Consider the following 144,179-nt stretch of genomic DNA (forward strand, 5'->3'; position numbering starts at 1 on the left):
AGATTCGATATAAGTACCAAATGCTAATAGATTGTCATCAGGATATAACTGTAAACTGTAAAGGTGGATTAACAGTCTGTTTGGATTGGCTTATAAGTTGCTTATAAGCTGTTTTCAGCTTTTTTGAGTGTTTAAAGCCATTTTGTGCATAAAATAAGCCCCCCCAAAAATAATTGGCGCTTTTACTTTTATTTATCTAAAAAGCGGTATAAAAAAAACAAATTATAAGTCCAAAAAAAATAAGTTAGCCTACCCAACTTATTTTTTTTTTGCTTTATAAAAAAGCTTTCAAACATAAGTATAAGGCTTATTTTAAGCCCATGCAAACAGGCTCTAAATCGATGCAAACAAGAGAAGCCGCACTTTTAAGAAAACTGTTAGGAAAAACTATAATAATTGTTCCCCTTATTCTGATCGTTTCAAATTTAAATACGATATCGTAACAATGTTGTTATATTAAAAAGAATTTAGGTTATCGAGTGGCAAAAAGACATTACCAACTTGAGTTTTGTCCTTGACGATATGAAATTAACGTGTATTAATTAATTGTAATTAAATCATCATAATTTTTATAAAGCCACGTGTATTTATTGATCAGGTACATTGCTTCTAGATCAAAATCTTAATACTAGTTAGTTTAGAGCCGCAGTTTAGTATACAACTATACATTACACATACACAAAATAACTTTTTGAGTTTCAAATAAGATTCTCACGTTAATTTGTTGTGATTCTATCCTTTGCTTAATCACCTCTACTCTCTTTTCTTCACCTCCTATGTATACAACAAAGCACGTGATCCCTTTCTTAAAACTAGTGACCTAGTTTGTTACTCTTCTAACACCTTATATAGAATGAACAAGTTAAACAAAATAATCATCAGGAGGTTATTAGCATAACTATTAAGAGAACTAAAAGGATCGAAAATTTTACAAAAATCAAAGCAAATCGCCAGAAATGGTACGTACCTTGCCTTCTCTTCGTTCACATATCACTATACCCGTTCTGTTTTTTTTTTTGTTTTTTTTTATTGCAAAATAATACTACTAATATAGGGATGAAATTAATTATGTGAAGGGAAATCAAGTGAGTTATGATCAAGCTGATACAATATTGGTGGAGCCATGGGGAGGTGGTACTGGTGGATCACAATGGAATTACAAGTTTAAAAGTCCAATTAAAGAAATATTAATAGGGCATGGAGATATTATAGACTCCATCATGTTTAGAACTGTTAATGAACAAGGTACCATTGACTCACCAAGGTTTGGTGGCAGTGGAGGTCGAAAAGTCAAGGTACGTTGGTGGTCAACAACTCAACATATTATTAGAATTTCTAGCTTCGCTACTAATTTAACCGATATGTGATTTGCACAAATGATAGGTTATTATTGAAGCGGCTCCATTGGAATATTTGACAGGAATCAAGGGGACATTTGGAAATTATGGTGGCCATTTGGTTATAAGATCTCTAAATTTTATAACAAATGCAAAAAAATATGGACCATTTGGGACTGAGTCTGGTGGAAACCCATTCTCACTTGTGATGAAAGAAGGTGGAGCCATTGTTGGATTCCATGGTCGTGCTGGGGTGTACCTTGATGCTATTGGTGTTTATTTGCAGAAACTTACTCCTCCCACTTCACCAAATGAACCTGCAAAAAAGATTGAGCCAAATGAACCTGAAAAAAAGATTGAGCCAAATGAACCTATGGTTGAAATTGAAATCCATGACGTACGTACATATACTAACTTTTTTTCTCTTAATATGAATTGTCTAAATTTCACTTCTTAGTTTATTTTATCATTTTTTTCTTTAGCCAATTTCGGTGTTTATACTAAATCAATAGATACATTGGACATGTGTCTGTACGTCAACATCGGTTGATTTCATCGATGATCACTGAACTTAATTACTCTTTGTAACGCTAAAGTCACAAAACTATTAACGGTTGAGTCAGTAAACTAGCTATTTGTAACAATAAAGTCACAAGAATAATTTTGTGACAATAAAATTAGTTTAATGACTTTAATTACTGTTATAAAAGATATACTATGGTTTTGTGACTTTAGTGTTACGAAGAGTAAATTTAGCGATCATCAGTGAAATTAACCTGGTAGACTTAATTCTCTCACACTTAATATATATTTTCACGTTATTAAAATTGTTTAACCATGATAAATTAATATGATTTAGTATAAATACTTATTAAATACGAGCAGGTTTTTACATCTAGTGACATGTGTATTCACTATTTTGTGACAAAGAATAGGAACTTATTAAATTATAAAGTTCTAGTTTTTAACAATTTTATTTTTTTGTATGAAAATGTAATGAACATGTAATTTTAACATACCTTTTAACTTTACATATTACAAACAGAAAATGGAAGTGATGAAGACTATTGTGCCACGTAGTGCTGGACCTTGGGGTGGATATAGTGGAAAAGGCTGGGATGATGGAGTATTTTGTACTATCAAACAAGTGCAAGTGCATATGAATTTATATAGCTCAGCTATATCAGGAATTCAAATTGAGTATGAAAAGGAATTAGACAAAACATCATTTTGGTCACAACTTCATGGTGGTGTTGGAGCTGGGACTGACACAATTAGAAAGGTATGAATAATATTATCTACTTTTGGATCGTTCATACATCTATTGTTAGCAAATCGTCTCGTATTTGTTTTTCCTATTAACAGACGTCCAATAAATTTGGTGGATTCCACGTGTCCAAATTCTTCGAGAAAAAAGTCCAAATTTATCCTCCAACTTTTGACCAAGGTTTAGAATTAACATCCAGACTCGCAAAGTGTAGCTACGTTAATGGTCAAAGGCAGAAATGATTTTTTTTACTAAAAGTATAATGGAGAGCAAATTAAGTGATTCAATTTCGGATACAAGTGACTTTTGACCATCTTCTCTAATTTGAATGTAGAGTACTGGATATAAAAGTTTCATATATATAATCATATCTAATTAATTTGAAATTGAGATATAGTTGATTGATTTTTATTATTGTGAAGGGCTAAAGAAATTCGTTCATTAAACTTTTTGTCGGTTTCATACACTTGCAGATAATCATTGATGGTAAAAATGAGTTCTTGATTGGAATTGAAGGTTTTTATAGTCCAGTGAACGACAATGGGGGCCTAGATGCAATAAGACAAATTGCATTTTATACAAATAAGGGAAAATATGGACCTTATGGAGCTGAAATTGGAACTTATTTTAGCTCTTCAGCAGCTAGAGGAAAAATTACAGGATTTCATGGGAGAAGTGGTGTATATTTGAATGCTATTGGTGTGCACATGGAATATTTCTAATTTCTCGTCATGTTAGATTTTCAATTATGTGGAACATAAGAGCCATGATGAGAAATGGAGACTATATACTACACGATTCAAGTGTAGATGTTAACAATTGTAATATTTCTTGTTGTCAATAAAATGATACTACTAATTATTAGAGCAACTAGTTGTGGTTTCAAAATTCTTTGTGGCATCCACCTGATATTTTCCTCAAAAACTGATAATATACTTTTTGGTTCTCTTCGAAATTTCTGTAACTGATTTGTTCGTGAAAAATCTTTTTGATAATGAGCGGTAATATGAGTTGAACTCAGGACGTCTGCCAGCTCTAATATCATGTTGGAGTATCCGATCATTTCATCTAAAAGCTTATACTATTAAAGAAAACACATTATTATTTATTTAATATTTCCTCAACACGCAAAAACTTAAAAAAAAAATTTAAAGAGAAATTCATGTCCAAATGCAATTTCATCTTTCAAATATTCTTTCCAACATCAATTTTTTTTTTTTTTTTTTTTAAAAGTCCAATCAAATATTACCCACGCAGTAATTTGGAACATTACAGAGCAATACTACTTTCCAAAACAAAATAAGTTTACTACCAGTAACAGATAGCAGACATCGCGGATGTAGCTTAGATGGTAGAGCGTTCGCTTTGCATTTCCATCTTTTTCCCCTCGCCTTTTTAATGATTTTTCAACTCATTGCTGACTCTCGGTAGTGTAACACAGTATATTTCTACTTCCCCATTCTTCAATTTCTGCACAAACTAAAAACGAGATATGACGTTAAAAAAATATAGATAAAAAGTTAGTTATTCAAAATATGATTCCTAATTTAAATAGATAAAAAGTTAGTGTTCCAAAATGTCATTCTTTAACTTAACTTCACTGAGGAGTGAGGACTATATATGTGTTAAGTGAGATTTGATCCTTGTTCCTGTTAAATAACTAAGTACGTTAATCAAGTGCACTATTAAGCCTTTTTGTAGCATGAGTGTCATTAAGTAATATTGGATCAATTATAGAAAAATATGTACATATATCTAATTTTGCGGATTGACTACGAGTTCCCGTGCCACAAAATTTGCGCATAAATTCGCCCTTCGTTGTAGGTTGTAGCCACTCTCTTTTTCATATCAACGGCTATGCACACTACAAAAAAACCCTCAATTGCCAACGGATTTTACCAACAAACCAAATTCATTAGTATATCAGTAACAGATTACTAACAAATTGGTAGCTGATTTGTTATTTAGAATTTAGCAACAGATTCCGAATGGAATACCAACCAAAATTGTACTAACTAAATAATTTAGTTGGTAAATATGGCGGGAAAAAATGGCGCCTAATCTAGTAACTTCCTACCAACGAATTACCAACCGAAATATTACCAACAAACACCTTTTGTTGGAGATATTACCATCGGAGTATATATCGGTTGGTAAACATGGCAGGAAAAAGTGGAATATAGTTTATTAACATATTACCAATGAATTACTAACTAAATATTTACCAACTACGGGATTTCGTTGCTAATTTTACCAACTAATTAGATATGTGTTGGTAAATTACCAACTGATTGTTATTTGTAAGGAACTTACCAACGAACATTCAATCGGTTAGAAAGTTTTACCAACTGATCAATTTTGTGAGTCAGTAAATTACTAACAAACTAGAATTAGTTGGTAATAAACCAACCGATTATTAATCCATTGGTAAAATTTACCAATCGATCCATTTTTAGTTGGTAATATTACATACGGACACCGAATTGGTTAGTAATTGCTACTAACTAAGATCAAATCTGTTGGTAAATTACCAAGTGATACTGAAATAGTTGGAAAATTTAGCAACTAAATGATTATATTGGTTGGCAAATTACCAACTGGTGCTGAAACAATTGGCAAATTTAACGATGGATACTAAATCAATTGATATTTTTTGACGAATTAAGCATTTATTGGTAAATTTAATGATGGATTCTAAATCAATTGATATTTTTGGACTGATCTAGCATTTAGTAAATTCATCATTACTTATCTATCTATTATATTGTACAATATGTTCATGAATAATTGTACTAATTTCATAAGCTCTAACGGTTATCATGATTCTTTTTTGAATTCTTTGTGAAAAGAAAAAGATAATACCTATGGTAGAAAGACTAGTCATTTTTTTTTAATTTTCAATATGTTAATATAGACACTAATGCTATGTAAATATCTCAACTCGTTGTTCAAACAATTATTTAGTCTAGAGTTCCTAGAGCTCCTTGTTAGAAAATCCGTTATTTAAACTTCAAATAATTTGTTTCAACCATGCTAATAGTCCTACATTATTGGTTAATACAAAATGAAAATCGATTTACCAATGAGTCACTAAATGTTATGGATCTTACATATAATTTTGGAATTTATTAAGAAGTAATTCATGAGATCATGCACCTCACTTTCCTATTTACCATGGAAAGGGATACAACTGGTTGGTTCAACTTATTTTTGCAACAAAAAACTTGAATATACTTCTTTTAAGAAAAACCAAAACACCAAGTACTAACACTTAGATTCTTGCTAAAGTATTGATACTATACCCGAAATCCTGCAAATAGTCAATGGTCCAAATAAACGAAAGAATCGATTACGTTTTTCATATACATCCTCTTATAAATAGACTAAAAATCAAACCAAGTTCTTCTATTAGTACTTCATCCCTCTTTTTATTTATTCTTGTATTATTTATGAAATTGAGTGGAAAAATAAATAAAAGTTTTGAATTATGAACTAATGAATTAGCCCTTTTACTAGTTGTTGGATCATTAACACTCACTAACAAGAATTTTCGTTGGTCTATGAACGCGAATGATAAAAATCGAGCCAATATACTAATTCTTCATCCGCAAATAAGCCCTCCCTATAGGTTCTTTTCTCAAATAATAAATACTTGGAGGGGGAAATCTTGATAGGATTTGATAAAGCAAACAACAATAGAGAGAGAGAGGGGGGCAGAGAGAGAGAGAGAGAGAGAGAGAGAGAGAGAGAGAGAGAGAGAGAGAGAGAGAGAGAGAGAGAGAGAGAGTCACGCTCCAATCCCCCTGCTTCGGGACTTGTTGACGCATAGACTTGCTATAACTTGAAAGACGAGGCTTCAAAATTTGTATATTGATTTTGTTGCACCAAGTTACCTTGACCAATCAAGTTCCAAAGATAGTCCTTAATAATAGCTTCTAATGACAAATCAAGAGATTCTTTCACGTTCTTAGTTTTGTCTTCTTTTGTTGTTCTCTAATCAAATAAGAAAGTAACTTTACTTTTCATCTTCGATCTAAGGAACACCATCCTTGCACTAGCGAAAAGAATTCACCCCCGTTAACAATATAAATAATATCCCCAAACATATAGTTTGTGTATTTTTCATAAGTTAGGCGAATTGAAGTCGATCATCCTTTCTAAGTCAGGGCAATTGTAATTCCTTTTGATTGTTCTCTTGTAAGCTTCATTGTTCTCCGGTTCTCTGAACTTGGTATGCTTCAATTCTACCACATGTTGGAAGCAGTTTTATGTGTTTAAAATTGATGTGTTGTGCTTTTTTAATCCAATCGTAAAATCTTTGAACTTTGCGTGTCTGCAATAGAAAATCGACATCTCGTGTAGGAGTGTCCAAAACGCGAGTTGGAATTAAGTTTTGAAGTTGATATACACGTTTGGCCCGTCTCAATTTGGCGAAAGACCACTTGGAGCTTCACCCTGTAGTTTTGTGCAGCTTCAATGAGTTTTGTATATGAAATCTTACTCCCTATATCAAGAATCCTTCCCGTCATGTGGTAATCAAGAAGCCTTCCTCTCCAGTGGTGAGCTAGCCACATGTCTTCCTTACCTCCACATTCATGATCAAGCTTGGCTCCCGCATTCATGGTCAAATTTATCAACAAATTTAATCCATCAATTCAAGAACAAGCGATCAAGCCCTTGAGTAGATGATTGTGGGGAGAAGTGTGAAAAATTAAAGTTAATTTTTTGAAAGAATAAATATCATAGATATTTAGAAGAGTTTCTAGAAAGTTATAATGTAATATCTTTGATATATATTGTATTAGGAAATGTCTAGAAATTCTAGACACTTAGATATTTATAGTTGAGAATAGAATTATCTAGATCCTTTTGTATCTAGAATAATATCAAGATATTCTAGAGTAGTGGTAGGAGATAAAGATGACTAGATATTTCTAATGGATGTATCTGAAGTATTTCTAGAACTATCGCTACACAAGTATAAATAGGGGTGGCCTTAGTCATTTGTAACCAACCCCAATTGTAAGCTAATACTACCAATACAAGCCAATTCAAGTAAACTTTTCCTTTCCATAGTTTCCTCTTCTTTAGTTGAATCTTTTGACCTTAGTTAACGATTTTGGGCTAGCAGAAGGTTTCCCCGATTTACTTTTCTTCTGCTATATTTCTCTACATGGTATCAGAGCCATAGCCATATACGTTGGCTTCTGGATATATTTTCAAGATCGGGTTAGTGGTCGATTCAATTGTTTTTTTCTAAATGGATGTGTGTGGTCGTGTTAATGGAATGGGGATGGAATTATTGAACCAGTCCAACTACAAGGTATGGAAGACTTGTTTGGAGTCCTACCTTGTTGGTGAGGATTTGTGGGAAGTTGTCAATGGGAGTAACACAAATCCTCCTGCTGATGCACCGGAAAATAATGATGCACGTAAGAAGTGGAAGCAGATTAATGCCAAGGCGGAGTTCATCCTGAAGAGGTCCATCTCTCCCAGTTTATTCGATCATATTATAAGGTGTAAATCAGCTCACGAAATATGGAGGACCCTTGATCGTTTGTTCAACAAAAAGGATGAAGCTCGGCTACAGATTTTGGAGAACGAATTGGCCAACACCATTCAAGGTAATCTTTCTATTGCTGAGTACTTCTTGAAGATTAAAAACTTATGTTCTGAAATATCTCTATTAAATCCGGACGAGGCTACTTCTAAAGCACGAATGAGAAGAATTATCATTCGTGGTTTGAAGTCAGAATATATTCCTTTTGTTACATCAATTCAAGGATAGGCTCAACAACCATCCTTGGAGGAGTTTGAGAATTTGTTGTCATCACAGGAGCTACTAGCCAAACAGATGGTTGGTATGTCTAGAAGGGGCAGAAATGCCTTGTTGCTATGAAGGTACAAGAGGAATTTTAAAGAAATACAAAATCGAAGTTTCTCAAGAGAGATGATACATTCTCAATTCCATGAGGGGTCAAGCTCGCCAAGACAGAAGGAAGAGTATTCTAATAACGGTAAGAAGACTATTAAATGTTATCGATATGGTGAAGTAAGACACATAAAAAGATTTTGCCGAGCCAAGGAAAGCTACATGGCTCAAACTGAGAGAGCTCCTGAAGAAGAAGATTGGGGAAGGTGCTTTGTTGCTGAGACTCGAGTAGTAGATGCCTTGGCTTCTCTCAATTTCGAAAGAGGTGGATCGTGGATTCAGGATGTGGGCACCATCTCACTGAAGATGAATCTAAATTTTTCAACTTCCAAGAAAACAATGGTTGTGATGTCATTGTGACAACAGATAATATGGTCCATCACGTGGAGAAGGAAGACACTAGTGTCATCAACAAGAAGCAAGAAAATTCTGAAGATGTTCAGACTGGTAACGTGGTAGCTGCTACCGAGGAAATCAACGAAATTGTGATCCTGAAATTGATAATAAAAGTCTAGACGTGGAGGATGTTGAAGTAGATCCTGAGCATGAAGTTTCTGAAACTATATATGACAATGGTGACCATTCCGAAGAAAGCATTAAGGGAATTGTAGTGGAAGTTGAAGACTCTGGTCAATCATCTACCGTATCAAAGTCAATCACTAGCTCGATCAAATCCTTTGGAAGCGGATGGAGAAGCCGACGGTCAAATAAATGAAGAGGATGACTTTGAAGGCTCAATTTCATATGGAGATACAAGCGGTATGATTTTTGGAAGCTCGAAGGGCCAAACAATTTATTGAGGAGTTGAAAAGGGAATCTAGTGGTGGATCCTGTGTTGGTATTGAGGCTTCGAAGGAAATTCATGATCGGATAGTCACCGACTCAGGCGTTTCTCCAGATAACACAATTGTTAAGGAGCTAAGAGAAAGGGAGTCTCGGAAACTCAAGATAAAATTCGACGATGAAGATGATTCACGTGGTTCGCAAAGGCCAAAAAGAAATAGTGGCAACCGTACGCTTACGGAGATGAAATTTTATCAAGACGTATTCATGTTTCTTTGGAGGCCCAATTATCGGCCGGAAAACCATCATCATTTGAAGAGGAAGAAGTGTCGGAAAACATTGCGAGATCTTCACCAAGGCACGTCCAAAAGCTACGTCCGAGTTCTTCTCGCGACAAGTTGAGATAGCTTCCAAAAAATTACTTTATGGGGAGTGTGAAAAATTAAAGTTAATTTTTGAAAGAATAAATATCATAGATATTTAGAAGAGTTTCTAGAAAGTTATAATGTAATATCTTTGATATATATTGTATTAGGAAATGTCTAGAAATTCTAGACACTTAGATATTTATAGTTGAGAATAGAATTATCTAGATCCTTTTGTATCTAGAATAATATCAAGATATTCTAGAGTAGTGGTAGGAGATAAAGACGACTAGATTTTTCTAATGGATGTATCTGAAGTATTTCTAGAACTATCGCTACACAAGTATAAATAGGGGTGGCCTTAGTCATTTGTAACCAACCCCAATTGTAAGCTAATACTACCAATACAAGCCAATTCAAGTAAACTTTTCCTTTCCATAGCTTCCTCTTCTTTGGGTGAATCTTGACCTTAGTTAACGATCTTGGGCTAGCGAGTAGGTTTCCCAATTTACTTTTCTTCCTGCAATATTTCTCTACAAGAAGAATTAGAGGGCTACTTCTTTTGATTTAAGATAGTCTAAAAATTGTGATTTGCGTAAATTATTGAAATACGAATATTATTATTTTTCTTGTCTTTAATTTTTCAAATGCAAAATTTAGTGTTACACACATTAATTGAAATGGATGAAAGGAATTCATTGAAACAAATGTGTGTTCTGTCGACAAGTAAATTAAAATAGACCTATATAATGTGAAAAATAAAATATGTAGTGTAGCGTTTTTACATGATTAATTTTACATAATACTAAGTATTTTAATTAAGTGTTTGTCTTTGCATATTCAAACAACACCAAATGATTATAAATTCTAGTATTAATATTAATTTCATCGCATGTCCGAACTTAGAATTTTTTTTCGGACTTAATTTGTATTTTGCAGTTCAAGCAAATAATTTAGTGCAAGTAAAATTTTATTATTTTGTACAAATGATTAAGCGCAATTAAAATTTTATTATTTCATAAGAATTAATAAACAAGAATGCATGTATAAGTCGTGTGATTCGTTACTAGTAATATAACATAAGAATTTAAAAAATTGCAAAAATACTCCAAATAGAATACGGAAGAAGTCATTTAAATTGAAAAGTGTCCAAAGAAAAAAAGGAAAATATAAAATAAAGATGAAAAAGTTAAAACTATGCCGCCAAAACCCTCTACCTCAATTACATAGGCTCCGCGCCATTTTTCAGTTTCAACCCACGATCACAATTCACAATTCCAGTACTTTTATGTAAATCTCTTTCAATGTTTTCTCAATTGAAAGATAATCTCAAGCTACAGTCTCCCGCAATCCATCTGTCGCTCTTGGATTCTCAATCGCACAATCTTTGCGTCTAAGTGGTAAGTGTTCTTTATCAATCTTACATTTTCCTCGTTTGTTTGATTCGATCAATTCATTGTAGATCTGTTGATATGCTATATTTTTTTTGGCTAAAATATAGTATTTATATAGTTTGTTGGTTGATGGGTTATAGATTAAAGAAGATAGAATATAATGATACTTGTGTTTTCGAATCCCCTTGATAAAGGCTATTTCTCTAAGATAGTTGTGAAGTGGTTATGAAATTTACAGAAAGTACTTACTGTTTAAAAATTGTATGACTGTGCAAGTTGTTTCTGAACTTTCAGACACAATTGTGCTGTATCTGGTTCGTCAAAGTGGCATTATATTGAGCGACCAAAGGCGATTTAGAAAACGCCCCAGCTAGAATAATTTAGAGCCAAAGCTACAGCTAGAAATATCTTTCGCCAATTTGTCGGTGCATCTTAAATCAAGCAAACCTTATTTAGGAATTGATTAAGAAAACTAAATCGTGAACATATCCCAACATTTATTTAGGAGAGCCGGAAGCCTAACTCGGGAGATCGAGGCTTTTAAGGCGAAATGCGCATAATGTTCAAAATCGACTAAGTGAGAAATATGGCGAAGGGGTCGGCCCCTCACGACATACGAGGCGCTTACACTCACCGATTACATGCACAATACTTGGTAAATTCATTTTTTTTCGTCAAGTTATAATTTTTTCAAAGCTATTGCTTATGTACTAATTGTCACAGATGAGATTTTAATTTTAGGCTAAAGAACTAGGCGATCCTCAATGAGCTTTTGAAGAATACACATATCAATGCGAATGATGAGTTGTTTCAGGGAAGTCTAAGAGCATATATGTAAGTGACTACAAGCATGTTAATAGTATCTTCTTAGATTTGTGTTGAGGTTCGTGCTTAAATCATTCCTCATGTTTACTCCATTTATTAAGTACATAGTTATAATATTATTCAAGACAGAATTCATCCTCGTTGTTTGGAAAAGTGACCATGTTTGGTCCAGAACTAACTGGACATTAATCCAAATGGATTTTTGTTATTGCTTATAGTTCTCCAATAGTACTAGTTTACTTTGGACTATCAAAACATAGTTGTACGATGTATGTGGTCTTTTACGTCAGACGCAATAAGTACGATGAAAGCGTTAGATACATAACATTTGGGTAGAGGTATAAATTATCTACTAGTAGTTTTATGACATATAAGATCGACACTATAAATTTTGGTTACTGCTTTATTAGTTCTCCACCAGTACCACTAGTACGAGTACTTTTACTGGACTATTAAAATGCAGTCGTATGGTGTATGTAGTTTCCTAGCAAAACACAGCAATACGATTAGAAAAATTATTAACTAATTGACCGAAGTGAGATGCAAAAATAGCATAAAGACGTTCTTGTTAGACACATGACATTATGATAGAGATTTAATAATCTATTAGCACATACAACCTGACATGCTAGACTAACACTATAAATTAGTCTTAGATACTTATGTTATCATATTCTACGAAAGTAGACTTGCAATTCAATAGATCTCACTTTGTGTAAGATCTAGTTACTTTTTGGTTATGCTTGAGGCAAAAATAGTAATGCCTAATGTTGTAAATACAATACACCTTTATGTAAGATAAGCCGTGTTCTTAGATCTAAGAGAAGCCGACTTAAGAAAACGCATAATTCAAATACCTTTGTTGTGACAATTTATTTATTTTAATGGTACCTTTTTTCATAAATAGTTTGCCGGGGGGGAAGAATCTGTTGGCACTTTTTCCGAAAAATTAGCTAATTTTTCTTGAGTTAAATTTGTTCAAAGCAAAACTCAAGAGAATTATGATGTATATGCTCTTCTTAGACTGATGACAACAACGACTCAAGTAAGTATTACTTGTATTCATACACTTGGGTAATATTGAGTATGGGAATGATGTACCACTTAATCATTGGTTTGGGTACAAAATGTGATATCAAAAGATGACACCTTAAGGCTTTAAAGTTATTTATCACCATGGACTATTAGAGAGTAAAATGCTTGTAAAGTAGCTATTATATGGCTTCTCCGGCTCTTTGCTCCTTTTTATAATGGTTGCGTGTCCTAGATAGGAGTATGTTTTAACAAAAAAAAATTCTTGTTTAACTCCTATAACCACTTACATTTGGTTATATTGCTTTTGAAAAGAAATTTGAAATTTAAAGTCATCTCTGAGATTTCTTTGGTAGGAGATGCAAGCTTGCAATAGCATATCCTAAAGTTTAATCTATAGCCTCTGTTCAATCACTATTGGTGTGTACCGAAGGAATTTCCTTACTCGTTTTTTTACGTGACGTCGAATCACTTATACCGGACGTCATTTCAAATAGTATCATGTAGCTCTTATTTATAAGCATTTGTTGAAATTTTAATGAGAACTTGAAGGCCTATAGTTCGGTTATTTCTCCAACGGGGTTTGGCATAAATGGATATCGGGAACACACTATACATAGATGTTATTTACATATCTCATGGTTCACTCACATTTTGTTGAGTTTTGATATCACTAATCCTACATTCAACGAGTTAAGGAATATTGACCGAATTGGTTTTTATGATTGCTCATTTTGGAAAATCTTTCCACCTTCGGTGATTACTTATACTCTATATTTCACTACGAACATCCTTGTGGGGTCGTGTTGTCATTGTTTGATTACGGATGTATGGTTGTTTAAAAATTCAACATTATAACCCGGACCCATTAAATTTTAGTTATTGGTTAAATTTTCCGTTTTTGAAAGATTAAAGTAAATGAAATGTGAAAAAAATGATGAGCATTATATAGGATAGCGTTCCGACAACATGCAAATTCACGTTCCTCGGCACTTTGAGTAATTTTTGCCTTTTATTTAACTCCGATATGAGCAAACTCATGAACTCCCATGGTAGTGAAAGTGACTTCTTTATTTTATTTATGGACACACAAAACACTATATATCAGCCGTGTTGTCTCTCTAACTATTTCTTGATGATTTCTTAGCCCAATGTAGTGTTGAAGATCACGTACCGCATCTCGGCCTACGGATGAATTCATCGGGGGTGGGTGGAGTTAAAAAGGCATGCACTTATAACCTTGGTTCTCGGGCGGCTTTCTCGGGGAATTGTTCATGCATCATCCACAACTTCCGCTTCAACATCATGATTTTGATGCTCGGGTGAAGGCATGAGTTGTATATCGTTTACAAGAGATAGAGGAGGAGATGAAGCGAGGACATGAGAGAAGAGATAAGAGAAGAAATGAGACGAGAAATGCGTCGAAACAAGATACAAAATGCAGCAGCAAGTCGCGAGCGTGGCACAAGATTCTCTGAAGCCTCTCGTTCTCATTGATGGCCTACCTACATTGCCCACTTGTACACCGTCAGTTTAGACATGACATGCCATCAAATAATGATATGGATCATACTTAGATTTCTTTAACTCTTTATCTTAGACCGATTTTGCATTGTTTTATTGAAACTATGACTTATAAAAGAACAAATATTTTTGGATTTATTTTGGTGCTCTTTAGATTTTTTTTTAATGCTAGTATAAATTAATATAAATATTTAAAACGAAAATTTTACTATCGAATTATCATTCGATTAGTAAATTCTTGACAATTACTAACAAAAGTTTGTCTATTACTAGAATTACTAACCAATTACTAACATAATTTTAGAAAAATAAATAACCATACTTACTAACGAACTTAAAATTTGTTGGTAATTTACCAACATAACTTTTCCGTAACTAAAATTGCTAACTGATTACCGAGATCTTGAAAAATCTATTATCGGACTTGCCAACCAAGTTATTGTCCGTTAGTACGGTAGCGAATACCAACGACATTTCTTCTTCGTTACTATAGTTACCAACAGATTACCAATGAAATTGAATAACGAAGAACTAAATTTACTAACTCCTTTTCTATTCGTTAGTAAAGGTACTAACTGTATACCAACCAAAAATTGGTTAGTGAATTTACTAACGGAAATTTCAGGGCCAAGTTTCAAAAATTACCAACGGTTTGGGTGTTTACCAACTAATTTTTAGTTGGTAATTTTATAACGAATTAAAATTAGTAAGTAAAATTTACCATCGAGCCTTTAAACGGGATCAATATCGGTTGGTATTCGGTTGGTAACTCAATTTGCCAACTGATTTGATCAATTTACCAACGGATTTTTTTTGTTGGTAATTCGGGTTTCTTTTGTAGTGATGGGTTAAAGACAATATATCAAATAGCCAAGTTCAGGGGTAATTAAGACTACTGATAATTTAGGAATATAAATTATGCCTTTAAATTAGTAAAGATATAGTAGATAAGTTCAAATAATCCAAATCAATTAGCTTTAGTTATTACGCCATGCTCATTATTATCGTAATTACGTTAGGGGGCTTATTCTTTTGCCACATAATGGATGTCTATCACTTTTCCTGGTTAGCTAGAGCAACCAAACATAAAGTTAGGCCCGCGTAGAGTCCTCCCTAATGATTTTTTACTGTTTTGTTTCAAGTTTAGCACTATGTTTTGTAACTAATTGGTGACATTATTATAAATGTTTGTATGATTTTTTCAGTCCGTGGATATCAAACTGCGTTTGTGCATTTTGATTCTATAAGATTGCTATGATGATTATGTACAAATCTTCTAGGAAAACTAAAGCTAAAACTGCTTCTTCAAATTTGTAATTTACTGATGATTTGTATGATAGAACAAATATGAATTCTTGCGTATATCATTCATAGCCTTTGAGGAGAAACAAAAGTCATCCTCAGTTCCTCACGTCAACATTTTGGTGAGCATAGTCGGTCATGGTACTTATGTTGGTAGTAATTATCCCATAAAATAACATAATTGGATAACGTTTGGCGGTTGTTACGAAAGTTATGTGACTTTAGTATTTTCAAAAAGCAAATTTAGTGATCATCAGTGAAATTAACCTCATATATTTTTTTCACTTTTATATATATATATATATATATATTCTCACTTATTAAATTATTTAACCATGATAAATTACTAAAATTTGGTGTAAATATTCATCAATACGAGCAAGTTTTCACCGTAAGAGACACGTGGTGCATTCACTATTTTGTGACAAAGAATAGGAGCTTATTAAATTATGAACTTCTAGTTTTTAACAATTTTAATTTTTTGTATGAAAATTGTAATGAACATATAATTTTAACATATTTTTTAACTTTACGTATTGCAAACAGAAAATGGATGTAATTAAGACTATTATGCCACGTAATGCTGGACCTTGGGGTGGATATAGTGGAAAAGGTTGGGATGATGGAGTATTTTATAGTGGAGTATTCCATAGGAAAAATTATTTTGTGTAACTTCTTCTAAGAGGTAATTATTGATAATAACTATCTTTTGTAACAATTACATTTCATAGCTACATTTTCATTTCGTAGCTATATGATACATTAAGTTATCGTAGCTACGAATTGTAAATATGAAAAAGACGGATATGGATGACTAATTGCTCCTAAAAGGTAGTTATTTATATAAATTGCCCTATTTTATACTATTAAACAATTGCAAGTTCATGTGGATTTGAATATTTCAGCTATATCATGAATTCAAATGGAGTATGAAAAGAAATTAGACAGATGTTACTACTAATTGTTAGAGCAAAGGTAGTTGTGGTTTCGAATTTTGTGGCGTCCACCTGATATGTCCTTAATTTTTTAATTTTTTTTCCCCATGAATTGACAATATATTTTTTCGGTTCTGTTCGAAATTTTGAGACCGATTTGTGGATGAGGATCTATGGCCATAAATAATATTTTAATATGTGTAAATACTCAAGTAAATTAACATTGAAAAATTTGTTTGAAAGGTTTTTGAAGGGAAATAGTTAGCTTGCGTTCGACCGTAGATTTTGAATCCGATTTCGGAAATTTATCTTCAAATATTTGTTTGGCCATGAAAATTGAATAAATTTTAAAAATTTATCTTCAAATATTTCCAAGTTCCAAAAACTGGCTCAAACCCGTTTCCGGGAGAAATTTCACTTCCACTCACAAAATTTTAAATTTTTTCCAAGTAAAATGCATATCCAAACACAACTTTAAGTTCCAAAAATTACAACTTCAAAAACTCAAATTTTTAAGTTTCAAGTTTAAACTCATAGATTGAAGTGTGCGACAATTTCATCTAAAAGCTTAAGCATTTAGAGCAAGCAAAGTACACTATTATTTGTTTAATTATATCTTCAATACTCTCCTTACGTGCAGGTCTGATTGTTTTACATCAACCAATTATGTAAAAATTCTTTTTGATACGAGTGGTGATGAAATATGAACCCAAGACGTCTGTATGCTCTGACACTATGTTAACTATAAGAACGTCGCATCTAAAAATTTAAGTTATTACAGAACGCACTATTTTTTATTATTTAAGTATATTTTCATCACAGATAAACATAAAAAAAAAATGAAATTCATGTCAAGACACAATTTCAAGTTTCCAAATTCAATTTCTAATACTCTAATTTTTAAATTTCAATCAAATATTATCCAAACGGTAATGTTTGAATATTGTAGAGATATTCAATAGTAATACTTCGACTCAACCAAAAAACTGGGGGGTTGGGAAAAAAGTATCAACATTGGGGATGTAGCTCAAATGGTAGAGCGCTCGCTTTGCATGCGAGAGGCACGGGGTTCGATCCCCCGCATCTCCACTTTTTCCCTCACCTTTTTAATGATTTTTCAACTCATTGCTAACTCTCAGTAACGTTAACAATTTAATAAATAGAAAAACAGTTACATTTTTTTAATATATGTAAAAAAAAAAAATATATAAACAAATTCCTTTTCATGTGATGTAAATAACTGAAGCTGTTGAGTTCAAAGATGAATTAACATATTTCTACCGACTTTTAGTATAATTTCCAGGCTATGCTTTAATGTTTACCAATAATATGGCTTTACAGTTTCCATTTTCTCTTGTTTTTATCTAGATTAATTATTGACCTCTCTTGGTACTTGTTAGTATTAAATTAGTATGCCGTTTGACCTTTTATATATTCGAGGTATAATAACTTCGTCCATATACTCCTATGTGTTTATGTGTATGTAATACTATTAACTCTCTATATATAGTTGTCTTCTCCCAATCCCTTGTCATTCTCTATCACATTTAATTATTTCTATAGGATATATAAAGGCCAGAACTACGAAAACAACAGTTGACCACCAAATGGTATGAGTCTCTTTCTTTTAATTTTGAATAAGTTCCCATATAAGAAAGTATTTTGAGACTTAATTATATTGTATTTCACTATATATCTTTATTGATTTTTTGCTGTAAGAGAGCTATTAATTACTGGATATGATTTTGTGAAGGAATATCAAGGTGACTCAATATATGTGGAGCCATGGGGAGGCTCAGGTGGAATATGTGAATGGAGTTACAACCTAAAAGGTCCTATTAAAGAAATCATAATTGCTCATGGAGATGTTATTAACTCTATCATATTCAGAACAGTGGACACTGAACAAGGTACAACCATTGATTCACCACAATTTGGTGGGAATGGTGCGTCTCAAATTAAGGTATATATAGTCATCAACAAATTCTGGTAAACCTATAATTTTCTCACTAACACCTAGTAAAAGTGAAACCTCTTTATAACCGGCATAACTTGTTCTGATTTTTTTTTTTTTGCTATAGCGAAATGTTGTTATAAAAAACATATAATATAACATAACATGAAATTCGATTCCAATAAAAACTTGGTTGTTACGTTTTAGTAAATGCTGTTATATATAGAGGATGTTTGTTACAGAGAGATCTGACTGTAGATTGATTAATTGTTTTGTTTTTTGCTAGGTTATTATTGCGGGATCTCCTTCGGAATATTTGACGGGCATCAAGGGGACATTTGGAAATTATGGTGGCAAATTGGTTGTAAAATCTTTAAGTTTTATAACTAATTATGGATTGAATATTTATGGACCATTTGGGACTGAGTCGGGTGGTACCCCATTTTCACTTATGTTGAAAGAAGGTGGAGCTATTGTTGGATTTCATGGTCGTGCTGGCTCGAACCTTGATGCTATTGGTGTTTTTTTGCAGAAATGTGAAAAGTATGATGAAGCGTCAGTATTGTCACGTCGTCGTCGTGGTATTAGAGCAAGGATAGAGAAGGTATGAATGAACATACTCGCCTTTTGGTTCTTAGGGTTGAACTCGTTATGTTTTAGAAGTTATGAATTCAGAATTTATTATTTGCTTGTACTTTCTCCAATTGTTTTTCAATATATATCTACCAGACCACCACGTGTCAAAAAATTTGACTTCGATTGAACCAATTCAAATGATTCATATAACTAACCAAATTGATTTAGGATTTATATATATATATACATTCTTATATTAAGGGTGAAAGCTCTATGCTCACTTTGGTGTGTTCCTATTGCAGATAATTAACATTGATGGTGAAAAAGAAATTTTCGTTGCAATTGAAGGATATTATAGTCCGATGGGTTTCAATGGGATTATCTTCAAGATGGGAATAATGGGACAGTGAATATGAGAAACATTTCTAATTTCTAGTGAATTATTATCTTCAATTGTGTGGAAAAAAGAACTTTTGGTGTTTATGGTTGTAATGTTGGAGTTGGTTTATCTATTTTGCTTTTTATGCCTAATTGGTCCTACTCGTATAATTTGTCACGAGTAACTTTAATTTCAAACTAGTTAACAGGTTCGCGCGAACATGTCTTTATATGTTTATATGGCAAGTCATACAACAATAAACAACTATACGCAATGCAACTAGGTGAAAAAATATTTAAAAAATTTAAAATCAAATGTCTAAGCAAAAAAACTTAATATATATACAAAAAATAACTGTTGCCTCTCGATGAACAGTCATTTCAATTGAAAAGGCTCATTATATGATGATTTTAATTAGAAGTAACTGTTATTGGACTTTTTGTATTCTAGTTAAATATTGTTCACAAATAATATTCCATTAATTATTACAAGTAATGCTATTTATGGGTAAGGAAAAAAAAATGAGGGGTAAAATAAAAAGTTTAGGAAAAGAAATAGATATATTTGTTTTTTAAGAGTGGTGTTTATACCACCTTCTGCTCCATCGTTCTTCTTAACCATCTACTGAATTTTTTAATGATTGTTCTAATCACATCCTTATCCTATTTCATTAATGCATAACATCTTTTTAGTTTTTTTTTTAACATTGTCTTCTATCCCCATGTGTTATTCCTTTCTCCATTCATTTATTTTCACCACATATGCTTAACATATTATTTTTACACCTTTTTCTTCTACGAATAATTACCAAGGTAAACACTATTAAATGCACAACAAACATCGAAATCAGAAAGGTGAGAAATTGGAATTTAGACAAAAGAATCTATTTTGTAAATCTACAGTCATGAGTACAAAAGTTTTGAACTTTCTATATTCATTCATATGACTTTAGCATAAGCACCGACATGATTATTATTTGAATTTATGCACTTACTCTTACTCCCACATTGTGTGAAGCCATTCTTCAACAATTACCCATATTCTTGGCAGATAATTAGTACTTTCAACAAAAAAAAAAAAAAAAAAAACCTTAATGTAACAATAAAAAAGAACAGAGACAATATGCAAATATATATAAAATTTGTATAATTACTGGAAAAGAAAAGATGGTTTTTATACAATAAATCAAATAAAGGCATTAATATTAGGTCCTGCACTTAGTTTTAGGTCCTGCACTTAGTTTTAAACATTTGTTGTCCCATTAGATGATGCCATTTGATTTAATATAAATGATTTTTTATAAAACCAACATGATAATAAGCATAAATTTACTTGAAAAACAGGGAAAGAAATAAAGAGAAAAGAAAAATAAGAAAAAACTGCGTATTTATTAGCCTCAGACATCTCTTTGAGTGCATCTACGGGAACAAAAGCAAAGAAAATGAAAATTCAAAACATGACAACCAATAAGCACATTCAAAATAAATACAAAGCAAGTAAACACAAAGTGAAAGACTATTTCCACTAACAAAACCAAAAAAAGGGCAAAATAAAACCACGTTGATAGGGTTGGTGTAGAAGGTGATACTGAGACAATAAAATGATGCTGCTAAATGGACAAAAGTATTTATCGTAATCAACTAAGTTTGGTGTGAAACAAAAATATCCAAGTTCGATTTTCAATTGACATATATTGAAACAATATCTTCAGTTGAACAAAAAAAAGTAGTTGTACAAGAAAAGAGAAGAGAATAAAATTTTGTGGCGTTTCACTCCGATAGATTATCAACATCTAAATTGCACTTTATTCCTAAAAGGTGTGTTGCTGAATATACATATATATATAGCACTTGCAATATGCAAAATTTATGTAATGCATTAACACTGCTGCATAATGCATGAATAGGAATTAATTAATTGTCATCAAGGCCATGTTATAGTGCTCCAACGTAGGTTGTTTTAGGCTAAACGGTACATTGGACTTTATTGCAAAGTTTTATCATAAAGACAGCCTTGGTACTTACTGCTACGTGGTTGATTTTAATATTTATTTTATGAGGCTTTTATTAATTCATTTACTTAGTAGATTATGTACAAAATGAACCAAAAAATTCACAAAAAGAGAAAAAAGATAAATAAGAACGGTGGTCATAGAGAGGTGGGACATCACCTTGTATACCTAGTTTTATATTATATATAGATATAGATTCATCATTTTCCATCATGCTATAAACGTCCAAAAATTATTTTTATACCAAAATAGTACGGGATCAAGGAAAAGAAGGCCCTATTATGTACTATGTAGTACTGAATTCGAACGATTGTAAAGCATAAGTAAATTTGAATTTTCACTTTTGAGACATTTTCGTTGCTTCCCTGATCACTTGTTTAAACATGCTGTTTTAATTAAATTGTCGTAGCAATTGTGATACATGGATGTTTACTTAAGCCGCTGATAATTTGGTGGTTGTTGAAGTAAGGAGATTAATTATATACCAAAAAAATAAAAAAATAAAAATGTAAGGAGTTTAATTTGCTAGTGAGTTTTGATCTTCAAAGAGTTTTGTTCTCCTTAAATAAAAAAGGTAAACATAGCTGATCTCTTTTTCTACAATGAAAGTTGCTAATTTTATCGGATGTTTGGGAAGGAACAATTAACCGTCTTACCATAGACATTATTTCATTATTTCAACTTCAACTTTAAATGTTTATTCGATTGTTGGTTGGCTATACAAGAATGCTTGCAATGATCTGTTCAACAAAGTTTAGAGTTAGTAGCATCTTTGGAGTTTGGACCTTTAGTTACTTGTAAATTTTGATTTTAGTCTTTATGATATCTAACTAAGCACATAAATCTTTAATTAAAATATGCATTTTTAATCCCTTTGCTTGTGAATATTCATAAATTCACTGACTCAATCACTCATGTGTTATGTTAAATTTGAATTTTTATATCACATTTGACGGTAATTAATATGATTTTGTAAGTAGTAAATATAACATATTTTCTACATGAAGGAGCCGTAACAATACATTTTAATAATTTGAAGGTTAAATATACTAAGTTATATATCACAAAGACAAAAAAGACATTTAAGCAATAACATATGAATCAAAAGTGTTAATTATCCCTAAATAATTTGTTCATTTGATAAAAAAACGTTAGAAAAGACGAGGCATGAATATAGTCTCTTATAATTCTCGACCTTCACATCCTTAGTTTTTTCATTGACAAAACTAAAAATGAAATTTAAGGTAATAAATTGATAACAGAAATACACTTCGTTTTAAAGTTTGATTCCTAACTTCATCGAGGGCTATCTTTTGGTAAATGCGGGTCTCAATGAATAAAGTTAAAGATTCAAAATTTATTGTTTACATTTACTTTGAGTTTAATGATTTTTCATATATCTACGCACCATGTTGGTGACGATGGATTTAGTTGGACCCATCAAATTTATGGTCCATCCGTCTCCAACGCAATCTAAATAGTAATTAATATACAATCTGAATAATTAGTGAAGCCATGTACATTAACTTTAACATTTGTATCCTATCTCTCAAAGAAAAACATTGTAGTAACTTTTTTATCAATTTCAAATTCTGATATTCCTCCTCAATCTGATATTATGGTGGCGGTATAGACCAAAATTCTTTATGGCCTAATTCCGATCAATAATGAATACCGGGACTTTTCAATATTAGATTGATATGGTGTTAATTCTTTAATTATCAACTGAAGCGTTCAAAAAGGCTGAATTTATTCGTAGTATCAACTCTTCATCTCCCTGGCTCTACTATTTATGTAAACCTTTGGTTTTCTTCCAGGTTCATTCATGTGTGTGTGTTATATATATGTAAGTTTTTTTCACCCAATGCCTTGTCACTCTGTAACACACATTATATCTGGTGAAGAAAACAATACGTAACAGATAATTAATCAAATGGTACGTACCCTGACTTGTCTTTCTTTTTCACTGCAATCTATGTTGATTATAATAATTGTGTTTTACTATTCAAAATTAAGCAGCTTTGTTCTCTACTAAACTTTTGATAAAATATTTGCTCCCGCCGTTTGGGAAAGGTAGTGCTCCTTTTTGCCCTTTGACACGAAATAGAACTCGAACATGAGTAATTTTAAATCATAGTAAAATATTGAAGGCAAAATATGGACACGTGATGTCTAGAGGTAGAGCCAGTATTTAAATTTTATGAATTCAATCTTTAAGGTTTTTAGCATAAGACCCATTATGTTTTAAGATTATGGCTTCATTATGTTTTAAGATTAGTGGGTTTTTAAATATAAACTTTACTATAACATTCATGAACCGTACCATAACATTGGATCTGCCCCTAGTGAAGTCCCCTATTTCATGCTAGACTACCTTTTAACACAGACAAACACGATACGATCTGTTAACAGCTAAGTAGATAAAATTGAGCAATTTCTGATAAAATAATGACAAATTTTGATCTTTAAATTTTCCCTTTATTTTATGTAACAGCTAAGTTTGATAAGTACTATGTGATATGAAGGAATATCAAAGTCCAAGTTATGATCAAACAAAGTTCATGTTGGTTGAGGCATGGGGAGGCACAAGTGGATCAGAGTGGAATTACAAGCTGACAAATCCAGTTAAGGAGATACTCATAGCTCATGGTGGTGTTATAGATTCCATTATTTTCAGAACCCTTAGTCAACAAGGCACCATAGATTCACCAAAATTTGGTGGCAGAGGGGGAGATAAAAAACTTAAGGTATGTAAAAAAAGCTGTAATTATTTTCTCATAATCAGTTTCTCATAATCTTGTGCATTCTTCACAAGTAATTTTTGTTTCATGCATGTCACAGTAATATACAATTCTTTTAGCATAGTATTACTCCCTTTGTTCCGATTTATGTTGCATTGTCGGATTTTGAGAGTCAAATGATCTTTTTTTTTACAGCATTTTTTTCATGTGCCTTTTAATTATTTTGATTTGTTAATTATTATGACTTATAGGTTTTTTTACGTAGTTTTTAAATATATAAATTTTATTCAAAGAACTTGAAGATTCTATGTCCAAATACATGATCAAAATAAAAAAAATAAAATTGACTCTCGAAATTGGGCGCGACATAATTTGGGACAAAGGTAGTGGGAGTACGTAGTAAATTTGAACTTATTTTGACTAGTGTAGATGCTATTTGCTAATTAATCTAATATGCATTTGCCCAACTTTGTTTATGTTTTTCCTTTCTCTTACTAATATCTGAATAATGCGGAATGATTTAGAGTTAGATCATTCGTACAGCCAACATTAAATAGTTACGAATATTGAAGATTACGGCATAATATAGTAGCTTGATTTAGTATTACCTTGTTTTCTAGGTTACTATTGAGAACGCTCCCCATGAATATTTGACAGGCATCAAAGGCACATTGGGGTATTATGTTGGCCGTTTAGTTGTAAAATCTCTCTGTTTTACAACAAATTTGAAGAGTTACGCATCAGTTGGGACCGAGGCTGGTGGTTAACCGTTTTCACTCGTGTTGAAAGAAGGTGGGGCAATTGTGGGATTCCACGGGTGTTCTGGAGCCTACCTTGATGCCATTGGCGTTTATTTGCAACATGTTGCTCCACTCCCTCAAGACGAACAAATTAAACCATTAAAACAACCTAAAGCTGAAGTAATTAATGACGAATTCCCCAATGTACGTCGCCATTCCCTAGACATGTTACTGCACTCGCTCAAGTTGGAAAAATAGTTTAGTGACTTTATTATTACAGAGAATAAATTTCATTTGTGACGTTATAATTTTTCACGTCTTGTACTAACATCACATTTCGCACAGAAAATGGACGTGATGAAGTGTATTCAGCCACGAAGCCCCCGACCTTGGGGGGGATATAGTGGAAAAGGTTGGGATGATGGTGTATTTTGTACGATCAAGCAAGTGCACATTTATATGAACAAAATGATCTCAGCTATATCAGGAATTCAAATTGAATATGAAAAGAAAAACAAAACGTCAGTTTGGTCACAACTTCATGGTGATTTTGGTTTTGGAGATGGGAATGACAATGGTAGTAGAAAGGTACGACTTAATATTCTCTTTTTGTTTCTTCATATAAATTTTTCTTACAAAAAAAATTGTTTAATTAAAAATGTTTGAATTAGCTAGATTGTTTCTCTTTTTATTATGTTACAAAAAGATTTCTGATTGATTTTCATTGGCATGAGTTTTGGCCTTTGGGGTCCAATCTTTATATTATTCCCAATGAACCCATTGAATATTTTTTGAATTTGAAATCGATCGAGTTATAATTGATTGATTTTTGTTATTGTAAAGGATGCAAGAAATAATTTGTTCATTTTTTTATGGATTTGATATGCAGATAAATATTGATGGTGAAAATGAGTTCTTGATTGGAATTGAAGGATTTTTCAGTCCAGTGAACAATAATGGGGGCCTAAATGCAATACGACAGATTGCATTTTATACAAATAAAGAAAAATATGGACCTTATGGAACTGAAATTGGAACTTATTTTAGCTCTTCAACAGCTAGAGGAAAAATTATTGGTTTTCATGGGAGAAGTGGTGTTTTCTTGAATGCTATTGGTGTGCACATGGAGTATTTCTAGAAGTCTTGTGAAATAAAACTTAAGAATGTGGGCATGTTATAGGTGCTTACTTGTTGTTTTGGTTTTCAATTCAATGTAATTCACTTTCAAAAATCCTATGCTGTGTGTTTATGATAGTATTATTGGAATGATTACTTGATCTATCCTGAATGCTTTGTTATGTTTTACGATCTAATATATCGGAACATGCTATTTGTTATATGAAGACCTTTTTCTTTTGTCGTTTATGTATTTCGAATTAGGGTGTGTTTGGTATGGAGGAAAATATTTTACAATTTTTTTTTTATAAGTTCCTTGAAAATCAAGAAAAGTGATTTTCCTAGTGAAGTTAGAGAAAATGAGTTCAACAAGTGGCATTCCTAAGCTCATTATCTCCTACCCCCTCCCCCAACCCCCACCAGTCCCCATCTTCATTTTCCTAAGTTACATATACATGCTTTTGTAACAATATTATTTCTTGCTTACTTGAGCACAAAAAAAGAAGTAAGAAAAATCATTTATTTTTTTATAAAACAACTATTATGTTTCAATTTATTATGCATCCTCTAGGGTCAATATCTGTTACTACATTCAGTGTGTAAAACGGGGAGTCGAAGGTCGCAATTTCTTCTGGGCAACTTAGGAAATAATGCTCTATCATTATCCATCCTCGTAAATTATAACTTTGAATTGATTTCTTATAGAAGAAAAAATGGGTTGTTTGATTGTGATATTGGAACAAAGGGTTGCTTGAGGAAGACTTCTCTAGAACTTTCCTTCTTGGCAGAGGATGAATCTTTGGGCCAAAGTATGGAGGTGGCGCGAAAGATATAGATCGAGAACTGTATCTGCATTTGGCAAGTATATTTCATTAGATCTAACGTTGTTTTACATGATCTGGCCCCCGGCCTCCGGCCCCCGATCTAATGATAGCAATTTCTATTTTTAAAATATAAATATTGAACTAATCCTCTTATATTGTAATGACCATGGAAATTTGTAAAATCCAATAATAAAAGTTCATTCCTATATTAATGTTAAAATTTCAAGTGCATCATTCGCAATTTTTATTGGACATTATTTTAATTTTGTCTCTTTTTTTTTAAAATTTTCCTTAAAGAAAGAATAAAATACCTTATTCTAACTTTCAAAGAACCAAACACTTTCAATCATTTGAATATAAGGTACGTGAACAAGAATAACTAGTTACTAAGTGACATCTACAAATATATGACATACCTCAATCAATCATTTTTCAGAAGATGACAAAATTTGGTCTACAATTAATTAAAAAGAATGACAATATTTAACACAATGAATTATATGTTCTAACATAACTAAAAGGAAAACTAATAGTTACTAACAAAACTAACGAGGTAAACATGTATCAAACCGTATATACTTATTTAGATTATCAATTAAAAAAAATTGAGAAAGCAAAGACGGTAAAAGACCACAACAATGAGATATAAGCTATTCAAATTTTTATCACCAATTATGCGAAGCACTGTAATCATGGAGTTCCTGTACTTGAGGTTCAGAAAACGCAATTAGAAGCCTTTGAGGAAGTCTTCCACATATTTCCATACATAATTGGATTGGCCCATCAAAATATTTGCCGAAATATGTATTTCAAAATAGTGGAAATGCTATGGCGTGGCATCCTACAGATTTAAGAGTATACACAAGATCATATGTAAAAAGCTTGCTAGATTTCCTTGCTAAATTCTGCTGTTGATTTTGTTTAGCAAAAAAAAAAAAAAAAAAAAAAAAAAAAAAAAAGTATGCTATCACAATGCAATCATTTATCGTGGATGCATTGTTTAAAAAAGTTCACTGATGATAATAAAACATACCACAATTCTCCTAGCTTCTCATTAGCCTTTGTCAATACCTGCAACAATAGGAAAATATGAGTTTCTTCTAAATATGAGATATCAAGCTTATTTATAAAGAGGGAAAATACGAGAATGAAGCAAAGAACTAATCCTCCATTGTTACTGCATTCAAGATATACAATAATTAACTTCAAGTTTGTGAGGATGTTTCTGTTTCTTTCATCTAATAATTCATTATTATTTATTAACCAGCCGTTGTAACTCTTAATTGCCTTAACAAGTTTTTTATTAAAAGGTGTAATCTAAGTTTGGCTAATAAATTTCTTACAGATCTTAAAAGGTGCATACATATAATACCTTTATTTATAGTAATTAGAACTCTTACCCATAATCACGCAAGTTAAGGAGGTCATTAATGGAGTTAATTTTAGTATTACTTAGTTAATACTTAAATGTCCTAATTAATTAGGTGGTGAATCCCTTTAATTCATAAAATTCAGGAATTACCAACATGAATGTAGTAAATTTTCTTTCCAAGTTTTTTAGTTATTATTCCAATTTCAACTTTTCAACAAGTAAAATGTTGCCTATTGTTTTAGAACTTTGGATTAAATTACATAAATTTTCTTATATGTTTATATGGTTTTGATAATAAGAACCAATGTATTGCAATTAACACAAATGACTAACATCTTATTAAAGATTTATCTCTTATAAAAAATACTACATCTACAGACTATATACACGTGTTTTGTATAAAATTAAGCTCCCAAACACATTCACCGTCAGCTTAGCCTCACAACAATTTGGAAACAAAACAATTTCATATGTTTTGAGCTCTAAAGAATCTTCCTTGAAAAATTTACAACCAAAGAAGGCGGCCAGTGCTAGTAGAGGACATGATAACTCAGTTCATGTCCTTTACTGATAAGACCCTGATTTTCTTTGACAACATCGAGCCCGGTATTTTTTTTTATATTACGATGGTGAAAGATGGTCAAACTTGAATCCCTTTAATTCAGATGGAATCATGAATGTAAAAGTATTTTCTTTCGGAGTTGCATATACAATGCCACTGCTTTGTTTTGAAGAACATGGATGAACAATAAATTTTCAGCTAGAGGATTGGTCGAATTTAGGGTGGAGGTTCTGCGAATGTTTAGGTTAAGAATAGGATCCATATTTTGAAATAAGTTTGAAACATTTCCAAATCACTGGTCTACTTTTGATTTGGAAATGTTTCCTTCTATTATTTCTTATATCTTTAGTTTCATTTTTTCTTCAGAGTTATGTTCACGGAAAATGAACTCCAACGCTACATAACTAATGGCGATAATCTCACTCGGCTCCAGCAACTTAAGACATATAACAAGCACGTATACAACAACAATTCCATAACCTCACCAGAGACACCTTATGTCTTTTTAGTAGAATTCTCTTGTCATATGTCTTATATGTGTCAAGACATAGACAAACTAGATTAAGAAAAGCACTAATTGTCGTTGCTATAGAATTGGCCTTGATTATTGGGGTATCATGCGGGAATTGACACCGTAACTTAACCGCAAGTTCCACAGTTAAGTTAGATTGGTAGACATACTCAAAAAAAAAAAAAAGACTCGAGACTTTTTTCCCGTTTAATGAGAAAGATACCATCCCTAGAACCACGGTAATAAAAATTGTTGAACCCAAGGGAATTACCCAGAAAACAAGTTCATTGACACCTTCGGAGTTTAGGTAAGTCATTTTGGGTCAAATCCTGCAATAACCAACTCTACAGTAAAGCCAACCACAAAAATGAGTATAATAAGTCGAGACAAAAGCAATTGATGAGTTGGTGATAATGAAAAAGTCTTGCAACTAATGATATGAGCAACCAAACAAAGATGATAATAAGCTTGTGAAGGTAACCAACGCATACTTGAAACTTGGTTACCTTCACACGTAAACTACAGCAAAGAAGCAAAATCGAGCAAAATATAACGATTCCTAAGCTCATGAAGCATAAAATCCAATATTTTCGAAAAGAAATAAAAAAAAAAAAAAAAAAAAAAACTACATGCAAAGCAACACAAGAAACTACTAAGGCTTAATGTCCTTGTAGACACTCATAGCTCACCGAAAGCAACAATTAGAATGCACAAACAAGTTAAAGATAAGCTTAACTCTTATCTGCTTATTTTATTCCTACACATAAGGATTTATGTTCTAAGTACATAGCAAAATGGAAACTATGTGCACAAACTGGCCAAAGTATTCATTTTAGTGTCAAACATTATATTTAAGCTAATTAAGGGAAAGTAACTATTTCAAACGTGAATGCCAACAACTTATGAAACATCATCTATTTCTTTTAACATATTTACTTCAAGAAATAATCATGTAGAATATGAAGCAGTTGCATGCCAAATATTACTACTCTTAAAAATGATAGCAAGTTTTTGAAGTTTATTATCCTTTACAAATTTAAAGAAATAGTATAATATAACTTAAAAGATGCAGTATTAACTTAAAGATGCAAGTTTTAACTTAAAATACAATTTTTTTATATAGCCTAAAGCTACAATTTTTACAAGGCAAAACCATTGTCTTATCCTCCTCTTGCACCTAAGCATTGCATACAAAATGAATAGATAGAGCAATAGAAAAGATGAACATACATACGATAAATGAAGAATCTTTGAAAGGACAGGAAAATGTTTTGAGGAGCTAACCTTTCCTTCAAAATATTCAGTAGACCTTAGCTTGTGAATGGAGAGAGAACATCATTGTGGAGGGGGAGAAATTAAAATGACTATGTAGCAGCAAGAATAAAAAATAGTACAATGGGTACGTACTAGTAGTAGTGAGGTGGCAAAAATTGGTTAGAGACACAGTGTAAAATATTTCTTTACAGTGGTAGTGTATATTACTGTCACGCCCCGAACCATAGCCTGGGCGAAACACGGCACTCGGTGCCTTACTGCATGTGACCGAGCGAACCACATGGCTTGCTGACTTATCATGAGGCATACATGAGCGGAAATATAGCATGAACGTGATGAGCTTTTATAAAACATGAGATGTCATAATAATTTAATGAAATACTTGTTTAAATCACAAATGCGAAAATAACATGAGTTGAGCCAAAGATGGCTAAACACCTTGCATGTCTAACATAACTAAACTGACTAGTCTATGAAACCTCTAATCGTGAATCTTGACTGGAACACATACTTGCTGGGACAAGGCCCCCCGAACATACCTTTAGATGCAAAACTAATTAAAGAATGACAATGTCTAAACCCCGAATGAGATGGGCTCACCAATAAGCCGGTACGTACGAGATCCTAATGAGCGAGACGTCGTCCTCGTAAATCCGTACCGCATCGTGAAATGCGAGCCTCCGGCAATAAAGGGGACGTCGGCACATTGAATGTCTTGGTATGTAAAGCAACGAAAGAAATAACATGGGACATAAAATAACATGATAAGAATCAAACCGAAAATATGATCATGAATACGAGTACATATACATATATATCATGCGTAAAGTATCGTGAGTAGGGAGAGCGATAAATATAACCGATAACATGGTTTGGTACTTGCGTCCTACGACGAACACTCATACCTTGCCGTGGACACGAGGTTTAATAATATTATGAAAGGATCCGGTCATTATGCGAGAGATCGTCCGGGTATGGGTGGAGCGATCCTCATCCTACGCGGCTACGTGGTTTCGGAGTTATCTCGAAGCCTTCCTCGGTAATTAAAGCAAGCAACTCCCAAAACATGAACATGTAAAATAAGTGGCACCTTGCACGCCATGGTTTTCATGAATATAACACTTGTACATACGGATATCATGAATTATAGCTTGCTTGCATGAACTTGTAAAACATGTATAGTATTTTCTTGAAAATAGCATAATATATTATAAACTAGCATGCATGAACCCATGGAATGGGATATATGGGTTTTTCATAGATTACCGACTGATTTTTAATAGTCATAAAGAAATATTAAGAACTCAATGATGGAATTATAACAATTCATACATAATATAATCATGGACATGGACCTAGGGTTATCATGAGCATGGTATAGAAACCCTAGTTTTCGTAAAGAATCATAATTTATGGATTATGATGCGCGGGGAAGAACAATGATATTCCCACACGTAGATAGTAACTCTACATACCTTAGTCGCTCCAAAACTTGAATTAAAGACTTGAGCTTTGAAGAGGATTTCCAAAATCTTGAATTCTTGAACCTTGAGATGGGTTTTCTTGAAAACCCTAGTTTTAGGAAGAGAAAAGACATGTTTTAACCCCTGAACTTGGCACGAAAACTCACTTTAGCAACTAAACTTAACTTCTATTTATTTACCTCCCTTAACAACTTACGTTTCAATTGTTTTCCACCCCAAAAAAATAATACCACTCTCACAATGGAAGGTGTATTACACTCGCGCCACGTCACTGTCACGTCAATGCCACATCATTGCCACATCGTTGCCACATCATTGCCATGTCAAAATTACCAACACATCATTTTTTGTTTTTCTTTTATTATTTTTTTTCTTTCTCTTTCTTCTTCTTTCTCCTCATCCTCACCCAACTTTTATCAACCACCATGCCGCCGCCGCCTCTCCGCCGCCGACTTCGCCGCCACGCAAAAAATTGGACGAACTGCCCTTAAAAAAAAAAATCATCACCATCATCTTTAACCCACATCCACACCCACCACCACCATCATCTCCCCACCAAATTTCATCAAATTCCTTAAAAGAAAAAAATCACCACCACCATCTTTAACCCACATCCACAACCACCATTATTTCTAGCAAACCCATTTCTTCCACCACCATTATTAGTAAACCCATTTCTACCATAACTTTATTTTTGAAAGAAAATCAAAATACTCACATCCACAACCATCACCATTTCTAGCAAACCCATTTCTTCCACCACCATTATTAGCAAACCCATTTCTTCCGTAACTTTATTTTTGAAAGAAAATCAAAATCAAAATCAAAATCAAGAAACCAAAAATGGTGAAACATATTCTACTCACAAGCCTAAAAGATAACTAAAACATAATCGGAAGGAGAAGCACAACGAGATGGCGGCTAATATTCCTCTCTCTTGGAATTAGCTAATGATGTGCTTAATTCTAAAGTCAAAGCAGTTCATGAAATTTTTTATAATTTCCATTCAATGAATTATTATCTTTTATGTACTTCTAAGTAAGCTTGGAATAACAACTTCACTAAAGAAATTGCACGGATCGCCCTTCACTAAAGAAAAAAATTTCGTGGTGGTGGTGGTGGTGGTGGAGGGCGATGGCAGGAAGAGGACCCGGGGGGGGGGTTTAGAAAAGAGAAAAAGCACTGGGGGGCGTGGCGGGGGCGGGGCTGTGAGTGGGAAGAAAAGCAACACTGGGGGCGGTTGCAGTGGGGGAGGCGGGCGTGGAGTGGGAAGAAGATGTTGGGTGGAGTTGTGGAGTGGGAGGGGGATTGTGAAGAAGATGGTGATGATTTTTATTTTTATTTTATTTTTTAATTGTATAATGTTTATTTTATTTTTTAATTTATAATAATATATATATATATATGAGCGGGCTCACTTTTTTTGTTTCACTCTCTTAATTATTTTTTTTTAAATTTTTTTTTGCCACGTCAGCATTTGGGGTGGAAAACAATTGAAACGTAAGTTGTTAAAGGGGGTAAATAAATAGAAGTTAAGTTTAGTTGCTAAAGTGAGTTTTCGTGCCAAGTTCAGGGGTTAAAACATGTCTTTTCCCTTTTAGGAATGATGATTTCTTGTTTAGATTACAAGGATATGTATTAGAATTGACTTGGAATAATTAGAGTAGGCTTACCTTGGTGTTCTTGATGATGGAGAGGGTAGAGGTCGTTCTAGGGCTTGAAGAAATGAAAAATAATGATTTGAACTGATATGGACGAATATATAGTGTTCGGAAAATTGCGGTTTACATCCCGGCTAGAAGTTGCATCGTCGTATTTTGAAATACGGTCCGTATTCCGTATGGACCGTACCGTGCCTCTTCAAAAATGGCCATAACTCTTTGCACAGATGTCCGTTTGACCGCCATAATATACCGTTGGAAAGGTATTTCAAAGATCTACAACTTTCATTGAGGAAGTTTTCCCAAATTCCAAATATGTTTTGAAATACGGGCCGTATTTTGAAATACGATCCGTATTTAACAATGTTACATTCAAATGTCAAATTCCAGAATCTCAGAAATCCTTGGTACCAGTTTACGTTTTGAAATACGGGCTATATACTAAAATACTGTCCGTATTTAACAATGTAACATCCAAATGTCAAATTTCGAATACCCGAAATCCTTGGTACCGCTTACGACTTGATTTACGGCTCGTATACTGAAATATGATCACTGTTCATGCGCGTAAACCCCATCTTACAACTGAACAGGGAAATTCCAATTCTCACATCCTTTATCTGATTTTCTAAGTCTAGGATCATGGTCAAAGCTTAGGTTAAAGATACGAGGTGTTACAATTACTCAAAAATTTATTGCACAATCTAAATATTTTTTCACATTGTCACTGTATAATACTTAGATATTTTTTTAAACTGTGTCTTTCAATTAATTTTAATCTATTGTAACAGGTTCGTTATCATTTTTATCAGATAACCATTTATGTTTATTAAGAGATTTACTTATAATTACCTAATAAGGGGGTTGATTGTGTAAATATCTTCTTACATTGTGAGTGCGTAGTACTTGATAAGAATCAAGTTGGGATTCCAAGAACTTGGAAAAGAAAATTCAAGAAAACTAAAGAAAAGTCAAGAAACGTATGGAAGCTAAAAATAAATATAAAGAAACAAAGATAAATAGACACTAAAGATAGAATGAATTCAAGAACATGATTCTTGAATTCAAGAACGGATCAAGAAGTTCAACAAAGATTCAAGAACTTCAAGATAAGTCTATTCTTGAAATTGAATCCTAACAACAACTAGCCATTGAGGAACTAATCGCCTTTGGTAGAGAATTAGCCTAACAGATAGAATATGGATCGCCCCTTGTAGAGTAACAAGAACAACAACAAGTCGAAACTTATCACCTTGCTTGAATACCTAGAGGTAATCTAACATTTAGAAGGAATTAAGCTTACCCACCTTAAGTTGATTCTTGAAGGTTGAAGAATAAATCCAAGAGTAGCCAATGCAAAAGTTGAAGGAAAAAATCCTCTCAATATTATTGGTAAAAAGTCCTCTCAATATTATTGATAATAATCTGAATTCTCCCTAAATAACAAAGAAACCCCTTTATATAAATGAGGGCCACGAAATTAAGGCTAAAAAACCCTACTCAAACTTGGTTTCTAAGTAATAATCGTAATCCCAACAACCTTAGGAAAGGAAAAAAAGAAATCCTAACATTCGTAATCCCAACAACCTCAGAAAAGGAAAGTAAATATCCTAATTACCTAGGAAAGCATTAAATATAGTCCTAGCAAGTTAGGAAACAAAACAAAACCCAACTAGGAAAAGAATCTTGATAATCTTGAAAAGTTTGACTAGTCTTCTCTCAAAATTTGGGCGGCAAGCATCCTCTTTTGTCTATGATTCTTGGACCCTTCTTGATCTAGATTTGCACGAAATTACCTCTATTTAGAAGCTTTATTGGGCATCAATTAACTCCATTTAGAAGCCCATAGTTGTTGACGTTTGCGGCTTCTTGCTTTGACTTGAACTTAGGCCAATTTGGGCCTCTTTCCTTGGACTTATAAGTTAACCCTGATAAAGTGTAGCAGTGCCAGCTCACTGTGCCAACTAAGCATGCTGTTAATCAGTTATAACCGCCAATGTATTAGCTCTAATTACATGCCATTAGTGAGTAGATATTTTGAGAAAGTTTTCTCACTTTTATATATACACACTCATGTACAGAACTCACTTCTTGGATTAGTTTATTATACTACACAGTCCTATTTTGTCTTCCTCTCCAAACTATCAATCTTATTGCATGAGCCTCCATTGATGAAGATCATGGAGTTTAGGATGGTATCAGAGCTTCCGGTGTTAGTTTAACGATCCGCCATTGCTCTTCATCTGAAGCTTTGCTTCGATAGCTAAGTTTTCATTATTTCCTTTTTGTTCTCACTAGTTGTTGAGTTGATTCTGTGTAGCTGTTCATCTAGTTCATAGATTTATTGTTCTATTTCATTCGCGATTGTGTTGCGATTATGTTTACTTTGTAATCTCTGTCATTTCGTGCACAAATTGTGAGGGTTTTGAAATCTCTGTCATTTCGTGTCAATTTTGTGCACAAATTGTTAGGTTTTGACAATTATTGTGTCATTACAACTTAATCTACTGTGTAACAATGGCGGTTAATACTAGTGATGAGACAAATTCTGGAACTAGGCCACCTAATGCTGCTATCACTATTGATCAGCATCATCCTTTATTTCTTAGATTGTGTGACACACCTGGTAGTGCATTAATTTCTATCAAGTTGACTGGACCTGAAAACTATGCCTTGTGGAGTAGTTCTATGCACATTAGTCTATTAGGTAAAAGCAAGCTAGGCTTTGTTACTGGTAAATATCCAATAGAAAGTTTTGATTCTTCATTGCATGACTTATGGGAGAAATGCAATGCTATTGTACTGTCCTGGATCATGACCTCAGTGAGTACAGAGTTATTGAATAGACTTATGTGTTACACCTCGAAAATTTCCCGTTAACATTCAGTGAAAAACTAACAAAGGGCACGACGTATACGATGTTGTGATAAGTAAAAAATAGCATTTGATGGTCCTAATTGGGATTTCAAAGACATTCGAAATAAGAGAAGAAAGTTTGCCAAGAAAGGCAAGGTATACGTTATGTATCGGAAGAGATTTACGAGTGACAAGTTAATGACGGCTTAATGATGTTTTGGAGAAGAGTGATAATGTCCCTTAGATTGTTAATGAGGTGTTAAACAAGTGTTAAGAACGTTCCATAAGGATCGGAGATCAAACGAGTCGACGACAATGAATTTCGAAAAGTTGGGCAACATACGGTCAACATGCGTCGTATAAAACATACTGGCCGTATGTCTGGCCGTATGTTCTGCCCAGAATGAGGACCTTCACTGGACCAAACATATGGTCCAGACATACGGTCAGTATAAAAGATACGGACCGTATGTTGGTCCGTATGTCCGAGTCGGGTCAATTTCTTTAAGTTGATATAAGGACCCTCTCTCATTTAATTCATTTCATTTCTACTCTCCACACTTCAAGAATCCTCTAGAAGCCTCTCCACTCTTCATCCATAAGAACCCAAGAGAAATCTATGATCAACTTTATCAAACCAACAAAATTAAGTGTATGAAACCTATTGAAGTTATCCAAGCCAAGAAATCCAATGGAAGTGAACTAGGGTTTGGTGCAAGAAGAGTATTTCCACTCAAGGCTTATTCCTACACTATCTAAGGTAAGTTTTATGGTATTTTCATGTTGTTTAAGGTATTGAGAAGTTGAAACACTTGGATTGTAGAAGAATATAGAAAATGGGTCACAAAGATAGGAATAATGAGATTTGAGTAGTAGTTTGGAGTGAATCATGAATATTGATATGTTGTGATTGTAAGTATGTTATAAATGGCATTTAGAATATGGGATAAGCATTATATGTGAGAAAACGCGATAGTGAAATATGACCATGATTATGGAGGAATTGAAGTGAAATTGTGAAATGTGGATAATGTAGATGAATGATGATTGTTGCTTATAATATCGTGAATGTTGTTACGGATGTTTGCGAGTTGATATGGAATATGGGGAAAAGTTGTATAAACAAAGAAAATACTGCTCAATTTTCTCTAGCTTTAGTAAGCCCGTTCATATAATCGATTAGCTAATGTTAATGCGAATTCTCTTGAAGGTAGAACGTGGGCATTGAAGGAGAACGAAGCAAGCGATAGAATAGTTAAACGAAAAAGGTATGTGAGGCTAGTCCTTTCTTTCTAAGGCATGAATCTTATGGCATGATTTTCCCTCCTTCTCCATGAATTTCCTACATTCCGGAAAACTAAGAGTCTATGTTCATGAATAGCCATATGAGTTAAAGATAAGAAATATTATGAACATGATGACGATGAGTTTAAGTCCAAAGATTCTAGAGTTCACGATATGATGTTTCTACAAAGCCAATGATGTTGTTTATTGTATACACTCACCTTATATGTTAATTACGCAAGGTGAGCGCAAGTTAACATAAATGCTCCCGTAATGGAATCGGGGGTTTGCGACCTTATGTCACCCCGATAAAGTATAGTTTTCTTTGAGTTTCTATGCATGAATTATGATGAGTATATAATGATGATATTACACGCGCCTATATGGCCGAGCGTACACCGCTAAGGCGGGCGGCGTATACACCATATCTAGATAGGCATGGCGAGACACCACCAGTGGGCGGCATATGAGATGGTACCCCCGGATGCGGGAGGCACGGACGCGGGCTAATGATTATCACACCGTACCTATAAGGTCGGGCGGCTTATACATATACGCATAGATGATATGATGATGATTATGAAGTAAGCATGCATTATTTCTTTTATAATTGTGTGATACATGTTGTTCCTTATTGATGCTTCCTTATTTCATTGACGTATTATTATTGTTTATGCCTTGCATACTCAGTACAATATTCGTACTGACGTCCGTTTTCTTTGGACCGTGTTCATGCCCACGGTAGACGGAGGTGATCCGGACTCGTAGGAGTTGGGGGCCGACTTGAGAGCACTCTATTATTCGGTGCCATTGATTTATTCTTTTGTGTATATATATGTTTTGGGCATGACGGGATCTAACCCGTCCATATGTCTAATATAGTAGGGCTCGTAGATACGTATGTGTAGTGTATGGTCTCACGGTTTCTTCTCATGTATATATATATATATATATATATCATTTTGATAGCCGGAGGGCTTATGTATATAATGTAAATATGTTTCTTGTTGGAATGGTTCTTCTATGATTATAAGCATGAGACTAATGAATGACCCTTGAGAATGAGTAATAGAATGGCGGTGCTCGGTGGTTAGCCCGGCCATGGCCTCTAGTCGGGTCGTGACATTATGTATGCAACTAGTGCTCATAAGGTATGGACTAATCTACAAGAGAGGTTTGAAAAGGTAAATAGTGTTATTTCTTCACAAACATATAGCAACATTGACTCAAGGAGTATCTAGTGTTTCCAGTTATTTCTCAAAAATGAAGGAGCTGTAGGCTAAGTTTGATGCCTTAATGCCTTATCCAGATTGTGGATGTGTCGGTTCAAAGAAATATGTTGAACATTTTGAATATCAAAGACTTCTTCAATTCCTTATGGGATTAAATGAGTCTCACTCTCAATCCAGCAACCAAATCATGTTAATGGTTCCTACTCCATCTATTAACAAAGCTTATGCTATGATTATGTCTGAAAAGAGTAAAAGATCTATGGTATCATCTCACACGGCTGAAGGTGTTGAAGGGATAGCCTTGTTCAGTGGTAAAGGTAATGCTGGTCAGATAAACAATTCTACTGGTAATGGTAGAAGTAATGGTCCACCTGGTGGTAGAGGTCCTCTTGATCACTATCACTCAGACAACTTTGCAAACAGGCGAAGGAAGACTAATAATCTAGTGTGTGATTTCTGTTGTATTAGAAGTATACTGGGAATTCAGAACAGTATAGTGGTGGCTCAAGCTCAGGTCATGGGAAGCATAATGGTAATGGTGCAAGTTCATCTGCTAATTTTGCAGGAAATTCTTCAATACAGCATGGTGAGTCTTCTCACTCACAATCAGCTCAAGACTTGCTAGCAGGGGGATTATGTTACACCCGTATCTTAGAACTAAGGTTAGACTCATATCATTAGAGTTTTAGCGAAAAAATTGAAGGTTTGAACGTTTTGCGAAAATGGTTGATACGCCTACTTCGGGCAGTGATAACTCTTTGATTAGTTGGGAATTTAGGAAAGTACCCTCAATGAAAGTTGTAGTACGTAAAAATAGCTTCCTAATGATATAAGGACCAGGCCAATCAGAGATCGGGGCAAGGATATATGATTGTCGCAATATGGCCAATAGTAAGGCATTTAAAAGTCTATAGAATCGGCTAAGTTTTGATACGTCGGCCTTCCAGTCGAATTTCGTGAAAATCTGTTGAGAATTTGAGGAAACTTAAAACATAAAAGTTGTAGCCCTTTGAAATAGCTTTCCAACGGTATATTATGGGCCTTGAACAGAGCTATGTATAAGAAGTTATGCCTATTTTACCGAACACTATGCAGAACCGATACGTGTCGCGCGTGTGGGCGCGTGCGGGCGCGTGCAGGCACGTACGATGGCTCCGCATCGTGGGCCGATCGTACAATCTGAGTATTTACCTGCAGAATGTCGCGCGATGCCCGTGCATCGCCGACCCATCGCGCAAAAGGTCGGGTTTCGGGTCAAAATTCGGGATTTCGCGTTTTAAGTTATATTTAAGCTTGGGGTTTATTTCCCTAACACCTCATTCACGAAAAATCACCCTAAATCCATAGAGAACAAGTCCCAAACCTCAAGAACACCAAGGTAAGCCTACTCTAATTATTCCAAGTCAATTCTAATACATATCCTTATAATCTAAACAAGAAATCATCATTCCCAAAACTAGGGTTTTCAAGAAAACCATCTCAAGGTTCAAGAATTCAAGATTTTGGAAATCCTCTTTAAAGCTCAAGTCTTTAATTCGAGTTTTGGAGCGACTAAGGTATGTAGAGTTACTATCTACGTGTGGGAATATAATTGTTCTTCCCCACGCCTCCTAATCCATAAAGTATGAAACTTTACAAAACTAGGGTTTCTAGTCTATACTATGCTCATGATAACCCTAGGTCCATGTCTATGATTATATTATGTTTGAATTGTTATAATTCTATCATTGTGTTCTTGATACTCATTATGATTATTGAGAATCATGTCCATGAAAACCCATATCTTGTGTTCCATGGGTTCTTGCATGCATGTTTTTGAATAAAAATGCTTATTTCATGAATATCCTACATGTCTACAAGTTTTCATGCAATTGTATTTTATTACTATGTTCATACCATGACTCAAGATACATACATGCTAAATACAAGTTATTTTATGAAACCATGCCTACAAGTTATTTCATGAAACCATGTTTACAAGTTATTTCGTGAAATCATAATTTCAAGACAAGTACAAGTTAATTCACGAAAATCATGGGCTTCTTAGCCAACTATATTATATTCATGTTTTTGGGAGTTGCACGAATTACCGAGAAGGCTCGGATAGCTCCGAAACTACGTAGCCCGTAGGTGACAAGGATCGCTCGCCCGGATAGGACGATACCTTAATTTTACACCGAATGGATCCATCGTGCACGTCACCACCTTATATCTGGCAAGGTATGGGGGCTCTGCTGGTCCGGCGAGGTACCAGACTCCACGTACCCACGTGGTGATATTATATTGTCGGTTATGAAATGCTCTCCCTACCTACATTTTTACTCATGCTTTATATCATATATGTATTCATGTTTATGCTCATAACCAGGTTTCAGTTTCACGTTCAGTTCTTATCTTTGTTACTTTATGTCCCATGTTATTTCATTCGGTTGCTTTACATACCGAGTATATTGATATGCGACGTCCCCTTTTATTGTCCGGGGCCCGCATTTCACGATGCGAATGCATCGATATACGACACATTTTCTCGGTAGGACAACATTCGTATCGGCTTATTGGTGAGCCCCGTCTCATTCGGGGTTTAGTCACTTTGTTTTATGATTAGTTATGCATCTAAGGTATCTTTGGGGGCCTTGTCTCGGTAAGTATATTTTCCGGTCGACTCATGATAGAGGTTTCATAGACTAGACAAGTCAATTATGTTATGTCGGACATTCGAGTCGTATAGCCATTTTGGCTCATTCATGTTATTTCCGCACTTATGTTTAAACAAGTATTTTATTAAGTATTATGACTTACTACGTTTTATAAAAGGCTCATCATGCATTCACGTTATATTCACGTCGCTCATGTTATGCCTCGCGATGATTGACAGAGCCATGTGGTTCGCTCGGTCACATGCGATGGCACCGAGTGCCGTGTTTCGCCCAGGCCATGGTTCGGGGCGTGACAGATTACCTCAGTTTACCAAGGAGCAGTATAACAAGATCTTGCAGATGCTCAATTCTAATGCTGAGGAGGAACTCACTCAGCTATGGTTGCAGGTATGACTATTTCCAAAGATGCTACTAAGTGGATAGTTGATTCTAGTGCTTCCAACTATATGGTAAAAGCTCTGCATTTACTAGCTAAGATTAGAAAAGCTGATAAAACTGAAGTAAATCAAGTACATTTACCCACAGGTGACTTGGAAAGTATAGGTCATATTGATTCCTCATGTGTCTTTCAGATGGTCAAGAAATAACTAATGTTCTGCATATCCCAGAGTTCAAATACAACCTACTATCTGTGTCAAAATTGACCAAATAACTGAATTATGGAGTATTTTTCTTTCCTGATTTTTGTATCTTTCAGGACCTCTTCAGTGGGAAGGTGAAGGGGATTGGTAGAGCAAAATGTGGTTTATATGTGTTCTCTACTGCTGCTTACAAACAATCTTCATCATCTTCATCACTATCATCATCCATTGCTCAGTCCAAGTCCCCTACCTCTAAATTTAGTTCTTCTCAGCTTGTAAATACCATAAGTGATAGGAAAATAAATGCTAGTTTGTGGCAGAAAAGGCTAGGCCTTGTTCCCATTCAATCTATGAGGAAGGTGCAAGGTTTGGAGTCTGTTAGATGTAATTCTTCTGTTGATTGTAGTGTTTGTCCTCTAGCAAGGTAAACAAGGCTTCCTTTTCCACTTAGTAAGACTATGTCTGATTCATGTTTTCAATTGATCCATGCTGATGTCTGGGGGCCTTATAGAGTGCTCACATATAATGGAAAGAGGTACTTTCTTACTCTTGTTGATGACTTTTCAAGATATATTTGGGTGTATTTGTTGCCTTCTAAATCTGATGTAATTGCTGCTGTAAGAGTATTTCTTCTCATGATTCAAAATGTTCACAGTGCTTCTGTTAAATATCTTAGAACAGATAATGGCTATGAATTCTTTAATTCCTCTATGACAAAACTACTGCAATCTTTAGGCATATGTCATCAAAGCTCTTGTGTTTTCACTCCTCAGCAAAATGGAATTGCTGAGAGAAGACATAGACAAATCCTAGAAGTAGCTAGAGCTTTAAGATTTCAAGCTAGTATTCCTCTTAAGTTCTGGGGTAAAGTGTCAACATTGCAGTATATATCATTAATAGATTGCCATCTACTATTCTTCATGGTAAATCTCCCTTTCAAACCCTGTTTCATCAATGTCCTTCTCTAGCTCATATGAAAGTCTTTGTCTATCTTGGTTATGTAACTCAAGTTAAGAAAGGGGATAAGTTCTCTCCTAAAGCTACCCCTGCAGTATTTCTTGGCTATTCTCTCACGCAAAAGGGCTATCTTATGTTTGATCTTAGTACTAAAAGATTTAGAGTTAGTAGGGATGTCATTTTCAAAGAAGACATCATTCCCTTCAGGCATGAATCTGAATCTATCTCCTCTATCTTTCCTGTTATTAATATTCCAGTCACTTCCTCTGATATCATATCCTATCAAGTTTCTTCTTCCTCTCCTTATCTACCTTCTCAAACAATGCCTTCATCTTCACACGCAGTCTTAACTTCTTATAGTCTTATCCAAATTTCTACTTCTATTGATCCTGTAGATCATGATCCTAGTCTACACCCTTCCAGTATTCCTGCTTCCTTCATTACACATATGTCTCATTCCTCTCCATATTTCTCAGTTTCATCTAACCCTGTGCCTCCAAAAAGGCCTTCTAGATCAGTCAGACCACCTGTTTGGATGAATGATTATATTGTTCAAAAGAAAGGCAATGCCAACTATTGCTATCCTATGGATAAGGTGCTTGGCTATTCCTCTATTTCTTTTTCCTATGAAGCTTCTTTGTCTGTCTACTCAGCTATTGTTGAGCCTAAAACTTACCATGAGGATGCCAAAGATCCTAACTGGGTGGCAGCTATGAAAGCTGAGATTCAGGCTTTGCAAGATAACAATACATGGTTTATAGTTCCTTTGCCCCCCAATGAGCATCCCATTGGATGCAAATGGGTTTGGAGTGAAATATACTGCTTCTGGGGCTGTTGAAAGATACAAAGCCAGGTTGGTTGCCAAAGGCTTTAGTCAGATTGAAGCTTGGACTAAACAGAGAATTTTTCTCCTGTGGCCAAAATGGTAACTGTTAGATCAGTTGTTGCTATAGTTGCTGCTCATAATTGGTCTATTTTCCAGATGGATGTACATAATGCATTCCTTCAAGGTGATCTTTTTGAAGAGGTGTACATGGAGGTTCCTCAAGGGTTTGCTAGCCAGGGAGGGTCTCATAATGTCTGCAAACTGAACAAGTCTTTATATGGACTCAAGCAGGCACCTAGACAATGGAACAAAAAGCGTCATGATGCTTTCATTGATCTTGGTTTCTCTCAGAGTCATTTTCACTATTTCTTGTTCACTAAGAAGGTTCATGATGAGTTGGTAATTATACTGATATATATAGATGATCTACTAGTTACTGGAAGCAATCTTGATCTCATTTTATAGGCCAGAAATGACTTGAAACTGAAACCCAAGATGGAGGACTTAGGGGAGCTGAAGTTCTTTTTAGGCATCGAGTTTGCTAGATCAAGTAAAGGCATAGTGATGAGTCAAAGAAAGGATGCCCTTCAACTAATAGCTGAACTAGGTCTGAGTGGTTCAAAACCACTCAGTACTCCTTTGGAAACAAATCTGAAATTAACATCTATTGAATATGATGCCTATATTGCAAGTGTGGATCCTGATGCCCAAAAGATTGAAGATGCAGTGCTCTCTGAGCCTAGTGTATATCAAAGGATTGTGGGAAGGTTGATATACCTCACTATGACCAGAATAGATATTGCCTATGTTGTACAGGTGTTGAGTCAGTTCATGCACAATCCCAAGCAATCACACTTGGATGCTGCACTCAGAGTAGTAAGATATATAAAGAATGAGCCTGGCTTGGGACTTCTAATGCCTGCAGAAGGATCAAACAAACTTGTAGCATTCTGTGACTCAGAATGGGTAGATGTTTGCAAACTCGAAGATTTGTTACAAGTTATCTAGTTAAATATGGCAATGCTGTGGTGTCATGGAAATCTAAGAAGCAAGAAACAGTTGCAAGAAGCTCTGCAGAAGCAGAATTTAGAAGTATGGCTTCAGTAGTAGCTGAATTGACTTGGCTCACAGGTCTGTATAAGGGGCTTAGGGTAGAGATTGACATGCCTATACACTTGTATTGTGACAGTAGAGCAGCAATCCAAATTGCTGCTAATCCCATTTTCCCTGAAAGGACTAAGCACATTGACATTGATTGTCATTTTGTGAGAGAAAATATCATTCAAGGTATAGTCAAGACTTATCACATTTTAACTAAGGAGCAGGAAGCAGACTTGCTGACAAAGAGTCTTGGGAGACAACAACATGAATACTTAATCTCCAAGCTTAGGTTGAAGAACTTGTTTCAACCATCAGCTTGAGGGAGGGTGATGAAGTGTAGCTGTGCCAGCTCAGTGCCAGCTCACTGTGCCAACTAAGCATGATGTTAATCAGTTATAACCGCAAATGTATTAGTTCTAATTACATGCAATTAGTGAGTAGATATTTTTAGATAGCGTTTCCTCACTTGTATATAAACACACTCATGTACAGAACTCATTATTTGGATCAGTTCAATATACTACACAGTTCAATTTTGTCTTCCTCTCCAAGCTATCAATCTTATTGCATGAGCTTCCATTGATAAAGATCATGGAGTTTAGCAAACCTCCAATCTTTATCATTGTATACTTCAACTTGGGACATAACAATATAATTACAACACTTTGGATAATTTTTCTTTAGTTAGACTTGAGGCCCAACTAGCTTGTGCTGAAGCTCCTTTAAATGAGATCTTGAATGTGCATTCTATACCTTTCGGGAGCTTGGTCCTTTGCCTCTAATTGCCTTCCATGGATGCTATCGCATACTTAAAGATTTTCTTGTACTGTTCGTGGATTTAATTAATCTGTAATGGCATGTACTGACCCTATATTGTGAAAGTTTGAACTCCATGGATGTGTTCCTGTAGTTTGAGCTGATCATAAAGATTTGAACTCCATGAATCGTTTTTGGAGTCTGACACTCCAGCAAATTTTCGACTCCAACACATTAATGTGCTAGAGTTCCACTTGTCAGAGCTTCGAATCCAGCACCGCATGGTGGAGTTATTCCGTATCTTAATTAAGAATATTTTATCCAAATCTTATTTTATCATTAAAATGTAAATACTTTTCCATTACATTTGATATTGTGGCTAAACTTTGATTGCCAACTCAAAAAACTGACAGTCCCGCCTATTTTTTCCTAAGATTAATGCACGCTTGATTGATGATATTAAGCTCAACATGAACTACATGAAGATTTTTTCCGTTACGCAGTTAATCAACCACAATACTTACTAATTATGTAATAGTAATTTTTGTTATGCTATTAATAAAGAGTTATAGTACTACATTGTTTATGAGAAATATTTGTCTTTGCTATAAATCCAACAGTCCAAGCCAATCGAGTACTTTTGCTTGCTTTCTGGACCCCACATCATGATTTATGGTTTGAAACTATGAGATGAAATCATGATTTGAAATCATGTTTGGACATGCAATTTGAATTTCTTAAGTTGTATTATTTCTTATAGACATAAAAACCCATAAGTTGTGAATACTATCAAAATGTTCTCAATTCTTATACAATCTTACCAAATGAGCAAGTCATAGTTCATAACAAAATTAATACGCTAAGAAACCTTTTTAATAAATACAAAATCAATTGATCAAACTTTAGTTCAATAAAAGAAAATTTAACATGAATAGTAATGTAGCTACTTTTTAATATAATTCTCCCACATGGTAGACATAAATAAAGGTTGATGAATGGTTGGTGGGAGTAATTGTTAAAAATATCTACCGACTTATGGGGTCTTTTTTTTACAAAATATAAACTTATGGGTCAAATTTTATACTTAAAATTTTTAAAACCATGGTTTGAAACCCCAAATCATGCCTTTTTGGATGATTTGAAATTTCAAACCATGAATGAAATGCATGTCCAAATGCTGATATTTCATCTCATAATTTCAAATCGCATGTCCAGACGCCTATTAATAAGAACCACCAACCTTCAGCCTTTTTGATTGGTCGATTTAAAAATATGATCTCCCCACATTTCCTTTTTAATCATTCTAACTAGATTTATAATGTATTCAATTTTCATATGAGATTTTTTTTTTCTATTTTTTTAGTGGACAATTAACGATCCCAAAGTATCAATTAACTAATCAAACTGTGTAGAGATATATATTCAACGCATAGATATGTAAAAGAAAACTGAAAACATCATTCAAGAAACAGAGGAAAAGTAAATTGTCTTTTATGTACGTACAATACAAACACTTTTTCCTTTCCATTTCTTCCTTTTAATTTTCATCTTTAAATCAGGTTTATTTGATGTTTAATCTTTAATGTTCGATATACAATTCATACATTCTGAAGTGATTTTGGTTTCGAGAAAAGAAAAATTTTGAAGAGAAAAGGAAACGAGACAATAAAGGTCCACTTTTTTGGTGCTTCCCCCTACACGTATATTGAGGCGTGAGCGGGTGCTAGTTTCCTAAACAGGATTTTCTATGAGGTAGAGGCTGGAAAAAAATTACTAAATAAATAAAGCTTTTTGTTTATTCATTACATGTTGATTCTCGTTTTTAGTATTAAGAAATGTATGAAATGCATTGAATGTATGTATAAGGAATCTTCTATTTCTTCTGTATACTTCATTATTCTTTTGGGTGTACTAGTTTCTATACTTGGGTAAAATAATTATAAAAGTATAGGTCTGTTGGACTTGTTATTTCCTTCGACTAACCACTTTGCCTTTTTGAATAAAACAGACCATGATTTACCAATAAAACCTCAATTTCGTTCATTTGGCATTTATTATTTTCCCTCAGAGATGTAATTTATTTAAATCCATATTTGCAATAAGTTACCAGTGATATTGTTCTTTTTCTGTTGATCCATTGCAATGGAGTTATCTAAAGGGATTATTTTTCAAAAAAGTTAAAAATGATAAGACTGATAGTAAATGATCTAAAATGTCAAGCAAAAATCCTGGCCTTTAAATTTAAACACATGGTTTCTTATCTCATGCTGTATCAATTTTCTTCCGTACTGCAATACAAAAATAAAAGTTCATTTCGATTCATATAAACATGATTAAATTTCACGAAAATGTCCTATGAAATAGGACGTGACTTGTAATTGTATGTCTTAATTAGATAAAATCCAACGTTATTAATCCGTTATCCTCTGAGTTTTATGGGGATGTACAAAGTAACCATTTCTATGTATTATATCGTCATGTATAAGATCTCATGTGAAATAAGCTACAGAACTATATGGACATTTGTAATGTGCCCTATAGTACGAGATCTCATGTGAAATAAGCTATAGAACTATATGGACATTTGTAAATGTGTCATATATTACGCACTCTACGTTTTATGGTTCCATTTCATGGGACTCAACTAAAAAAGAGACCCTTGCACGCCCAAGGTAAAAGTCAGATTGATGTTATCATAATGTGCCATTCTTTAAGTATTATCAAAAAGTATATATAGTCAACTCACATTGATTATTCACAAAAACTTGTACTTTATATTTCATGTGTAATTATTTATTTAAAATTTTATTTTAATAATATATATTACAACAACATACTCAGTATGAGCTTAAATTTTTGTATCCCAAGGGAGATGGGAGTCAAACTCTTTACCTAAAGCATTTTGTTGACTAACTACTGCACGTGTAACTTTCCTATTGCCTAACTAAGTAAATGGAAATGTAATTAATTACATTTCCGTTATAATGAGCTGTACAAAGTGAATGGTTGGGTTCAAATCTCTCTATTAGTATCTCTGATTGTGTCACGTGTATGAGCTGGAGGGAGTATACCTTGCATTTGCTTTGTTTGCAAACGTAAATTTCATATTTTGAATGAGGAAAAGGCTAGCTTCATATGCTATTTCTTTCATCTTCTTTCTTCCATTGATGAAGCTAAGCCAAATTAGGATTAGAAACGTTATCAGCTTCAACATGTAATGACTTTAACCCATTCTATGTTAAGATAATTTTGGTACAAGGCAGCTTTGGGTTTTCATTCTCTCGTATAACTTTTTCTATTTTAAAAAAAAGATAATAGTTTATAAGTTATTTTCTCACTTGACTCATGAATTAGTTTTACACTTACACTTAGCCTAGTTAATTAACTTAAGTCCAGCCAATTAATCGTTTTAATACTAATCTTATAGGAGGCCTAGTACCTTCCTTTAGAATTGGTTGTGAAAGTGCAGGAGTGGGGTGTGGAGGGGGGAGTGAATTTCAAATTTTTGCTTAGCTAGTCGATTGTATTAAGTCATCAGTCGCCTCGTTAACAGTATAAGTGCAGAAACTAAAAATACCACATGATGTTTTATACTGGTTCGGATTCAATGTGAATCCTACTTCAGTTTCTTGGGTTGCAAGGGTGATCTCTGCAGCTCTTTTAAAAGTATGTTCGGTACAATGATTGTTTGAATGGAGCTCGTACGTCTCCACTCAAACACTCTTAATCTTTTAATACAATGCCTTACCACCTATACTATATCTCTCCTCTCTTTTTTGTTTACACTATATCACACTCAGTATTACAATGCTTATGAAAAGCAAAGCAAAGAGCTTTGAGAAGTTGAAGCGAAAGTATGTCTCTTCTTGTTGATTTGAGCATCCTTATATAACCTTGAAAAATCAGTGCTTAGGCTATTTTCCAGAGATGGCAACCCAAGAGTATTGATCCTTGGATATAGGAATTGATCCTTGGAGATAGGAATTGATTGATCTTATTTTCAAGAATAAAGATAGAGTTGTTGCGAATTGATTGTTTTCCTCGAAGAGATGTATTACAGCAATCAATACTTTGACTTGGAATCTTTATTTCCTTGTTGAAAACTCGACTTCAGTTTGCCTTGATTGCTTCCCTTGTAGAGATGTGTTGTATCAATTAGTATCTTGACTTGTAATCGTTATTTCCTTGTTTAATGCTTCCACGATCTTGACTTCCTTGATTTGAGGATGCTTGGTACTCAACTCCCTGAATAGATTTGCCCGTTGGTACGGGAAAGAATATTTTCTTTCCTTTCACTGGTTGATTCCCATGATCTCTTTTCTTTTGTTTATTACTTGATCCCTATCTTTGAATAGGGTTTACTTTGGAGCCCTTCGTATTTGTCCAATTACTTCTTTCGTCCTTCTTTTATTTATGTACCTGCAAAATATATAAGTCATCATTAAAGTATGTACGAACAGGTTGAACATTTATCTAGAATCTAATTGGCTTAATAAACTTTAAAATAGAGTTTAACGTTAATTAATTTATGTGTCCTAATTCACCTCTAAATAATTAGGTGGCGATGCTCTAACTTTATTTAAACCTTGGAATTACCTAAATTTTCTAATCCATTTTAACTAGTTTTAAATAGGGTATAACGGTTCTTAAAATTGAAAGATCTACATTGGATTTTATTCGAATCACCTCATCAGTCGTTTTGAGGAGTTTGGTTTCAAACTATTGGAGGAGTACGTCATGCTAATGTTCATTGAATGATCTACATCTCAAGATCAGACGTCGATGGACACATTAAAATATTCATGTGGTAAGAAGATGAAAGCTTCTTCACATTAGACATAGGGGTGGAATCCCCGATCTCTGGGTTGCAGATGTTTAAGGAGATAAAATATTTGGTAGTGATTGATAACTGTTGTGTTAATGATGGTTAGTGAAATTGATTGGCAAATAATGACTAGTGCCTTGTGGTAATTGTTGGTTTGTGGTCATAGCGGTCGAGACATGGTGGATGTTGATAGTTAAGAATGGTAGACAGTGCTAGCGGTGATAGTTGATAATGGTGGACAATGACTTACGTGGCAACTATTAATTGTGAAAGTGGATAGATTGTCATCTTATAGAAATTATAAAATGAATAACATTTGAAGATAAGTTAAGACATGATTATAAATTTTAATCAATCAAATATACTCGAACCCATTCAATGATGGTAAAATTGAAGAAAAAAAAAACACTAAAAAATTAAAATTGGACAGACTAATAAATACAAACGTTCTATAAATAAGTGAGATTATGAATTATTATGATTCATCAGACCTCCATATAAGTGGGAGTAGATGAGGCCCACCCACTCAGCACATAGCACCGTAATGATTACAAATTGCCCATGATTTATTTAATTACGTATTTTCCAATCTTCTAGTAAAAGGGTCAAATATTCTCCTCGTTATTACAGTGATGGCGGTAAAACAAATGTACTAAATCCGTGAGAATGATCATAGCAGCGTAATGATGGTGGAGGGAAAATAAATTTTAGTTGGGAAGAACAAATAGATGGGAGTAGTAAAATGAATTAGGGGCACGTGACATCCACCTCATCAAATGTCATTTGATATTCACTTTGGGCAAACTTAACGGGGATAAATATATTTGAACGAATAGTATAACAGTAGAGGTATATTTAGACCCGAAATATAACGAAGGTGCATTGAGCCCTTTTCGAGTGGTACAGGGGTATATTTGGCCCTTTTCGGAACTTATAATGATCAAAAGGACAAACTGAATGATTACCGTTGCGTTTCAACCACCATGAGTATCTCCCTTATCCCTTCCTCCACCATCACCACCACAGTCCCTCCGCCGCCGTTGTTACGGCCGCCGCTGGTGGAAACGAAGTTATTCAGTCGTAGAAACGGTGTCGTTTGGCTTTCACTCATAATTGCTGCTCCTCTCACTTTCCCTAACTCCGCTCTCTCCTTCGGCATATGTACTACTTAATTGTCTCGAGTTTCTTCTTCATTTCTTCAACTACAATTAATTTAGAGATGATAGACAAAATTATACCTGTATCACTTTTTCGTGAGTTTCCTGCCTGAATTATCAGGTAGGATCCTACCTGAACTATCACGGACGTCAAAAACACACCTCAGAAAAGTAAATAACTAATAGTTGAGGTGTGTTTTGACGAATAGTTGGTGATAGTTTCCGTAAAAAACTCAAGCACCTGATAGTTAAAGCGATACAAGTGTGTTTTAGACCATTAACTCACTAATTTATGTGTAAAAAAATGAATTAAGCCTAATTGGTAACTGAATTGTTTGGTTTCTCAGCAGGACCAAAAGAATGGCTAAGAGATCAAAAGAAGAAGACTGCTAAGTACCTTTTGGCTCCAATCGATGCTTCTAGAAACATCCTTCGCTCTGCTTATCTCTTACTTAGTAACTACTAAATTTCTGTTTATTTGAAAATTGCCTCTTTTTTTTTTATTTGTATTTCTTCGATTGATGAGTTGAGTTAAGGAAAAATTACAGTCAAATACCATTTGGCCATCTAGTTTACAAATTATGTACAGACTGTGTAGGTAATGTAAAAAGTATACCAAATATACTTATACTATACACATGATATACATACTTACACTTACCTATACATATAATATACATAAATGTACATCCCTATACATATAGTATACATACCTATACAGTCAAAGTGTATAGGTAGTGTATACTTTGGCCATGTTTGGTAAACTAGATGGCCGAAGGGTATCTGTATGTAAGTTTCCCTTTTTTTCTTTGTATTCCTGCGACTGATGAATTGAATTAAGGAAAAATTTACAGCCAAATACGATTCGGCCATCTAGTTTATGAAATATGTATACAAGTCCATAGGTAATGTATAAAGTATACTAAATGTACATATATTGTACATACATATATACATATAATAAACATTCTATACATATAATATACTTCCCCTGTCCCAATTTAAGTGTCTTAGTTTGACTAGGCAAAAAGTTAAAGGAATAAAAGGAGATTTTTAAATCTTGTGGTCATAAATTAAAGATGTGTGTAATGTATTAAATGTCTCTTGAATTTTGTGGTTTTAGACTTGCCATGTGTGATGTTTGAATTGTCAACTTACTAAACATAGAAAGAGGTACTCTTTTTGGGACAAACCAAAAAGGAAAGTAAGACACTTAAATTGGGACGGAGGGAGTACATACCTACACATATAATATACATACTTATACAAACCTATGCGCTCTACCTAGTGGCTGAGCCAGAATTTTCACTGAGGGAGTTCAAAATATAAAAAAGTAAACATACGAAGAAGCTACAGGGGGTTCAACATATATTATATATACGTAAAAATAATTTTAATCATGTATAAACAGTGTTTTTTTTCCGCGAAGGGGGTTCCCTCGCCCCTATGTGGCTCCGCCGCTGGCTCTACCTATACAACTGAAGTGTATAGGCAGCGTGTACTACGGCCATGTTTGGTAAACTAGATGCTAGATGGCCGAACTGTACATATTCGTAACTTCCCTTGAATTAATTGCTTTGTATTTGACAGCGAAAGCTGAATCTGATTTTGGTGAAAAGGAACTTGAAGAATTTCAGAGCTTATTGAAATCTGCTGCAAGGGATTGTGTGCCTCAAGAGAGGAGTTCCTTCGTTCAGTTTCAGTCAAGCACAGGAGTTGAGGTTTGACCTCTACTTTGACTTTTGATTGAAATAAAAATTTACTAGTTTCTTGTTGATTTTGATGGACTTCTTAATCAAATTTAATCAGCCAGTACTTATTTTGACTTTGCGCATTGAAAGTTTTGAAAAGCATCGTAGGTACCGAATTATTAATTAAAAAGGATGTGGAAGGTTGATGGATAATGTGAAAATGATCCAACGATGACAAATGATCTAATTATGGAACTGAATTGAGTTGCATGCATGCTGTCACGGGCCACCTCCTTCATAGTGTCAGCGGTACACTAATGGCCCGTGCGGCGCCCGTAGTCCAGGCGGATTACGAGCCAGCCTAATGATAGTCCCAGGACTCATGGCACCTACCTTCGCCCATGGTTCGAGGCTCAACCAAACAGCTGTCAGCTGGGTCGATGTCAAGGCCTTCGGCCTTGCCTTGCTTCGTATGCCCCCGTGGCACGCTTCACAGGCCGGGTCTTTGCCGCACACACCGGGGTTGGCAGGGACACGGCGCCCCTCGTTCGGCCGAGGCCGGTGCGCGCACGTCCAATCCAAGCTTGACACGAGCTCGCCCGTGCACCTCGCGCACGGCCGCCGCGACGCCCGAGCAGGCAACCCCGAATCCTCGGCCCGTGTCATTGCGTGGTCCTTCGTAGTACGCTCTGGCGGGGACGAGTTTTCTTTGCTAAATGTAGCCCTCGAGACACACCCATCTCGCACGGTGCAACGTCGCCCCCACGGCCGCACGCGCGTCTAGGCCAACCCGACCCTTGCTCGCTAGGGTCGAACCTCGAGCCAAGCTCACAAGTCAACACACGAGGCTCTCGCAGGGTGCCTCGAGTGTTCAATCGACACCGAGGTTTTCTCATTCTCGCGATAGCTCCGCGGGCATGGTCGGTCCATACGTCAAGCCTCCGCCCGTTAGCGCCCAACGCCGGCTCGTGTCGAGCGCCGCCCATAGTCACAGAACCATACGGGGTACCTGGGACCCTTTGGGGATGCTAGGCAGCCTCGAGGTCGGCCCCATGGTTGCTCACTCGCGCGGCCACGGTGGCACGCACGGGAGGCCGTCGAGCCGAGACACCGTACCCCTTATATACGTTTTCTTTAAAAAGAAAAGCCCAAGTTTTAGCACCGGGACACGATTCCCCGAGAATCACACTCTGCCTTTCTCAACGATTCGAACTCCAAACGAGGCGCCGTCTGCTCCTAACTCTTTCTCTTGACTTCCTTCACTCCTCCATGAAGTTTCATCTCATCCCCATGCTCGTGGAACGAGATATGGCCTCGTGGAGCTTTGACACCGACATCGCTCCTTGGCTAAGTCAAGCCCTTAGGTAAATGATGTTCAAGTGACGCCAAACTTGTAAGCACATTCAATAACATCCTAGGAATGGTGTGTTCACCCGAAATCCCAAGATTCCATCCATAGCTCGGAAACGCTCGGGACTGACACTCAGGCTCGCACAGGGCCGCTCGTGCGTCGACGACCCGTGGGCTCACCCCGGATCCTTGTTAAACTTCCTTGCTACTCTTAGGATATGCAATGGAACACATCTAAGATGATTGTGGACTCCCGTCCGTCAGAACCCATGTTGGTGCACGTCGCCCGCACGGCTGACACTGGCCTCGTGGCCGGCACTGCCTGTGCGGCTGGCATCGCTCGCGCGGGCTGGCACTCGTTTGGCCCGCTCGGGGCGCGCGGGGTTACGGGCGCTAAGGCACAATGAAGGCAGCCCGTAACAATACAGATGATTCATATGCCCGATTGAGACTACTTTGGGATTGAGCTGTGGTTGATTGGTTGAAGTGCGTTAGCGGTGCAGACATGTTAATAATTTCTATTACATGAAAAAGAAACGTACTAAGTCTCTAATCTAGATTGTGTTCTGTGGTAATGCAATTTTTTAGAGTGACGTGGAAGATAGGGAGACAAAAAGCCATAGAAACAAAGTAAATAATTGTGCAAAAAAGAGTGATAATTGGTTTACTCTATCCCTTAGTTCATGTATTTTGACCTTTATTATATGGGTTGTATGTTCTTCGTGACTCACATGAAACATTCGTAATTCTCAGGTCTGCACTTTCCAGTTGGTTGTGAAAAATGCTTCTTCTTTGCTTGCTGACAAGGACCCCATAAAGTTAGCAGCTGAAACCAAGCTTATTGATCTCATAAGGTGACCTATAAACTTATTGTGATCAATTTATCTTGTATGTCGAGCAATAAACACTTCAAGAAGTGGGTTGATCTCTGTGCATTTTACGGTGGAAGTTGTATTAGCTGTTTATCAGCAGATGTCGTAGAATATGTTTTTGTGATAGTGGCTTGGTTTTGTGCCACATCTGGAAGCAGCTTATCTTACTTTTAGTACCTGCTGGCGGCTAAAAAGTCTGGATCGGGAAATTACATATTATGTGCTACCATGGAACTATCCTTACTAGTTACTGATTTAGTTTCTACAAGGCTATGGAAACTGTGTACATTTACTGCCTGTTTGCGACATTAAATGTGCTCTGTAGACGTTAAAAGTCAGTTTTGAATTATCACCATGACGTCTATGCATGTGTGTGTTAGAGAGATTTGACAGAAATTTTGTGACACAATACTTTCTGTATTTCATTGGTGCAGGTCTTTTGCTTCTCTCAGTGACATGGCAAATGACATTGATGTGCACGTTGCTTCTAATAGGTATAACTAGTGATTTGCAACAATTTCTCTTTGTGCTCTTCTCAAAACTTGTGTTGATTTCTTTTAAGTAAAATTTTCCATTTTATATGACTGACAAACATGATAGTAATAAGTTAGATATTTCATGCTTGATTCATCCCCCGTCTTATCACTTATGAGGACATGCTTTTTCTTTTTACAGACAAAAGGTTGCAAATGCTCTCATGGATACAGTAACCAGTCTGGACAACTTTGAGCAAGGCATCAAGGAATGCCTTGAAGTTTGATAATCCTTTTTCAAGTCAAAGAAGAAACAGGATGAATTCTGCATTTGCCAATTTGAGCTTCTATCCTTTACTTTTGGGAGGGCAAAAAGAAAAACTGCAATAGGTTGTATCATCCATTTAATGTATAATTTTATTCTTTCATTGTTTTGATTTTATCCTGTTAATTGCACTTTAATTCAGTCGCTATTAGTTATAGTGAGTAGACCTGTCTCCATATTCATTGAATTTACGAACAAGTGAATCCTGACGCATAAAACCGACACTTTGCTCTGCTTTTCTATGTGAAGATTTGATGGTGTTACAAGTTTGATGCTCTTTGATCAACAAGTTACATAACCTGCATCAAGTTTACAGTTAACATTCTAACTTCTAGTTTGTTCTTGCCTCATGATACTGAGAGATGCTCTAAGATATTCTGCTCACTTGACTTCATATAGTGGACTCTGAGTTCATATTAGTTCTTGCCTCATGATACAACTAGATAGTCTATTTGAAAATGGCTTTGTGGCAGTCCCTTTCTCTACGATGGCAATAAAAAACTAAAAATAGAGCTTGTAAGGTTTCTCCCTGGAGCTTATGTGTATTGTATGGAAAGAAAGAAATCTTAGGTATTTAATGGGATCAACAACTTTTTCTCACAGGTTCTTCAAAATTTTCTCTCTACATCCATGGAGCACATAGCTGCTCATTGTAGAAAGTCAAACTTATGTCCAAGACTTCCTGTCACTATATACCTCTATGATTTCTCCCCTTCCGTGATTACTGAACTCTTAAATATTAAAAAGCAATAGAGCACAAGCTGGCCAAGTAATAATAATTCATGTTTGTTTATTGGTTGTTTGGGCAAAAATGTCCGACATTTGTTATTAGAACCATTATTTTAGACTATTAAATTTCTTGCCAAATTTGCTCAAAGCTTCACTACAGTGATATGATAGTTATCGGAGCTGCATTGATCTTTTAGTGAGTAGATATCCAACGTGAATAGCGAAGGTGGTTCTTACAAAGTTAAGGAGAGGAAGACACAATCAGAACTTAAGGCATGCTATGCCTGCCAAGCTGTAAGTACTGAAAGATTGGATTATGCCTATCCGGTGGACTCATCCTTTCAGTTCTGTTTGATGCTCTCTCTTTTTTTTTTTTTTTTATCTTCTTCTGTTTTGGGCTCTTAAATAATATTTCAATGTCAGAGTCTGCTTGGTGGTTTCAGAAGTAAAATCTGTAGACACTAGTTATGTGTATGTGGGGTTTACGCCAAGAGTTATGCATAGTTCTTGTCATACTTGACAATAGCCACACTTTAGAGATTTTACTCTTCTTATGCTTACTTGCTTCATGGATGAGTTTCTTTTCAACTGTATTTACTAAGGCATGTAGCCTGGCACCGCTAACAGGATGATACAAAGAACTTCTAGCAATATTACAAAGAATTGGAGTCGCTAACTGGCTACTGGCCATAGAATTAGGCGCTTCAACTTTTAAGTATATAGAAATAATAATCTTTATCAAAAAAAAAAAAAAAAAAAGTATATTGCAATAATAAAGGATTCTAGTATGACAGTAACCGCTAAGTTTCATACAATAAAAAGAAGGTGCTTTTCATGTAGCCAATAGCTCACTTTTATGAAACTACACTGTTTCTTAGTCACCATTTGCTCATAACATGTTGCTTGGATCATCCAAAAATGCCGTTGTGCATTTTTGGAAGATCCGACACCGGCTCATCTACATTTCCAAAGGATGCAAGCAACATAGCATGCCACACAGAGGATATTTTTATTTTATGTTTTATACCTAAAGTTTCAATCTAGCCAATTGCTTGTTTCAAGGATGCGGTCAAACCTTAGAATCATGTGAAGGAGTAAGGTCTGGGATAATTCCTATATGAGTTTCTTTAATCGAATCCCTTTTCTTTAATAGGTGCTTTCAGGTAGCAGGTTTTAGTTATCTCTTTAGTATTACATTTCTAGTAGTCATATCTCCGCATCCCCATTCATCAAAGTCTAGAACTTACAGGCTCAAATCAGTCTCTTTAAGTGAAAACAATTGTAGGGGTTTCGGGTTTGAGATAAGTCTTCCTCTATCATTGGTAGGCAAAAAAAGAGTGAGTGAACCTGTCTTTGTTAGTAAATATGCAAATGTTTATGCAACTGCAAACTGCATGAATCTCTTTCCACTTTCATGTGTGATCCTAGTCGCTTGGATTCTTTTTGTTTTGTGAGCCTTGAAAGTATCCGAAGCTAGGCAATCAGCATGAATTCCTTTTAAATAGATTTCTCTTTCCGGAAATAGAACAAACTTTCTGTGTGATTGGTAGAAAATCTAATAAGCGTTAAGAGTAGGTAAAATAGTGCTGTGTTGTCTCTTTTAAACTCTTGCAAAAGTTAGAAGTTGGAGGCGAATGAAGGGGCTGGAAACATGATGAAAAGTGTACTAGCCATAGTTTAATTGACACTGTCACCATTATAACTAATGCGGTAAGATGACAGTCAATCAATGAGCAGTGCTTTTAAGCTATAACAGCAAGTTAGACTTAACTGGTGACCCATTCTTATAATATTCACAAAATAGTCTGGTTTGGTGGTTCACCAGAAGCCTGAAGCAAATACAACCTACAACATGGTGTTCCATCATCTGGGTGAGTTTGAAGTGACCTGGGCAAGTTGCGCAACTTGTTGAACAAGTTTTGTGGGTCATGCAATAACCCGAAATGTGCATCTGGGTCACCAATTTGAGAAAGTTTGACATCAGAAAATCCTAGTGATGGTAATAACTGATCAGGATAGTCGCTATAGAAATGGAAATTTGAGCTGGACATTGTAGTTGATTGCTTGTTCATGAAGTCCGCTAAGAGTACTGTATGAACAGAGGTACAGTTATTTGCGATAATCTTCAGCACTTCCATTGCATTTGAGTGAGAGAGATAGTATAGAATGCCCTCTAATACCCACACTGTTTTCTTGTTTAGCTTTAAGCCTGATTCTTGAAGCTTTTCAAGCCAGTCCTTTTTTCTCAAGTCAGCTGCCACTCTGTTCAATGATTTTGCCATCATCATTTGGTGCTTTCGTTCATCTGTTGTTTCTGTTGCTGCCTCTAGAATAGTGGTTTTCATATGCAAGACCTCACGGAAATCAACCTCAAAAATGTTACTGTCTTTCAAGCAACTCAAGCGGTATGCCCTTGTATCCATACCTGCAGAAAAGGAACAGACATCATTGGTTTGCATTGGAACATTTCTGATAAAGGGAATCGAATGGCTTCCGAGGGGCGAGCAATGAAAATGCTAGGTGAAATATGCAGACCCTCCTGTGGTGGACAATCCGTGTTTATCATATTTTAATGAATGTGTCAAATTTCCTAGTTGTCACTGGTTTTTTCTAGAATTCTTTTATCTAAACATGGTCATAGTTACTCCTAAATGAAAACACTGTACTAAAATGAAAGGCTATATATCATTGGATAAGATTAGCGTGATGTCAGCTGATGGCTAGTATTTTGGGAATTTAGAGCTGGAATATGTTGCATCTTATTAATGTTTAGTTGGTCTATGGATCAAGGAGGATGAAAACTTTTGCAAAAACCAGCAGCAACAACAACTACGCCTCAGTCTCAAACAAGTTGGGCCCCAGAATGGGGTGAGTGACATTTGATCAGTTCGGACTAACTGTGGCACTCACATGATTTTGCATAAGCTGTATCAGTACATTGTTACAATTGGATTTGTAAGATTATTTGGGTTTAGGGCTGCGATTATTTTAAGCCTTTACTTCCTGCCCCCATTTGATGTTGTGAAGCAGTGTCGAATGACACTCCTTACTAAAGCATGTCTCCGCCACTGGCTACTAATTACTAAAAGATAAACTAGGCAGTTGCCATTGAGTTGCAAGAAGTATACATCTGTTTTAATGTCACCGGGTATATACAGGACAAGAGATCATGTTGAAACATCACATACCTGCTCCAAGAATGACAACTTGTGCTCCTCCACCATCAAAAGAAGTAAGAGCTGCTTCAATTCTTTTATCAAACCATAGTGTCCTAACAGCAATGATTACTCCAGAAACCTCTCTAGCATTATTGAGGATGTCTTTCTTAATTTTCTCATACAATTTCTTCAGGTGTGTCTCCCCTGCAAGTAACTCTGCTAGTGGATCATGGATCACATGTTTCCACAGTGCCCTTCCTGCTGCAGTTTGACATGCTGATTGTCGCAAAGAATCCCAATCCTGCTCTACAGATAAATGAACTTCTCTGATGGTTTCAGTGTACAAAGAATCAGGTAGTATAAACTCTGGCAAGCTACCATTTTCTTGATTAGACATTATTTTGCTGATATTTAGTGACTGATAGAAGGGAAGAACTAAAGGGATAAGCCATGCAATATATGATAGAAACATAATGTGTACTGTTGAAAGGAAAAGAGATTGTTATTAGGGATAAGGAAAGACAGCCACACACAACCAATGTCTCAGAAAAGTTGCTCAATCGTATCCAGCTATTTTCTGTGTTAAGTAAAGGAAGGTAATGATAATGAAGCAGGCCACGACTACCATCAATTTTCATCCCTTTGCTTACTACCTTTTGATTCATTTCCCCCTCTTTTAACAAGTTAGCAATTTTTTTTTAATTCAAAAAGAAGCATAAAATGGATCCCACGTGTTGGATTGAGACAACCCAAAGATAGTATTAACACAGTGTGGTATTATCTTCTTTGGATCAAGTTGGTACGATTTTTTCTAAAAACCTTTAGGTTTTTACATCATTAAGAGTATCACTACAATCAACCCCTTTTAACTAAGTAGACCATAACCAATCACCAAGATTTGTAGACTTATCTAGAAGCTTGAGAGGTTTTTCTTCTATGTGCCTCCAAACTATGTGTAAACTCCGTTATTCTGAACTCATTCCATTGAGCCATCGGCTTTGACAGCAATTGTCTAGTTAAGACAACCAAAGATGCTTTTAACATAGTTTGATATTGTCAATTGGTCTAAGCTTGCTTGGTTTTCAAGGAAAGGCATCATATTATTATGAGTATCCTTAAATCATATATATAACTTTTTTTTTTCCTTAATCAACTTCTGATGTAGGATTTTATCCGACACTCGACGGTACCATCAATGACGAATTATCCACCACATGTGGTCTATTGATAGAGAACTTGTGGTCCAATCTTTTAATAGTAACTAATGATCAAGTACTCATTTGTCGCCTTTTTTATGTGTCTTTGATAGGCTCTCTGTTTTTGTACACGGTGAGATAGCTCCATTGTTGGGTGTTGGATATTTGAATTGGATAAGGTTCTTGGAACCTTATGAATTCTGGTCTTTTTCTCAATATCATGTGCGCCTTATGATAAGTTAACATTTGCATTGGCATGATATGCACTCCTTTCATAACCTCATCTTTATAAATTATAACTGCATTCGCTTGTAAACACACACACCCAAAAAAAAAAAAAAAACACATGGAGTAAAAAATACGATAGTATAGTTCAAAAAAAACGGAGAAAAAGTTTAAGCATTAGTATAATAAAATACATACAGTATATATTTACATTCTCAGCCACCAATGTCCTAATTACACCGTTCCATTTTATTTGAACTTGAGACCTCATTTCTTTCAACCCACTTCATTGATCATTAGACCACACCCTTGAATGTATTTCTATATTTTCTTAATTAGAAGTTTTTATAGCCACACAAATGTTATGACGGTTTCAGACCACAAGCATAAAAAATCTTATAGTCATTTACTTGTTGCATATTTAAGACTTCAAATTTCAAAAGTTCTCCTTTTTCTCTTAATCGTCGTGTTGAGTCAATGTCAAATAAATTAAAACGGAGAGTATAAGACAATTTTGTAACATAGAAAGTTGACAATTCTAGGCGTAAAGAGCGTATGGAGAATTCTTGGTATATACATACATGACATACGAATATACAATTTAAGAGATAAGAGGTGTACGAGGCAAAATCTTATCTACATGAATAACATCATATTTATACGAATCATTAGCAAAATCTCATCTATATGAATAACATCACATATGTACGAATCAATAGCCCATAAAATGTTAGGCCCCCGTAGTCCCATGAAGCAAGTTCTAAAATAAACATTTCTTTTAAAACATTGATCGTGAGTTGTGACCAGCACTCCATTACGAGGAAGAAGATCAATAAAACTTACCCAAATGTTTACACCAAACTAATTAATGTATCAATGTCTTACATGTGTTTGTATATAAATTTCTAGCCCTTAATCATGATTAATTAAGTTATGGTTTTACTTCATTAAATCACTTTCTTACGGTGAGTTGAATTGATTTGGTGTAAACGTCTGGGTAAGTATTTATGGAGAAGAATCCAGTTGTTAATTATTGGGTAGATTATATTTGAGAAGGACACATGAAATGTAAAGAAGTTGGTATCGTATACTGGAAAGAGCGTAACAGCTGATTGGATTGTTTGTCCTTTTTTGTGTGTGTGATTTAAAACGTGATGAATGAACGAAAACTGATTTAAACACACCCGAAACTAAGTAAAAAACGAATCAGCCAAAAAAGAAAAAAACAAATAAGCAGCTTTATTTATTTATTTCAAAAAAGAATAAAGAAACTCGATATTAAAATGCTTATTTGCTGAATCTTCTTTAACTTCTTGTATTTTGTATTGTACAGGACAAAAAATCAGAAATAAGTAATTAAATAATGTAACATTTTTATTGGGGACTGAGTAGCTAAAATGAGACTTGAATTTACCTTCACTTAAATAAAATTAGTAAATTATTCTAGAAACCTATATCTAATGACTGTGTTTACAACTGCAACCTTTAGAAATACTTCTGGAGTATTTTGTAGATAGACGGATTCTTTATCGGGTTTCTCGTGAAATTAACTACTGGGGTAAAAGAAATTTTGCATTTATTTATTTTAAAATGATGAAAAGGAATGTGCTTCTGTTACAAGTGGAACTGCAGGTAATCCATTAAGAGAAACAACTTTTTGCATTTTTTATTTTATTTTGGTCAAATTGTCTAAATAAAGAATTGGTAATTAAAATGCATTTTGGATCTTAGTAAATATTAAGGAAATATTGTATATATCAAAATCAAAATAATGGTCTATATTGATACTTTTCTTGATAGTATGAAAATACGGAAGAAAGTAAATGTTATCTTGAAAAATCGAACATATTTGATTTTTAGATCATTAGTCAATAGCTTTCCGGACAACTTTACGTTATTTCATGACACGCCTATTTTCATTTTAGCCTCTCCCCGCCGACTTATCAACAGGAGCGGATTTAAAGGTAGGCCAGGGTGTTCACCCACTATATATATAGGGTAAATTTTCTGAGTTTATGTAGATATATATATGTTTTGAACACCCTCAACAACATAGAAAAGGCTAGCTCAGCGGTTTTCGAACACCCCTATGAAAATCCTGGATCCGCTACTGCTTATCGAGCCATTTTACCTTTCACTCTTCTAGTTAAATTATTCACTTTACAAAGTTAAAGGAAAGTCAAGCTAAACAACATTTAATATTTAGTGATTTACAACATGTTACATCAACTCTTATGTGAGCATGCCAATAATAGTAAACTCAATATATTTCACTTTACTTCACTCTTAATATACACTTCTTACTAAACATATAGTAGTATGTACGTAGCATTTGATGCTATAAAGAATCATGATTAAAAAATTTCAAAAACAGGAAAGTGTCAAACAAAACAAAAAAAAAAAAAGCAATAGAATACCATAAAAATGTAATGAAGCTACTAGCCAGTATGTATTCATAATTGAGATTTGAGGTCGTCACAAATAACAAGTGCAGCGGGAATCTATATTTTAACTAATCACGTATTTCGTGCTTACTGACACACAATATTCCCACTTAAGGATAAATTTGAATACGAGAGTTTATATTTAAGGACAAAGTAATTTCATTCACCCCGCCCTCCAAATATGCTTACTAACATAAAAAATATTAATTATGCCAGTACCTCCGTTATAAAAACTTATGTATACAAGGTATTCACAAGTCAATAAATACATGACTATCACTTAATCATGATTAATTAATGTTTATATTCACTTTATCAAATCACTTAACTATGATAAGTCGCAACATCTATTTTTGGACATCAAAATGTGAAATTTGAAAGAAAAAAAAATAGGAGTATGTGTTTTCAAGTTGAAAATCATATTTGGAAATCGAAGTTATATTTTTTTTAAAGCAAATCCACTAGGCAGAGGTGCCTAGGGCTATAATTTGTGTTAAAACGTTAATATAAACTAAAATTGTTTTTGAATTTTTGTGAGTGACCTGAAGTGAAAATTGTGAAAAATAACTTTTTGGAGTTTTACTAATTCCGAAAAATTTCAAAATTAAAGTTATAACAATTCTATGTCCAAACAGTTTTACTAGATAAAATTTTGAAAAAAATAAAATAAAAACTATCCATGGCTAACGAGCACTAAACATTCTAACAAGTGTTTAACGTAATTCTACCGTTACAAAAATAAGCAAACAAAAATTCTTTTTAGCAGTCGGAAGAAACAAAGTGCTTTCCATCACATTGTACATGCAATCTTTCTTTTTTTTTCCATCAATACAATAGCTTGATTTAAAAGGGACCAGTATAAACAGAGGTATATGGGATGTGGGGATAAGAAAAAGACAAAAAAAAATTCTTGAATGGAAAAAAACAGCTCACACAAACAAAGATTACATAAAGATAAAAAATAAAAAATAAAAAAAATCACTATAAATAACTTTCTAAAGTTAGGTAGTTTGGACCATTTTTGGGTTCTTGATCAAACAAATTGAGGTTTAATTACAAAATCAAATCTTTTATCCAAGTTTTCAAACTTTCTTTGAACTTGGAAAAAAGAAAGAAAAAAAAAATGGGAGCTGATGTGCCTTGTTGTGGAACAGAATTTTTTGTGTTTATTTTGGTAGTGATAGGATTGGTTTTGTTTGCTGGTTTAATGGCTGGGCTTACACTTGGTCTTATGTCACTTGGACTTGTAGACCTTGAAGTTCTCAGTAAATCTGGTCGTCCACAAGATCGTATTCATGCCTGTAAATTCTCTCTTTTCTATCTATCTATCTATCTATATTTTATGAAGAAAGTGTTAAAGATTGCTAATTTGGGGTTTTATTAGATAGTGTTAAAAGTTTGTTGATTTGGGTTTTTGTTTATCTGTCTGCTTGTTTTCATGGAAGTTTGATGTCTTATCCTTTATTCTTGCTATTTACTTCATAGTAGTTTTGATTGGCTGATATCTACCTGCTACCTTTGTAACTTTGCCATAAAGTTGTAAAGTTTTTCTATATGACCAATTCTTGGAGTTCTCTATCTAGCTATCTATACTTAATTATGAAGAAAATGTTAAAGAATGCTGATTTGGGGTTTTAAAGTGCTAAAGTAGGTTGATTTGGGTTTTTATTTATCTGGCGAAATGAGGCCACCCTAGCCCATTGAGTGCTCTACCTCGGGCCATCGACATCATACGCTCTATTGAAATAGATTTCGCACAAAACCGGCTATATCTGATCTCGGTTGGCCTTTCACCCCTAGCCACAAGTCATCCTTGATTCGCGTGTAAATTCCGGAACTATGGACCTAGCTGAACCGGAGAACCCCGAAATCTCACGGGTATCATAGAATTACGTTAGGTACCATATGAATAGGCCCGAGAAAACCCCTGTATAGCTTCTTGATTTCTCGATAAAGAGCAATATGTCTGTTTGTTTTTTCATGTAAGTGTGATGTCTTATCCTTTATTCTTGATACTTCATTTGTAGAGCTATATTTGATGGTCTGTTGTTTTAATTGGCTAGTATCTACCTGCTACCTTTGTAAATTTGGTATAAAGTTGTAAACTTTACTATATGATCAAATAAATGTATAGAATTGCCTATCCCAAGCATATTTTTCCATAGAAACTCTGCAAAAGGTTGAACCTTGATTTGTGCAAGGTCTCTATAAATCAAAAACAAAAGAGTGAATTTGTCGAATTTGTCCTTTGAAACTGAATTAATTGTCTAGCAATAACCTTGATGTGGTTGAACCGCAATGCAAACTGTGGAAACCTAAAGTAAAGAAATGATGGATCGATTATGTACCCGAACGAAGGTAATTGAATAGTTGAAGGAGTGAGAAAAAGAGTTTCATGATTCTTGACATACCTGGAATGGACAAATAGAAAAGTTAATCCACTTCTCGTATCATGATTCTACAATTGAAGCAATAATCACCGATATCAGAATAGGGCTTATGAGTTGTATGTATGTCTGCTTGGATCCTTTTTTTTTTTTTTTTTTTTAAATTCTTCCTTTCTTTTACAGCTAAAATACTTCCAGTGGTAAAAAACCAACACCTTTTGCTTTGCACACTCTTGATCGGCAACTCATTAGCAATGGAGGTTTGTGTAACGTTACTTAATAGTTATCCTTTATTACCCGTGCCGAATTATTTATGACTTTCATCCTTTTCCTTTATAGTCTCTTCCTATATTCTTGGACAAGCTTGTACCTTCATGGGCAGCAATACTGGTATCTGTGACACTGATTCTCATGTTCGGAGAGGTGGTCTACTCTATTCTATTCATCAACTTGATCTTTCACCTTTTAAACTATGGCATTTGTTCGTCCCTTGTATTAACTTGGCATCGTTGCTTTTACGATTGCAGATAATTCCTCAAGCAATCTGTACTCGCTACGGATTGACAGTTGGAGCCACTGTAGCACCCTTTGTTCAGCTTCTTCTCTGGTTATTCTTCCCCATTGCTTATCCAATTAGTAAGGTATAAACTGCAACAATCACATCCGATAATTTAATCATGTAGAGTTGTTAAGTTTCCATGTTTTAGTATCAGAGTTACTTGGTTATAGTTATAATATCAGAGTTACTCCATTCCCTATCTCTCTCTATTTATTTTTAATTGTTACTGTAAGTGAGAAACTTTTCATGCTAATAATTGGATATGTAGAATATCCGTCATTTTATTTGTTAAGATATATGGACAGTCATCTTTAGCATTGAAAAGAAAGGCCAAACCTCATGCAGCAAACTGAGAGAATTTCTCCGTGCTACTTTCTGTTGTTAAGGATCTTATAGCTTCATTGAAAACTTTTAATTTTGAATTTGCTTGATAAAGAAAAGGGATCTTAACTTCATCCTTGGTTTTGCTGCTAGGTCTTGGATTGGATGTTAGGTAAGGGGCACGCGGCCCTTCTACGAAGAGCTGAGCTAAAAACGTTTATGGATTTCCATGGCAATGAGGTAATCAGTAGTCACTAGTTCTCAGTTTTTGTTGCTAATCTATGTCGCTTACACGAACAAGTTCATCTCACCAAGATTAGGTGCTATAGCTGAACCTCTTTTTCAAATTTGTTTGTTCCTTTTACTATGCCTCAGCTTGTTTGCTTCTTATTGCTATGACAGGCTGGAAAAGGAGGAGATTTGACACATGATGAAACAACAATAATTGCTGGAGCACTTGAGTTGACAGAAAAAAAAGCAAAAGATGCAATGACTCCAATATCAAAGGCTTTTTCTCTTGATCTGGACGGAACACTTAACTTGTGGGTTTATAACTTGCTGCTCAATCTGATTTCAAGCTTTCACGAACTTTTTATGTTCTAATAACACATCTCTCTCCTTCTCTCTCATGCAGGGAAACATTAAATGCTATAATGACAATGGGGCATAGCAGAGTTCCTGTTTACTACAGAAATCCGACAAATATTATTGGACTAATTTTGGTAATTATATCTCTTGCATGCAGAAATCAATTTTTACCTTCTTGTGGATTTCATTATTGTGTGTGTAACTTACTGATATTAGGTTCGATGTTCTCTGTACCTGTCTTCAAATATTTCACGGGCAGGTTAAAAATCTTTTGGCAGTTCACTCAGAAGAAGATTCAGTTCCCCTGAGGAAAATGTTGTTAAGAAAAATTCCAAGGTAAGGATAAGTGCAGCGGTTCTTCCCTTTCCTAAATGTATATGTTTATTACCAATCAATTAACTACGCACACAATGTTTATTCTTAAGCTAATTGTGCAGCGTTGGTATTTTTTCAGGGTTTCTGAAAACATGCCTCTGTATGACATGTTGAATGAGTTTCAGAAGGGCCATAGCCACATTGCTGTTGTATATAAAGATCTGAACGAGACAAAAGATGGCACAGTCAATGATAAAGGTCCGAAACCTTGAAATATCCAATTTAACATTTAATTCATTTTGTGCTAAATGTGCTTCTAATCAACTCCTTCCAAGTCCTTCATATCCTGTAATTGCCTCTATCTCAGAAAATGAAGCAAATAGATATCTCCTTGGTGATTAACTTGATAGTTTTCTATTAAATTGATGAATTTATGATTTGCCAACTTTAACTGTTGTATGAACTGATAATCGCAGATGCTGATTTGCATGATATTAAGAGTGCATTACATAAGGTGGATGACGACCAAGTTGGGAAGAAAACTCCTCCCCCTACTCCTGCTTTTAAGAAGAAACACAAAGGTTGCTCATTTTGTATATTGGATTTGGAGAACACTGGAATACCAGAGATCCCTCCCAATCAAGAAGTTGTTGGTGTTATTACCATGGAAGATGTCATTGAGGAGCTTCTTCAGGTGCACAAGATTCCGACTTCCATTAATAATATTGTTGTTCTTTTTGTGGCATTGTTTTCCTTATACACATGTGAACTTTCTTACATGGTTATGCACTTCCATAACATTCTTAAAGATTCTGGCAGAACCTCTCTCAGTATTTTACTTTCTTATTTTGCTTATCTTTGCTGGTATTCCTTACACCAGGAGGAGATATTGGATGAAACCGATGAATACGTCAACATTCATAACAGGTATTGTTTGTCTGGCAGTGCCAGTTTCGTACTCTTCCATTTGGTTTAGCATTGACATGTAAATCTTTTTGTTAAAGAACTAGTTCTATGCTACTTCTCAAAGTTCAATCTTTATAGATTGCATGTAGGGCTGGTTAAATGGTTTAAGAAACAAGTGACCATCTAATCTGACCCACTAGATATGGGTTGGATAACCAACTTTCTAAAAAGGGATCAGATATGGATATTATCCACTAAAAAATGGATATCCCGATGATCAACACCCATTTGTCTGCTTGTTATTTTCCAGGAGTTCTTGCTTTCTGAGAGTCTAAGCTTATTTTGACTTTTAGCTTGTGTTCTCACTTGACTATTCCTGATGGGGCATCGGCTAAATCATTTCTTAATTGTGCTAAATATGGTTGGATCGGATATTTTATCTGTTTTTGTTTAACCCGTTTTCCACCCGCCCATATCCGATCCGCCCTGCCCGTTTTCCATTCCTAATTGCATCCTTTATGAGACTGAATTGACAATATGTGTCTGATGGGATTATGATTATCAACTTAATCATTTCAGGATAAAGGTGAACATGAATTCTTCACAAGATTTTTCAGCTGAGCAGAATTCCACAACAGAGCTGCTCCAATAGACCTTCTGACTGTTGAATCAGCTATCTTCAAATATTTCGTAATAGCTACCTCAAGTATAGCAACATGTTACATGTATAGTTTCTCTATTCTAGCATATCCTTATTCCAGTATTTTTGTATGATTATATTAACTTAGATTAGACTGGTCCCGTAGAGCGCGAATTCAGGTAGATAGTATAGTCCTATATACAGAGGAATAGGCTACAAATTTAATGGTGGCTTGTAATGCTAGAGTTTGAGACATACAAAGTTCAATTACTGGAATCTAATCAGTTTCCCTGTGTGTGTGTCATTTGATGAACTCGATAAGAAGTTAAATTCCTTGTAGTGTTATTAGGCCCTTACAATTTTCTTTTATTTTTTTCATTTAATGGAAACACCTCAGCCAAACTATATCAGTTGAGGCATATTTCTTTCTTTATAAAAAAAGAAATAAAATTTGTTAAGACATGATTGACAAATGCCTAACTACTTTATAATAGATAAAAAGAATGCAACTGGCAAATGCCTACCTCTTGAATCCCAAAAAGCTTGTTTCCTCTTTCTTGATCTTTATAACAGAAAATTTGGTTCGCATAAAATTTCGCAATAATATAGAGATATAAATGAAATACTCAATTTAACACAACCCAAATCTTATTAAATTAATACTTTGACCACGACTTGAGCTTCAAAAACGTCAGAAATTGGGAAGTGACCTATCCAATTTATCCTTGAAACCATATAACATTCTGGATATGACGAAATAGCATAAATTAAGAGGATATTTTATAAATACATAATTATTTTGATTATCTCACCATTTTATTTTCCAATTGGCTAAAAGGGATATAAGAAAGATCTTATTATTTTCTCAATATTTTTTTTAATCTCATAGTAGACCTCTCAGCAAGCAAGATCAAACTTAGATAATATGGCTAATCCAAATAAAGGTCGAAAATCATGACTCATTTCGGTAACAAATTCGGTTTGAACGATATAGATAGTTGACAATTGAATCCAATTTTGATATCTGTAATAGTGCGAAAAGAAGCCCAGCTCCAAGTTGTTCAAGAATATTGGCGTTGTGTTTCTCGGCCCTTTGACTTAGGATTAGTCAGTTCTATTTAGAATGTCAGTTGATGTACTAAAGTTCATCAGTTGGAGCCTAATTATGCCTAAGCCCAATGTAACTTGGAGAGTACATAAATCCCAAAATATTCCTAACACGACACTCTCGATTTAATAGCAAGTTGTCACATATGGGACTCCGACAAACTAATAAAACTCCTCTCCCCCTGTTGCTCCCTCTCTTTTTAACTTTAAAATCCAAAAAAATCTTTTTCTTTAATTAGTATAAATGACAATCCTTAATTACTAAACCAAATAACAAACCCCAGATAAAGACCATCTTTACTCAACATGTTAAACATTAATTACATTCCAAATTAGGGTAATCTCTATGTTTAAACTTAAACTCATCCTTTTACCAAGATGGTGACTGCTCCTCTTCTTAAATACTATTCCCTCCCGATCAAAAAAAGTCAAAAACTTTAAATTTTTTTTTTTGGATAAAAAAAGAAATCACTTTAGAAATCAAGAAAAGACAAAAATCAAATAGAAAGAATTACAAAAGAGAAAAAAGAAAGTAACTCCAAAATAGACATTAGTCCTTAAAACAAATAATATTAAAAAATTAGAATCGCCAAAAAATATTTTCCAAATATTAAAAAGAAGAAATACTCGATTAATATGGAAATTCCATTATTTTCTAAAATTATTCATTCAAATTCGATAAATATTGGTTGATTATAATTAGGGATATTTTCCTATTTGATCCCTTTGAATTATTTATTTTGATTAAGTTGTATGATCAATATTTTAATTAGGGATAATTTAGTGATTAAATTTAGGAGTTAATATTTTTTTAAGGAGTGTGTAAATGGGTAAGTGGATTTTTTTTAATCCGGAGGGAGTACTAAACAGAACATCATTTAAATCTACTAATGAATCTTGGCTTTTAATTTACTTCACACTTGCTAGTTTCTTTTAGTTAGAACATCACTTCACTCTCTCATTTCTCTCTTCAACTGCCATGATTTTGTTTTGAGTCAACAAAAAGATTGTTCCTTTTTTTTTTTTTTTTTCCTTTGTAATTCTGGGTATGTTTGAGATTCTTCTTTGAGTTCAAATGAGGAAGCAAAACACAGCTTTAACAAGATTTGGTCGCAAGGTAAAAGGTTCATATCAATCTTATGGACTTAGTGTAAAGTTAACCTTTGTAGTAATCTTAGGTCTTTGTTTTGTATTCATTTGGTCTGTATTTTCATCTTCTTCTTACTCAGTTGCTTATCAAAGAGACACTTTTGATGATATTAGAGAACCCATTTCATCTGCAAATAAGAAAAAGGTCAGTTCTTTAAGTCCTTCAACCAAGAAAGAACAAGCCCATAATAAGAAATTGAAACATAGATCAAATTCAGTTGAGAAAAAAAAGAAAAGGGTTGATGGATCTTTGCCATCAAAGCACAAAAATGAGAAAGTTGGAGCTGCTAGGAAGAGAAAAGGTGAGGATCTGAAGTTACCTAAAAAAGTTGAAGAAATATTGGATCAAGAATTGGAAGGATCTGATTCTGAGGAAGAGAAAATAGAAAATGATAAACAAGAAGAAGAGAAAAAAGTAGTTGAGGGTAAAGAGAATGAGAAAGAAAAAACAGAAAGTGATAAACAAGAAGGAGAAGGAGTAGATGGTAAAGAAAATGAGAAAGAGGAAATAGAAAGTAATAAAGAAGGAGTTGATGGTAAAGAGAATGAGAAAGAGGAAATAGAAAGCAATAAAGAAGAAGGAGAAGGAGATGGTAAAGAGGAAGGGGAAAGTAATGGTGAATTAGCTAATTCTGAGGAGTTGGATCAAGTGGATGAGGATGAGAAATCTAGAGATAATGGGAAGAAAAAGAAGTATTTAGGACCAATATTTGATCCAAAAGCACATTATACTTGGAATTTGTGTAGTACTAGAAGCAAGCACAATTACATTCCTTGCATTGACTTTGAAAGTGCTAGTGGGAAGTTGCATAATTTTCGGCATCACGAAAGAAGTTGTCCTAGAGCACCTCAAATGTGTCTTGTTCCTCTTCCTCCTGATGGTTATGAGACTCCAGTAAGCTGGCCTGAGAGTAAGTCAAAGGTATGAGAATTAGTGCCCATTTTCATTAAATACAGCTTAATTCTTGTTTCTTGTATTAAGTTTCATAATGTTTACAGATACTTTATAAGAATGTGGCACACCCGAAACTAGCAGCATTTGTTAAGAAAGGGAGCTGGGTGGTGGAGTCTGGAGAATATCTCACTTTTCCAATGAACCAATCTATACCCAAAGGTGGAATTCAACACTATCTAGATTTCATAGAAGAGGTGAGTTCCTTTAGTTAATTCATAGTCTTGGTGCTCAAAGGTCTAATGATTATCTTGTACAACAAAAATACATACAAATGACAGTGCCAACATTGTCTAGCTGAAAGAAAGATTTCAAAAGAAGAAAGAGAAAAGAAAAAGAAAATAGAAAGAAAACATGAGTAGGATGAGATAACTGAAAAGGGCCAAAATTGCCCCTAAACATGCGGATAAAACAATTTTGCCCTTCTCCGTATGAATTTTTGTTTTTTTTTAAAAAAAAATAAAAAATAAAGATTTTGTTAGCTGAAAGGGAAAAAAATGTCACCTTTTTGGTAATGGCACGGGCAAAAACAGCCCAACTATTAACGGAAGGCAAAAGTGCCCCTCGGCGGAAAGTACAGGGGCAATTTTGGCCGTTTTCTGTTAAATTTTTGTCAATTATGTTTCTCTTACTGAAGTTGCTGATTCGAAAACTAGTTGTATGACTGGCTAGTTTGAGAGTATATTGCTAATGTAGTATGATTATTTATACTTATTTAGTTGTCAGTTTAATGTTAATTGCAAAATCTGTCCTTGTGTTTGAATTGATATTGGAGATTGGTAGATGGCACCAGACATTGAATGGGGGAAGAACATCCGTGTAGTGCTGGATATTGGATGTAAAGATTCAAGCTTTGGGGCTTCTCTACTTGAAAAAGACGTGTTAACACTTACTCTAGGATTAAAAGATGACCTTGTGGACCTAGCACAAGTTGCACTTGAGCGTGGTTTTCCAGCAGCAGTTACCCCATTCGGAACTCGGAGGCTTCCCTTTCCTAGTGGCGTCTTTGATGCTATTCACTGTGGTGATTGTCATGCATCTTGGCATTCTAACGGTTAGTGTTAAGTTATTGCTAGAGATTTTCTTTTTCTTGTTTCTGTAATATCAGGAGGTTTAATTTAGTTTTACTTTCAGGGGGAAAGCATCTTATAGAAATGAACAGAATTTTGAGGCCTGGAGGTTATTTTATTTTGTCTTCTAAGCGCACTAGCATTGAAGTTGAAGAAGGTTTGTCCTCTACTTATGTTAAGGAAAACGACTTCTGTTTTTCTTTTTCTTTTTCTTTTTTTTTTCTTTTTTTTCTTTTTCTTTTTTTGGGATGAAAAAGGCTTTTAGTTACACTTTTGCATGTTTTAGTCTAATGAGTATTTTCCTTCCTGAATGATGACAATGCCTTTACCGGACCTTATCTCCACTGTCACGGGATACTTATTATGAAATCCTCCCTCCTGATTTCACATTCAATTACAAACTTCTTGTTCTTGCTAATGAGGACTTCCTGACATTCTCATATCACTCCCAAAAGATTTGCTACTAATTCATGTTACTTTCACCAAAGAAACTCTCAATTTGGATGGGTGGATCATTTCTGGCGTGTAGCTTGAAATTGTTTTGCATTGTTATAAAGTCTTTCTGCTGTGTGAAACTTGAAAAACGAGCCATCATTTTAAGATTTTCAATTTTGCGTGCTTTACTTTTTTCTTTTCAGCATGTATTTACGAAAGCATTTTTGTAGAGTATTCATGCTCATAACATTAACCTTCTTCTCCAGCTATGTCCACACTGACAGCATCAATTTGTTGGAATATCCTTGCTGATAAAACTGATGAAATCAGTGATATCAGGATTAAGTTATACCAAAAACCACAAGCAAATGACATATATCGATTGAGAAGGAAAAAAGTTCCACCTCTATGCCAAGCAAACGAGAACCCAGATGCTTCCTGGTGAGTTGGAAAAGCTTGTTTTGTCATACTTGTCTCTCATCAATTGGTGATTTCTCGATTATCAAAAAAAAATGTCATGCTTCTGTTAATATGAACACCATTTATGCAAGCAATTATTCCTGCTTTTCTTTCTTAATACTCTCAACGCTCATTGATTTATTCGGAACAGGCACGTGTCAATTAAATCTTGCTTGCATACGCTTCCTGAATCCATAGAACAACGAGGAACCGAATGGCCTGAAGAATGGCCAAAGAGACTTGAAACTTTTCCCGACTGGATGAACAGTAGAGAGAAATTGATTGCGGATAGTGAACACTGGAAAGCTATTGTTAACAATTCTTATCTAGTTGGCTTGGGTATTGATTGGTCCAACATTCGGAATGTAATGGATATGAAAGCCATCAATGGAGGGTAAGTCCCTATCTTGGTTCATCTTATGAAAGAGGCAGAAAAACTTAAACTCCATTAATATGTTATTGGTTCTTCCTCTTCTTTTGATAGTAATATGGGTTAATAGTTCTGTTGGTCCGTCAATTATTGATAAATTCTACTTTTAGTCCTTGAGATTTTTGATTACACGTTAGATCCCTTTGCTTATGAATATTCACAAATTTTCAGAACGTTCCACTGTTTAATTATCTATGTATTATCTTGAACTTGTATTGTTACTCTGTATTTGAGGGTAATATACTTCTAAAAGTAGTCAAAATATAACAGATTTCCTACTAAAGGGACCAAAAGCACACACTTTAATTGATTAAAGGTCAGATGTGTTGAGTCATATATCACAAGGACCAAAATCAGAATTTACCAATAAATGTGGGTCTAAAATTAATATTTTCCCTTGTAATATTGTACCGCATTCTAGTGCCACAACAAGGACGCTAACAACTGAGAGAAATATACACAGATTTGCAGCAGCTCTTGCACAGCACAAGGTGTGGGTGATGAATGTTGTTCCTGAACATGCACCAAACACCCTTCCGATAGTCTTTGAACGAGGACTTGTTGGCGTGTACCACGATTGGTGCGAGGCTTTTGGTACTTATCCAAGATCATATGACCTTCTACACGCAGATCATCTCTTCTCGAGGCTTAAGAACAGGTTAGCATGACCTTTATTTGTTCACTTGGTTCAGTATTCCCCTCGTAAATTTTTACGGATCCTTCTCGTTTCACCAATCCTAGTGCTCAAGTAATTTTTCATTTAACTGTAATATTGAGACATCAATGTGGTTCACTGTAGTTCATTTCAGATTAAACTGTGAAAATGATTTTTAATGGCCTAGGCAAGCATGGTTATATTTGACATAATTGCTTATAATGTTCACCAAAACACTATTTTGTTTACTCCGTCGAACTTTTGTTGCAATATTAAAGTTGACTTGCTTCTTGATGTTTAGATTAAACCCCCAACGCTTATGGACTATTTTGTCCCTAGTCGTCATAATTAATGTCTCACGCGTATGATAATGGTCAATAAACATTTAAAGCGTTTAAAATGACTTCTCCATCTGAAGTCAAAAGAAGTGGGAATAAATTGTACCTTTCCATTTCCAGACTTCAAAATTTTCTTTAGAGCTTAAGTGGTTTGTTTTCATGATCATTCATTACAGGTGCAAGCATCCTATTGTGATTGTGGTTGAGATGGACCGTATATTGCGGCCTGGTGGCTGGGGAATTATACGTGACAAGGTCGAAATACTCGATCCACTAGAGAAAATATTGAGAAGCTTGCATTGGGAGATACGAATGACTTTCACGAAAGATAAGGAAGGCATCCTTTGTGCACAAAAGTCCATGTGGAGACCTTGATGAATCCTTAGAGGCAAGTCATTTGATTAATTGAATAAAGCATAGAAAGATACCACATATATATCCGGGCTTCCAAGTCATTTTCTTGCGAGATCTGCTGTTCTATTCGATATTGTTTATACTTCGAGTAACACCAGTGCCATTGTTGCCAACTATTTGACTTGTACCAATTTCTTGGCCTCCCTCTTCATATATTGAAAAAGAAATAGTGGTGGATCCAGAATATAGACGCCGTGGTGGGTTGTGAGTTTGAGAGAGTGGGTTTGGAAATGTATATCAAAACTTAATATTCATTGTTGGATCGTTGCTGAAAAGGAAGTATTTTCTAACAAGAAATGCGTGAGTGATACTTTTGCTCTTACCATTGATTGACTCATACGTCTGTGCATAAATTGAATTCTTTTTTTATCCAGCCTTTGGTCTGTTGTTATAGGATCATGTGAACCTTATATTATGATGTGGTTTCGTTACTTCTTTTGTTGCATTGTTAATGAATGATTGATCTCGAAAAAAATGGAAAATGACATTTTGGGACATCTATGCTGAAGTATCCATTTTCTACTTTATATAAATTTAGCATCATCGTGTTGAGTTTAGCCATCTCTCTGTCCTGAACCCCTAGATTCACGAGGAACAATTGATGGTTGATCCGGAGATTATGTATAGTATTAGTTAGTCCTTCAGGCAGAAAATTAATTTTTCTTCTTTGTTAAGAGTTCAAGTTCTATGTACTAACGAATGATAACGATGTAAAAAGTATTTACGCAATCTGGTGAAAGACTGAAAGGCAAGTAATTCTACTGAACAAGCATTCATTTGTAACCTACAGTTTATGGTAAGTTTGCTTGCTATAGTAGGTTAAATAGCACTAATCGTGTAAACGTTAATTAAACTGTCGACACTTATATGTAACTTAAATCCTTTTCATTATTGTTGGTTTCACAAGTTTTTAACTCATTTATTTTTATAGGATTGAAATTGAAGGTCATCTTATTGTGTTATTTGGCTAAATTAGAAACCTTTCTTCCTCTTTTTCTGTCACGAGTTTGGTAGATCGAGAATTAAAATGGATAGCAACCAAACACAGACTTAAAGTGAATACGAGTATATTCAAGAGAAACCCAGCTGAGAAAAAACTTGTAAAACGGCAGATGAGTTTCCAAACGTTCAACAATGGAGAATGGAGGATAAAGATTAAAAAGGTTTAAAGTTTTCACCCTTACAACCTTTTTAAGTTTTAGTCCTGGGCAACAGGCAATACTTCATAATTTGGCAAGTTTCATTCAAGAGAATTTACAGACAAAAAACACAACCACCCTCAGTGCTAGCAAGCTATACGATTTTCTTCTCTTCTCTCCTGAAAAAATTGCAGAATTTTAATTAGATCTAGAAAAACTTTTGGCCACTGCAAACATATGTATTTACTCGGATGAAGATGAACAAAATGAAAGGGAAGAGAATGCACACGCTATCTAGAAGTTCATAAGCGAAATTCAACTTGAAAACCCGTACTATGAGGCTTTATCAAAAATCAAGTTGATATTCAATTCTCAAATCCCTATAAGCTGATCGTCATTTGCAATTAGCATCAACTTTATACATGTTGCGGATCACCTCATCCCACCACATCATATGAGCTTTTTTCAGGAGCCAACGGATCCTTTGAATCCTTCCCTTCATCAATTCCTTCAAATATATCATCATATGTGACAGGCATCCTTATTCTTTCATGAACAGGTGCACGTTTGGCTCCACTATTCGACTGCTCAACAGGAACTTGTTGCAGCAAAACATCTGAAGAATTGGCTGTAATCTTATCTCCCATTGTCTGACTGGAGCTCTCAAAAGAAGCTTCTTTATTTTGGGGCGGTTCTTGCTTGAGCTTAGCCTCCTGCTTAAACTGCTTCTGCAAAATTACGCTCTTAGTGAGCACTGGAATATAGGGACACACAAAGGACAATAAGCAACTAGCAGATCAACAGTTAAAATTATGAATGCAATTGTTTTAAAAACACAGCATAGTATGCTGCAAAGATCACTAGCCATATGATAAATAGCAAATAGAGATGGATATTTTTGATAGGTGAGATAATAATTGTCCTTGCAACTAAAAATTACCATGGCCACCCAAGGGCTGGAGGATTGAACCAATGATGTGCATTTTAATCTCGAGGAAGTTACCCACAATAAATAATCACTTAAAATTCAAAACGAAAATTTCTAAAAATTACTAACATATCCAAATATGCAGTGTGAATTTTAAGAGCATTTCAATGAAGCAATGAGAAGAGATACATTGGTAATTGCATTATATTTCACTTGCAATGAATGCTGTAGAGTGCAGTCATAATAAACTATATATAAACGATCCACACATATCCTAAACTTACCAAATAAAATTTAAAAACCCTAAAAACCTCCATAAGGCCTTTACTAAAGGTTCTTTCCTTTCTTTAACGTTGCCTGCTTTAGTTTTCTTTTGTTTGAGATAGCACAAAAACCTTCAGCATCGTCGAAAATATTCATGCTTACCGGGGTCCTGATAATGGAATTCATGAACATTATGGTGACCACCTAGTATCCAGGTTGGGCAATTAAATCGCCACAGGCACAGGGGATAAGTATGAACTAAATAGAGCGCAAAGAATCATGACTCACCTCAAACTCCTTCCCTTTCTTCATTATCTCTTTGTATGCATTTGGATCTCGTACTTTAAGGATGCTCCACAATATTCCACCACCTGTTCGGTGACGCCTGCCATCAGCAGTCTTCTGGCCACCACATGTCTGAATTGCATCCACCTGTAAATTTTACTGTATAAAAATGGTTCCAACAAGAAAGATCCTCCTCGAGGAGAAGGACGGAAAGATGGGAACTCCCGTGGAAAGTGAATTGAAATTTGTAACTTTTCTCTTTGATTTCACACTAGATATGCCGGAAAAGGGATATGATGACCTAAAGCATATTGTACGTAGCCAAAGAATCATTAAAATTAAGACATACAGGCTTTCCTACATTAACCAAAGGTCCCTTTTTTCTTGGATAGGTAAGTATCATCTTCGTTAGGGTTATTAATCAAAGGGAAAACTTAACCCATTTATCTTGCACTCGTGTAAAACGGCATAGCCAAATAGGGCTCCAGAGCAAGATTTTCATTTCCAATCATAAAACTCAGAAGCTCTGCCTCTTCCAGAATCTTAGAAATATTATGGCCCAACTTTTCCAGCTAACAAAAAACTATGCAGTAAACGACTCAGAAACCCTAATAACCATGAGAACCCCCAGGGAATTGCACATCAACCTAGCAAAACCGTATACTAGCAATACACTACCATTTAAGTTCAATTAAACACATCGTTGAAGATTGAACATTCAGTAACATAACTAATCATAGTTTTCGTAATTAAAAGTGCACCTTCGACTGGCAAAGAAATTTGAATGGTGACATTTTAAATCTTTTACAGGCTATAGGTCCAATGAGAAGTATTTCATTATTGGTGTCACATAACCAACATAAATTGTATGAGGCATTTTCATTGATGGACATATGAAACATGGGTGCCAAATCAGTTTCCTCCTTACCCATCCTCTCCTGGTTCTCTTAGCTTCACCTTGCCAATTCTCCCTATCTTTCACAAATTCACTCGTACAAGCATGCAATTTCTTCCCCTCTTTCTCTTTCACATGTACTACGGTTGAGTGCACTGGTCAATATCAATAGCAAGGGCATTTCAAATGTATCAATGTTTAAGTCTGGGATTTCTTATATGTCTAAGTTTGCGGGTCTTAGTGACAAAGAGATGAACTATTTTTTTAGGGGCGGAAGGGGGCAGTTTGGTGAAGTTATGTTAACACTATTTTCTAAATGAAAATTAAGCTTATCAGTAAAACCATCAGGAGAGATGACAAAAGCACATATAGAAGAAAAGCCATACCTCTTTGACAAGATCACTCAAAGCAGATACGCCAAGAAGACCAACTGCAGTCCAAATGAGATAAGATTTCCTCTCTTTCAAGCGTTTACCGACATCCAAAACAAATCTACAGCAACAGATTCAAAGAGAGCGAAAAGTCAAAGCCTGATACACATATACAACAAATAGAAAAGATGCAAAGATGCAAATTCGTGTAACAGACAAGGGTATACAAACTGAAGCAACTTTGACCAAAGGGCTACTCTCTGACACAACCACAGCAAAGTGGTTAATAGCAATATAAAATCCATGAGATTAGTTCCTAAAGCAAAGGAAGGAATGTTAACTGGGACACATAGCTAGACTAATAAAGCAAATAAACCTATGCATCAGTCATTTGGTATCCACGACAATTATCTTCCTTTGATTACTCAAAGGCAATCATCTTGTCAATTATATCTAGGAGTGGAAAACAGGCGGGTCAAAACGTCTTAAACAAAAACAGATAAACTATCTAACCCGCCCATATTTAACACGGATAAAAAAATGGGTGACGGACAATATGGATACCCATAATGCCCATGGCTTCAAGAATAGTCAGGTGACAAGACAAGCTAAAAGCCAACATAAACTGAGACCCCAGAAAGCAAGAACTCATGAAAAATAATGCAGACAAATGTGCATTGATAATATGGACATCCATATTATCCATGTGGATATCCATTGTTTTAGTGCATAATACTCATATTTGATCCATTTTTAAGAAGTTGGTTATCCAACCCATATCTAACGGGTAGAATTGGATGGTGTTTTGCAAGTCCTAATTATATCCAACGGTATGCCCCTGGGCCATGCACAGTAATTATATCAGTATGGAATAATCATAATATGCGACGCAGACCTTTTTTCTCCATTAAAAGGTACAATGACTATGATTAGTGTAACAAACCTGTTAATGTCTGTGACCTTTGGACCCGAAGAACCTCCTTTACGTTTGTTCTTCTTCTTCTTCTTGTTCTTCCTGCGCCTCTGATTTTTTTTGCCCGAAACAGGATTTATGGAGCTGGCAGATGCACCAGCACTAGTTTCCTCTAATCCAGTCTTGGAAATCTTGTCAACCAATTCTCCTTCCTCAATATCATTCATTTTAACATCTTCTTCGTCGTCGAAGCTCTCGTCGTCATCAGAGAAATTTAAAATGCTATCCTCTAGCTCCATCAAATTAGACGAAAACTGCAAGATACAAAAGAAAGTGTTATTTCTTCTATTATGCCAAATATATCACATAGCATGATCAAGACACTATTTTTTACGGCAAAGATTTATGGGTCATGGACATTTTCTATTAGTACGTGATTTTACTGATTTTTCCTCCAATCACTACTAACAAAATCAGCCGAGTACCCATTATATTTAAAATACCCACTGTCGCAAAATTTGAATTCTTATGTGACGGAACGCTACAACAAGAAGCTAAAAACTGAAAAATAAAGCACTAAAATGAAGAGAACAGTGGACCGAGATTTGAAAGCCCTTACCGAGTTGCGTTCTAGTAGGTTTCTACTTTTCTTTCGGACTATTTTGAATGTTTTTTTACTTTGAGGGGTTTTATTTTATAGACGACAAGTGAGAGGAGGGCTTTGGAGGAAATTTTGGGGAAGAAGGCGGCGGTAAGGCTTTATTATGGGTTCGGTGCCAAAGCTTCAAGTTCCACAAAAATGGTGAAACTAACAAAACTGGTCCTTAGGTTTGGGTATATATAATTCAAAATACTCCCTTGAATATATTTTGAGCAGTTTCGACCTATAATATTGTCAAAAATTAATGCTTTTGATCTCCGTTAAATATTTAACTAACTTTATCGGTTAGATTTGACGGAAAGTACAGTTAAAAAAAAGATTTAACGGGTCTTTCTTCTTTTGAAACATGAAATCCGCAACCATTATACTCTCTCCGTACAATAGTAAGTGTCAATTTAGTCAAAAATTTTATCTCATAGTAAGTGTAATCAAGACATAAATTAGCTACTTTTTCCAATTCTACTCTTGGACAATAAAGTAACATATAAATGATAATTGAAAAAGTCACATAGTAATTTGGTATTGTTGGACTCCCAATATTAAAAGATTTACTTCTTGTGTATGTACTAATCAAGAGGTAAAAGTAATTTATTTTTATTATATAGGATAATTTGATAAACTTCACATTATATTATTGGTTTCTTAAGATGTGTATTTTTAGCTAACATAACACTTATAGAAGGATGGAGTACTTTGAGTGTGCACTAAATAATCTGTCCACGGTACAATAGCTAGCAAACAGGAACCTACCTTGAAAATACAAATTTTGCAGTTTTTTTTTTTCCTGAACTCTGGTGCAAGTTTTAGGTTCAATGTCTATTATTTTATTTAGTGTGTAGTATGGTATTTTGTGTTATAGTAAATTTTAAGATTTGATTAAACTTCTCTAGTAACTTTGATTGAATCTTTTTCTCGGACCTTCTGTCAAATCTAACAGACGAAATTTGCTAAATATTTGATAGAGATCTAAACATGTCAGAGCATACTTTTAATTCTCTTATTATCTTTTACTTCCATTTTTTAATAATAACTCCACATATAGTACTGTAGTATTTATTTAGTATAATCCTATGTAACCTCCATCCAAACAAGACGTTATTCAGCAAACAAAGAAAAAGAAAAAGGAAGCATTTGCCGCCATTGATACACTGAGATGAAAGCTACCTACAAACACAACAACCATCATCATCATCCTCTCTTTAACAAAACCTAAAAAATAGCCAAACATGCCCCTATCACTATCTTCTTACCCCACGCGCCTCGCTATCCTCACGCTCCTCTCCGCTACCACAGTCTACTTCTTCTACAAATCACGCCGCCACGTCATCAAACGCTTAAACCCTAAAAAAAACCAAAACCCTAATCTTAAAACCCCAAAAGGCAAACTCTTCTTTATATCCCAAACCAACACTTCTAAAACCCTAGCACAAAAACTACACACTTTGTTAAAACTCAATGGGTTTGACTTTGATCTTGTTGACCCAAAAGATTACGAACCTGAAGATTTACATAAAGAAAGTTTTGTGTTGATTATTGCTTCAACTTGGGATGATGGGAAACCACCTAAAAATGCTGGCTTTTTTGTTGATTGGTTAAATGAGAGTGCTGATGATTTTAGGGTTGGTTCTTTATTGCTTAGTAAGTGTAAATTTGCAATCTTTGGTGTTGGGAGTGGATCTTATGGCGAAACGTTTAATGCCGTGGCGCGTGATTTTTCGAGGAAGTTGAGGAAACTTGGTGGGGTTGAGGTTTTAGGTTTGTGTGAAGGTGATGTTGATGAGGGTAATTTGGATGAAGTGTTTGGTAAGTGGAGTAAAAGGGTTGTTGGAGTTTTGAGTAATTTGGGTGAAAATGGGGGGTATATTGGGAATGGGGTTGTTGGTGATGATGGTAGTGAAGATGAAGTAGCAAGCGAGGGAGATGATGACGAGGAATATGATGATGATGACGATGAGTTTGAGGAAAATGAGAAGGAGTCGGGGATTGTTGATCTTGAGGATATTGCGGGTAAAGGGCCTTCGAGAAAGAAAGGAGGAGTTGGAGATAATAAGTTAGTTAATGGGAAGTCGAATGGTGGAGTTGTGAACGGAGAGAAGAAAGCAATGGTAACGCCGGTTATTAGGGCGAGTTTGGAGAAACAGGTATTGTGGTTGAATAACTAACTTCTGTTTGTTGTCGAATTAGTTAGTTGGATTTATGTTAAGGTAGTTTATTTGGTGATGAAATTGCAGGGATATAAAATAATTGGTTCGCATAGCGGTGTGAAACTTTGTAGATGGACAAAATCACAACTTAGAGGGCGTGGTGGTTGCTATAAGCACTCATTTTATGGCATTGAGTCTCACAGGTGATTGTTTAATTTTTTATTTTTTTTTCCCGGTATAGGTGATCGTTATAGTTTTTACATTTTTACTATTGCAGTCTGTCTATGAGTTATGTGTTTGTTTTGATCCTTGGTTGACATGATTGCATTTGAGTTTCCAACAATATCCCCTCTGTGTGCAAGTTCCAGCTTTATTGTAAAGCTTTTTAGAGTGCTAGAATTCTTAGAGTTGATGAAGTATGCAGTGAATAATAAAATAGTCTGCAATTATATTTGCATTTATATATCCCAGAAAAGGGTGTTTTAGAGGCATTTGATAAGGAGTAGGAGTAGGATAGCAAACTAATTTTCCATATAAAGCATGTAAGTTGCTTTCATGCATTTGGCATCAAATTATTCCACTGAGGAAACCTTCAATTTTACACAATGAACAACCAGAAAATGAAACGGCATTTTTAATTGTCTTAAACAGGGCTGCCTAATTAAGAGATCATGGAGCTAACAAAAGAAAAGGTCCTAGACTAGGGGTGTCAAATGGGATGGTTGGGCTAAACTTAGGTGGGTCAAAATGGGATGAATTAATAAATGGGCTGGTCAGGGCTGCTATAGGTTGGGCTAAAGTAGGCTTAAAAGCGGGTCATAACCCAACCCGCCTAATTCTTACTAAGTTTTAATTTCTATATTTGTTCTTTTATAATCTTTTCAGTACCTAATACAAAAAAAAAAAAAAAAAAAAAAAAAAAATTATTATGGCTATGTATAACATATCAAACAAAAAAAAAATGTCTTTTTGAAAATATTTTGACAAGGTTTCTCATTGGTCAATTTGGGCTACATATCAACCCAATCATTAGATGGGCTAAACGAGTTGGGCTAAAATGGGCCCAAACGTGGGATTGGGCGAGTCATGTTTTCATGTGCTAATTTTGCTACCCCTGGTCCTAGTGCACTGACCTCTTGTGCATCATTTAGTAGGCTCCGTATTTATGACTTCCTAGCCTTGTATGCTGATTCTAAAGCTGGATTTGCATTTTTTCACTGCATAGGTGCATGGAGGCCACTCCTAGTTTAGCATGTGCCAACAAATGTGTTTTTTGTTGGAGACATCACACAAACCCTGTGGGCAAGAGCTGGACATGGAAGATGGATGACCCTATTGAGATTGTGAACACAGCTATAGATTTGCATACAAAAATGATAAAGCAGATGAAAGGCGTTCCAGGTTTGTTTTCTAGTACACATGCACCTATATGTTTTTCTGTGAAGTTGTATGGAAGTTGAGCAAAGCCACATGAGAAATAATGTGCCTAGGTGAAGTCATTTGGTGATTTTATTGAACGTGATTCTGTTAGGTCATTTTGTTTTCTTTTCTCCATTCAAGAAAATGTACCTCGGTTGAGTTGTGTTTTATTTTGATTCAAGGGCCTTCCGATTTCCAAATAAAAATGGTAAAAATGATACTGCTTATTGCTGGTTCTACTTATATATGTACGTTTTCTTTATGAAAACCAATGTCCTTCCACCTTTTTGCTTGTTTGGCCCTCCAAATACGAAATAGGCTGAAAATATCAGCCATCCAAAATTAATACTAGTATTATCAACTTTCTGTTCACAACGTCATAGTTATTGACCAAAATATCCTACTCGTGCAGGTGTTAAAGCTGAGCGTTTGTCTGAGGGTCTTTCTCCTAGGCATTGCGCCTTGTCACTGGTTGGTGAGCCTATTATGTATCCAGAAATAAATTCACTTATAGATGAGCTGCACAAGAGGCGGATTTCGACTTTTCTTGTAACTAATGCGCAGTTTCCTGACAAGATTAAGTTATTGAGACCAATCACACAGGTCTGCTAGGGCTTTATTCTTGTCTCTTTGTCAATCTTTTGAGTATGTCAACATATAAATTCCATTTCTAAATCTCAATTCATCTTTAAATGTACAGTTGTATGTCAGCGTAGATGCTGGTACAAAGGACAGCTTAAAAGCAATTGATAGACCACTATTTGGAGACTTCTGGGAGCGATTTCTTGTAAGTGTCATGAATATAGAAATATTTATCAGATTTAAACTAAAAATCCAGTTTGATTACATAACTTATTGGATATTCATTCTTTAGTTTAAACTAAAGAATGAATATCCAATAAGTTATGTAATCAAACTGGATTTTGTGATATAACAGTGAGTGGAAGTTTAAAATGCTTACTTTTACATCAACAACATACCCAGTGCTTAAAAAGATTTGGCTGCCACGGGAAACAAAATCGAAATTTGCCGTAGTTTCTCGGGTTTTTTCATATTTGTATGCTACAATTCTGACTGGCTTATTATTGGTTTCTGTTATTTTGATTTCGTTAGGATTCCTTGAAAGCTCTCAAGGAGAAGGAGCAAAGAACTGTCTATCGTTTGACACTTGTTAAAGGGTGGAATGCAGAAGAGGTGGATGCATATTCTAGCCTGTTCAGCATTGGAAAACCTGATTTTGTTGAAATCAAAGGTGTCACTTATTGTGGATCGTAAGTTTTTCCCTCTTGCTTTACTATTGAAAAAATGATAAAAATAGTCCCTTGTGTTTGAGGGCAGGTTCAAAATAGTCCCTTATGTATGCATTTAATGGTTTTGGGCCTTTAAGTTGCCAAAATTCAACACTTTTAGTCTCCATATGATATTTACCAAACTCTGTCTAGTATTAGATTTGATAGAAACAGTAGGAAAAAATTATTTAAGTATAAACACCAAGAAAGTCCCATCAAATCCTAAAATATAAAAACGACAAAAACTACACCAGATACGAAAAAGATGGTTTTTTTTTTTTTTTTTAAATCAAGAAAAAAGTGCTCAAGGCTCAAAAAGCTGCACCACCAGACTCTAGAAATACAACAACATAACCAATGTAATCCCACAAGTGGGGTCTGGGGAGGGTAGAGTGTACGCAGACCTTAGCCCTACCTTGGGAGGTAGAGAGGTTGTTTCCGATAGACCCTTGGCTCAAGGAAAAGCATTTCAAAAGTAGAGAGGTTGTTTTCGATAGACCCTCAGCTCAAGGAAAAGCATTTTAAAGCAAGTCGGAAAAGAAATAACAGAAGTGAAGAAGCCATAGCAGAATATTATAGAACACCAGACTCTAGAAATAAATTAAAAATAGCAGAAACTACAAAAATTGTACCTCTAAATGTGAGTTCCCGCTAGTTTCCCTTTTTTTTTTTTCATAGTTTTTGTTGATGAGGAAAGAGTTCGATGAATATTTGTCGGAGACTAAAAGTGTTAATTTTGGCAAATTTAAAGGACCAAAAGTCCAAAACCCTTAAGTACATACTTAAGGGACTATTTTGAACTTACCCTCATACATAAGGGGGGCATTTTGTCATTCTCCTTTACATTTTTTCTTTTCTCCCCTCTTCTGCTCGGTTGATTTGATTTCAAAACTCAGTGCATGAGAATTAAGTAATAAGGAGTTGTTTTACACAGGTCGGCTACATCAAAGTTGACAATGGAGAATGTCCCTTGGCATGCTGATGTGAGGGAATTCTCTGAGGCCTTAGCTAAAAAGAGCAATGGAGAGTATGAAGTTGCTTGTGAGCATGTGCATTCTTGCTGTGTTATTCTGGCTAAAGTCGATAAGTTTAAAATTGATGGTCAATGGTTCACGTGGATTGACTACGAGAAGTTCCATGACCTGGTTCGTTACGTCTCTTGTTAGCCTGTTTGGCCAAGCTTCCAAGATTTGCTTATTTGAAAAGTGCTTTTCGGAAAAACACTTTTGGAGAGTAGCAATTTGTGTTTGGCTTATCAATTTGAAACACACTTTTTTGCTAATATCATAACAGTGCTTCGGGAGAAAAGCTACTTTTTTTTAGCTTCTGCTACTATTGAAAGCACTTACTTTTTCCCTAAAAGTTCGGCCAAACACCTCGACTTTCTAAAATAAGCACTTTTGGCTTCCTAGAAGCTTGCCAAACAGGCTATTAGTACATAGTTCCCATTTCTGTTATTGTAATCAATGTTTTTTAAACCCTATGGTGCTACAGGTAGCTTCTGGAAGACCCTTCACCAGTAAGGATTACATGGCACCTACACCATCTTGGGCCGTCTATGGAGCTGATGAAGGCGGGTTTGATCCAGAGCAATTGCGTTATAAAAAAGAGCGACGCCACGGATCATCTCGTAAGGAAAATGGTTCTTAAAAGTGAAGCAATTTTTGTCACCACAGGATGGCCTACAGTTTTGTTTCATCGAGTTAAATTTTGGTTTCCTTCATTTTCCTGTACAAGTTGCATTTCTCCATAAATATGCCAGCTTGAGTAACTTTATCTTTGGGTATTGAGGAAATAACTTCCAGTGGGTTGAACTTGGAATTGATCGAATCAATCATCATAGGGATATCTTGCAGCAGACAATTGATGGAACCAATATAGTTGCAGAAGTTCACTGATATGAAATTGTGGCTGAGACTTTTCTTTCAGCTGTTATACTCCATTACTCTGTATTAGTAATGTAGGACCATTACAGGATGAACACCATGTTTCGATAAGTGTGCAACAGTCCTACAATTTTACTAAATTTACTCATCTCAACAAGAAGCACAACTACTACTCTGTTTCAATTCCAAGCAAGTTGGCATTGGTTATGTGAATTGTCATTGTTCATGTATTCCAAGCAAGTTGGCATCGGTTATGTGAATTGTCATTGTTCATGTAACTCAATATACCCCAAATTTAATCATTTCAAAATGCACTAAATTTAATTGTCAAGTTCTACTCGTGTACAAGAGAAACTGAATTTATAGTTTTATAGACATTTAGGAGGGAGAATAATGTACCTTAAAAATTTTCTGAATGAAAAGGGTACTCTGGGGAAAGTGAACATCAAAGTTTGTGGTGGGTTGGACAGGATCCTTCCCCCTTATTTTGAGTTCAAACATTGGATGTAGAGAAACATTAGTAGGGAACGTTCTCCTCTAAAGAATTTTATATAACGTGAATCCGAATTAATTGAGATTCAATGCGAATATCGGACTCGGAGGTTCTTTTTTTTATTTTATTTTTAATTTTTAACATTCTCTCAATAGCTGTCAGTGCACCTTTGGAAATGCTCCAAAGTGGGATCAATTACTTAAGTGCACGTACAGAACCTTTGTCTACAAGAGTAATAATTGTATGTAATATAAATTGGAATAAAGGAAGAAATCAGTACCGATTCACAAAAATATAAGCTGTTTGATCAAATTTAGCGAAATATACTCTTTTTGGTTTAGTATACAAAAGCAATAATATTCTAACTAGTCTTTGCTGGAAATTGAAACGCTCTCTCATTAAAAACAATTTATGTAGAAAAACAAATCATGTAAAGAAATAAATGGGACAGCTTATTTACATCAATTGAAAATGCAAGAAAAAGTATATGAGATGCATTATAATCATAATTTTTGACATCAAAGACGGATGAAGGATTTAAGATTTATCGGTTCTATAATAACCTTAAGTTAATATTTCATATTTATGGATATTTGATGGTTTTCTTAATATATATGCAAAATCTAAACAAAAGCTATTGAGTTCACGTGGATTTGTAACTTAAGTACTAACTCCACCGCAATCATCTACTTTCTCCGTTCCATTATAAGCATTACCTTAGCCAAAAACACGCATATTACGAAACTAATAATGCAATGTGAAGTTTACTAAATTACGCCTAGTTTACTAAATTACCCCTACGTAATAAAAATAAATTACTTTTTCCTCTTGATTAGAGCATGCACAAATAGTAATCCTTTTGACAATGAGAATCCAATAATATCAAGTTAATATGTGGCTTTTCCAATCATCTTAGATGTTATTTTTAAGTTGTCAATTTTTGTCTAAGGATAGAGTTGAAAAAAACTAACCAATTTATGTCTTAATTTGTTAAGGTGACGCTTGTTATGGGACAATTTTTTATGTTGGTAAAAGTGACTTATTATGGGACGGAGAGAGCATTATCTAACTACCCTCCTTTTGAATGCTTAGATTCAACCAAAAGATTTTACTATGACAGTCACAACTTAAGCAATGGCTAAGTAATATTTCCTCCGTCCCATAATAAGCGTCATCTTAATCAAAAAAATTTGTCCCTTAATAAGTGTCACCTTAGGAAATCAAGACATAAATTGACAATTTTTTTCAATTCTACCCTTAGATAAAAACCTACAAGCCAAGGTAACATCTAAATGATGATTGAAAAAGCCACATAATAACTTGATATTGTTGAATTCTCAATATCAAAAAGATTATTACTTGTGCATGCTCTACTCAAAAGGAAAAAATAATTTATTTTTATTAGAGAAGAGTAATTTAATAAATTTCATATTGCATTATGAGACCGAGGGATTAGTGGTACAACTGTACGAGTTTATACATAAAACACATCTCTGCGTTTATTTGCCTACTGCAGTGTGAATAATTTTACTTAAGTCAAAAAGAAAAGCTGGTTGGTCCCTTCATAAGACACAAATGATGAGCTTATCACTGCAGCATGCAGAGAAGAAAAATGCCACACGTCTACCAAAACGAAAAGGACATCCCCAGCCACAAACTTTTTGACAATATATCACCTCAATTTGCTCTTTAGCAAAAGCAAATAGTTAAAGGGAACTTGTTATTGAGCACCCTCTAGAGATTAAGAAGCAGCAAAATAAGTACTAGAGTGCAAGCTACTTGTAATACACCAAAATTATTTAATTTACACAATTGATGGTAAAGAAAATTGTGCAATGAATCTATTTTAATTTGTTATAACTTATAACAGACTATATGTTTCATCTCCAGCTTACTTATCCCATTGTAAAGCTTCTTTTAGCATTGACGGTATATAGAAATTAAACTCCAACAAAATTAAGGGAAAAAAACTCCTACAACTCTGATCATGCAACTTCTTTTATTTCTTTTCGGGGATATTAATACAAATAACGGGTCAAATTTACTGTTTACTTTTCTTAATTGGTATACATAAATTATACACAGTTATATACATTTTAGTCCAAGTGCATGCTGCATGAATTTGTCTCCACAGAGTTGATCCAACTTAGTTGAATTGAGTTCACGCTTACACAAAAGTCATTACAGGTCATATCACAATTAAATCCAGTGTGTAAAGCTAACCAATTCCTTCCTAACTAAATGTTTCTCAAAATTAAAATGGACATACTAAGACCAAAACAAAACAGGAAAAAAAAAAAAAAAAAAAAAAGAACTAACAGCGCTAGGAAACTAGGAAAGGAATAAAAACCAGTAGTAGATGAAATTAACTTGTTCATCTTTCATACTTAGTTTCAGAAATTACCTACAATAAAAAGGAGATTCTTCAAATTAATTTAGCAGCTCTTTCTTGGTTTGCTTTTTCTTCTAGCTCTACTCCTTGTAGGTTGCTCCTTTTGTGGCTGTAAATTTTTTTCCTCTTCAAATTCTTCTTGTTTTTCTTTCTTCTTTTCTCCTTGTTTATTTTCTGATTCTTCTTCAACTTCACTTGTTTTGAGTTTCTTTAATTCTCCAGAAACTTCTTCTTCATCTTTTACAATAATTTTTCTTGGTCTTCCTCTTTTCCTAGGAGTAATTTGTTGTTGTTGGGAATCTCCACTCATTGCTGATGATTCTGCTATTGCTACTGATAACTCCTTTGTCTTCTTCACAACTTTCTTCTTTCCCATCAATCTTTTTTGACACATTAAGCTAATTTAGTCATTTAAAAAGCTTATAGTATCATAAAAATACAATCTTGAAAATTACCCAGAAATAAAAATTTAATCTTTAATGTTTCTAGTGCTCTCTTTTGCATATATACACTTTAAAATCCAATCTTGAAAACTACCCACAAAATACAAATCCAGTCTTTAAAGATTACCCAAGAAATAAAAATCTAATCTTTAATGTTTCTGGTGCTCACTTTTTGCATATATACCCTTAAAAATCCAATCTTGAAAACTACCCACAAAATAAAAATCCAATCTTTAAAGTTTCTGGTGCTCTCTTTTGCATATATCTATATACCCTTAAGAGTACATGATAAGAAAATCCAACCTTGAAAAATACCCAAAAAGAAAAATCAAATATTTAAGGTGTCTGCTTCTCTGTTTTGCATATATCTATAGGAAAAAAATGAAGACACAACATATCCATAGCAAAGATGACAAAAAAGAAAAAGTAAAGTAATAAATAACTTACCTTTTTTCTGAGATGCTAGAGCCAATAATCATAAGAAACAACTCATATGTAGCTCTTTTGGCGCTATTAACCAATCCGCTCAAAAGCAAAACCTTTCATTTTTTCATACAAAACCACAGAGAGAGTCAGAGAGAGACTTGAGTTGAACAGAAAAAACAAAGTCAATTATACATGTATATGAAATATTATAAGCTACCAAGCAAATCTTCCTTTTTTTTTTTTTCTTTTTTTCTTTTTTTAAATTTTTTCTTGACTTATCTATTCATTCAACTTTCTTTTTCCCCTCTTGCTGCCAACATGGAAAACAATAGTACCATTAGAAAAGAAACTATAGTATAGTATATACTATATGTACAAAACGGTGCAAATTACAATTGGCTGGACAGCTGTTTAGCAAGGTGGAAACAAAGAGGAAGAAAAAGAAGTGAGACAAATAAGGGGTACAAGGGTCAAGGAAAAGAGATTTTAAACGTAGATTCTTCTAATATTTTTATAATAAAATTTACATATTTGAAATGTACATAAAAAGTATTATAAAAGATAATTAATAATTAACAATATATAAAAAGAGTTGGAGAAAATCGTAGTCGAAAAAAGAGTTGTTTGACTTCCCAAACTGATCAACCTTAAAACTATCTTACTAACCATGGTTAGTTTGAACTTTGGTCAAAACTAAAATGGAGGCAGTGTGAGAGACTGTGGGCTACGGTTTATTTTTTTAACTTATAATACTAATATGATTAACAAAGTTTTACATTATTAATAGTTGCAAACTTGCAATGTATGTCTTATTTTCATGTTATCAATTCTACTTATTACCCGTAGTTATCAGTTATTTTGAGTATATTTTTTAAGTGATATGATCTAATGTTTTTTCTTTTTACCTTGAGAGTGTATATATGCGAAAAATAGCAAAAGGGCGCTTTGAAATGATAAAAAGTCTTTCACTTTTAATTAGAGTTTTCTGAATGGAAATTTTTTTTTTTAAATGACGCACTAAAACCCCATGATGTGCTTTTTACGACGTAAATCCAAATTACATGTACTAATCAATAATTTAATCAATAATTTCAAACACATGATAAGTGCTGAGGGAGTGGGGTATTTTGTTAGTGATCTGTAGGAGTCTAAGAGTCTCAGTGTCACAGTCTGACCATTTCTGTCGCCTTTGGGTTATTTGGTTTTTAATCTTTTTTTTTTTTTTTTTTTTCTTGTGAGTTGTGAATAAAAAGATTTGGGTAAAATATGGTATCATCGATGGATAAAAAGCACAGTTCATTTGCTCCTCTGAATTTAAGGCCAAGTGCAAAATCACACCATAAAGAACTTGATTTTTTTTCTTTTTGGAACAAAAAAAAAAAAAAAACTCAAATGGTTATGTTGAAGATATGTCTTTTTAAACCCCATCGTATGTATTATCTAGAGCATTTATATGGTTTTTTAAAAATTTACAAAAACTAAGTATATTTTGTCTAATCTATGGAATATCCAAATGAGACAATAAAATGAAGAGGTACTTACGGAGTTATGTTTGGACGTGTAAATATAATTTCATATTGATAGTTGAAAAAATCTATGGATATCCAAATGAGACAATAAAATGAAGAGGTACTTACGGAGTTATGTTTGAACGTGTAAATATAATTTCATATTGATAGTTGAAAAGAAAAAATATATATATATAACAATGTAAGTGTGTGATGTCTTTTGAGAATAATTATGTGGACAATATCTCAACATGTTATGAGTAGATTTTTGAATAATTTTAGCTCAATAATTGATATCAAAGCCGATGATTTAGCGAGACGAATATGGAGATTGCTGCGTGATGGCATGGGATCTAGCTTACTACATTTGCTCATATACGAGCCATTTTGTAGATACTACATTGATAGCTTGGAGACGCATACACAAAAGAAGTGGGTGGGCTTAGATGGTAATAAATATTCAAATGATATGAGTGACATACAATTAATCTCCGAATTAGTCCATTAGTAATATACATATGGAACTTGGTTTAGTGTTGAAATTATTAAGTGTGGAATAAAGTCTCGTATTGATAGCTAAAACTTAAGTATAAAATGTAGTAATACTGTAAAGGAATAGCTAAAACTTAAGTATAAAATGTAGTAATACTGTAAAGGAAAATTTACTTACCTTAGCTAACTCTAAGCGTTATTTATTGATCATAACTACCTTTTAATTTAATTACTTTTCATATATACAATAATTTTCAATTTACCCATCATAGCTATACCAAATACATAAAGTTATTTCACTGTATCAATTTTTTTCCTCAACACCCCTACCCCTCCCCCCCTCCCCACCCTTTCTCTCTCCTCTTTTCCCTCAACCCTTAAAACCGTTGCCACCCACCGTCAGATTCAGATATGAAATCAAGAAAGTTACGATCAACCCATTACCCACAGCGAAAACAATGGAGGAGGAAGATCGGAGGCGACGACGGATCTGGATTTGACGGAAATGCTGGAATCCATGATTTCTTCTCCTTGTTCATATCTCAGATCTGAGTGTATCCATCTGGCAGGAAACTTCTTCCTCCAACACTGCTTTTCATGTCGGAAAGAGGAGCCCCCTCTTTCTCCTCCACTACCTTTCATGCCGGAAAATTGTTGTATACATATAGTGTATTTTGTATTTTGTCAGAAATCTAAGGTGTATTTTGTGTTTTTGCCGGAGATCTCATTGGATTTGATTGTATTCTCCATTTTTAAATACAGTATATTTTGAATTTTCATCCGAAATTTTGTACTAGATTCGATTGTATTTTATATTTTCATCGAAGATTTGACCGGATTTAAGTGTAAAATAATGTATTTATTGGTATGTTGATTGACCAATCTATATACATATGAATTTGACTGTATGTGTTGTTTGACTGTTATATGTACAGATATGTATTTGTTTGACTGTGTAGTTGAATACACTGAATACATGCGAAATAGATAAAAATATAACTGTATTTGGCTAACTGTATTTTGAAATGATATATTTAGATACACTGAAAAACATGTGAAAATACTCAAAAACTAGCTACGGACAATAATTATTAAAAAAAATAGCTATAATTGATTAGAAGCCTACAAACTGAAGTAATTATTTATGTAAGTTGCCAAAAGCGTTACTATCACATCGTATTGAAAGTATAAACTCTCTCGTAGAAAGAATTTCACCAATAATTCATTTCTGTACAGGTCTGTGCGTATTCCTTGCTTGCTTCATTAGGTGGCCGTAGCATTTAGTGCCAAGTTGAGTCTCGAGAGAGGAGCTATTTTTAGTTTATGCATACACGTGAAATTTCAGTGGGACAAAAAGATTTTTTCTTAATTTAAAATAGTGCCATTAAGCAAGTGGGAGAATAAAGCAAAACCAATAGCGAATAATAATTAGAGGAAAAGACATGAATCATGATTACAATTTTATTTGTTTTTGTTGTTGTTTTCGAGTTTGCAAATTCGTGGTTGAGTTTTTGGTCCGAAAGTATTTGTGTAACATGTTTTTTTTTTTTTTTTTTTTTTTTTTGGGAAAAAATTGCTACTCCTATATAACTTTCTTAAAAAAATTTGTGGTCTCGGTTATTCAAATCCGCAGAAACTAGTTTTTAGAGTTTTTGAAGAAAATTTGAAAATATTTTTTTACAGCAACTCTCAAACAAACACTTCAAATAAAATCAACACAATGAGTTTGCAAACTCTAAAAACTACTAGCAATATACTCATCATATCTATGTTACTGAAGTTTTATCAGTTTGTAGCAGAGGCGGATCCAAGATTTAAACTCTATGGGTTCAAAACTTAACATTTTTAGCATTGAACCCATTAAATTTTTAAAGTTAGGGTTCATATATATTATTTATTACAATTTTAATAGGTTTTTACATATAAATTTATACTCAGTGTCGAAAATTAAGGGTTCAATTAAACCCCTACATACTATGCTACAGACGCCTCTGGTTTGTAGCAGTTTAATTTTACGAAATTTGTCAATCTAAAATTTTAAAACGTTAGTGCTCCATTCCAAAAGAGGTTACGGTAATCAGAGTAGGAAGATTCAACATAGGCATCTGTGATTTTTTTTTTTTTTTTTTAATGTATTTATTATACTATAGGCAGGTTTTTACGATTAAACTATTACTCCAATATCTTTAGTCAAAGAAAATGGTTATTTGAAGTTTTGGGCCCGCAGAAGATTTGAGTGATGGGATAGGCAATGCAAATGACCAATGAGAATTTGATCCTTGGAATTTGGATTAGCTAAACAATAAAATAATGTAAGAAAACAGACTTCACAAAGTCCACGCCGGTCAAAATTGGAGTCACGCATTTCGTTCGAAATCACCCTCCACAAGATATTTTCATATCCATATCAATTAACAAAGGAAAAAAAAAAAAAAAAAGGACAACAAGTATTTCCATGTCTCGCGTGGAAATTAGTCCTTCTGTTATCATTAAAACTTGTGATGGAGTAGTAAATACTCCTTCAATTTATGTTAAAATATATAGAGATATATTCGTATAGTAAAATTAACTTTTTTTTAATTAGAAATTTCTCATACTTAGTCGAATCCAAATTATTATTAATATTTTGGTTAGCGTTTTTGATGAAAATCATATATACATATATTCCTATCATTTGTTTATTTTCTCACAAGGAAGCAAACGGTGTACATTTTGTTCTCTTTCTTTTTGATTGTCAGTTAATCGGTTAAAAGACAATTTGCACGGACAAGGCTCATGTAACTTGTAAATTTCTTTTATTCACCATACGTAATGAAGAATCGTATTTACGAAACTTAAAGTAAAACTTATTAGCCATCAAATTTTGACTAAATATGAGAGCATCTAAGGAAAATAGTGGATGAGTGCCTATTAACTCAAATGTGAACAAAGGTTGTCTTAGAGTGATAAATCCGTACTTCTTCTTCCTTAATCAGAGATATCGGATTCAAGTCCCCCGAATACGAGATGGAAAACAGACCTTTGTTAGGAGGCCCCCCCCCCCCCCCCCAACCACCCCCTCTCCCCAAACGCGATCCAAAGATATTTCTCGTCCACAATTCAAATTTAGTCATAAGGGCCCAATATAGTTTAGCCCACTGTGGAAACAGATTTGGAAGATGATCTATTTAGTCCATCAGCCAGGAGCCCACTTTGCAAAGAAAAAGGTTGGGCTTTGTTGTCCAACTTTCGAGCTAATGTCCAATAAACTGATCCAATAGTTGTCTCTGCATATTTTGTCCATATAAATTGCACCCAGTAACCTATTTACTCTCTTTATAAAGTATTTAACTTATAGCTAGTATTGACAAATTTCAGGCCTACGCCAATGCTTCTTTTTTGCTAAATATTAAAAACCACGCATGCATCGCAGTTTTGCATGTTTTTTGTTTAGTGGCAAGACCAATTGGCTTTGGTTCAACAATAATTGAAATCATCTTCAGTCATGGTTCAAACTTGGGAAGGTCAACTTTGAAATAGAAAAATTCAAGAGAATATATGGACCGAGTTAACATTGCGTCTATAATCACATTTTATGTCTTTCATATTGACGATCAAAAGTTTAATTTGACAAAGCGAGAAGCAAAGTTTGTAAGTTATGGAAAATAGAAAAATGCCAAACCTACAAATCATTGTTGAGTGATAAAAGCTTAAACTATAATAATTATATATGTTGTATATATATTGATTAATTTCTTTTTTCGATTGGTACAAACAAAAATGCCGTAAAATGTATTCATTTATTGTAAACGCTGAACATATAAAAGTTAAATGTCACCGCGAATTGTAGTAACATCCAAGAAAGCAAAATTTGTGTGGATGGTGTCCGAGTTACATTCATTGCATCCAAGAGCATTTGTACAAAAAATTCACAATGCTGATAAGATAAATTCATAAACTCCACGTCTTCCACAAATATGTTGAGAACCACATTTTTTCCTCTACGTTGAAATTAAGTGCTTTGACTTTACAAACAAGCACCTATGTTACAATAGCTGATGGTGGTGTTTAACTAACAATGGAGTAACAAAATTCTAAATAGACGAAAGTTAGTCTCTTGGTTAAGGATAATAAAAGTTATTAACGCAACGTAAATACCGGCCATGTTTAATTATATGAGCAATTGGACAAAACTATGGGCTTAAAGGAAAATTTTCAAAACTATGGGCTTAAAGGAAAATTTACTAGTTCCTTATAAGGCGCAAAGATAGTTATTATTTTATGTTAATATATATATATTTCTAACTCATTTATTACTTAATTACAATAAATTAATATAATTTAATACACGTATAAGCGATTCGGGTAATCATGCAAGTTTTCTTGACAAATACTGGAATAATTCGCTTAGACCACATTTCACTTACTAGTTATGCTGGAATTATAATTGAAGGATAATTTTATGCGATAGCTAATATTGAAGAGAGTTATTGCAGTTGGGACACTTCTTTTCTCTCTCAAAGTCAATTTTCTCGCTAGTTAATCAAATTCGTGGAACCACTAATAATCACGAATTAATATGCCATGATGAATACATACTCGGACTCTATACACACCATATGTACGTCACACGATTTCGTCCGATGCATTGGACAAATAATCATCTATGATTTCTGTGGCACACTAATGCCACAAAGCCTTTGATGGCCTTATTGGAGCATACTTCGGTAGAGTCTTCAATTGGTGAAGTCGTAACAAGCTATTTATGTAGTGATTAACAAAAAAAAATTTATGCGGTGATTAATAATGAATGAATTGCCATACATGAAATACTTATTTTAAGAATATATTTTTTTAGTTTAAATTTCAATTTTGATAATATGCATGTTCTTATTTTCGCATTTGTTTTGTATAAAATAATACACAAAATCACATAACACTTAATACATGTAGCATTTAATATCGCCAACCAAATGCTACATTAGTTAGTGATAGTTAGTTTTTCTTGTGTAATCAATCAAATACCATATTATCTTATATGAAAATTCATTGTCACAACCAAACGATCCCTTATTTTCAGGGGTGGCCTTTGGGTAAAGCCGCTGAAGCTTGGGCTTTAAGCCCTCAACTTTTGGAGGCCCCACTTTATACCACAATAAATATATAAGGTTTTTTTTTTTTTTTTTTTTAAAAAAGTACTACAAATTTTTACTAAAAAAGGAGTATATCTTTTGTACTTTAATTTGACATAATGGGGACTTAAGAATTTATGAAGTGAATTGAAAAAGTAATCATTAATTTTTCTTTTTACCTTTTTAATGAGAGTAAGACTTTTCATTTTCTTTTATGGGCTATGCAAAACTCACTCATTTTCCTAAACATCAACTTATAGCCTGTTTGGTCAAGCTTCTAAAATTAATTTATTTTAAAAAGTATTTTTTTGAAAAGTGCTTTTTAAAAAAATACTTTTTGTGAAAAGTTGTTTGTGTTTGGCCAGTTAAATTTAAAAAGCACTTTTGAGCAGCAATTAACGTTTGGCCCAAAGTGCTTTTAAGTGTATTTTTCTCAAAAGTGCATTTCAAAAAAGTGCTTCTGGGGAAAAACTATTTTTTTAGCTTTTGAAAAACTGTTTCTGTTACTCCCCAAAAGTACTTATTTTCTCTCAAAAACTTGGCCAAACACCTCACTTTTTGAAAAAAAATAAGTACTTTTGGAGAAAAATAAGCTAGGCCGAACAGGCTATTAAACTTCCTCTCTTTTTATATTTTCTTTGTTCCTTCAAGCTTCAAAAAATTTCTCTTTAGCAATATTATTATTGAAACAAGCAATAGAAAAAGTGTGGCAAAAGAAATTATTGATATGTATTTTCTTGGATATCAAGCATTATTGAAAGTTTATAAAGCAATAAGTTCTTATTTTGAGATCAAGTTACTCGAATCAGGTTTTGTTTCTTCATTTTCTTTAGTATTCTTTTTTCAACAAAAGTTTATTATGCTTGATATTTCTATTACATAGGCATATATTGTTCTTTTATTATTATTAAAATTTAAATATTTCAACTAGAAAATACTTTAATTGATATACTCAATCAAATAAGAAGACTTTTTCAAATGCCTATATTGCCTACAAAATAATAGTAACAGTTCATGTAACAGTCGCCGCAGCGGAAAGAAGATTTTCAAAACTAAAAAGGTAAAATCTCACGTAAGATCAACTATGTCTCAAGAGAGATTGAATGGATTAGCTATATTATCTATTGAAAAAGAATTATTAGAAAAAAATGATTATAAGAGGATTATACATAGCTTTGCATCTCAAAAAGATTTAAAAAAAAAAAAAAAAAAAAAACTATATATTATATAACTTTTTCTTTAAATAACAATATTAATGCCTCTCATTGAAGTTTCGCTTTAGGCCACCAATAGTGTTGAGCCGCCCTTGCTTATTTCCATGCTTTAGTAATGTAGTGATTTACATAGATCATCATAAAAAATAAAAAAAATTACATAGATCATGGTTTTATCCGAGCTTTAAGGTTGAAAACCCATAGTTTTGTCCAATTGCTCATATAATTAAACATGGCCGGTATTTGCGTTGCGTTAATAACTTTTATTATCCTTAACCAAGAGACTAACTTTCGTCTATTTAGAATTTTGTTTCTCCATTGTTAGTTAAACACCACCATCAGCTATCGTAACATAGGTGCTTGTTTGTAAAGTTAAAGCACTTAATTTCAACGTAGAAGAAAAAATGTGGTTCTCAACATATTTGTGGAAGACGTGGAGTTTATGAATTTATCTTATCAGAGTTGTGAAATTTGTGTACAAATGCTCTTGGATGCAATGAATGTAACTCGGATACTATCCACAAAAATTTTGCTTTCTTGGTTATTACTACAATTCGTGGTGAAATTTGACTTTTATATGTTCAGCGTTTATAATAAATGAATATATTTTACAGGATTTTTATTTATAGCAATTGAAAATAGAAATAAATCAATATCTATATACAACATATATAATTATTATAGTTTAAGCTTTTATCACTCAACAATGATTTGTCGGTTTGGCATTTTGCTACTTTCCATAACTTACACACTTTGCTTCTCTCTTTGTCAAATTAAACTTTGATCGTCAATATGAAAGGCATAAAATGTGATTATAGACGCAATGTTAACTCGGTCCATATAATCTCTTGAATTTTTCTACTTCAAAGTTGACCTTCCCAAGTTTGAACCATGACTGAAGATGATTTCAATTATTGTTGAACCAACGCCAATTGGTCTTGCCACTAAACAAAAAATATACAAAACTGTGATGCATGCGTGGTTTTTAATAGGGAATCTTACACAAATAGCTATCTTTTTTAATAGGCTTGTATCCCGCATTTTTTTTTCGGTTGAAATACAACATTTTTTGAAATACGTACGGAGAAATACGAAACACGTTAGAGTAAATTTAGGCTCTATTTTTGGAACATATTTTAAAAAAAAAAAATTTGAGAGAAAAAATAGGCTATATTTTTGGAACATAATATTCTTTTCCTTTTTAAATAGTAAGTCAAATTAAATCAACCATATTTCACACAAATCACTGAAGAGTAAAATCAGGCCCTATTTATGGAACAATTTTTTTTAAAAAAAATAATAATTATGGAATTCAATTTAAAACTTCCCATAAACCACGCATAACGGTTGTTCTTCCATAAAAGCTTACGAATCTCTCTCAACTTTTATCACAATAAAAAAATTTTGAATTCAAAAACCACTAAAGATCTAAAAACTTCCAAATACAGAAAAATATACACTGAAATATAATAAAATATGGTTGATTGTTTAAGAAATATAAAGTTGTAGTGTGCGTATATACAATGGAATATAATGAAATATATCAGAAACTGTTTCATAAATTAGAAATACAAAATGCAGAAATATATTGAAATACAGCGAAATACAAAAGTCGTGAAAACAAAGTGTAGTAAAAATAGGCTCTATATTTGGAACATTCACTATATTTACACTAAAAAAAAGATAAATACATTGAAATACAGCGAAATAATATACTGAAAAATAAATATACTATTTGTCATTACATAGAAATCTACTGAATTATACTGAAACATTTTATCAAACACTTGGTGGGCATGAAGCTCCACAACTCTCATCATTAGTGTTCTTTTTCTTGTTCTTTTGAATTCGATACAAGCATACTTTTTTCTCCAATGTATCAAAGCATCAATGTTATAAAGACGTACGTCTCTCGATTTATGAAATTGGTGTCTTTTTAATTGGATCCTATTTTGTAAATGGATTTTGGTAAATATGCTTCTGAAGTTTTGAAGGAATTGTAGTTAGTTTATCTATTTGGTTGAATGAATCTTTCTTTTAACAAATTGCAAATGTCTTCCTGTGACATCAGGTAGTTGCAGATGTGGACATTGAAGAAGTAGCTCGTAAAACAGAGGGATATAGTGGAGACGACCTCACAAATATTTGCCGAGATGCTTCTATGAATGGCATGAGGTGAAAGATAGCTGGGAAGACACGTGAGGAGATTAAGAACATGGCCAAGTTAGAGTTATTTTTTTCGTCGACCATGGTTGCTGCTACTATTGTAGGATTCTTCTGATTTGTAAGAGAAAATGCGATCTAGGGTAGGTGATGGAACAGAGAGAGAAAGAGGGGTGAGGGAGAAAATAAATTTGGTAGGTGAGAGAAAGAGGAGTGAGAGAGAAAATAGATTTGATAGGTGAGAAAAAAATATTTGAAAAAAAAAGATTGTGGGTAAGTGGGAGAGAGGTACCTTATTTTTAGAGAAATACACTGTAGTTATAAAAACAAGTTATGCATGGTAATTTGATAAATAATTAAGTTACCAAAAATAATTAAAAAAAAGTAGCTATTACTAATAAATAAGTCTTAGAGGTAGTTATGGGCTGTAAATTTTCCTTTTTAATATTTAGCAAAAAAGAAGCATTGGCGTAGGTAGAGCTGTCAATATGGGTTTGGCCCGCGAGGCCGGCCCAACCCAACCCTTTATCTAAGTAGGGTTGGGCTAAGATTTCTTTGGCCCATATAAGCCGAGGCTCAAAAGCCCAAATTTTTTACCTCTTTTGTCTCAAGGGTTAGGGGTGGCCAAAATTTCGAGGCTTAAAAGAATACTAAATTAATTAATTTTTTAAAAAATATAAGTAAATTAAATAAAAAGATAAAAAGTAATGAGAAAAAAGAATGTACTTACTACTAAGTAGTAATTAGAAACAGGAGTAATAATTTTTAGTCTTAAAATTTATATTATGTTTAATTTCTTTGAAACATGATCTGAATTAGTGATTAAAAATAATAATTTATATTTGTTCTCTTGAATTTTTTCTTCTATGAGATGGATTTGCACAAGAATGGGTGGTAGAAGATTCTATTTCATATTGCAAAAGTTTCATGTTCAAATTGTACCAAGAATCACTTAGAAAATGTTATTTCAGAAGACGAAAAACTTAAAGGGCTGGCCCGCTTCAATTAAAAGTTCTAAATTTAATGTTATTTTTCAACCATTTTGACACCTCTAGGCGTAGGCTTGAAATTTGTCAATACTAGCTATAAGTTAAATACTTTAGGCCAAACCCATCGACACACCCGCTCGTCCATTTCTTTCACTTGAATACCTCAAGTGCCCCTTGTTCCTTCGAGCACTTAGACTACCCGAATTTTGTTCCAATTAGGCATTTTTCTGAATCCAAATATGGAAGGTGTGTGAAACGAACTCGTCAAAGTGGCGAATGAAATGAAGACATGTGGCACATACTCCCAAAATAATTATTAAACAATAGATATTGTGAGTAAAAAAATTATTTAGTTAATTAAAATAGAAACAAAAAAAAATTGCAACAACTTCCTCCTCCGATTTTGACACCAAATCCAACCACCACCGCCTCTATCACCATAACGTAGGCCCACTATCGAAATTTGTCAATACTAGCTATAAGTTAAATACTTTATAAAGACAGTAAATAGGTTACTGGTGCAATTTCTATGGACAATATGCAGAGGCAACTATTGGATCAGTTTATACATTAGCTCGAAAGTTGGACAACAAAGCCCAACCTTTTTCTCTGCAGAGTGGGCTCCCGGCTGATTTTTTCCCATTTTTTACTCTACGTTGAAATTTAGTGCTTTGACCTTACAAAGAAGCACGTATGTTACAATAGCTGATGATGGTGTCCATTTAACTAACAATGGAGTAACAAAATTCTAAGTAGACCAAAGTTAGTCTCTTGGTTAAGGATAATAAAAGTTATTAACGCAACGTAAATACTTGCCATGTTTAATTCATAAACTCCACGTCTTCCACAATATGTTGAGAACCACATTTTTTCCTCTACATTGAAATTAAGTGCTTTGACTTTACAAACAAGCACATATGTTACAATAGATGATGACGGTGTCCATTTAACTAACAACGGACTGACGGAGTAACAAAATTCTAAATAGATCAAAGTTAGTCTCTTGGTTAAGGATAATAAAAGTTATTAACGCAACGTAAATACTGGCCATGTTTAATTCATAAACTCCACGTCTTCCACAAATATGTTGAGAACCACATTTTTCCTCTACGTTGAAATTAAGTGCTTTCACTTTACAAACAAGCACATATGTTACAATAGTTGAAGCTAACATATGTTAAATAGACAATAGTCTCTTGTTAAGGATGTCCATTTAATTCATAACACATATGGAGAATCACATTTTTTCCAAAATTAAGTGCTAAAAACAGACCAAAGTTAGTCTCTTGGTTAAGGATAATAAAAGTCTATTAAGGATAATAAAAGTAAATAACGCAACGTAAATACTGCCATGTTTAATTCATAAACTCCACGTCTTCCACAAATATGTTGAGAATCACATTTTTTCCTCTACATTGAAATTAAGTGCTTTGACTTTACAAACAAGCACATATGTTACAATAGCTGATGATGGTGTCCATTTAACTAACAATGGAGTAACAAAATTCTAAATAGACCAAAGCTAGTCTCTTGATTAAGGATAATAAAAGTTATTAACGAAACGTAAATACCGGTCATGTTTAATTACATGAGCAATTGGACAAAACTGTGAGCTGTCAACCTTAAAGCTCGGATAAAACCATGATGTAATTTTCTTTTATGATGATCTATGTAAATCGCTACATTACTAAAGCATGGAAATAAGCAGGGGCGGCTCAATACTATTGGTGGCCTAAAGCGAAACTTCGAGGAGAGGCATTAATATTTTTATTTAAAGAAAAAGTTATATAATATATAAGTTTTTTTTTTTTTTGAGCTTTTTGAGATGCAAACTATGTTCAATCGTCTTATAATCGATTTTATCTAGTATTTTTTATTCAATTGATAATATACCTAAACCATTCAATCTCTCTTAAGACATGGTTGATCTTACATAAAATTTTATCTTTTTAGTTTTGAAAAACTTCTTTCCACTGTGACAACTGTTACATGAACTGTTGCCATTATTTTATAGGCAATATAGGCATTTGAAAAAGAATCGAGTCTTTTTATTTGATTGAGTATATCGATTAAAGTATTTTTTAGTTGAAATATTTAAAATTTAATAATAATAAAAGAACAATATATGCCTATGTAATAGAAATATCAAGCATAATAAACTTTTGTTGAAAAAATAATACTATAGAAAATGAAGAAACAGAACCTGATTAGAGTAACTTGATCTCAGAATAAGAACTTATTGCTTTATAAACTTTCAACAATGCTTGATATCCAAGAAAATACATATTAATAATTTCTTTTGCCACACACTTTTGCTCTTGCTCGTTTCAAGAATAATATTGCTAAAGAGAAATTTTTTGAAACTTAAAGGAAAAAAGAAAATATAAAAAGAGAGGAAAAGTCTTACTTTCATTAAAAAGGACAAGAGAAAAATTAATGATTATTTTCAATTCACTTCATAAATTCTTTGTTTTACATAGACTTATTTTAAACCCCCGTCATGTCAAATCAAATTACAAAAGTTACACTCCTTTTTAAGTAAAATTTTTTAGCACTTTTTTTTTTTTTTTTTGGGAAAAAAACAAAACCTTATATAATTATTGTGGTGTAAAGTGGGGCCTCCAAAAGTTTAGGGCCTAAAGCTCAAGCTTCGCTTTACCCAAAGGCTACCCCCGGAAATAAGGGATCGTTTGGGTGTGGCAATGAATTTTCATATAAGATAATATGGTATTTGATTGAATACACAAGAAAAACTAACTATCACTAACTAATGTAGCATTTGGTTGGCGATATTAAATGCTACATGTATTAAGTGTTATGTGATTTTGTGTATTATTTTATATGAAATAAATGCGAAATAAGAACATGCATGTTATCAAAATTGAAATTTAAGCTAAAAACATATATTCTTAAAATAAGTATTTCATGTATGACAATTCATTCATTATTAATCACCGCATAATTTTTTTTTTTATTAATCACACCGGAATATAAATATTTTATATAGAACTTCATATTTTTTTAGCGTAAAATAATGTCGGCTCATTACATCAAGTATACATATATGTTTGGATCGTCGTTTTAGGGGTTGTAAAGTGCCTCAAAGTAAGTTTGGAAACTTGTTATCTTTCAGTTTTTTTTTCGTACTTTGACCGAAGATTAGTCAAGTTTCAAAACGTCGGAATATAAATATTTTATATAGAACTTAATATTTTTTTTAGCGTACAATAATATCGGCTCATTACATCAAGTATACATATGCCTCTTCACTCACGTAAATAAAAAATAAGGACAAGAGCATAGGTAGAAAACTAGTTGTAAATTGTTGAAAATTTAAATGGTCATAACTTTGCGCTCGGATGTCCGATTTACGCGATTTTTTTTTTTACCCAGGTTATTTTTTCGAGATCTAGCCGGTCAAATGCAGCAGGCGGTTTAGCCAGGCCGATTTTCTAAAAAATGCCCATTATTCCATTCAATTTGAATTTTCCCCCAAATTGGTGCACAATTTTCATTCTTGCTTGTGAAAATCTGATGATAAAAAGTAGATTTCAAGATGGAAATCTCGTGGTAATAATGTTTTGAATGTCAATTTCGAGGTTCGAAATTCAATTTATAAAAACGAGTTAGATAGCATTAGTGAACATTATAAAAAATAAAAAGTGTCTACTTTGTAGCATTCACCAATTTGGCTTGGTGGTTTAGCCTCTCTTTTTTACTTACTTCTTTTTTATGCCAACAACATAGGATCAAACCTTGGTGGTAGCATTGAATGAGATATATTATACCTTGGTTGAACCTCTCGTATTGGATGAATTATTTTTGAATATAATATTTTTATTTCAAAACACTTAAATCAAAATCCTATAAAATATGACACTTAGATCTAAAGATGACAAGTTTCCAAGTAAACAAAACTTACTTCGGGGCACTTTACAACCCCTAAAACGACGATCCAAACATTTAGGTATACTTGATGTAATGAGTCGACGTTATTGTGCGCAAAAAAATATATTAAGTTCTATATAAAATATTGATATTTCTAGATTTTGAAACATGACTAATCTTTGTCCAAAGTAAGGAAAAAAATGTGATTTTGATAGCTTAAAAAAAGAAGAAAAAAAAAGTACCCCCTTTTCGCACAGAACCAAACTGAAAAAGTTACAGTTTAGTCCTTTCACGCACAGATTCTGTGCGTGAAGCCTAATTTGGTTCCAAAAGTTATTTTTTGGGTTAAAAAAGTTTCGGGCTCGTGGTTATTGGTGCAATGCATTGGACGAAATCGTGTGACATACATGTGGCGTGTACATAATCCGAATATGTATTCACCATGGTGTATTAATTCGTGATTATTAGTGGTTCCACGAATTTGATTAACTAGCGAGAAAATTGACTTTGAGAGAGAAAAAAAGCGTCCCAACTGCAATAACTCTCTTCAATATTAGCTATCGCATAAAATTACCCTTCAATTATAATTCCAGATTATAATTCCAGCATAAGTAGTAAGTGAAATGTGGTCTAAGCGAATTATTTCAGTATTTGTCAAGAAAACTTGCATGATTACCTGAATCGTTTGTACGTGTATTAAATTATATGAATTTATTATAATTAAGTAAAAAAATGAGTTAGAAATATATATTAACATAAAATAATAACTATACTGCTCCGTATCCGGGGTAATCTATTTAATTACTGTACAACTTTAGATTAAGCTCAGTTTATTTATTCAATTCACTGATAAACACTATGATAGATGCGGTTTAGGTTCAAAGTTGGTCAAAGCTGCATTCTTAAGCATAATAAAATCTTCAAACCTAAACATCACTTTCAATTAAATTAAATATGCCGACCTCGTTAGTCTGGAAATAATATTAATAATTCCGATTTTAGATAAGGTTCAAATATAAACCAATTACCATATCTGAGTCATCCCCCTTGAATCACCATCAAGATATTTTCTTGCTTATAAATTTTCTTTATTTTTTATGTGTATATCTATTGCAACAACCTTAATATTAAAGGCTATGTACTTTCTTTAAAATTCTCCAAAGATCCAGAACAAAAACATTGGATCTTTTTGTAGAAATATTAAACCTTGTCTGATTTTAAGTCTATATACACACACCCAAAGAGACATATATACATTATATACATATTATATACATAAATGCACACCCACAGAAAAAGAAAGACAATTGGAAAAATCTGATTTGATTGAAAGAAACACTCCAAAAAGAAGTATCACTATACTTAATTTTAGGCCTCAAGATTTAGAGAAGGCAATCAAAAGGAACTTCCTCTTTCATTGGAGTTTTGAAAGTGATTTGACAGATAATTTGCAATTTGGAAGGTGAGTTTGTGGATGAAATATTTCCACTTTGTAAGTTTATTATTATGTAGAAAAGATTTCAGCCTTTGTCTTTATTAGCCTTTTGTTTTAATCTATTTTATTTCTTGGCTATGGAAGTGTGTTGGAGGTGTTGATTGGCAGCTTCTGAGATTTGTATTTATTCTTGATAGCCTGCAATTTGTTGGCATATTTTTATAAGAAACCAAAAAAAAAAAGTGGTACTTTAATTCCAATCTGCTGATTGTTTTTGGTGAAACGTAGAAAAAAGATTCAATCTTGATCACCTTTTAGACTTCCAACTGTGGAAACTACAGGTGGGGTGGTTTTTAATTTTGATTATTTTGTGTTTTCACCTTTTCTTTTACAAGATTAAAGATAATTTTGTGGACAATGTTGTTTTGATGCAATTTTTGGTAAAGCTAATTTGTGTGAATGACCAAGTCATATGAAGCCTCTTTTTGTGAATCTTTATGTTTCTTCTTAGGTGATCTCATCCATCTTTGGTTTTGTAGCTTTCTTGGATTAAATTATCTTTTAATCCTTTTTGTTGGGTAGTCTTTTTTTTCTCCATCCACCCTTTTGTAAGGTAGTTTAGTTTCCTTTACATAGCCTTTTCATTATTGAATTTTGTCTTTTCTCTTCCTTGTATTAAGGCATTCTGTTCCTGGAACTCTGGTTTTGTTTGGTATCTGGCAAAACCTTCATGTCCATTTATGCTTTCGGTTTCAATTCTTGTTTTATTTGGTTATCTGATTAGAAACTTGATGACGTTTTATTGCCATCAAGATTCAGATACTCCTAAAGGGCACCGTGTGGACTAGGGATTTACGGTTCTATCGGGTTCTTATATCAGTAATGGTGAAGGATTCTAGTGAGGGATAAGCTAAGATACATGGAGAATTCTCGTGATTTTCTAAGCAATGGAAAACCAGCTGATCCTGGTCTCCAAATTATAAGGCACCCTTCTTACCAATCTTGTGGGAAATTATCGTTATCTTGGTTTGATATTAGAGTTTTCTACATCAGAATCAGCAATTTTATGGTCGATGATTCGACCCCAGAAAGTCTTACTCTTAACCATATCCCTCTAAGCCCCGATACGGTGCTTGAAGTAAACGGTAAAAGATGTTCCATGTATTCGGAAGGAGCTTCTTGCCTTCTTCGAAGAGACCGTGTTGATAAGAAAGCAGAAGAAGCTACATTTGTGAGCACGGATAGCATAAGATTGACAGGGAATGTGAACTTTGAGGTTTTGCATAAAGACGATCTTGTCCTCTCTGGGGTTTTAGAGATGTCCGACATCAACGGTTTTTCCGGGGAGTCTAAGAACTGTCTGAGGAGATGGAGCATGAATTGTGAATCAGTTATGACAGCTGGCACAGGCTTTCTAAAAACTGAATCATTGTTGCCGACAGTTGAAGTCTATGTTACCGGTTGCTTCTGTGGGACACCGATCATCTTAACTAAGACTTTGCAGCTAAATTACAGGAAGAAGCATCATCGGAAGGGTATGTTAGACTCCATTCCGGAGCATGAAACAGCTGAACAGCATAAAGAAGTCTTGTCTGGACATGATCTGCAGGTATTATTTGTTCCTCTAACCTTGTTTCTTACTCCCTCCGTTTCAATTTGTTTGTCTTAGTTTGACTCCACACGAAATTTAAGAAAATAAAGAAGACTTTTGGGTCTTGTGGTGTTAAACTAAAGATGTGTGTAATGTACCAAAATGCCCTTTAAATCTTGTGGTCTTAAACATGCCATGTGGGATTTCGAAATTAAAGAGTTGCCAAATTAGAAAAGAGGCATTCTTTTTGAACCAGAGACCAAAAAGGAAAGTAAGACATACAAATTGAAACAAAGGGGGTATGTTTATTGTTGTATTATCAGTTGATGTTCTTGAATTCTCTTTAGTGGTCATTGTAATCGAAATGTTAACTATGTAAAATTGCTGATATGGCATATGCTTACAACCAAACCCTTTACTAAATCAACCAATACGTGGAATGAGTTGATCAACACTGATTGCCTTCAGTTTATTCGGTGTCTTTCTGATATTTATTTGAGAAGCCTAGAAATGCTTGTGATCCTTCTTCCTCTTATACATCTTGCTTTTTGATTCAAGCTGGATTTGAATAGAGGCGTATCTAGCCTACAAGGTAGGGGTTCAACTGAGCCCCAAACTTTCTGTGCGGAGCCTAAATTTATGTGAAAAAAATTATTAAAATTGCAATAAATAGTAGATATGAACCCCTCACTTTAAAAATATAATGGGTTCAATGCTAAAAAACTTAATATTGAACCCATAAAATTTAAATCCTGGATCCGCCTCTGGATTTGAAGCTGGAAAAGTTGAAAGTGGGAAAAGAAACTTTTTAAGTCGACATTAGGTCATGTTATCTCTGAAAGTTTCCAAATAGTTAGAGCTGCACAAATTACCAGCTATAGTGACTTCATAATTTCTACAATTTTCCCATACACAATTTCACTTGTGCGGATTGTCTTTCAAAAGTTCTTATATGTGTAAGCCCTGAAAGGTTTGTCTCTTTTCCCTGTTGGTGATTCATCAAGAAGTAACTGCTTTAATGGTATTTCCTTTAATGGACTGAGATTTCATGCTATATTTTACTGACAGAGTGGGGATTAATAAATGATAACATGACCCTGACAACTCCTTATGGTTACTTTACATTTGTATCTAGCTTCATAATGTTTCAAACCATGAAACATATTTATTTGTCACAACCTACAAAAAGAATCTTATCCTAAACATGTCAGAGGGTATGGGCAGTTCATACTTTTAAGTAATTGTTAAATTGATTTCTCATTCTTTCCTATTGCATTGTCTCTATCCTTCTAGATTTTGTTTACTGATTAAAAAAAAAGCTGTCCCTATCTTTCTAGAAGCTGGCGTGCATGGGGGTATAGCAACTGGATGGGCAGCCATCTTCCTCTAATTGCATTCCTTTTCAGCTCATCAAGAGTAACCATTCTGGTGTCTATTTTGAGCTAATTAGAATGATTCTTCCCTTATAATCTCCTTGAATTAGTGGATTTTTTGTTGGTGCTCTGAATGCGTAGATATACTGAAACAAAAATTCAGACGGAATACAACAACTACACCTTGACCCCAACTCCTCACTTCTTCATTTAAGCTCATCTCATATCGTGATCATACTAAATAAAATAAAAGTGAAAAATAAGTTAAATATATATAAATAACAACAGTTATAATATTGATTTTAGAAGTTCTCTAACAAGTCTAAAACTTATTCTCGACTAATAGCTATCACCTATATGGACCTTTTTCTCCCATTGTGCCCTATCTCTAGCCAAAGTCTTGCAGATCTTTCGAGACAACTTCCTGCCAACTGTCTTTCAGTTGGTCAATATTGAAGTGTCAGCTGCAAAAGCTAAGGCTGTCGATCTAGTATCCATGTGTAAATATTCCCATCCACTTAATTCTGTGGGAATTCTTCACGTGCTATCTATCTTGCATGATGAACTTTACAAGTGCTATGATTTATGAATTCTTAGTACTTATTTGTTTTGAACCACAAATTAAGTTCAATTCAATTAATTAAATGAATCCGATAGCTTCTCAGATGCGTGATTACTTATGGAAACTGCACAGCTTCTGAAGTTCGTTTTGTGTTAACAGGCAACAGAATACAGAAATTACAAACCAGAAAGTGAAGAAGACTACAACAACATGTACTGGAGAGGAACAGAACTTATGGATGGTGAAGACGGGGAAATGTCCTGGTTCAACGCTGGGGTCAGAGTTGGTGTTGGGATTGGCCTTGGCATTTGTGTAGGAGTTGGAGTAGGAGTTGGTTTATTAGTCCGCACAACTCGAAACTTAAGAAGGCGTCTTATGTAATTACATAGCATAAATATAAAGGCTAACAAAACAGAGTGATACTTGTTTTAAGAGTATATTCTACTTCAGACATTTTCGATGTTGCTAACCATTCTCTTTTTTCGTGTGTGATCCATTTTCTGCTTCCTTTCCCCCCTTTGGCGCCTCCTAGTTTCTTGTTTAGCTTTCCAGTTTGCCGCCTTTTGGTGCTGAGGAGTGAAGCTGTATGGACATGTTTAGGTAAATATCATATCATGTTATTGTCTGTTTATGTGTAAATGTCTATTTATTTTATGAGAACCTCATGGCCTGGTATTTGTGCCTTTTAAGCATTGATAAAGTCAATTTTGTGCATTTAAACGGTTCATTTTCCCTACTTGATTTATATCTGAGGAGTCTTTGGATACCAAAAAAGCATTCTGTATTTTGTTCCAAACAAATTTAATCCTCTAAAAGAGCTTCAGTTTAGGTTTGTTTCTCAACAAAGAGCTTCTCCTATGGAAGTGTGCTCGCTGCGGGACTCGCTGGAATTTTACAATGACCCCATTGAAGCTCAATGATCAAATGATGCCTTAAACCGAAATCTCAAGCCGTTCAATCTCAAACCGAATAGATGTTGTTGGAGCTCCCTGGAAATTAAAATTTCAAGCATGAATTTGATTTGTTTTGTACTGCCATGGGTATGACCAATGTGTTTTGAACTGTGAATGCTTTATGTTGAAATTAAGCATTACTTGAAAAGAAAAAAGAAGGTTTGAGAAGGCATCTGAGTGTCGTTGCCTGGTATAAGTAATGGAGTTCTGTGGCTAAACCTTGAAAATCTTGATTAATGTTGGTCGGCTTTTAAATGATATTAAAACTATTTTCTTCCCCTTCTTTTGTGCCGGCTGGATACATAAATAGCTATGGAATGTCAATTCTTTTAGGCTTCATTTTGCTAAATAAATCTATATACTATGAATTATGTCAATTATATCTAGTGGTTTATGTATATACTAGTTTAGTGTACCCGCTTTGCGCATGACAAAACACATACCTCATTTGACAACAAATGTTTCAGAAAAAATTGGACTTAGCTACAAGCTTCGTCATTAATCAGTTATTAAATTGCTCGTAGCTAAATTCTTTTATTTATTGTTGGTAAGTCGATTTAATATGCTCATCCGATAATTCTTGTTGATAGTTGTGTTCCTTTTTACTTGAAAATTCTCATATCAATTGATTTCTTATACTTAATGATAAGCTTTGTTGAAAATATTCACTTATAATAATCAGGGACAGACCGAAATTATATATTGCTATAATTTTTTTTTCCTTCAATGGATTCAATTTCTTATGATTCATTACATTACATGTAAGGTAAAATATTGATAAGGTAAAATTTTCCTTTCAATTTAAGTTAAATGTCTGTAATTGAAGAAATCTCCTCTTGTCTCATTGTCCTTATTTTTCCGTTCTTTTATATTTCTCTTCCTTGTAAGTTGTTCTTTATCAAATGCATAAAAAGTCTACTACACATGAGAAAAAGACAGAGGCAAGCAGAAATCATGATATCAAACAACAATTGATACAAATTTTATGTAAAAACCATAATAAGCAAAACCTTTTTATTTTTACAGAATATAGATTCATTACTTTATTAGGGATCCGTTACCGAATAGGTATAGTTGCCATATGTAGTGCTGGTGATTTATTAAATCCTAATGGACAAATTCTTGATTAATTTTGAGTCATATTATAACTCTAAGTAAACTCTTTGATATTACAATTTTTATTCAATATGAAGTTATTTTATTTACTTAAAGAAAGAACCAAACATTTATCTTCTTGCTGAAAAGAAGTAACGACAATAAGGGTAAGAAAGAAAAAAGGACTCCTAAAGTTAAAAGGTATGGGAAGAAAACCTAAATTTAAGGATAAAATTAAATGTATCACTAAATATTAGGGAAAAGAGACTCCGGGCAGTTATTAGTTTGCCAAAAATAATGGTGAGTTTTTTTTAACTTTAACAAAAATATTTACCAAAGAAAAGAGGACTCCAAAATAACGGCAGGTTTCCAAAGCCAAAAAAGACTCGAAAATAGGTGAATATTATAAAAATAATTAGACAATAATTTGAGGAAAATAGTAAATAACAGTTTTGTCTATCATAGAGTCTTTTAACGAAAGACAAAAAATTCATCAATATTGCTAAAACCCTTCATCATTCATCAGTAGGAATACATGCATAAGCTTATTTCATTAAAATTTAAATTCTTTTACATATAACGAACAAATTGATAATAAATGTAACACCTCGTACTTTTAAACTAAGCCGCGTCTATGACTCAAGGATCCCGGAAGCCAAAAAGGGGTAGTTTAAGTCGAAAAACCAGACTCAGTTCTACAGGTGGCATTCGACGGCCAGAATCGACGGCCCGTCAAAATGCACCGTCCCTAGGAACCTCGTTTTGCAAACTCTCTGGAGTTTCTCAGACTACTAACAGTACGGTCGAATCGACGGACCGTCAAGTGCACCATCAATCCTCCCCGACAACAAACAGTATAAATACGACACTTCATTCTAGAAAATCAGTTTTCACAATTCCCAAGCCTTAGCACGAAAGTTTTCTTCTCCCATCAATCCAAAACATCAAGGTAAGTCATTCCAAGCCCTTCCAAATCAATTCTAACATATATTCATGTAGTCTAACAAGGGTTTATCATTCCTAGCCTAGGGTTTTCAAGAAAACTCATCTCAAGGTTCAAAGTTCAAGCTTTTGAAATTCTATTACAAGTTTTAGAGTGTTTACAGGAATGTAGGGTTTCTATCTACGTGTGGGAACATTATTATTCTTCCTCACGCCGCATTCTTCCATGATTATAAGAAAGTTCACCAAAAACTAGGGTTCTAGACATGTTTATGATAACCCTAAGCTCATGTACCATGATATACCATGTTTGTAAAATTACTTGTTTATTGTGTTCTTAATATTTTATTCTGGTTATTGAGAATCTGTCTGTAATCCATGAAAACCAATACTTTGCATTCCATGGGTTCTTACATGCAAGATATGAACTACTATGCTTATTTTCATGAAAATCCTACATGTCTCCATGTTTCGTACAAGTTATATTACATATTATCTTCATGTTGTAATACAATCAAGAATCATGTTTACAAGCAAGTTATATAATTCATGGGCTACTAAAACAACTATATCTATGTTCATGTTTTGGGAGTTGCACGGATTACCGAGAAGGTTCAGATAGCCTGAAACTATGTATGTCAATGTAGGATAAGGATCGCTCCGCCCAGTTAAGATGATACCTTCATGTTTACCCATTGGGGTTATTGGATCCATTCATGTTCATGTCTTGTACCCCAGCAAGGTACAAGATGGCTTAGTTGGTCGGGCAGAGATCAGACGCCACGTTCTTACGTGGTGGTTACATGTCGGTTATACTAATGCTCTCCCACATATATCTTTACACACTTAAACTATTTTACTCATGATATACATACATATTCATGTCAGATGATACTCATGCTCATGTTCAGTTTACAGTTTCAGTTTCAGTTCTATTATTTCATGTGTCATGTTTATTTCATTCAGTTCCTTTACATACCAGTACAATTCAAGTGTACTGACGTCCCATATATTTGCAGATTTACAGGACGACGGATCAGCACGTTAGGGCTTAGCACGTATCAGCTTTTGGTGAGCCCCATTCTATTTTGGGGTTTTAGCTTTACTTATGTTGATTTCGGTCATGCAGTTTAGGTACGCCGGGGGCCTTGTCTCGGTAAACAGTTTAGTAGTCAGATTCATGTCAGAGATTTAATAGACTGGTCAGTTATGTTATGTTAGATACGTACTCAGAGTCGTCTAGCCATTTTGGCTCATTATTATCATGTGTATTCAGACTATTTCGCGTTATGATATTATGATATTTTTAGACTTACGATTTATGGTCCCATGCTTTACTAAAAATTATGCATATCCATAGTTTATTCCGCATCAGGTCATGCCCATGTTGAGTCAGCAAGCCATGTGGTTCGCTCGGTCACATGCGACGCAAACAGTATCGAAGTACCGTGTTACGCTGTGCCATGGTTCTGGGCGTGACAATAAATGTTTGAAGTCATTGAATGTGTCTTACTACACAATCCTTTCAACAGCCTTTTAATGGGAAAAAGTTATTCCCAATATTTCAAAGTGCCTAGATGCAAAACTATTTTTTTTCCCTTTGTTTTTCCTTTCTAGTAATTTAATTTAGTGTTAGTTTTCGTTTTACTTTCTCAAAAAAGAAAATATTTTAGAAATCATTTAGACTCCTTTTATAAAATTATAAAATACTTTTAAGGAGGCATATACTCCTTTCCAACCCATATTTAGAACAAAGTCTTGTATTTATAGTTATTCCCCAATCTAGAAGATTAAGGTAACTCTTAATGAATTTTGAAATTAAATTATTAGGACTTCCTACATAATTTAAATAAGGAAAGATTTAATAATTAAACTTTTAATTGATTTCAAAATTCTAAATATTACAAAAATAGTTAAATTACTATTTTGTCTAGTGTGGATATATTTTTAAAGGGTAAAAAAGACAAACGACAGTTTACTAAGGCCTTCGTGAAGCACTAGATATTGAGATGCATACATGGAATTAATTTTGATTTTAAGAGAGAATTTATGTGATTAAGAAAAAAAATTACCTCAAGGAGGACCGATATGCCGTGCATGTAACAACAATTGATTAAAAACTTATAAACAATGCAATACAACAATTAATCCACAATAGGTGGGAAACGTGATTGTGATTGGTGTTACTATGCCATGAAATTAAGTAGTGACTACAAGTGCAATATATAGTGCATAACGGCAATTAAGCAGCCATGTTTGTGTATTGGTGTAACTTTTCTCAGAATCCTACTCTGTGTAGGAAAGAGTTACACTAAAAAAAAAAAAAAAAAAAAAAAACATAAAGCAAAACTCACCCCTCAAGGTTCTTCTCTTCACAAAAATTTATGAAAGCAACAGAATCATTCTTTACACTTTGTGCACCAATAATGCAAAACAAAAAGGGGCCTCTAATCAAACAACGAGCTCAATATACTAACGACCAATTGAAAGAATTATGCAAAAATCCTAGATAATCATATCTAAATTCGAACGACAAAAGCAGAATCCTAGGTCAATTCTTGACTGAAATAAGAAAATTTAGCCATCCCACTTACCATCGAAATAACCAAATCGAATACTTACCTATGGCAGTATTGGATATTGGACAACATATTTGATACATAATATAGTCAACTTTTAATTAAAGTCCAAGAAGAATAACAAGTATTTTATGAGCTACTCCTACTTCTATACTTAAACAACTAATGTTGTTTTGTACTTCAGAAGTTGAAGAGAAAGTATGATAAAGCAACCATCATAACAACATCTTACCCTACAAATTACAACTTACTTCTAATAAATTATTAAAAATATGAAACATTAACCAAAAAAGGTATTGAGACAGACAAAGATAGTGAGAAATTTTTATAGCTTACTACGTTTTAGGTTGCACTTCTCGATCATGCTGATTTGAGATGAACTAGAGCTACTGTAAAAAAATATTCTAATGAAAAGTCCAAGCACTATGATTTTCCATTGATACACCTCCATGCCCGTTGAAGCTTTCATCTAAAAAAAAAAGGGAATAGAGAATTCTTGAATTGCATATGCCTTCATATTGCGGAAAATTTCTAATCATATAGATTCAGAAGTAGTGCAAAAGAGGCAAAGATTATACAAGAGGATGAATAATTGTAGCTGAAATAAAAAGGAAGAGAAAAAATGGGAGAAGTTATATCATCAATAATAACGTGTTCATAAAATCTCCATATAAGGATATTCTTCTATTATTAATTGCATGGAAAAAGGTAAGAAATTTTAGGAAAGGTCATTAAACATAAGCGAGAAAAGGTACAACTTGTTAGATGCATTAGCGTACTATATATTTGTTTATTCAAAATATATATAAAATTGATTCCTATTCAAATAGATACTCTTTAGAAGTAATAAAATAGATTAAGAATAGTTTAAATAAGGAAATATTTAACAAACATAAATCTAATTGATTTTAAAGTCTTACATATTAGAAAAGTAATTGATATATATTATTAATATTTATGTATATTAATTTGAGAAAAATAGTAAATGACTCTCTTCGTGCTTTTAATATAATATAAATAGATTAATTTTTTATATATATTTAAGTTTACGGGCTATAAGACCTAATAATACCAGTTAGTTGATTTCGTTTCCTCGCTTTCACCCATTCTCCGCAGAGTTATGGAGACGCATGAAAGTATCTATGCTGACATAGTATCGGAGATCTTAACATATCTTCCACCCAAGCCTCTCATGCAATTCAAGTGTGTTTGTAAAGCTTGGAATACTCTTTTACAACATCCCAACTTTGTCCGTTCACACTATGTTCGTTCTCAAACCCGCCCCTCAGCCACCCGACTTTTGTTTCAACTCCAAACATATCCTAAAAAGCAGTACTATGATAGGTATATAAGTGAATCAGAAGGATTATTGTTACAGCTTTATTATTTTTGCTGCGATGGAGAGATGACTATTTGCTCAAATCATTGCAATGGCCTTGTTTGCTTGTATAGCTATAAAGATGCTCAAGTTTATTTATACAATGTCACCACTAGGAAGATAAAAGCTTTGCCACCCTCCGTGAATCTGGAAATAAAAATTAAGCGATACAAGCACCCATTTAATCCTAAGTTGCTTCTAGGGTTTGATCAGGTGACTGGAAACTACAAATTGCTTCTTTTGTTTCCTCATCAAGGAGCAAAGGAAGCCAAAATTCTAACGCTAGGAGTAACCAACTCCTCTTGGAGAAAAATAGATTTGTTAAATTATACTGATAACTCATATCTTTTTTCTAAGGAATGTATTTTCCTCAATGGGGTTATTTATTTGATTTGGTTCACTTATGTGGCCTACTTCAACTTCGGCGAAGAGAAGTTTGGGTATATTTCACCCCCACCACAAGCTAGTTTCAAGAGGCCAAGTATCATGCAAACTGCCTTTTGGGGAAAATTGGCTATGTATTGCCATTATATTGCCGGTCCTGGTGGTCTAGGTCTTTTTGGGTACGATGACGCTAACAAGATTCTTATTCCTCTTGAGATGACAAGGCCGATGTTTATTGATGTTGCGGTTGCCTTGCTTGGAGCAGAAAGAATTAATGACAAGACAAAGGAAGCACATGTTTTAGCAACAACAAGTGTAATCAGTGCCCCTGCATCTCTGCTCTCCTCCTCCTCAAGGCCTTGTTGCATAACATTTGTTAGCAGTTTTGTTGAGCATAATAACAACAACACGAGGCCTCGTATCGTATTAAGATTTGCTAGCAGTTTCGTTGAGAACATTATCTCATTAAAGTCTTTACTAGTTTGAAGATAGAACTTATGTCTAGTTTCTACTCAATAGTTTTTTCAAGAAGTTAGCTGTAAACACTGCTAGCAGGTATATCTACAAATCTAATTATGGATTGTGCATTCTTATTCAATTTCAGTTTCAAACCAGTTTCTGTTTTAAATTGATATATATTAGATTAAATAGCAAGCATGCGTTCCTATGTATTAATTGTTAGCCACAGAAGACTTGGAACATCAGTTTATTCTTAACTGACAAAGGAAGAACATATGCCCTCACCAAACACACGCACGAGAGTAAGGAAGAGGAAAAAAAAAAAAAAAAAGAAATCAGAAAGCATTCCTTTAAACATGAAGTCCTTGACGACGTCTTATGATAAAAACAAACTAGATATAAACCAGGAGAGGTGTTTACATCATATGAATGAACATACACCTTTATCTCTTAATCATTGTTAATTAATGCATATTTTCCTTATAATAAATCGTTTAATCATGGTAGTTGAGTTGATTTCATGTAAATACCCGGTGGGGTAAGTCAATCGTATGTATAAATGATATCTAGGAATTTCCTGAAGGTGAGATAATAGTTGCAGAACAAAATATTCTTCTGGTGCGCCATTTGCTGAAGATAATTTGCTTATCATTTCAAGTAAAGTCGAAAAGCTTCATATCTTAGGCCCCCCAATTTGCCTGCTTCCAGAGATTAATTTGCTCTGAGACAGTAGCCTTTGAACGATCTCAACCAGCGCTATATAAGTAGCGCTAAAATTGGAGAGATCCTTAATCGAGAATATGTTGCCACATTTTTTTTTTTGGTGGAATCCAACTAATTGGTCCATTGCTTTTAGGGTGTCAATGGTTTGGTTCAATCGGTTATTTTTAAAAGTTTGTCCCATATCAATTTTCGGTTACTCTATGGGGTAGAATCAAAAGTAGACCTTTTGAAACCGTCCCAATCATCTCGATTTCTCTTTGGTTTTCGTACGGGTCGGTTAATTTTTGATTTTTTATAAGCGTCAGCTAACGGCTATCACAACCGATAAAATTTGATAGAATTAAATACCTAAAAGTTACAATAGCGTAGAATGAAAATATTTTTTTCCTTTATAATATCCTACAATGGGAATTAACAGAAGCAACATACTCATTATGTTTATCATAATCACATGATAAACCACTCTCACTACTAGAAACAAAGGTTTTTCTAGTAGTGTCTTTTTTTGAAAAGGCGTATGAAGATTTATACTATATTAGATTGAAATTTGTGCTACAAAACAATTAATTTTATACTTTAGCATCCTTTGTAATGTGCATAGTTCTCGCTTTATATATATATATATATTTGGTTCGATTCGGGAAATTTTTGGTACTTTTTATAAAATAAAAAATCTAACCTAATTATTCAGATGGAAAAAACGTAGATTCCCATTGAAACATAAATATTGATTCCTTTTTAATTTTCTAATTTTTTCATGTGAGAACACTAGTTTTTTTTTTTTTTTTTTTTTTTGTAATTTTTCCCACCCACATTCAATGGGATATAGTCAACAAGAAAAACACATTTGCTGTAACCGGCCTTCTATTTGAACAAAAATCATTTTTCAAAACTTCCTACAAGCAGTTTGTTTTTGATGAGAAATCCAGAAAAGCATGGAAAAATAGAGATTTTCTGGTAGTGTCTTTTTTTGAAAAGGCGTATGAAGATTTATACTATATTAGATTGAAATTGGTATCTATAATTGATTTCGTTGAACAATTAAGTTTGTATACTTTAGCATCCTTTGTAATGTGCAGCAGGAATCATATTCCAAACCTTCCTGTTTATATATATATATATATATATATATATATATATATATATATTTAGAAAGAGGTGGTTAACTGTCGAGTGCTCTTGCAGAAATAACATTTTGGTACTTTTTATAAAATAAAAAATCTAACAGTTTAGTCTAATTATTATATCAGGCAGTTGATTATGCGATTATAGTTTCATACCAAAATGTATGATTTCAGTAAAGAAAACATAAATATTGATTCGGTAAGGTCAGTTTTTAATATGGATAACTTACAAAGATAACTATAGTTTAGGAGCTTCTAACAGTCCGTAGCTACCTTTTTATAATTCTACTATAATTGGTCTCTCACTTGAGCTTTACCTGACAAAAAATTGTTAATATTGAATTTACCCATGAGGCAATGCAGATATTTTTAAACAGATAGAATGTCCACCCAAATGGACAAGGGGAACTGGCTTTAGTAAGCAAGAAAAACACATTTGCTGTAACCGGCCTTCTATTTGAACAAAAACTTAAGATTTGCATCAAAAAATTATACCTACAAGCAGTTTATTTCTCCTAAAAGAGTCGCCATAAGGCAAAAGGCAAATGAATTATAGCCAAATCCCAGATAGGCTTTTCACAATTGCAAAACAACTTACTTTTGACACTAAGGAAAGATTATGTTGCAGTCTAATAAAGAAGCAGAGAACAATATAATGCATCTTTCAACATATGTGTGCTTAGTGAAGGAGGATGATGTTTTCAGGTATTCTGTCACTAAACAAGTATCATTTTATCAAGTCATCCACTTCCAAGATTCAGATGCAGCAAGTATAAAAGTTAAATGCAGATTCTCACAGTATGATAGGTATCACTCAGTATTTAGAAGAATCAAGGTGATTGGTTCAGCTTATTACTGTAGTACATCTGTGAATGCAACAACAAGAACAACTTGGCAGTAGATTAGTTAACAAGATCCTAATAAGTAATATGAAGAATGCTCGATGCATCTTTCACTAGGGATTTTTTTTATCAGGGGTTACCAGCTAAACCGTGAAAGGATATTAATCAGAGAAGCACTAATACAAAATATTAATATAGCATATAGCATTCAACCACCAAGACTACCCACCAGAATGGGATCATTTTTACTACAAGCACTTATGCTTGCATTGTAGTACTTGTAGTTTGTAGTTTGCCATGTTTTCTTTAGAATGCAAGAAGGCCTTGAATGAAAGAAACTCGTTTGATTAACAAACACTGTCGCAAACTTGTTTGATTTTAACTTATCAAAAAATAGCTTCTTTCAGTTTATCTCTGTTATCAAGCATTCAACTCACCCTCTGAATAAACTGCAATTAGTTGCAAAATTACTGACTATGTTTCTTGTCTTTTCAAGTACAAAATTCATCCTTTTGAGTATAGACTTTGTAGAACAAATCATCATTATTCATCGTTTAATACAAAAATGGAAGAACTAGCATAAGGTCAAAAAAGTCAGGGAGTGTAAGTGGTGCTAGACCAACGAAAACCATAAACTTAGTCTTCGCAGAGCTAGTCTCCGGCTGCTTGCTAGTGATCTACCTACAACAGAGAGGTGATTAGTAATTTTCAATTAGGGATTACAAGATTGGGAATATTGTAAACAGAAACAAAAAGCTAAACTTTCACTAAGCCATCATAATTTTAACTGTAAAATTAACACACACACCCTTACAAAGTAATCTGCAGTCAATCAATCGACTACGCCTCAATCCTGGTCGGGCTAGGTCAGAATCATATGTTCTAATCAGCTCTATATTTAGGCTAATTCAAGAGTAATTAAATATGACGAAAATCTCAAATCAAGTGGTAATTAGCATTAGATTCAGAAAAATAATTAGTCAACAAAAAAAATCACCAATGCATAGGACAAACAACTAACAGATCCAACAACCCCACTAGCAAACAGCAAACACAAAAATGCATGAATTTAAGAGGGTTTAGAGAGTTCATTTTCCCTACTTGATTCATATCTGAGGAGTCTTTGGATACCAAAAAAGCATTCTGTATTTTCTTAAAGAGCTTCAGTACTTTAGCTCTGTTTCTCAACTAGTTATTGTCTAGGTAACGTTACAAAGAGCTTCTCCTATGGAAGTTGCTTGTACAGTTTCTTTTTTCTGTTCCCAAAATCTCATGCTGAGAAATAATAGCAAAAGGCTCATAATGGGAACTTGTGACATGTATGAATGAATCCTTTTGCGTGGAAAAAGAAAAATACAGTCAAATATTCTATATACCTGGGGTTCAGAAGTCTAATGTTTGTAAACTCAAGATCCCCAACTGTATGACACAATTTAATGCAACTGTTATATAGCTTCTCTTTGTTTTCGTTTTCTTGACAAGAGCTTATATCTTTTATGAAAACCATCCTCTTTACCGTGCTGGCCATTGAATGCCAAAACTATTCTTTTGCAAGTGTTATGTGATAACCTAAATAGCATGTTCATTTTGGTCTAGTTGGAATTGCCAGTGCTACAACGGAGAGCGATTTGTTCAATTGAAAATTGGAATCAAAATACAAAGCATAACAAGAGAAAGATTGTCTTTTGATACGAGAAGTTGAGGCTATAATCAGCACCAAAAAGAACCAAAACCAAGAATGCTATAATTCAATAATACCATGCCTTGAGCTTTAATATGAATGTGGCAACAAAGACGTAAAGCCTTCCTCAAAGCAGACTCATTGACAACCTGATTCTACAAAGCATATCATTAAGATTGCAGCACTCAGACCATAAATACGATAAAGGACACAAGTGGATATTTGAGTCAATCAAAGTGCTTTACGAGTTAAACATAGTACAACTTTTGAAGCAACGGATTCGAAGATCAAAAGACAACGCTTCTATCTCAAGGATGATGATAACTAAGAAAGGCAGGGTGACACACAAGTAGAAGAGTGGGTTTACCCGGAGCAGAGAATGTGCTAACATATCATCTGCTCAAGTAATCTTATAAGCACAATGCCACACACTTTATGACAGCAATCAGAAGTATGTAAATGATAAAAGATTAAGTGAACATGCTTATAAGCTCGACGGAGTGGGTGTACCGCATATATCATCTGATGCACTTGTTCAAAAGCTCATTGGAGGAATCAGTCAAATATGTCAGAAAATTAATGGCCGAACTCTCCACGTTTAATTGTTACTAAGCTCTCCTTATAACAATATACCCACAGCCACCAAATTCTGTGAAGTTCTTCAGGCCCAAATGACGAAATCCAAGATGCCTCGTCTTCTTAGTCAGAACATTATAGGAGACCAGTCGAAAAGCTCTAGTTACCAAAATGAGAGAGCTATCAAAGCAAGACTTAATCTGTGTGCAGCATTGAAAGGTAAGTAGTTTGTTCCAAACCCCTGGTTGGATCATTATCCATATATCAAAATCAAATCTTTCAACCATGTTCAAGATGGCTATGGAATCATCAAGCAACATCAGACCCATCGCATAATAATTAACAGAGTGATCATCTGGCCCTCCAATCTCTTCAAACACCTCACTCCCAGTTATCGTACCCTGTTAGCAGCCAGTAATAAGCTCCATTCAGATAAGCATTACCATATATGCGATCCGCAACGTCTTTAATTTTTAATAAGTAGAAATCTTTAGGCCAGAAAATTCTTCATGAGTCCCTGGAACAGGAATAGACAGCTGCAGCAAAATCTGAGGGGTAAAAATGAACCACCTTATAGTCATTAGTCAAGGGGTCTAATCCGAACCCAAAGTTACGTTCGCCATAGAAATTAGAATCATCGGTTTCGGGTGCAGGGAGAGGGAGGGGTCTCACCTCCCTGGTGGCAGGATTCCACAATGCACACGAGACTAGTTCACGATCGAATTCGCACTCCAAATAAAACAAGCCATCCACAGAACCTAAGAGGTTCGCCATACCTCTAAACCTCTGAGGATTATTTTCTTGATTTTGATCATCCAAAATAATCAGGGAAATGGGAGGGGAATCATCAGGTGCACCATAATCATAAATCAGGACTTTATTCTTGCTACAATTCAAGTGTTGTTGAATGAAACTAGGACTCTTGATAAGAGCATACGAGTTCTTGCATGCGCATTTGAATCGCAACAACGATCTCACAGGCAATCTCACTTGCTAAATCTCCAGGGAAAGCCCGACAATTATCGCTGGCAGCCATAGTAGTTCTACGAGGCGGACCGACTAAATTCTGAAAATCTTCATGTTCTTCCTTCCGCTGGCAGCTGAAATTCAACCAGAAATCACCAAATTTAAAATCTGATTCATAGCGGAGATTTTAAGTAATTTGGTTGAAGGAAGAAGATGAACATCTGCAAATTTCCTGAGTTGGGCGGGCGGGTTATATTATCTTAAATGGATGCAGATTAATTGGAAAAAAAATGGCATGTAGGCGCCACGTATCAAAATTTAGACGGGGACATGAGATTTAATATGGCCCCAAAATTGAATGGCAGGGGCAAATATCGCTTATTTTTTAAAGTACATGGGCAAATCCGACCCTTTTCCGTATTACAAAAGTAAAGAAAATATTATAATCAAAATAAAATAGAAAAAAATTATATGATTTTATAGGGTACATTGTCAAAATGCAAATACGTAACATTAATTTCACATTAAAATGAGGGTCCAATCATTTGGGTTTGAAAAAATCAAATCCAAAAAAGACATTAAGACTTCTTTTTCTTTTAGTTTAGAATAAATGTGTGTTTGTGCAATTTTGGTAGCTGGTTAGAGTTATGCAGGTATTAGTAATACATGTATAAATTATGAGAAATTTATATATTATTTTTTGCGGGATAGAAGATGAAATAGCTAGTACAAGAATAACTAAAACCTACGTGATGCTAACCAGCTACCAAACGACCCCAAAGAGCTCTAACATAACCATAAATAATACAAAAACTATAAATTGAAGTAGCCTCACTATAATCTCTTAACAAATAGTGCTCTCCGTTCCATATTACTTATCCACTTTTCCCTCACGACCTTTAATAACTCATAAATAAAAGTGTATTTTTACTACATTATTCTTATTTCTCTCCAATTAATTACAACTCTAATCAATATTGATTACTTAAAAAATAATTAATGTTAAGGGTAAAGTAGGAAAAATTTAATTAATTCTATCTTAATTTTATAAATGAATAAGTATTTTGGGATGAGTATTTTTAGTAATGTGGACAATTAATATGAGACTAAAGGAGTACTATTTTTCCAACTGCTCTATTTTATGGTAAGAAATAAACTTATCAAGTGCAAAACATATAGGGAGGACTCGTATAGTCGACCTCAATTAGTTTGGAATTGAGACGTAATCAAATTGAAATGTATTTATTGATTAATAGACTAATTGCCCTATTTTATGGAGTTACTTTCTCGAAGCTGTTGATACTAAACATAAGAATGAAAAGAAGAAGAAAACAAGAACTGGTAAAGGAGGAGAATATGAAGCTTTAAAAAGCTAGTACTTTTTGATTTCTGCATATAAAGCAAAAATACAACCTACAATTAAAGTTTATCTGAAATAACCTCAGAAAGTGTTCTAGACTCTGAGAACATGATCTCACATTCCTCATTATTTATTTAAACTTAGTTAGGCATATAAGACTGAACTTTGTCAGTGCACCAAACATTTAAGCTTTGGCAGTGGCTGGTAGAGCAAGAGCTTCAGGTTCTGGAGCAACCTCTACTGCAGAATAACCGTTAAAACCAGGGGTGTGTTTGTCCAAACCCCAAAACTTGGCAACTTTCACATCATCTTGAGCCATTTGCCTTGAGAACTCCTCGTGATCATAATTCAGGGTTGCTGTTCCTCCAAACTCAGTAGCAAGATTATCCATGTCGAAGTATGACTTCATCAGTTCCACACTATCCTTGTTCTTTGGATAGACAAACTTGACCTTCTGAGCTGTTTTGGGATCCATAAAGTATTTGACAATCTGGAAAGTAAGAAAACAACGTTAATCAACGGAAAGAATAACATTAAGGGGATAACCGATGCTTGAACAATATAAAGAACAAATAGATAGTAGTAATAATTTGAGAGTAGGGAGGTAAGAAAAAACAAATAGGATTAAAAGCAAACCTTCCAAAATGCTTCAAAAATTCGCGGTGGGCTGTACAAAAATGCTACAGCGAGTCTCTCAGGGTAGTGATTTTGCAAAATATTGATTGTCTCGCGAGCAGATTTTACGGGAACATTATTGGTTATGGACCATCCAGTGAAGTCAATTAACCAGGCCATCTGTTCTTGACCTTCGGGCAGATTAAAAATGGCATTCTCAATCAGATACACCAAATGCTTCATCTGGTTGTCTAGTGCTGATGTGTTCTGCAAATATGCGCAATGATTTTAAATTCTCACTAAAAGGAGAAGAAATTTAATAATAACAAAAACAAAATATTTTTAAGACGTCAACTTGCTTTTACCTGCATTCCTGGTCGCAATATTAGGACGGTCCTTCCATAGCGGTCATGAAAATTTGCTTTATACACCTTCCCGGTCTCACCTTCATTTGCTACTTCATGCTAACAGCGCAACACCATTTCATGGTCAGCAGAAGCAATTGTAAACGAATATAATATTTACAGGAAATTGTATCTGCATAGGTCTAATTTCTTTAAATATGAATCCGCAGAGCATTAGATGGTAAGATAAATCGATCATCATCTACTTCCAACAAGACATAATTACGACAAGGAAATTGTTCATAAGTATAAGAAATATACAACAATTACGGTAGGATGAATATTTCACACATTAAATTAAGTCAAGTTGTCAATACAGTTTCAGTATCTCTCCTTTTAAATATTCACACAACATTACAGAAGACTCATACTGCTTATTTTTAAACATCCAAACTGGTCCAGGTTATTAATGTGATTTCTTATGCCCCCAAGGGAATGGCCTAGTAATTTAAAAAAAAAAAAAAAAATGTAATCTCCAATTAGATTTGTCATTCTAGCTCTGATTAACATACTTTTTTGTTTTGTTTGATAGGTTGCTCTGACAAACAAACAATTTATCAACAAAAGATAACCACATTAGTGCAAATTTATTGTTCCCTTACCCAGCGAATTTCTTCAGGTTTAAAAGATGACCTCCATTTAAGCGTCTCCTCCAACATCTTCTTTGATTTATCTACATTCCAGTTCCGTGCTTCCAAATACCTTTTTAAACATGCATCGGTGCAGTACTGTGCGCTGCGGCCTGAGAGTTGCCCCAGGGAAACCCTAAGCTCCTTAACCTATAAGAAAAGCCACAATCTCTAAGAGCTCATACAGGATAACAAGCTAACATAAGCCAATGTTTAAAAATTTCACTTTATAGTTTATATCAATCATCCTTTGTGAAGACTATGCAACACCAACACCTCTTCCAAAGTAGGAATCAGTTCAAAATTTAAGTAGAGACAATGGTAAGAAAACAAATCCCTTTAAATGTATAATCATAAGTACGTAAAAATCCAGAATCAATCATAATCTAATTAAAAGCAGGAAAATATTAACATACGAATCTAAACATTAGGGCCATTGGTTACCTTATGCTGCTGATCCTCACCCTCCTGCTGTTCATTATGAGACTGGTTCTTGCGACGAAACATGGTCAATGTTACTATAACTAAGCTCTTCCTTAAGCTATACCTGACAAAATAATTGTCAATATTGAATTTACCCATGTGGCAATGCAGATATTTTCTCACAGATGAAATGCCCACACAAATGGATAAGCGGAACTGGCTTTACTAAGCAAGAAAAAATTTGCTGTAACCAGTCTTTTATTTGAGCAAAAGACCTGAAATTTGCTATAACAATTCTTACAGGCAGTTTATTGCCCAATCCAGGATAGGCTTTTCATAATTGCAAAACAATTTACTTTTGACATCAAAGTAAAGATAATGTCACAGTCTGTTTTGATTGGTAAGATGATTTCACAGTCTTTTTTGATTGGTAAGATAATGTCACAGACTCACAGTCTAATAAAGAAGCAGAGAACAATATGCTGCACCTTTCAACATATGTATGCTTAGTGAAAGAGGATGATGAAATTGAGAGGCAGGGAACTTGAGTAAAGTAAATTTCTAAAGGAAACTGATTCACAGGTCCAGAAGCCACTATCAGGTGTTCTGTCACTAAACAAGTATCATTTTATCAAGTTGTCCACTTCCAAGAATCAGATGCACCAGCAGGTATAAAAGTAAAGTACAGATTCTCACAGTATGATAGGAATCACTCTGTATTTAGAAGAATCAAGGTGATTGCTTCTGCTTATTACTGTAGTACATCTGTGAATGCAACAACAATCCTGAATCCTAATTTTGCAGAGAAGTATACTTCAGCGATTTCAGCCTCTCCCCAAAGACAACTTGGCAATAGATTTGGGAGCAAGATCCTAATAAGTAATATAAAGAATGCTCGATGCATCTTCCAGTAAGGTTCTTTTTTAGCAGGGGTTACAAGCTAATTCGTTAAAGGATAACACTCAGTGAAGCACTAATTCAAAATATTACTATCGCCATACATATAAAAAAATGGCATAGCATATAGCATTCAACCATCAAGACTCCCCACCAGAATGGATCATTTTTTACTGCAAGCACATATACTTGCATTATAGTACTTGTAGTTTGCCATGTTTTCTTAATGCAACAAGGCCTTGAATAAAAGAATGCTTAAGACTTCTACTAATTTGAGGCAAACTAGACTTCAAGTGCCAAGGTATATTACGCAAAATTGAGACTTTGAACATCTTCACTAACTAAAGAAGGGAAAAATTGCGTCTTCAATTGCTTTCAAACAAAAAGGAACTTTTTTTAATCAAGTAATAATCCAAATACAAAGGAACTTGCCACTCTTTTTGATATACAAACACTGTTGCAACCTTCATTGATTTTAACTTATAAAAGAAAATAGTTTCTCTCATTATATCTTGGTTATCAGGCATTCAACTCACCCTCTGAATAAATTGCAAATCTTTGCAAAATCAGTGACTGCATTTTCTTGTCTTTTCAAGTACAAAATTCATCCTTTCGAGTATAAGCCTTTGTAGAGAAAATCATCATTATTCATCATTTTAAACAAGAATCAAAGAACTATTATAACTCATAAGGTCAAAGTCAGGAAGAAATGTAAGTTAAGTGGTAGACCAACAAAAGCCACCAAACACAGTCTTAGCAGACTTAGTCTCCAGTTGCTTAACAACCTCTTGCTGAAATATAGGGTAAGACCGCGCACAATAGACCCTTGTGGTCCGACCCTTCCCTGGACCCCGCACATAGCGGAAGCTTAGTGCACCGGGCTGCCCTTTTGGTAATTATCAAATTCAATTAGGGATGACAAGAATCGAAATAAATAACAAAAAATCTAAACTTTCCCTAAGCAATCATAATTTAACTTTAAAATAAAATTAACACACCCCCTTACAAAGTAATCTGCAGTAAATCAATCCACTACACCTCATTTCAGCTATTTAGGCTAACTCAAGAGTAATTAAATATGACAGAAATCCCTAATCAAGTGGTCGTTAGCATCAGATTAAGAAAAAAAACAACAAATTAGTCCACAAGAAAATCATTGATGCATAAAACAGATCCAACAACCCCACTAGCAGCAACAAACACAAAACCTTAAAAACTACAAAAAAAGACCAAAAAAAAAAAAAAAAAAAAAAAAACAACAATCAGAAACATGTCAAACCTACAACCACACACAGCAAACAAGAAACCAACTTACCAAGAATAACAGAACACATAGCAAACAAAGAACCCTAAAATAACAACAACAAAAAAGAAGAAGTAAAAACACAAGTAAACTTTGGTCATACCTGAAAGAGTGATGAGAAATGGAAGGGAAAGCAGAGCAAAAAAGGTGAGCTTTTTGGGTTCTTTATTTAACAGAATGTCATGCAAATTTTGCCAATAAATAAAATAGGAAGGCAAACTAATTCATACACTATACACACTTGTTTCTCTCTCTATATCTGAGAGAGCAGACTTAAGGGTACTTCAATGCTTTCTCTCTCTGTTACGTATAGTCCCATTCATAAATTTATACATGTAAAAGTTATAGAGCTAAAATAAAATTAAAAGAAAAACAATAAAGGACCGTAAGATATTTTTATTTTAGAAAGCTGTTCGGCAATTTTGTTTTTTTGGGACCGCTTCTGATTTTGATCCTTGTCATATATGACCAATGCATTTTACCTTTAATTAATTAAAATGTGTCTTTTGATTATTTTACGTAGAAAATACGTTTTATTTAGACTTTTTTTTAGAAGTATACTATCCTCAAATATGAATAATAATATAAGTTTAAGATAATGCATTAGATAATTATTCTGAAATTTTGTGAATATTCATACGCAAATGGATCAAAAGTACAGATTTCTAGTAACTGAAGGTCAAACGTGTTCAATCAAATGTCCTAAGGACTAAAAGTAAAATTTATCGATCATTGAAGGACCAAAATGATATTAATCCTTGTTTTTTCTTTTATCACGCTGTGCTTGATATTTAAACTAATAGTTAACAACAAGTTTTCTAAAAATAAAATAGCTTATTTTAAAAAATATATTGAAAAAAATATTTTTGGCTAAAAGCAATTTGTGTTTAGCCAATTAATTTAAAAAGTACTTTTGATCAGCAATTAGTGTTTGATCAGTCTTTTAAAAAATGCTTCTAACTGTATTTTTTTCAAAAGTACTTTTCAAAGAAGTGTTTTTGAGCAAAATTTATTTTTGTAATTTCTGAAAAATTGCTTATGTTATTCCCCAAAAATACTTACTTTTTCCCAAAAACTTGACCAAACACTTCACTTTTTTAAAAATAAGCATTTATTAAAAAAATAAATATTTTTGGAAAAAAAATAAGCTTGACTAAACAGATTATAAATTTGTATTCATGCCAAAAAATTCACATTTGAGATAAAGCACTCCTAATATATTTCATGCTTAAAGTACGAACTGGAAATATCTAATTAATAATGAATGAATTCTTATTGGTATTTTTTTTGGTTTCCACTTGTTCGGCAATTTGGTTAATACATTTTGAGGAAAAATAAGTCATTTGTCTCATGGTCGTTTCCTTAATGATTTGTGCTATATTAGTCTGGAAGGTGATCCTTTTGTCAGTAACCGTTGACACGTGGCTTTTAGATCTACATTGTCGAGTCTCTAAGGTGAATATCCACCGTTAATTCTCTGGTAAGTGAGTAGCATGTGTTGAGATCTGTCGCGTTAGTCAAATTAGCCGTGCGTACAGGTGCATTTTGTTGACCCACTGACCCCGGATCCATTTGATTTTTTTTTTTAAAAAAAAATTTCTATTCTTTAAGCTTAACTTAATAGGATTTCTATAATCAATTGGTACTAATAATTATTAAGGGGTCGGTTGGTTGACAGTTATGCAAGAATAATAATGTAAAAATCATTTATGTAGTGATTAATAAGGAATGATTTCTAATGCAGTGTTTAATGATTAAGGAATTATTATACATCAATTTCATACTTTAAGAAGGCATTTTTTGTTTTTGAAATAGTTTAATCCCCATGTTTTTATATATACATTCTTATTTTATTTATTCACATAAAATAATACATAAATTTATGTATTAACTTAACCAAACGACACACCAATTATGGGATAATTTTTTTGCTAATGCAATCAGTCAAATAACGTAGATTTTTTTTTTTTTTTATGTTGACATTAATTCCTCGCTAAATGAAGATGGAACAATATGCTAAACACTTTGAAATCATTTCATACACAAATCTTCTAGAAATATTTCAATTAGGGTTCGTTTGGTTTTTCCTTTTCTAGAAGTACAGCTTGTTGTCACACAAATGTGATTGATATTATTTAATAAAATATAAAATATCCACCTAATATTGCACGTTGGAGCTGATTGTTTGATTTAATTTTTTTATTAAAAGGAAGAAAAGAGGAAGATGCTAAGTGATATACAAATACAAGAAATTTAGATTCCTGGACTTAAGGATTGGATCACTTCTTATTATAATCTTTGATTAGATGCTCAAATTTTAGTTTCATATCATTTAATTTTGCATGTGTGAGTTTTCAAAGCATAATTAATATCAAATTAGATACATAAGAAGGATTGTCATAAATTGATGATTAGTGCGAAAATACATTAAATATAATGTATAGTCTTAATTTATATGGTGAACTGATTAATTTAGAATTGAAATGCAGTGGACGTTAATGATCCATCCAAATAATTGAGTCTATTTTAGTGATACTGCAGTTCACACATTACAACAAGAGACTAATCATTTAGAATTATAATCAAATTGAAAACAACAATTATAATTTGGCCGAAACTTCCATTTATTTCCTTGTCAAATTAGACACCATTATGTCAGTTCGAAAGAAAATTCAGATTTCGCATAATTAGAATTATTTTCCTAAGTCAAATTAAGTCTATATCATAATGGGTTTTAATTTAAACTAAATAATTTCCACAACTTTTTGGTAAAAGTCAAAAGGACTTTAAAATAACTGGGGGTCCCTTTCCTTGACTATTTCTATTTTTTTTTCTTCCGTTTGTAATATATAGTTTGTTCATAGGAGTGGTCGAGAAGTGAAGAGGGGAAATATCTGCAAAATTCTATGACTCTTCATCTTTTTAATCCAAAAAAAAATAAAAGAAAAACACTTCATCTTTACTTATTTCTTTTTGTTTCCTTTTTTTTTTTTTTTTTTCCTTTTTTCCTTCAAGTAATAGCTTGTTTGGATTGTTATTATCCTAAGTTTCATAATATATATATATCGTGTTGTAGTGTATTGTTTTATAATATAAATTTTAAATAGATTGTATCGTTTATAGTAATTTAACAATATTTGTATTTTTTTTATTTGGTCGCATCGAATCATACGATAACTAATGATAATTTTTTTGTAATTATTAAGTTTATCAACAGTTGGTATAAAAATATTAAGGCAACCTCATTTTCTAGGTGATAAACAATAATAAAATAGGTAACGATCATCCAAACGAGCTTAGAGACAGATTCATTGAAGCTTATGGGTCTACAATGATATCAAGTTACAATAAAAACTGAATTTATAATTCAATATTTAGAGATATTTAATCATTTTCTTAATACAAATACATTATTCAAATTTCAAGCAAAAGCTGCTAAATCTAGGTGATCTATTATTTTAAGGCTAGATCCGTCGCTTAAAGGAAATATAGTTAGTTCAAGTTATTTTTCTGTGACATGGAAAATCGCTTTATTTCTTCATTTTTCTTTCCCTATTCAAGGCCAACTCTATCAACAATATTTTTTTTGAAAAGTGGGAACTTTAAATTAATTCACAAATGGCAGAAAAAAGTAACCAAAGTGGGTGCCAATGGAGACATTTCACTAATGTCGTATATGCTACACCTATCTAGAGAGGTCCAAAACATCTTACCAATCTAGCTCAACTAGACGGCCTACGCCCGTGCTGCGCACGGGCCCAACACTTTAGATTATAGTGTATATATGTGTATGTAGTTGTGTTTGAATAGTGATAATATATATTTATATATACTATGTTCAAAACAAGATTAATATAACATTGTAGTTTATGCTCCGTATCTAAAACTTTATTATATTAGTGTTTCTACTTAATATAAAATCGGCAAAAATTTATTAATATTTTTTAAAAGAGAAGACTTGTTTAAAAGGAAACTATTTTCCTCTCTTTGAGATAAAACAATAGCAATAGTTGATACTTTCAATTTTAATTCGATTAATTTAAAGGTGTACAATACTTATTAACTTTTATTTTGATTTGGATAATTCTAATTCAAATTATTAAATTAATTTTACATGTTTAAACGAAACAAAGTAAAAATTGATTTTCTCTTTAAACGAAGAAATACTATTTTTTAATTTTTGGTAAATATTTTCGATTTAGCTCATTTTACTTGTCATGTTGTCTTTTGCATGGTTTTTTAAGAAAACGTCGATTAGAATTATAATCTGACTAATTTACCTTATTCATTATTTGATCTCCATTTGATATATTTTTTTTTACGACATTAATCTCTTTTCACATTTATTAGAGTAAGAATAAAAATAAAAAAGTACTTAAATTCTATCTTATAATAAAATAAAAAAGTAATTAAATTCTATCTTATCTTAAAATATAAAATAATTTAATTTTATAATAATTTAATTTGCTCCCACTAATAGATTGATACGCATGTGGCAATGAATCCATCATTATTGACTTAATGGGATACTTTGGAAATTACATCAATATTGTTTGATTTTTTAATATGAGGTGCACTTTTTTTTTTTTTTTGGACATTATTAGTTTGCACTGTTTTTATGCACACACACACACACACACACACACACACATATATATATATATATATATATATATATATATATATATATATATATATATATATATATATATTACACACTATATTCAAAACACGATTAATATAACATTATAGTTTGTGCTCCGTATCTAAAACTTTATTATATTAGTGTTTGCTACGAATACAAAGTCTGCACTTTTTTTTTGACATTATTTGTTTTTTTAATATGGGGTTCACTTTTTTTTTATTTTTATATCGTTTCGATTTTGTTAATGTCCACTTTTTTTTTTTAGTGCGAGTTTGGAGATGGTGGTTCAACCTTTTTTTTTTTTTTTTTTTTTTTATATTACTGTAGAATGTAGAAATGCCCATCTTTTTTTTTTTTTTTTTTTTTTTATTTAGTGATGAATGTCTAAACCCATGCTTCTATATAGTTAAAATTCTATTGGGCTAAAGTCGTATTTCAAAAGAAAAAAAAATTATATTTATTAAAGTAAGAAATAAAAGAAAATAGTCAATTACTTCTAAAAGCAAAATTTAATCCGCTGATTTAATAAGGACTTTATTTAAATAGTCTTCTGAATAAAGGCCATGCGGTGCAAATGTCATCTGCCTTAAAGACAGACAAATACATGCGTGCATATTGCTCTTGAATAAATTCTTAAGATTTGAGGAGTATTATCATTTCTGAATTCTGTATAGCAAAAAGCAAAATGAACTCTCTCTACTTTTTGTATGTGTTAGGTAGGAACGAAAATATTTTTCACCGAAAAACATTTTTCTTTAGAAAAATAAAATAATTTTCATTTATTTTTCTATGTTTGATAAATACATAAAAAATATTACAAATACGTAAACATGTATAAATATTAGATTTAGAACCCAGTTATTATTACTTGAATCCGTTATTTTAAAATTCATAACTCATAAAATTAAATTTTTGCTCCGCCTCCACTTGGTGATGCACTAGAATTCTTTTGTTTTTTCCACCTCATGTACACATGTAGTTCATGAAGGAAAAAATGGAGAAGAAATAAAGACATGGGGGACCAGAAGTAAAATATAATGTTGATAAATTAGGTGGAATTATAATGAAAGTGGACATCCGAACAGAAAAGTTGGAAATTTGTGGAAGAGAAGAAAAAGATTTTGTACCTCTACCTTTTTCATTTTATTACAAGGACTCCCATTAAATGCACGTTCATTTACTCCTATTACTTGTCCACACCGTGGCAATATCAAGTCCTATGATCTGACGACCATAATACCAACTGGGCATATGAAATGACAAACCTGACAAGAGAACCCGCATTTGAAAGATTGGCAAATCCTCTTCACTTTTGAAATCTGAAAAGTTCATGTTTTAAGCCAAATTGATGGAGATAATACTCAAAATACCCCCAACGTTTGACCAAAATCCCAACTACACACCTAACATTTCTTGGCCCTATTACCCCTAACAAATTTTTTCGAGAGATCAAACGCCCTTTTCTCAAGAGTGGCATAATCGGCCAACCCCAAATATTAAATGGCGCGTTTGTCCACATGCCACGTGTTTAATTTTGCCCCATTTTTTTATTAATTTCCCTCCTTCCTCCATCCATCTACTCTTCTTTTTCTTCAAAAAAAAAATCTCTCAATTTTCCATACTCCATTTTTATTAAGCGATTCCAAAACCCATACCCAATTCTCCTTCATCTTCATCAACATTATCATCATCATCATCATCATCATCTTCATTAGAGTTGAAAAAAAATCACACCAACTTGCTCAAATCTAATCCAAACAAACCCAAATGTGAAAGGAAGCTTCCTAACACCAAATAGAACAAAGTTCATCCATTAATTTGATTAAACAATCAAGAATTTAGAGAAACCCATTTGGTGTTCTTCATAGCTTTCTCCAAATTCTTAAAGAATGAGTTTAATTTTCTCTCCAAATCAACTCAAAGAATTAGTGCTTAAACAACTCCAACCAAGCAACAAGTAGCAACTCCAAACAAGCAACTTCCAATCGATTTTCTTTAACAAGATTAGATTTTTCATCCTTATTTTTTTTTCCCACAGATTTTTCCTTTTTTCTTTCTTGCATTTTTCATTTTTTTCTTCGATTTTCGTTTATGGTGGAAAGTTGTTCTTTAACAAGTTGTTCGGAATCATATGTGGATTTTCTTCAATTGAGATTTTCGTTTATAATGGATATTATTTTGACAACAAAAAATGGGGACGGATATTAAATAGGGTGAAGATGAAGATGAAGTAGCCTAAAAATGGAGGAGTTCAAATTTTATCTACTTGGCATCATATGTGGCAGGCTTAGTCAAGGCCCAAAATGTCGATGCATTTTTAAAGGCCGTCACGCGCCACCGGGCGGTGTATTCACGCTCTCGCCACAAGGCAAGAAAAAGGGCCATTTTGCTACCGAAAAAATTTGTCATCAGGGGGTAATAGACCCCGCAAAGGTTAGGTGTGTAGTTGGGATTTTGGTCAAACGTTGGGGGGTATTTTGAGTATTATCCCCAAATTGATGTCCATCATGTTCGAATGTATATTAAATTGGACTTACATTAACTTAATTGTTTCGGTACATAAAACGGGCTAAATAAATATAATTGGTAGACATGATTTAGGCTAATTATACGTTGGATTCACTGTTGGGACTGAATCACTTCATGTATTGGTGTGGGTTGATAGTAGTGTAGGCCGTGCTGAAAACCTAATAAGCCTATTATGGGGAGGCCCATTAGGTCAAGGCTTGATGCTTATAAATATATGGCTAGATCCGCTCTCATCTCCTCAAGTTTAAGGCAACTGTGTCATTCGACTGTCACTTATAGGAGGAGCAATGAGAGGAAGACCCAATCAATCGTTTCATAGGTCTGGAACGCGCTCCCGCATTGATGGACAAGACGGCTTAACAGGTACACATCTAAAATCTTGTTTTTCATTATGGTGTTTTAATCTGAGCAATAATGTTAGGTCTACGCTCAATGTTAGGTCTACGTTTGAATTTATTTACATTTGGTATCAGAGCCTAATTGCGTAGGTTAAGAACCCTACTATCATAATCGTACCTCAAATTTATTCTTCTCTCGTTAGAGGATAAAATTATAGTCCTCATTGTTTGTGAAACTCATAAACATTGAAATTATCATACTAACCGATCTTGACAGAGCCTTAGAGAGGGAATTCTCCAAAAGTTTTGACCTAAGAATCTTGGCGATCCAATTGAGGGAAACGGCCCGAACTTCCGATGTAACGATAACTAGTACTGAGAGAAATTTAGGGAGATTATTTATTTGTTAGAATATATAATTCACTTTTTTTCTCATCTTAAGAAAATGTCGTATATTCATGCACACACTCACTTTTGATCAATGGTGTACTTGACAACCTACCATGGATAAAGAATTAAGAAACACCGGAGGCAGTTCAAAAAGGAGCTGATGACAACAATTTTGAAGGAGACGATATATATACCACCATGGGGAGCTAGAAACTAGAAAATTTTCAAAGGAATGAGTGTAAATACAGGCTTAGTGTTTTAGCATATACAAAGAGAGATTAAACTAGAATAGATACATTGCATATATAGTTCAAAGAGAGCTCTTAGATGTAGTTTTTTCAAAGATTATGTAATTAGTGACTTGTTGGAGGCATTGTGTTTATAGCACTCTTCCTAGAAGGTAATTGTGACATGGGTGCTCTTCAGGTGTATTGCGTTGTTTGTCAATGATATTTTTTTTAATTAAATTTTTGGGCTTTTTATTAATCAAATGCAAAGAAAGTAAATACAGAAGTTAAAAAGCAAAAAATAAAGGAAGCTAGCTACTCTAAACATTGCGCTAGCTTCTTTTCAATAATCAAAAGCCATTATACATATTGCTAGAAATAGAGGAATGAAAAACTTCGTGTGAATTTTGACGAGGCCAAAGTGCATAGTAAAATTCGCTCGTACTCTGTCAAATTCTAGTATAGTTTAAGATATCGTCCCACAGAGATTGAAACCACTTAGGCTACAGACGTGTATTGTCTTGGGTACTATTTGAGAGAATCAAATTGATGGAAGGAGAGGTTTTGAAATTATAAATTACTTAAAATAAAACAACTTATTAGAAAATTTAAAAAGAAAAGAGTTGGGAGTCGTTGAATCCACATAGTAAAATTCGCTCGTACTCTGTCAAATTCTAGTATAGTTTAAGATATCGTCCCACAGAGGTTGGAACCACCTAGGCTACAGATGTGTATTGTCTTGGGTACTATTTGAGAGAATCAAATTGATGAAAGGAGAGGTTTTGAAATTATAAATTACTTAAAATAAAAGAATTTATTAGAAAATTTAAAAAGAAAAGAGTTGGGAGTCGTTGAATCCACTTGGTACAATTATAATAAAATATCATTCTAGTAAATTCCACAAAAGAATAGAAGAACTTATTTGACTTGATTTGTGTTATGAGGAATAAAGACCCCTTGCGATTACCTTTAAAATCAATAAACTTATTTGAGTCAGTCCCTCCGCGAGAATTAGAACTGAAAGAAATAAAATAGAGACCCCTCAAATCATTAAACTTATTTGAGTCAGTCCCTCCGTGAGAATTAGGACCGAAAGAAATAAGATAACAATTTTAAACCAACAAAATTATTTGAATTAATCCCTCCGTGAGAACTAGGACTAAAAGAAATAATATTGATATTTTTGAATTGATAAACTAGCTTGAATTAATCCCTCCGTGAGAATTAGGACTAAAAGAAGCAAGATCAAAGATTTGAATGTCAAGACATGAAAAAATTAAAGTAAAGATAATATTATAGCATCATACCAAGCTTCTTCAACCATCCCAACAAAAAGAAACTACTCCATTAAGGAGTATGTAAGAAAGAAATTAAAAATAAAATACTATTCCTACAAATATAAATAAAAAGAAGAGAAATAGAGCAAAGACTATTTCTTATGTCTTTCTCAAGATTCGATTAGATAATTTCTAAGCAAAGTGATGTCTCTATTTATAGGAAAATATAGTAGCTCCCTATGAATGCATATCTTGGAGTGGTGGTGACAACCGTGAACTTTGTAGCTCCTTTCTTGATGGCAAGACTTGACGGGTGAGAGTATGACAACGGTAGTCGCACCCGTGAACTTTGCAACTTCTTTCTTCATGCCAACACTTGATGGGTGTGAGTATGAAAGTGGTGGTCACACCCGTGGATTTTACAATTTCTTTCTTGATGCCAACACTTGACGGGTGTGAAGATGAGAGTGGTGGTCACACCCGTGGATTTTGCAACTTCTCCCAATGTTGTCTTTATGTAATTCCACATGTAAAATTTCACGGTTGTGAACATGGACTTGTGGTTGTACCCATGAAATATTTGTGAACATGGACTTGTGGTTGCACCCATGAAATATTTTCTTATCTCTTTTGCATTTGCTTTTATTTCATTCCGTGGCAGTTCAAAATGATGAGTATTAAATCTGAATACAATATGTCCCATGGTTGTTTTAATTCAATGGCCCAATTAATGAAGGATACAAGTCATCCAGATAATAAGATACATCGTGATTACTATCAGGCAAAGAAGCTGGTGTCAGGACTTGGTCTAACTAGTCAAAAATTGACTGTTGTGTTAATGGATGTATGTTGTATTACAAGGCTGATAAAGATATGACAGAATGTAAGTTTTGTAAAGAACCCCGTTATAAAGAATGTGTGCGCAAGAAGGGTAGCAAAAAGGTTCAACACAAGACAATGAATTATCTGCCACTTATTCCTAGGCTTCAACACTTGGTGGGTGGTTATAAAGATGAAGCCAAGAGGAGTTGTGGATACAAGATATGATCTGCAAGTTGCTTACCAAGAGGAGCAATCACATGTTAGTGCAAGTATAGAGAATGACCCAATTGATTGCTTACGAGATGACCAAGTGGTCGGTGAAGAGGTTGATAAAAGTAGTTATCAACCCATTGTCAATGAAGATGGACATGATTTAATTGACGGGGAAGATGATGAGGCAGCAAGTGAAGAAGAGGAAGAAGAGGAGGCTGGAAGTGAAGAAGACGATGACGATGAAGAGGCAACAAGTGAAGAGGAAGATATTTTTGATAGTGATGATTCACAAGATCAGTTTCAAACCCAAGAAGAGGACGAAGAGGAAGATGAGGACGATTGAGAATATTAGTTTGTCGATTTGTTTTGTTTATTTACAATACTATATTTGGTTTATGATTTTTATATTATGCTATTTAGAAAATTCAGAATATTATTTTGTCTCCATGGATAGCAAGAGATTATATATGCTACGAACTCAAAGCTATGATGTTTGTTGTGGTATTTTATTCTCTAGAAGTTTATATGTTGAACATGAAGTGTGTAGGCCTTTGTGTAATCCTTATTTCCATTAATTTGATTTTGTCCAAGCTAGTGTCGTATGATTTTTTTTTTTTCAACTGCTGGTAGTTGGCGTGCTCTATCTTATGTAGCAAATGAGGATCCAAAGTTATCATCTGTAAGTTGGAGACTAGTTTTCTTAAGCTTAAAAGTTAATTGAAGAAGGGACATGGAGAATGAGTAGGGACAGTTAAGAAAGTTGCCCAATTCTATGCCAAGATTACTTTAGTATCTAAATCATGGTCAGC

General features: G+C 33.8%; 12 protein-coding genes and 1 non-coding gene across 20 annotated transcripts; 9 read left to right on the forward strand and 4 right to left on the reverse strand.

The window, feature by feature from the left end:
* Window positions 1–823: 823 nt before the first annotated feature.
* Window positions 824–3,474, forward strand: LOC132033225 (agglutinin-like). The gene is made up of 5 exons (XM_059423135.1): window positions 824–959; window positions 1,077–1,295; window positions 1,384–1,734; window positions 2,383–2,619; window positions 3,078–3,474. Exons 1-5 carry the CDS (start codon window positions 957–959, stop codon window positions 3,324–3,326), a joined length of 1,059 nt encoding a protein of 352 aa, XP_059279118.1. The 5' UTR covers window positions 824–956; the 3' UTR covers window positions 3,327–3,474.
* Window positions 3,475–7,864: 4,390 nt separating this feature from the next.
* Window positions 7,865–8,392, forward strand: LOC132034778 (uncharacterized). The gene has a single exon (XM_059425139.1). It carries the CDS (start codon window positions 7,865–7,867, stop codon window positions 8,390–8,392), a length of 528 nt encoding a protein of 175 aa, XP_059281122.1.
* Window positions 8,393–17,712: 9,320 nt separating this feature from the next.
* TRNAA-UGC (transfer RNA alanine (anticodon UGC)) lies at window positions 17,713–17,785 on the forward strand. The gene has a single exon. It is a non-coding gene; the product is annotated as a tRNA-Ala (tRNA).
* Window positions 17,786–51,904: 34,119 nt separating this feature from the next.
* On the forward strand, window positions 51,905–57,114 carry LOC132033227 (uncharacterized). Its single transcript, XM_059423138.1, has 6 exons — window positions 51,905–52,138; window positions 52,482–52,589; window positions 53,725–53,855; window positions 55,929–56,029; window positions 56,482–56,541; window positions 56,723–57,114. Exons 1-6 carry the CDS (start codon window positions 51,961–51,963, stop codon window positions 56,805–56,807), a joined length of 663 nt encoding a protein of 220 aa, XP_059279121.1. The 5' UTR covers window positions 51,905–51,960; the 3' UTR covers window positions 56,808–57,114.
* A 2,133-nt stretch (window positions 57,115–59,247) lies between these two features.
* Window positions 59,248–61,266, reverse strand: LOC132033226 (uncharacterized). The gene is made up of 2 exons (XM_059423137.1): window positions 60,763–61,266; window positions 59,248–59,999 (listed from the first exon to the last, which is right to left on the reverse strand). The coding sequence occupies exons 1-2, from the start codon at window positions 61,202–61,204 to the stop codon at window positions 59,368–59,370; spliced, it is 1,074 nt and encodes a 357-aa protein (XP_059279120.1). The 5' UTR covers window positions 61,205–61,266; the 3' UTR covers window positions 59,248–59,367.
* A 4,245-nt stretch (window positions 61,267–65,511) lies between these two features.
* LOC132033228 (DUF21 domain-containing protein At1g47330) lies at window positions 65,512–70,614 on the forward strand. Of its 2 annotated transcripts, XM_059423139.1 has the most exons (12): window positions 65,512–65,898; window positions 67,168–67,244; window positions 67,324–67,407; window positions 67,512–67,625; window positions 68,018–68,104; window positions 68,267–68,406; window positions 68,499–68,586; window positions 68,712–68,788; window positions 68,907–69,025; window positions 69,244–69,461; window positions 69,648–69,694; window positions 70,253–70,614. In XM_059423139.1, exons 1-12 carry the CDS (start codon window positions 65,721–65,723, stop codon window positions 70,323–70,325), a joined length of 1,302 nt encoding a protein of 433 aa, XP_059279122.1. In that variant the 5' UTR covers window positions 65,512–65,720; the 3' UTR covers window positions 70,326–70,614. The 2 variants fall into 2 exon arrangements, with proteins under 2 accessions (XP_059279122.1, XP_059279123.1); XM_059423140.1 differs by lacking the exon at window positions 67,168–67,244 and having other exon boundaries at window positions 65,759–65,898.
* A 1,710-nt stretch (window positions 70,615–72,324) lies between these two features.
* LOC132034779 (uncharacterized) lies at window positions 72,325–89,676 on the forward strand. The gene is made up of 16 exons (XM_059425140.1): window positions 72,325–73,491; window positions 73,569–73,718; window positions 74,305–74,575; window positions 74,656–74,748; window positions 75,293–75,467; window positions 75,637–75,879; window positions 76,379–76,573; window positions 77,085–77,280; window positions 83,999–84,919; window positions 85,010–85,125; window positions 86,148–86,323; window positions 86,754–86,944; window positions 87,042–87,128; window positions 87,455–87,612; window positions 88,565–88,775; window positions 89,125–89,676. Exons 1-16 carry the CDS (start codon window positions 72,496–72,498, stop codon window positions 89,278–89,280), a joined length of 4,335 nt encoding a protein of 1,444 aa, XP_059281123.1. The 5' UTR covers window positions 72,325–72,495; the 3' UTR covers window positions 89,281–89,676.
* LOC132033229 (uncharacterized) lies at window positions 78,393–82,894 on the reverse strand. 4 transcript variants are annotated; one of them, XR_009408674.1, is made up of 6 exons: window positions 82,737–82,894; window positions 82,148–82,431; window positions 81,220–81,325; window positions 79,942–80,085; window positions 78,751–79,189; window positions 78,393–78,640 (listed from the first exon to the last, which is right to left on the reverse strand). XR_009408674.1 is itself a non-coding variant. In XM_059423141.1 (5 exons), the coding sequence occupies exons 2-5, from the start codon at window positions 82,414–82,416 to the stop codon at window positions 78,899–78,901; spliced, it is 810 nt and encodes a 269-aa protein (XP_059279124.1). In that variant the 5' UTR covers window positions 82,417–82,431; window positions 82,737–82,894; the 3' UTR covers window positions 78,393–78,898. The 4 variants fall into 4 exon arrangements, 1 of the variants encoding a protein (XP_059279124.1); XR_009408676.1 differs by having other exon boundaries at window positions 78,393–78,637; window positions 78,749–79,189; XR_009408675.1 differs by having other exon boundaries at window positions 78,393–78,637; window positions 78,725–79,189.
* Window positions 89,677–92,145: 2,469 nt separating the features above from the next.
* On the reverse strand, window positions 92,146–93,686 carry LOC132033230 (FK506-binding protein 4-like). Of its 2 annotated transcripts, none has more exons than XM_059423142.1 (2): window positions 93,292–93,686; window positions 92,146–92,799 (listed from the first exon to the last, which is right to left on the reverse strand). In XM_059423142.1, exons 1-2 carry the CDS (start codon window positions 93,321–93,323, stop codon window positions 92,445–92,447), a joined length of 387 nt encoding a protein of 128 aa, XP_059279125.1. In that variant the 5' UTR covers window positions 93,324–93,686; the 3' UTR covers window positions 92,146–92,444. The 2 variants fall into 2 exon arrangements, with proteins under 2 accessions (XP_059279125.1, XP_059279126.1); XM_059423143.1 differs by having other exon boundaries at window positions 92,146–92,781; window positions 93,292–93,672.
* A 16,020-nt stretch (window positions 93,687–109,706) lies between these two features.
* Window positions 109,707–114,310, forward strand: LOC132033232 (uncharacterized protein At1g01500-like). Of its 2 annotated transcripts, XM_059423144.1 has the most exons (3): window positions 109,707–110,101; window positions 110,884–111,679; window positions 113,756–114,310. In XM_059423144.1, exons 2-3 carry the CDS (start codon window positions 110,990–110,992, stop codon window positions 113,975–113,977), a joined length of 912 nt encoding a protein of 303 aa, XP_059279127.1. In that variant the 5' UTR covers window positions 109,707–110,101; window positions 110,884–110,989; the 3' UTR covers window positions 113,978–114,310. The 2 variants fall into 2 exon arrangements, with proteins under 2 accessions (XP_059279127.1, XP_059279128.1); XM_059423145.1 differs by lacking the exon at window positions 109,707–110,101 and having other exon boundaries at window positions 110,382–111,679.
* Window positions 114,311–120,570: 6,260 nt separating this feature from the next.
* LOC132034780 (putative F-box protein At4g38870) lies at window positions 120,571–121,413 on the forward strand. Its single transcript, XM_059425142.1, has one exon. It carries the CDS (start codon window positions 120,571–120,573, stop codon window positions 121,411–121,413), a length of 843 nt encoding a protein of 280 aa, XP_059281125.1.
* A 7,242-nt stretch (window positions 121,414–128,655) lies between these two features.
* On the reverse strand, window positions 128,656–133,244 carry LOC132033234 (uncharacterized). 2 transcript variants are annotated; one of them, XM_059423148.1, is made up of 6 exons: window positions 133,033–133,244; window positions 130,751–130,847; window positions 130,280–130,456; window positions 129,639–129,737; window positions 129,295–129,540; window positions 128,656–129,148 (listed from the first exon to the last, which is right to left on the reverse strand). In XM_059423148.1, the coding sequence occupies exons 2-6, from the start codon at window positions 130,811–130,813 to the stop codon at window positions 128,843–128,845; spliced, it is 891 nt and encodes a 296-aa protein (XP_059279131.1). In that variant the 5' UTR covers window positions 130,814–130,847; window positions 133,033–133,244; the 3' UTR covers window positions 128,656–128,842. The 2 variants fall into 2 exon arrangements, with proteins under 2 accessions (XP_059279131.1, XP_059279130.1); XM_059423147.1 differs by having other exon boundaries at window positions 130,751–130,853; window positions 133,033–133,243.
* A 9,809-nt stretch (window positions 133,245–143,053) lies between these two features.
* On the forward strand, window positions 143,054–143,713 carry LOC132034781 (uncharacterized). Its single transcript, XM_059425143.1, has 2 exons — window positions 143,054–143,186; window positions 143,319–143,713. Exons 1-2 carry the CDS (start codon window positions 143,054–143,056, stop codon window positions 143,711–143,713), a joined length of 528 nt encoding a protein of 175 aa, XP_059281126.1.
* The last annotated feature ends 466 nt before the right edge of the window (window positions 143,714–144,179 follow it).

The sequence above is a fragment of the Lycium ferocissimum genome, chromosome 10 (genome assembly GCF_029784015.1).
Source record: "Lycium ferocissimum isolate CSIRO_LF1 chromosome 10, AGI_CSIRO_Lferr_CH_V1, whole genome shotgun sequence".
NCBI classification, from domain to species: domain Eukaryota; kingdom Viridiplantae; phylum Streptophyta; class Magnoliopsida; order Solanales; family Solanaceae; genus Lycium; species Lycium ferocissimum.

Excerpts from the sequence above, each read along its gene's own strand:
- LOC132033232 (XM_059423144.1), top strand. The coding sequence starts at position 110,990 with ATGGAGAATTCTCGTGATTTTCTAAGCAATGGAAAACCAGCTGATCCT. Across the intron at positions 111,680-113,755 it reads TGTCTGGACATGATCTGCAG|GCAACAGAATACAGAAATTA; the intron begins GTATTATTTGTT and ends TTGTGTTAACAG.
- LOC132033225 (XM_059423135.1), top strand. Across the intron at positions 1,296-1,383 it reads GTGGAGGTCGAAAAGTCAAG|GTTATTATTGAAGCGGCTCC; the intron begins GTACGTTGGTGG and ends CACAAATGATAG. Across the intron at positions 1,735-2,382 it reads TTGAAATTGAAATCCATGAC|AAAATGGAAGTGATGAAGAC; the intron begins GTACGTACATAT and ends TATTACAAACAG.
- LOC132033234 (XM_059423148.1), bottom strand. The coding sequence starts at position 130,813 with ATGTTTCGTCGCAAGAACCAGTCTCATAATGAACAGCAGGAGGGTGAG. Across the intron at positions 129,738-130,279 it reads AACCTGAAGAAATTCGCTGG|CATGAAGTAGCAAATGAAGG; the intron begins GTAAGGGAACAA and ends TTGCGCTGTTAG. Across the intron at positions 129,149-129,294 it reads TTTTTGAAGCATTTTGGAAG|ATTGTCAAATACTTTATGGA; the intron begins GTTTGCTTTTAA and ends CTTACTTTCCAG.
- LOC132033226 (XM_059423137.1), bottom strand. The coding sequence starts at position 61,204 with ATGTTTCTATCATATATTGCATGGCTTATCCCTTTAGTTCTTCCCTTC. Across the intron at positions 60,000-60,762 it reads AGTTGTCATTCTTGGAGCAG|GTATGGATACAAGGGCATAC; the intron begins GTATGTGATGTT and ends CCTTTTCTGCAG.
- LOC132033229 (XM_059423141.1), bottom strand. The coding sequence starts at position 82,416 with ATGGAGCTAGAGGATAGCATTTTAAATTTCTCTGATGACGACGAGAGC. Across the intron at positions 81,326-82,147 it reads AAGGTCACAGACATTAACAG|ATTTGTTTTGGATGTCGGTA; the intron begins GTTTGTTACACT and ends CTGTTGCTGTAG. Across the intron at positions 80,086-81,219 it reads TGAGTGATCTTGTCAAAGAG|GTGGATGCAATTCAGACATG; the intron begins GTATGGCTTTTC and ends TAAAATTTACAG.
- LOC132034779 (XM_059425140.1), top strand. The coding sequence starts at position 72,496 with ATGAGGAAGCAAAACACAGCTTTAACAAGATTTGGTCGCAAGGTAAAA. Across the intron at positions 76,574-77,084 it reads TTCTCGAGGCTTAAGAACAG|GTGCAAGCATCCTATTGTGA; the intron begins GTTAGCATGACC and ends CATTCATTACAG. Across the intron at positions 88,776-89,124 it reads ACGAGAAGTTCCATGACCTG|GTAGCTTCTGGAAGACCCTT; the intron begins GTTCGTTACGTC and ends ATGGTGCTACAG.
- LOC132033228 (XM_059423139.1), top strand. The coding sequence starts at position 65,721 with ATGGGAGCTGATGTGCCTTGTTGTGGAACAGAATTTTTTGTGTTTATT. Across the intron at positions 67,245-67,323 it reads GCAACTCATTAGCAATGGAG|TCTCTTCCTATATTCTTGGA; the intron begins GTTTGTGTAACG and ends TTTCCTTTATAG. Across the intron at positions 67,408-67,511 it reads TGATTCTCATGTTCGGAGAG|ATAATTCCTCAAGCAATCTG; the intron begins GTGGTCTACTCT and ends TTACGATTGCAG.
- LOC132034781 (XM_059425143.1), top strand. The coding sequence starts at position 143,054 with ATGGCCCAATTAATGAAGGATACAAGTCATCCAGATAATAAGATACAT. Across the intron at positions 143,187-143,318 it reads TGTGTTAATGGATGTATGTT|GCTTCAACACTTGGTGGGTG; the intron begins GTATTACAAGGC and ends ACTTATTCCTAG.
- LOC132034778 (XM_059425139.1), top strand. The coding sequence starts at position 7,865 with ATGGATGTGTGTGGTCGTGTTAATGGAATGGGGATGGAATTATTGAAC.
- LOC132033227 (XM_059423138.1), top strand. The coding sequence starts at position 51,961 with ATGAGTATCTCCCTTATCCCTTCCTCCACCATCACCACCACAGTCCCT. Across the intron at positions 56,030-56,481 it reads AAGCTTATTGATCTCATAAG|GTCTTTTGCTTCTCTCAGTG; the intron begins GTGACCTATAAA and ends TCATTGGTGCAG. Across the intron at positions 56,542-56,722 it reads GTGCACGTTGCTTCTAATAG|ACAAAAGGTTGCAAATGCTC; the intron begins GTATAACTAGTG and ends TTCTTTTTACAG.
- LOC132034780 (XM_059425142.1), top strand. The coding sequence starts at position 120,571 with ATGACTATTTGCTCAAATCATTGCAATGGCCTTGTTTGCTTGTATAGC.
- LOC132033230 (XM_059423142.1), bottom strand. The coding sequence starts at position 93,323 with ATGATTATTGGCTCTAGCATCTCAGAAAAAAG. Across the intron at positions 92,800-93,291 it reads TCTAGCATCTCAGAAAAAAG|CTTAATGTGTCAAAAAAGAT; the intron begins GTAAGTTATTTA and ends TGACTAAATTAG.